This window comes from Callospermophilus lateralis, chromosome X (assembly GCF_048772815.1).
Source record: "Callospermophilus lateralis isolate mCalLat2 chromosome X, mCalLat2.hap1, whole genome shotgun sequence".
NCBI lineage: Eukaryota > Metazoa > Chordata > Mammalia > Rodentia > Sciuridae > Callospermophilus > Callospermophilus lateralis.
Genome location: NC_135325.1, coordinates 63,533,651 through 63,677,829, shown reverse-complemented (window position 1 = coordinate 63,677,829; position 144,179 = coordinate 63,533,651). Strand labels below are relative to the sequence as shown.

Below are 144,179 nucleotides of genomic sequence, written 5' to 3'. Positions count from 1 at the left end.
TGTTGTTGTTGCATCTTTTTCAGAATCTGGTATCAGGGTAATGCTGGATCTTCAAATGTGTTTGGATGGGTTCTGAACTATCAGTTCTATGGTATAGTTTGAGAAGAATTTGGGTTACTCTTAAAAGTTTGGTAAACTTCAGCAGTGAATTCATCTGTTCCTGGGGTTTTCTTTTTCATTAGATATTATTACTGGCTCTGTCTCATTACTTTTTATTTGTCTATTCCAGTTTTGATGTTCTTATGGTTCAACTTTTATGGTACAGATATTTGTCCATTTCTTCTAGATATTCCAACTTTAGCATATGATTTTCAAAATAATCCTTAATGACTTTTGAATTTCTGTGGTATCAGTTGTGATGCCTCCTTATTCATGTCTAGTTTGATTTATTTATGACTTCTCTCTTTTCCTTGGTTAATCTAGATAAAGCTTTGTTTATCTTGTTTATATTTTCTAAAACCAAATATTTAATTATATACTATATTTTATAGGCTATTTCATTTATTCTTATTCCGTTCTGTTTATGTTTAATTTTGAATTAGTTTAATTCTTGCTTTGCTAAATTTTTGAGATGTATCATGGGTTCTTATTTGAAAATGATCTCCTTTTGATGTATGCACTTATTGCTATAAACCTACTTCTTAGAATTGTTCTGCTGCATTCCAGAGATTTTGATATATTGTATTTATATTTTCACATATTTCAAGACTTTTGGTAAATTCCTTCTGACTTCCTAGATGACCTACTCTTTTCAAAAGTTTTTAATTCTCATGTTTTTGTATAATTTCTAATTTTCTACTTTTACTGTTGTGCAGTTTCACTTCATTGTAATTCAAAAAGAGAAAGCCTATGATTCAAGCATTATTTGAAATGTTTATGACTTTATTGAGAAAGAAGTTCTATGCGCTAAGGATTTTTGGTGGTGGGGTTTTAACTCAGAGGCTTTCTTCTACAGAGGTACATCTCCATCCTTTTTTTTTTTTATTTTTAAACAGGGTCTCATTGTGTTGCCATGGCTGGCCTGGAAGTTGTGATTCTCCTGATACAACCTCCCAAGTTATTGTGATGTCAGCCATGTACCACCACACTCAGCTAAGCTGAGGACATTTCTGTGTTGAGGAGAAGAGTGTACATTCTTCATCTCTTGGGTAGAATTTTTGGTAAATATCTATTAAGTCCACCTGATGTATAGTACTGTTTAACTCTGATATTACTCTGGTAATTTTTTTTGTACCAGGAGGTGCTATCCAACTGAGCCACATGCCAAGGCCTTAAAATTGTTTTTTTTTTTTTTTTTAGACAGAGTCTAACTAAGTTGCTTAGGGTCTCACTAAATTGCTGATACTGGCTTTGAACCTGAGATCCTACTGCCTTAGTCTCACAAGTTGCTGGGATTACAGATATTTTCCACCACACTTGCCTTTCTGCTGATTTTTGCCTAGATTATCCATCCATCAACAAGAGTGAAATATTGAAATCCTCCACTCTCATTGTACTGCAGTCTATTTCTTCTTTTATGTTTAACATTTTTTCTTGTATTATTTTAGGTGCTCTGATATTAAGTGCATATATATTTATGATTTTTATAGTTTCTTGTTGGTTGATCCCTTGGTAATTCTACTGTGACTTTTGTCTCTTCTTACAGATGTTTCTTTAATTATTTTCTCATATATAATTATAACTATTCCTAGTAGCTTTAGGATTCCATTTTCTTGGCTTATTATTTTCTATTATTTCACTTTCATTTTGTCTGTGTCTTTCACTGAAAAGTAAATTTATTTTAAGCATCATAATGTTGAAGTTTTTTGTTTTTGTTTTTAAATATGGTCAACTAGCTTGTGTCTTTTAATTGGATAATTCTGTGCAATTTTATTCAAGTTTTTGTTCCCCCTTTGGTTTTTGACAATACAGACTTTCCTGGTGTTTTGTTGATTTTCCTTTTTTTAAAATTTTTGAATGTTCTTTGTTCTTTCTTTCTTATTTATCTTTTAGTTTTGGTCATTTATTATATTTATAGGGCTTAATATTTTACTATTTGTCTCTTGTGTATCTACTTATGGTATTTTATTTATACGTTCACGTACTCATGATAGTTATCTTTCATTGACATTTGAATGTAGGACAACCTTAATGTCTTTTGTAAGGGTGCTCTGGTGGTCATGAATTTCCTCATTTTTTGTTTATCTTGTATGATATTTAATTCTCCTTCATTTATGAAGGACACTTTTGGTGGGCATAATAATCTTTTCCTGGCAATAAATATATTCCTGGGGGGCTGGGGATGTGGCTCAAGCGGTAGCACGGTCGCCTGGCATGCGTGCAGCCTGGGTTCGATCCTCAGCACCACATACAAACAAAGATGTTGAGTCTGCCGAAAACTAAAAAATAAATATTAAAATTCTCTCTCTCTCTCTCTCACTCTCTCATATATATATATATATATATATATATATATATATACCTGGACTTGGAATACATCTTTATATTCCCTGTTAGCCTGTAGTGTTTCTTTCTTTCTTTTGAAAAATTTTTTATAGTTGTAGATGGAGAGAATACCTTTATTTTATTTGTTCATTTATATGTGATACTAAGGATCAAACCCATTGCCTCACACATGCTATGCAAGTGCTCTGCCACTGAGCTATAGCCCCAGCCCAGCCTGTAGTGCTTCTGATGAGAAATATGTTTTAGTTTAATCAGGTTGCCTTTAAATGTGTTTTGGCACTTTTTGTTGCAAATTTTATTTTTTTTTCCTGTACTTTCAAAAAATTTGCTATAATATGTTGTAATGATGATCTTTTTCTGGTCAAGATTATTTAGGGTTCTATAAGTTTTTGTACATGGATGTCCATTATTTTTTTTCCACCAAATTAGGAAGGTTTTCAGCTATTATTTAAATGAGTAGTTTTTCTATGCTCCTAACTTTTCATTCCTAAAGTTTGCATATTTCAATGATGCAGATTTAAAAAAAAATATTTAGTTTTTAGATTTAGGTGGACACAATTTTTTTATTTTACTTTTATGTGGTGCTGAGGATGGAACCCAGTGCCTCATGTATGCCAGGCAAGAACGCTACCACTTGAGCCACATCCCCAGCCCCGACGATGCATATTTTTTAAAAAAATGTTTTTAGTTGTAGATGAACACAATTTATTTTTATGTGTTGCTGAGGATCCAAACCAATGCCTTACATGTGCTGGGAAAGCACTCTACCACTGAGCTACAACACTGGCCCTAGATTTTTTTTTTTTTCATTGTGCCCAAAGATCTTGAATGTACTCTTCATTATTTTCCATTGTTTTTCTTTTTCTTTTTTTTCTACCTGGATATTTTTTTTTTTATTTGAAAAGACCTGTCTTAAAGCTCTACTATTTCTTCTCACACTTGATCTACTCTGTTGTTGAGACTATTGCCTGAATTTTGTAATTGAATTATTCAGCTCTTAATTTTCAAGATTTTTTTGTTTTTCTCAAAATATTTCTTTGCTGATTTTCTCATTGATATTCTCCTTTGCCATCTTAATTTCATTTAACTGTTTGTCTAAATTATTTCAGATTTCATTGCGCTTTTGAAAACTCATTTCTTTGAATTCTTTATAAGATATACCATCCTTTTAGATTTTGTTGGCATCTATTGTCATAGGTTTAGGCTCTTTTGGATGTATCATATTACCTTCTTTTCATATTTCCTATTTTCTACATTAAGATTTGAGCTTCTAGTGGATCAGATATCTTGACTACTTTTATGGGATGACCTTTCTTAGTAAGAAGTTTTTTTCCTAATGGTATGTGTTAGATTATTGGTTTCTTATGCAATGTTGATTTTGCTTATAGCTGAATAGTGTAATGTCCCTGTAGCTTCTTTGACTGTGATTATTAAATTTGGACACAATGTATTTCATATGAGGATCAGAAAGATACAATGTTTCTGTGCGTTGCACAATATGGTGAACAGTCTTGCATTTAGCTTTGTTTTTTGTACAGAAAGGCGGGTTTGGTGTGCCTGTGTAGTTATACCTAAAATGGGAGTGGTGGCCCTTATCAGTTGTGTGGGTTTTCTTGGGCAGTGATAATGATGGCTCTGATACTTTGGAGTTCTCTTGTACAGCCTGCATAAATAGTGTCCAGGGGCCAAAAGCACTTGTTCTCTAACCAGACAGTTTGGGCCCAAATGCTTCTCAAAGAGGAGATAGCAGAAACCATAGTACCTACTCTGTAACATGTCGGGAACAGCAAATAAATTATTGCTTTGAACTCCATAGCCTTGGACAACTTGACTGCAATCATCTAGAAATCTTTCCATGAGGAGGTGTACAAAGACATGCACTTTTGCAGGCATCTGCTGTAATGGGACCAATTCCATGCCTGGCAAGACATTTATGTGTTTGATAGTTTTGCATTTAGATGCCTGCTACCCTGGGGTGAAAGAGATATCAGTACACCAAATTAGCCTTGTGGTGCCCGTTGCCTGGAGGAGGAAAAATTACTGTAAAAGTTATAATTCTCCATCCAGGCCAATTTCCCACAGTTTCTCACTTCTTTTTTACCTTGAAGAACCCCTCCTTACCATAAATTCATTTGGTGTGTTTTCCTATAAATAAAACATTCATGAGCTTTTTCCTTTGTTAGGATCAGACCCATCAGATCTCTTCCACCCATCAAGCACCGCCCCCCCCCCCCCCCCCCCCCCCCCCCCCCCGGCTACACCAGTTTAAAAACTTTTTCCTTTATCTTTAACTTGATTTCTTGATATTATTTTTTCAGACATTTTATTTACAGTGGGCTCACACATTCAAAGGTCACTTATTCCATCTCCACACAGGTCCTGGGTGACAGTAACATTTAATCCATTCATGTTGTAAGTAATTGATCAGAAAATATGTAACTGTGGCCAGTGTCGTGGATCACGTAGTTGCTGTGGCAGCAGTTGTTGTATTCCTATATACTGCTATGTGGGCATGCCCATGCAAGAGAGGGATCTCAGGCAATGTGTGCCTTGGGAAAGGGTAATAGCTGGGACTTTCTCCATTTGACACTTTAATCTGTAGTGCTTATCAGAGAGGGAACAGGATGGCAACAGCTAATTTTGGTGAAATTACTCTCATGACCTTCCTTGAATATGCATGTCCTGTAGTCAGATAATGATCAAGATTTTCTTTCCCTTACTCCATAGGCAAGGTGTCCTTGGGGGTGAATGAGAGTAGAATGCAGCCATTGCTGTGCAAATTTTCCCTCCACACTCCTTTAGGTCATGTGTCCTGCGGGGCAGAACAACAGCTCAAGTACAACTCTGGTGAAGACTTTCCCAGCAATCTTTCTTGGTGAGGCAGCAGGAGAACAATTTAATTCTCTCTCTACCCTGATAGTGACAGGAGTTCATGAGTGTCATTGGTATGAGGGGTGGCAGGAACCATATAGGTGACAGCCTTTAATCCTGACATTGTCATAAATCCACATGGCATATCTCTGTGTTCCTTGGGCAGTCTCCGTGATCTACAGATCACTAAAAGTAGCAACCTATGTTCACTTCCATGTTCTTCCCCCTACAGTGACAAGCATGCAAATGTTTGAATCAGTCATTCTACAGAACCATGTTTAGTTCATGGGACAGTTACCCATTGAGCCAATGAAATGGAATGCCTGTGGAGCCCCAGAGATTGGGATATGCAGGGTTTTCTGAACCACAGTGTTGTCCAAATCACATGATAGGTTGTTTATCAAGTTGGCTCCTGACTACAGCATATTGGGGGTTATCTGGGAGATGATGAGAGAATTCTTTTGAATTTTTTATCACACATATCATCATTTTAGACTTTATTGAACTCCATTATGAAATGTTTATGCTCTTTCGGATGTGTCATATTACAATCCTTTCCCAAAGCATGGCTATTGTATTGATTTCAGGTTTCTTATCTAGGTAGGCTTCAAGCCTTTAAGGGCTGTGAGGCTTTATGATAGGTGGGATTTCCAATATCTACACTGATAGATTTTGCTTGGACTCTTACCTTTTATACCTAACCCTGCAGATAGAAGACCCACTTGTCCTGGCTGTCAAGATAAGGCAGCAGTTACTGGGATTTTTTTTTCTCTTACTAGGTTATTTTTCCAAGTCTATGATCTTACAAGTTTTACCTTTTTTCAAGCTGATTTTCAGTTTCCTCCCATAACATTTCACCTCAAAATGCAGATATACACCTGTTGTTTTGGGTCTTTGTAGAGGAACAGGTGACTTTGGCTACCTCAATTCTGTCACCTTGAACACAATCTTAAAAATATTTCCAATTAACCATTGAATGGACAGATTAAGAACCTGCAGGTATAGATGACCAACTACATTTTCATATGATATGGAGTCAAAGGTTTAATTCTTAAAAAAAATTTAGTTGTAGATAGACACAATACCTTTATTTTATTTATATGTTTTTACATGGTGCTGAGGATCAAACCCATTGCCTCACACATGCAAGGCAAACACTCTACTGACTGAGCTACAACCCCAGTCCCAGTGGTTTAATTCTTTATGTTTCAAGGAAAATATATGATTACTTCAGTATCCTGTAAGTAAAAAGGACATTCTTTTGGGGCTTTTGGTTACAGTAAAAATGTTTGTAGGATATTATACTACACACCATTTCCATTACTGTGTTTTATTGTTATTCCCAGTCTTTTGTTTCTACTATCTACATATTTGAGAGACTTAGGTATGAGGGCTGTGGTTCACTTCTTACTACTATTGCCCTGGTCTAGACTTTCATGTAACTAGCCTCAATTTAATAATATATCATACTCATAGTCACTAGAGTCACTTGTGAATTTTACCAGGAATTCAAATTAATGTAAGATTTTTTTACATTAAACTCCTGACTCTCTTTTGGCAATGTCACTACAAGTTTTGTCTTCATTAATAAGTCCACTTTTGAAAGCCAGAGATTACACTGGAAACAAGTAGAAATGGTGTCACTAAAGAGAATATACTGGTTATTTCAAACCATTAGATTTATAGTTGTAATTTCCTCAAATGATGCCAGACACAAGATGAATTTTATTTCAAATTAATGAAAGCAAATAAATATATTTTCTGCTATAGGCTAAATGGAAAATTCTGAATACTCTAACATTACTACTAAGCTTAATTTTTTAACAGAAACACATTGTAAACCTTAGGGAGAGGAAGTAATTGAGTTTTTAAAGGTAATTTAATGAATTATAAAATGTGTTTTAAGCAGTCAGTAAGTGTCATAAGTGATTCATTTTCTAAAATATACAGGTTTTTTGGCCTATTTTGTTCCAAACATGGTCCTAAATCATTTTGGATGTAATAACAAAGTGACTAAACTAAAGATTTAATTAAGTATTATTAAATCATTAATGGATTTATGACCTCATTGAAGTCAACGGACTAGCAACAAGTGAACAAGGAACTCCTCCTTGTTCTGAAGAGAAAATGTCTAGCCTAAAGAAACAGACTTCTATTAATTTCAAGGCATATACTCCTTAGTTCTCACTCCCTCCCTTTATCCATCCAAACCTCCCTCCCTTCCTTCCTCCCTCCCTTCCTTCCCTCCCTCCTTTCCTATGTTCCGTTTCTCTACTTCCACCCATCCTTGTTCTTCCATTTGTTTGTTTTTCTTTTCCCTCTCCCTATCTTCATTCCTCTTTCTGTTTCCCCTACCCCTGTAATCTCTCCCTTTTACCCTTACAGGCTGCCTGTATTATCTCCTTCTTTCCTACCTTTCCTTCACATTTCGTCTTTTAAGATTTTACCTTGGCTCAAATCATAAACATCCTCTGATACAGAGGGGGAAAAATTGCTCACAAAATTGTGAGCATCTAACTAAAGAGAGAAGGGAGACATGACTAATATTTTCCCCCACATATTCAAAAAGATGAGAACAAATGCTCCAAAAATTTTATTTCAGAGGTTACTCTCCCTAGTAGTTTCTTCCTTCCTCCAAATATGTCCTTTTAACATGAGACTATGTTATGCTAATTCAATTGACTCATGATTTGCTCTTTCCATTTAACCATCCCACAACTATCTATTTTGCTTTTCCCCCTTACACTAACTTTGTTTCACTTATCATACCATAATACCATATTGTAAATATTTTTTTCCTTTGTTTCTTCAACAATCTTGTCAACTCCTTGAAGGTGTAGATTGTGTATTATTACCTCTGTGTCTATAGTATCTAGCATAGTTCTTCCCACATTTTGGGAACATGATAAATATTTGTTGAAAGGATGAATCCAGAAATTGTGTGTAATGTGTTTTTTTAGATTTATCAATTATTGACACATTCATTCATTTCTTTTAAGCAGTAAAATAACCAAGCAACCCTAAGTATTGATTAAATACATAATCATACTGGGCACTGATTATATGGTGCCAAAATAGTGATTAGTAAGTTTTTATATTTTTACTATAAGTTCTTGAGTGTGTATGGGAGAAATGATACAGATATTGATTATTAAAGAATAATGGTGAAATTGTATAAGATGTGTCAGATGAATCACTTGAATTTTATATTCTGGTTTCTTCTAAAACTCCAATAGAGATAAGAGCATATATTGCTATTCACAGATAATTTTATGAAGGAGTTCAGACTTTGTTAGTGTCTTGAACTATTATCTGGGAAAGTTTTCCAGGTATCAGAGCAATATTGGGAACAAATTTTAGGAAAAGGGGATGAGTACTAAATGGAGATTAGAGGGAAGAGAATGACTGTGGCCAAGAAGGAAAACAGGCCCAAGAAATACCTATATCTTAGTATGCAGAATTTGTGAATGCTACCTTATATGGAAAAGGGGACTTTGCAGAAGTCATTAACAATCTTTAAATTGGGAAATGATACTTGTTTATCTGTGTGGGCCTGATAAAATCACAAATGCCCTTATAAAGAGATACAAAAGAAGTCACGAGCAAGCAAAGGCAATATAGCAAAGGAAGCAGAGGAGAAATAATATTCTGCTGGCCTTGAAGGTGGGGTATGAGAACCACAAATAAATGAACACTGGGAGTCACTAGAAGGTGAAAAAATGAAGTAAATATATTCTTCCATGGAGCATACAAAAGGAATACTATCCTCTTGACATTACTGTTAAACCAGTAAAACTGATTTTGCATTTCTGGAAATGAGATTAAAAAGGTTCATTTGATCAGAACATGAAGTAGTTAACTGATAAATTAAGAATCTTAGATCAGTCTCCAAACAATTTTGACTCTTTTTAAATGCATTCAGTATTCTTTTCTATATACTGACAAATCAACTTATATTTCCACTTTAACTACAAATGCAAATATTTCTTAAACAATACTTCATCAAGGAAAAAATGGATTTTGGTTTCTTGTTAAAGTGGAAAAACAAGGACTGACATGGCTCAAAACACTGAACCTTGACAATACAGAAAAATGATTGCTTACTACTATAATAGATTTTCCAGGCTCAAGTGGAGTCTAGCAGTTTTCCTTTTTGAAGACATGTTGGTGGGAGTCTCATCATAACAAACAAAGCAAAACAAAACAGAATTCATGGGAAAACATCCTTCCAAAGGGACAACTGTCTCAAGAGAGGACTCCAAAGATGACAGAGGAGTTTTCTTTGAAAACTCAGATAAGTTCTAATAAAATTGTGCAAGAAAATTATCTGAGGTTGCGCAAAGAATTATCTATGAGGATTATAAGGATTAAGAATAATGCCTGTTTTCACTAGCAGGAGTAGAAAACATCACACATTATGGGACATGAGAGAGAATGCAAAGTTTTGGCCTTAGAGAAAAATGATATCTAGTTTGAATGTTGCTCTGATCATGACTGAAATCATTAAAAGAAAAATGCAAAATGAACAAACTATTTCAAGTGTCTTTGTATTCCAGAACAAAGTTCAAGAATGTTTATATAAATACAGAAATGTCCAACATGGAAAAAAGTGAAATTCATCATATTTGGTATCCAGTAAAAAATATCAGACGTGCAAAGGAGCAGAAATATATGTAGACAGCTTTTCACCACAGTGACTGAATACCTGACAAGAACAATTTTAAGGAGAAAAAAATATACTTCATGGTTTCAAGGGTTTGGGATGGTCCATGGCCATTCAGCAGAGTCTGATATAAGTCACAAATGAGGCAGAATATCATGGTGGAAAGTTGTGAAGGAAAGAATCTCAGTTTATGGAGTGCCAGAATGGAGAGAGAGAGAGAGAGAGAGAGAGAGAGAGAGAGAGAGGAGGAGAGGAGGAGGAGGAGGAGGAGGAGGGAGAGGAGGAGGAGGAGCGGGAGGAGGAGGAGGAGGAGAGAGAAGAAAGAAGGAAAGATTCAGAGAAGAGATAGACATAGTCTCAAAGACCAACACCTAGTGACCTATTTCCTCCAACTAGAATCCACTTAATCCACTTACCACCAGTTTATTCAGCCACCAATTTATTAATCCACTAATGACGTCAGAGCCCTCATGATTCAGTGACTTTCCAAAAGCCTCTCCTCTGGACATTGCTGCACTGGGAACACATGATCATTTGAGGTATTTTCCATATCCAATTGAGGGAAAAATGAACTTGATAAAAAACTAATACAAATGTAGAACCTGACAAAGAACCAATGATACAATTAGTTGTTAAGGTTACTTAAACCATTGTTATAATGATATTACACACATTCATGAAACTAAAGAAGAGCTATAGTGAATTTAATAGGGACATGGAAAGGGAGGCAGAAACATATTTGAAGAAATTATAGTCAAATATGTTCTAAAGTTGATAAAAATATATAAACCAACAGATAGAGCAATATCAGCAAAACCAAGGAAAGAAAGCATGCAAAAATTATTCCAAGGCACAAGATAATAAAACCATTTAATAAGGAGATAGAGAATGTTTTTAAATGCCAGAAATAAGGGACATAACAAAAGGAGGAAAAACTCAGCATAAGATCAGGTTTATCATCATAAACAATGCTATCTAAAATACATTTGAGCAATATATTTAATGTTTTCAAAGGAAAAATAAACATGTTAACATAAAAGCTTCCCTAATCACCAACTCTCTTGAGATATAATTGCAAGTAACAATTGCATATATTTAAGATGAACTACATTGTTAAATGATTACTATAATCAATACAATTAACACATAGTTATTATTTTGTAGTTTTTGGCAAAAGCACCGTATCTTTTCTGAGTACACAAATCAGTGTTATTAAACAATAGTCACAATGTGGTATATTACATAGGCACAACTTACTCATCATATGACTGAAAGTTTGAATTTACTCTTTGATCAATATATTTCTATATCTTATTTACCCTGCCATATCTCTGGAAGCTGTCCTTCTGTAATCTGCTTGTATGAGTTCAACAGTTTTAGATTACACAAATAGTTGAAAACATTATTCACTCAGTATGATCTCCTCCTCCCTATGCATGCCTTATCCAATCACTTGCATATGCCACTGTGGACCTCTGGACTGCTCTGATGATGAATACCCTTAACTGTTCATGCCCCTCTTGATAGAGAACAAGGACTTTGGGTTACTTCCCCTAACCTCACCCAATTTCAGCAGGAAGCAACTTGGAGACATCATTTCCCATTTTTCCATAGAAATGGAATGTACATATTGACAGTGGGGAAATGTAACAGTGTTCTACTTCATGCTTTGAATTTAGCCCTTGCTGCTCTGTCACTGCAACTTATTTTTAAAATGAACATATTTCTTTCTCTTCCTCACTCATGCTCCTCCCTAAACTCTACCCCTTCATAATTTCAGGGGAAATGGGACTACCTTTCTTCACCATTCTAGGCAGAGTTATCTGTCCTTGAGTACACAACCACCATAGGATGACAGTCATCTATACTTTGGGGATGGTATCAGAAGACCTCAGAAATGATTATCATCCAAAAAAACAAGTGAAGTACAACTACAGTGCAGACAATGTGGAATGAACCTTTGAATAACCTCCTTAAAATCTTTCTGTTCCTGCTGCTGGGCAGAATCATAGCCTCTAGGACAGGAGTCCCCTGTGTTTCTCCTTTGCTAAAATAAAAATAATTTTCAACCAAAAATACTATATATAGAGAAGTTTTTTTTAATGGTGCTGGGGATTGATCCCAGAGCTTTGTGCATGTGAAGCAAGCGCTCTACTAATTGAGCTATTCCCCAGTGCAGAGAAGCTATAAAAAATTATGGGAAGTCTTAGTATAGTTTTGATTTGCATTTCTCTAATTGCTAGAGATGGTGAAACCTTTTTCATATATTTGTTGGTCGATTGTATTTTTTCTTCTGTGAAGTGTCTGTTCAGTTCCTTAGCCCATTTATTGATTGGGGGGCCCAATGCTCCGGGGCACAAAACCACAAATATACGGAGCACAGGAGGAACCCAGAAACCCCATCAGGGTAATGCCCAGGACACATTGTCCATCAGATCCCTCATCAGACAAACCAGAGGGAGTGCAGGGTTGGACATCTGCGCCTCTGTCTGATCAGTACTAACTCCAGAGATGGGAGTTCAAATCATTCCCACAGAGGTGAAAGGACCTCTTCCCAAAGGAACAGTAGGCTTATTATTGGGACGCAGCTCTTCTACTCTAAAAGGACTTATGATAAGTCCTGGGGTAATTGATCCCGATTATGAAGGTGAAATAAAAATTATAGACAGTTCTCCAAAGGGTATATCAGTAATTTCACCAGGAGATAGAATAGCAGTTACTAATAATACCCAGCCTACATGATAAATTTTCCAGTTGTGCTGTAGAAAGAGGTTCCAAGGGATTAGGCTTCACAGGTGTAGATTGGGCTATGCTGTCTTTAAATTTAGATTCTCGCCCCATGCTAAAAGTAAATATTCAAGGACATGAATTTAATGGGCTACTGTATACAGGTGCAGACCTTAGCATCATCTCTCGTCAAGAATGGCCAAAACATTGGCCATTACAACAAGCCACTCAAACGCTTCGAGGCCTAGGAGTGGCGACTAATCCCCATAGAAGTGCAATGGTATTAGATTGGAAGGATCCTGAAGGATGTGAAGGAACTATACAGCCATATGTATTGGATCATCTTCCTATAAATTTATGGGAACGAGATGTCCTAGATCAATTAGGTTTGACATTAACAAATAACATCAACAAAAATGCACCCACTATTATGACTAGACAAGGTTTTAGGAAAGGAAAAAGATTAGAAAAACAAGAACAAGGTATAGCAGCACCAATACAAATTGATCAAGGAAGAGACAGACATGGGTTGGATTTTTAGAAAGGGACACTGAGACAATAAAAATTACTTGGAAATCCGAAAGACCAGTATGGGTTCCTCAGTGGCCCCTGACTAAAGAAAAGATAAAAGCAGCCCATGACCTGGTCAAACAACAATTAGCGGAAGGACATATACAACCTTCTGTATCTCCCCATAATACTCCCATTTTTGTCATCAAAAAGAAATCTGGTAAATGGAGATTATTGCAAGATTGAAGAGCCATTAATAATGAGATGGTTATTATGGGACCTGCTCAATCGGGGATTCCTCAATTGTCTGCTTTGCCAAAAACTTGGTATGTTTTAGTTATAAATGTTAAAGATTGTTTTTTTTTTTTTCAATTCCAATTCATCCTGAGGATAGTCCAGCTAGATGTTGCTGGGGCCGCTGTGAGCCAATCATCAGCTGGCAGTCTGAAAGTTTGCTGGGGCCCATTTGGCTGTGGCTCTCAACATCTTCCCCTCTCTGTTTAAACAACAAGCATGTGGCTTAGGGACTGTGCCTGCCTTAGGTTGTCCAATAGTACATATGGTCATTACCCGTTATCAGATGAGCTGACCTCAAGGCGTCAGACTCCTGTCTTAGGTTGGTTCCATTGCAATTGGATCTTACCCGTCACTGAATACAGGTCCAGTATACAGCCACACCTGTGGAGAGGTCTTTGTACCAGCGGGGGGGGGTGAGGTTCTTTGCCTCACCTCTGTTGGCCCCCAAGTTTTAGCTGAACAATCATGACAAGCAGAAGGGAGGAAGATACACCAAGCCAATTGACGGCTCCTTTTGGAAAAATTGTACCACCGATGACACCATCAGCATAAATACCCCAACACTAACACAAGTCGCTGCACCAGCAGATAGTTCACAATGCATACAAGTGACACATAGTCCAGGCAAGTTCTGCAAGCAGATCAATGATGGCTATTGCAGAAGCTGTAGATTGGTTTTATCTTTGTCTTCACCGGCATTGGGATGAAGATAGGAATTCTGGCAATAATGGCTAAAGAAAAAATTATGTAACATTCCAGAAGGCACTAAAAGAAAACAATTTTCTTAACAATTTACATTATCTTGAAGAGAATTATTAAATATAATGAAAAGGAAAGGTGAAAGTAAACAAACAGATCTGTTAACATCCTTTTTTGTTCACATATTAAAACAATCCTCAACAGTTGTTTACCCAATTTAAACAACTTAAATCACGTGAAATAAAAAAAAAATTTTTGGATCCATTTTTTTCATGAGCACTCATTATATATGATATATGGACATACAGACATACTAACATACAACATAAAACACAAGTGTGCACACAACACATAACATAATAGTAAAGGCCTTATAACTTTTTACAGGTGAAATCTCCATTGCAATGTTTAAAAACTCTATAGTCAAAAAAATAGAACTGATCAGCAAAACATTAACCTAGGTCTGAATGAGCTCAAAAAACAAAATAGAACTTCATGATATGGGAAAGGGCAATAATAAAATAGATATTGAAAAAAGCATCCTGGTTCTGTCGCAGATGTAAGAATAGCCAAACTGGAGTTTTGGATATCAGTTGTTATGGATTTGAGCCAAATCATCTTCTTTTTGGTATGTAGAAATCACTTTAGTTAATCTTTCTGGAATCCAAATTGGCTGCTATTCTCCCTGTGGAAACACAAAAGCAGACCCCGACTCCAGACAATTACTGGGTCAGGACCTTTCCATTGTCCTGTTAGAATATCCTTCCAAATTACCTTGGGTTTATGTACATTTTTTTGGACACATATGCCTTTCTGCAGCACTAAGCCCTGATGAATCCAAATTTAAAAAGTTAAGAGTAAAAAGGGTTATTTTAAGTTTATCTTTGGGGAATATATACCCCTTCCCAATTCCTTCTTTTTGCTTTAATATGTACATTTTAATAGTTTGATGAGCTCTTTCAACTATGCCTTGTCCCTGTGGATTGTATGGGATTCCTGTTATATGAGTAATGCCAAATGTTGAGCAAAATTGTTTAAAAGAGGTAGAAGTATAACCAGGGGCATTATCTGTTTATAACTGTTTTGGAATGCCCACAGTGGCAAAATTTTGTAAGCAATGAGCTATTACATCTTTAGTTTTTTCTCCGGCATGAAGGGAGCCCATCAAAAATCCAGAAGAAGTATCAACTGTAACATGCAAATATTTTAATTTTCCAAATTCTGGCAAGTGTGTGATGTCCATCTGCCAAATATGGTTAGGTATCAGTCCTCTAGGATTGACTCCAAGATTAACTTGTGGTAAAAAAGGTCACACAATTTTGACATTGTTTTATTATTTGTCTAGCTTGTTCCTTAGTTATTTCAAAACACTTTTGTAAAGTATTAGCATTGACATGGAACTTTTTATGAAAATTTGTAGCTTCTTCTAGTGTAGAGAAAATATGTATGTCATGTGTAGTTTTATCTGCTAAATCATTGCCCAAACTAAGGGCTCCAGGCAATCTTGTATGTGCCCTGATATGTCCTATAAAGAACAAATAGTTTCTGTCCCAGATTAGACTTTGTATAGTGGAAAGCAAAGAGAAAACAGTAGAGGAAGGGGAAATCCTACCAGCATCTTCAAGGGATACTATAGCATTAACTATATACTGACTATCGGAAAATAAATTAAATACAGAATCTTTAAACATCACAAAAGCCTGTAATACTGCCTTAAGCTCTACCTTTTGAGCTGATTGTTTGGGTACTAAAAATGTAAAAGTTTGATCAGGTGTAACTATTGCTGCTGTACCATTATTTGACCCATCAGTGAATATATTTGGAGCATTCATAATAGGTGTTTTTCTTGTCATTTTTGGAAAAATTACAGGATGCAATGACCAAAAAGACAATAAAGGATTAGATGGTAAGTGGTTATCAAATGAAACATTAGATTTGCACATGATTATTGCCCAAGTATATAACTCATTAGCTAACTCATCAATTTGATTCATAGTATATGGAGTAATAATTTTATTGGGAGAAATTCCAAACACTCCCTTTGCTGATTTTATTCCTTTGAGTATTAATTGTCCTACAGCCTCAGGGTACCTAGTAATAAGATAAATGTATCCATAATAATGCACCTTCTTGCCAAAATACTCCTGTAGGAATATTTTTTGTTGGTAGTACAATAAATAATAAAGGCAAACTTATATCAATTCTATCCAAATGCATATTTTCCATATATGTTTCAATGATTTTTAATGCCTTTCTTGCTTCAGGCGTTAACATGCGGGGTGAATTTGGATCTGATGGACCTTTTAGGATATCAAATAAAGGTCCCAACTCTCCTGTTGGTATATCTAGATAAGGCCTTATCCAATTTATGTCTCCTAATAACTTTTGAAAGTCATTAAGTGATTTGAGTTTATCTACTCGTATTTGAATTTTTGGTGGACAGACCATGGTTGAGGATAATAGAACTCCTAAATAATTAATTGGAAAATGTAATTGTACTTTATCTATTGCTATCTCTAGATTATAATTTTTTAATAAGTTTGTAAGTGTGGCATAACATTCTAGCAATGTGTTTTTATCTTTGTGTGCTAATAATACATCATCCATATAGTGAAGTATTTGTAGTTCAGGATTTTGATTTCTAAGTGGCTGGATTACTTTGTTAACATAAATTTGACACATAGTTGGGCTGTTAGCCATCCCTTGAGGGAGTACTTCCCATTCACATCTCTGATCAGGACCTTCATGATTCAGTGCAGGGATAGTAAATGCAAAACGTGGGCTATCCTCAGGATGAATTGGAATTGAAAAAAAACAATCTTTAATATCTATAACTAAAACATACCAAGTTTTTGGCAAAGCAGACAATTGAGGAATCCCCAATTGAGCAGGTCCCATAATAACCATCTCATTATTAATGGCTCTTCAATCTTGCAATAATCTCCATTTTACCAGATTTGTTTCTGATGACAAAAATGGGATTATTATGGGGAGATACAGAAGGTTGTATATGTCCTTTCGCTAATTATTGTTTGACCAGATCATGGGCTGCTTTTATCTTTTCTTTAGTCAGGGGCCACTGAGGAACCCATACTGGTCTTTCGGATTTCCAAGTAATTTTTATTGTCTCAGTGGCCCTTTCTGAAAATCCAACCCATGTCTGTCCATTCCTTGATCTATTTATATTGGTGCTGCTATACCTTGTTCTTGTTTTTCTAATCTTTTTCCTTTCCTAAAACCTTGTCTAGTCATAATAGTGGGTGCATTTTGGTTGATGTTATTTGTTAATGTCAATCCTAATTTAACTAGGATATCTCATCCCCATAAATTTATAGGAAGATGATCCAATACATATGGCTGTATAGTTCCTTCACATCCTTCAGGATCCTTCCAATCTAATACAATTGCACTTCTATGGGGATTAGTTGCCACTCCTAGGCCTCGAATTGTTCGCGTGGCTTGTTGTATTGGCCATTCTTGACAAGAGATGATGCTAAGGTCTGCACCTGTATACAGTAGCCCATTAAATTCATGTCCTTGAATATTTAGTTTTAGCATGGGGCGAGAATCTAAATTTAAAGACAGCATAGCCCAATCTACACCTGTGGAGCATAATCCCTTGGAACCTCTTTCTACAGTATGACTGGAAAATTTATCATGTAGGCTGGGTATTATTAGTAACTGTACTATATTATCTCCTGGTGAAATTACTGATATACCCTTTGGAGAACTGGCTATAATTTTTATTTCACCTTCATAATCGGGATCAATTACCCCAGGACTTATCATAAGTCCTTTTAGAGTAGAAGAGCTGCATCCCAATAATAAGCCTACTGTTCCTTTGGGAAGAGGTCCTTTCACCCATGTGGGAATGATTTGAACTCCCATCTCTGGAGTTAGTACTGATCTGGTGGAGGTGCAGATGTCCAACCCTGCACTCCCTCTGGTTTGTCTGATGAGGGATCTGATGTACAATGTGTCCTGGGCACTACCCTGATGGGGTTTCTGGGTTCCTCCAGTGCTCCCTATATTTGTGGTTTTGGGCCCCGGAGCATTGGGCCCCCCTGTCCATTTTTTGGCAACGGAGCTCGATGCCTTTCTCCATGATATCGTGGATAAACACCTTGTTATTGTTCATTTTTTGATAATGGAGTACCCTCTATGGTGGTTTGAGAACGGCATTCATTAGCCCAATGTCTCCCTCTACAGCATCATGGGCAAATACCCGGTATTCTACTCCTTTGATACCTAGTTTTGTTAAACCCCCCTCCTATGGGGCAATTCCTTTTTTTTACTGGGATGCCTCCTTCCCCTAACAATTTACTTAATACTCTTTCGGTTTGTTTTTTACTAATTTCTGATCCCATATTTCTACTATAATACAACCCAACAAGATAACGTCTAACAAAACTGAAACAGAGTGAAACAATATTGGAACAACAAAAAATCATTATAGTAGCCTCCTGAAATGTCCATCCATCCTTTCTCTCTATCTGTTCCTCAGATGTGAGCGGTTTTTCTTCCATCTTACTCATCTCCAGGGACAGGCAACTTAAAACAAAAGTGAAGCAAAACAAAAGAAGAATCTTAAAATGGCTACCCATCCTCTTGCCCTGTCCTCAGGGGTGAGCAGTTTACCTTAACACTTACCCTCACTTGTTCCCTGTATGGGCCACCAAATGCTGCAGTCTGGCTGGGCACAATTCAGGAGCCACTTGTCAAAAGAAATGAACTTCATTTTTAGGACCACACACGCCAAAGAAAACAGCTCCTCAGGAAAACCTTCAGAGCCCAACTATCACCACCGGCTTCCCACAAGCCTCTCAACCTCCCCCACTCCTCCTGCTCTTGAGGCCAATTGGCTGGGTCGCATGGGCGGAGCCAAAAAAGTCCCCCAATGAGCAGCTCCATGATCTGAAAGGGCGGGGAAGCAGCCCAATGAGCATCACTGCAGAGGAGCCAATCAGTTGGCAGCTAGAAGTTTGCTGAGACTGCTGTGAGCCAATCATCAGCTGGCAGCTGGAAGTTTGCTGAGACTGCTGTGAGCCAATCATCAGCTGGCAGCTGGAAGTTTGCTGAGACTGCTGTGAGCCAATCATCAGCTGGCAGCTGGAAGTTTGCTGGCAGCTGGAAGTTTGCTGGCAGCTGGAAGTTTGCTGGGGCTGCTGTGAGCCAATCATCAGCTGGCAGCTGGAAGTTTGCTGGCAGCTGGAAGTTTGCTGGGGCCCCTTCGGCTGTGGCTCTCAACAACTTTGTACTGTTTTCTATAATTAAAGAATTGATTTACATTCCCAACAACAATGTATGAGAAGTGATCTTTCCTCATATCCTCACCAGCACTTATTATTTATTGTATATTTGATAATAGCCATTGAAATTTGATTGAAATGTTATCTCATTGGGATTTGATTTCAATTTTCCTCATTATTTGATTATTAGCACTGTTGCGCTTTTTTTTTTTTTTTGTTCCTGTACTTGTGGGCCAGATGTGTTTTATCTTTGAAAACTGTCTAATCATGTAATTTGCTGATTTAATAATTGAATTATTTGTTCTTTTTCTCTTGAGCAGTTTGTGTGCCTTATATATTCTGGAAGTTAAGCCCTTTTCAGAGAAGTGAATTACAAATATTTTCTCTCATTCTGTGGGTTTCCACTTTATTCTGTTAATTGTTTCCTTTGTTTTAATGAAACTTTATAGTTTGATAGGATTCCATTCATCACATTTTTTGCTTTTGTAGAGTGTACTTTTGTGTTCATATGTAAAAAATATAAGCCTATGCCTATGTCCCAAAGCACTTCCTCTATGTTTTCTTCTACTGATGTTATATTTTGAGGCTTTATACTTAAGTGTTTGATCCATTTGGAGTTGATTTTTGTTTATGATGGAAGATGGGATCCTAATTGGATTCTTCTGAATACCCATTTTTCCCCAAATCATTATGTGAAGACACTGTCCTCTTTCTCTAGTGTATGCTCCTGTAATACATAGATTTGACTGTAATACATAGATTTCTTTTGAGGATCTATATTTTATGAGAAAAAATTCTCTATTTTTATGCCAGAACCATGCTTTTTAAAAAAATATATCTTTATAATATATTTTAATATTAGGTACTGTATGACCTCTGGCATGTTCTTTTTCCTCAGTATCACTTTGGATATGTGGGGTCTTCTGTAGTTCCATACAAATATTTACTGCCTTTTAGATTACTGTGAATTTTGTCTTCGGTATTTTTATATGACTCATATTAAAACTGTACATTTTCTGTTTTTTTTTGTTTTTCACTTGTAAGTGGATACAATACCTTTATTTTGTTTATTTATTTTTATGTGGTGCTGAGGATTGAACCCTGAGCCTCACACATGCAAGGCAAGTGCTCTACCGGTGAGCCTCAACTCCAGCCCCAAATCTGTATATTTTCTGGTAGTCTGAACATTTTAATAATATTAATTTTCCAATCAATGAAAATGTGATCTTTCCATTTTTTAGTTGTAGTTGGACACAATACCTTTATCTTATTTTTATGTGGTGTTCAGGATCGAACCCAGCACCCCGCATGTGCTAGGCGAGTGCTCTCTGCTGAGCCAAAACCCCAGCCCCAGATCTTTCCATTTTGTGTCCTTCTTAGTTTCTCTAATCAGTTTTTCAAATGCTTATTACAAATAACACTTACTTTCTTATTTAACTTTATTCTCAGGTATTTTATCTTTTTGTAGATATTGTGATTTTTTGTAGATATTGTGAATTCTTAAAACATTTCATCATTGTTAGAAAAAATACTGCCAATTTTTATATGTTGTTTTTGTTGGTTGTCTTTCCTACAATTTGTTTATCAATAGTCTTTAAATTTTTTCTATGTGTAAAACTATGTTTCTTATTTGAATTTTTTTTTTAGCTGATTGCTTTTGCTAGTACTTCCAGCACTGTATTGAATAAAACTGATGAAAATGGGATCCTTGTTTTATTCCATATCTTAGCAAGAGCTTTTAGATTTCCATATTGGGGTCATGTTAAGTATTTTGCCACTGTGGGCGTTCCAAAACAGTTAAAAACAGATAATGCCCCTGGTTATACTTCAACCTCTTTTAAACAATTTTGCTCATCATTTGGCATTACTCATATAACAGGAATCCCATACAATCCACAGGGACAAGGCATAGTTGAAAGAGCTCATCAAACTATTAAAATGTATGTATTAAAGCAAAAAGAAGGAATTGGGAAGGGGTATATATTCCCCAAAGATAAACTTAAAATAACCCTTTTTACTCTTAACTTTTTAAATTTGGATTCATCAGGGCTTAGTGCTGCAGAAAGGCATATGTGTCTAAAAAATGTACATAAGCCCAAGGTACTTTGGAAGGATATTCTAACAGGACAATGGAAAGGTCCTGACCCAGTAATTGTCTGGAGTCAGGGGTCTGTTTTTGTGTTTCCACAGGGAGAACAGCAGCCGATTTGGATTCCAGAGAGATTAACTAAGGTCCTGACCCAGTGATTGCCTGAAGTTGGGGGTCTGTTTATGTGTTTCCACAGGGAGAACAGCAGCTGATTTGGATTCCAGACAGATTAACTAAAGCGATTTCTACAGATCAAAAAGAAGATGTGATATCCAGAACTCCAGTTTGGTTATTCTTACATCTGCGACAGAACCAGAATGCTTTTTTTAAATATCTATTTTATTATTGCCCTTTCCCATATTTTGTTTTTTTGAGCTCATACAGACCTAGGTTAATGTTTTGCTGATCAGTTCTATTTTTTGACTATAGAGTTTTTAAACATTGCAATGGAGATTTCACCTGTAAAAAGTTATAAGGCCTTTACTATTATGTTATGTGTCGTATGTATTATGTGTGCACACTTGTGTTTTGTGTTTGAATGTACGTATGTACATATGTCATATATGATGAGCGCTCATGAAAAAATGGATCCAAATAATTTTTTTTTATTCACGTAATTTAAATGGTTTAATTTAAATTGGGTAAACAGCTGTTGAGGATTGTTTTAAAATGTGAACAAAAAAGGAGGTTAACAGATCTGTTATTTTACTTTCACCTTTCCTTTTCATTATATTTAATAATTCTCTTAAAGATAATGTAAATTATTAAGAAAATTGTTTTCTTTTAATGCCTTCTGGAATGTTACATAATTTTTTCTTTAGTCATTATTGCCAGAATTCCTATCTTCAGTGAAGACAATGTAAATTGTTAAGAAAATTGTTTTCTTTTAGTGCCTTCTGGAATGTTATATAATGTTATATAATTTTTCTTTAGCCATTATTGCCAGAATTCCTATCTTCATCCCAGTGCATGAAGACAAAGATAAAACCAATCTACAGCTTCTGCAATAGCCATCACTGAACTGCTTGCAGAACTTGCCTGGACTATGCATCACTTATATGCATTGTGAACTCACTTGTATGCATTGTGAACTATCTGTTGGTGTAGCGACTTCTGGTAGTGTTGGGGTATTTATGCTGATGGTGTCATCGGTGGTACAATTTTTCCAAAAGGAGCCGTCAGCTGGCTTGGTGTATCTTCCTCCCTTCTGCTTGTCATGATCGTTCAGCTAAAATTTGGGGGCCAACAGAGGTGAGGCAAAGAACCTCACCCCGCCGTTGGTACGAAGACCTCTACACAGGTGTGGCTGTATACTGGACTGGTAGTCAGTGACGGGTAAGATCCAATTACTATGGTACCAACCTAAGACAGGAGGCTGACGCCTTGAGGTCAGCTCATCCAATAACGGGTAAGGACCATATGTACTATTGGACAACCTAAGGCAGCCACGGTCCCTAAGCCACATGCTTGTTGTTTAAACAGAGAGGGGGAGATGTTGAGAGCCACAGCCGAAGGGGCCCCAGCAAACTTTCAGACTGCCAGCTGATGAGCTGAAGGGGCCCCAGCAAACTTTCAGACTGCCAGCTGATGATTGGCTCACAGCGGCCCCAGCAACATCTAGCTGATTGGCTCCTCTGCGGTGAAGCTCATTGGGCTGTTTCCCTGCCCTTTCAGGCCACGGAGCTGCTCATTGGGGGACTTTTTGGCTCCACCCATGTGACCCAGCCAATCGGCCTCAAGAGGAAGAGGATTGTGGGAGGTGTGGAGGCTGGTGGTTGGGGAGTGTGGCTTGTGGGAAGCCGGTGGTGGCAGTTGGGCTCTGAGGGTTTTTTCCTGAGGAGCTGTTTTGTTTGGCTTGTGTGGTTCTAAAAATAAAGTTAGTTTCTTTTGACAAGTGGCTCCTGAATTGTGCCCAGCCAGACTGCAGCAATTTTGTAATGTCATTTATTATACTGAGATAGCTTCTTTGTATACCTAAATTGTTTAGTGCATTCATAATAAAGGGATGTTGGATTTGTCTGATGCCTTTTCTGATTCTATTGATTATCACATTGCTTTCATGATTCATTGTGTTCATTTAATATATCACATTTATTGATTTGCATATGCTAAATAATACTTTTATACCTGGGAATAATTTCACTTTATCATGGTAAATAATCTTTCTATTGTGCTGTTGTATTTGATTTGCTAGTATTTTACTGAAGAATTTTGCATCTATTTTGATAATAATCTTTGTTTATAATTGTGGCTGTGTCCCTGTAGTATGCTGTTTTAAAGTCTTTTGGATATAGACTGAGTAGTGGGATAGCTGGGTCAAATGGTGGTTCATTTTGTTGCATATGGATTTCCAGTTTTCCCATCACCATTTGTTGAAGAGGTTATCTTTTCTCCAATTTATGTTTTTGGTGCCAGTCTAATATAAGACAACTGCAATTATGTGGGTTAAAGCAGGTAGCATCACTATACCTGAACTTATACTACAGAGCAATAGTAACAAAATCAACATGGCATTGACACAAAAATATACTTATAGACCAATGGTACAGAATATTTATCATTATGTGGTGCTGAAGACTGAACCTAGGGCTTCACACATCCTAGGTGGGCACTCTACTATTGTCCCACAGCCTAGGCCCCCTAACCCTAACTTTTTTTTAACCTACTTTTATAAATCCTCAACGTTTCTGTAAGTCTCTTGAAGATAGATCTTTGGTAATGTTACCCCTTTAACTACTTTTCTTGGCATAGCCTTGAGATTAAAGCTCATTTCTTGCCCTTCACCACTACTCATTTTTTAGCATATTGGTATGGGTGGGCAAGCCTGAACTTTTGGCACCACAGAGACCAAGATCAAAATGCCAGTGTTCTCTAGGAAACAATTTAACTCAGTTGTCAGTTTTCTGCATGAATGATCTGCTGAAAGTGGGATGTTAAAGTGTTTAAATATTATTGTATTAGAGCCAATTTCCATCTTTAGGCCTACTAATATTTGTAAAATGTATTTAGTTGCTTTGATTTTGCATACACTTGTATTTAGAATTTATTATTTCTTCTCGCTCTACTGACATTTTATCATTATATAATTGTTGTGGGGCAGGTCACTCAGAAAACACACCAAGTCACAGTTTTGTCAAAATTAAAGTGTCTTTATTTAGCAGGTAAGCCAGTGACTGTTCCCCACAGGACCCATAACTGTCGCTGCAAGGAACATCCCCAAGCCTGAACATTTTAGGATATTTAAAGGCAAAAACCACATCTGGGTTGATGTAGCTGCCAGCAAGTAGGCACAGAAGCTGAATTGGGCATGAAAACACAAGGGAGGAATGTGTCCCTCAAAACCCAGGATACTAAAATAACAGAACCCATGGACAGCAAAGTTGATGAAATGTCAGAGAAGGAGTTCAGAAGGTTCATAATTAAAATGATCTGTGAATTAAAGGATGACCTAAATGAGCAATTACAGGCAAAAATTGACTACTGCAACAAAGAGATAAGAGAGCAAATACAGGTAGCAAAAGATTACTTCAAGAAAGAGATTGAGACTCTGGAAAAAAAGTCAGAAATCCTTGAAATGAAGGACACAATAAATCAAATAAAAAACTAAATAGAAAGCATAATCAATAGACTAGATCACTTGGAAGAAAGGTAATAAAGTATACAATCTGAAAAATAAAATTGATCACACAGTGAGGATGCTAAGAAACTATGAACAGAATAGCCAAGAATTATGGGGCAGCATCAAAAGACCGAATATAAGAGTTATTGGGATAGAGGAAGGCACTATTTCAAACCAAAGGAATGCACAATCTCTTCAATGAGATAATATCAGCAAATTTCCCAAGCATAAAGAATGAATTGCAAAACCAAACACAAGAGGCTTACAGGACACCAAATATACAAAATTACAACAGATCTAGACCAAGGCATATTATAATGAAAATGCCTAGCATACAGAATAAGGATAAAATCTTAAAAGCTGCAAGAGAGAAGAACCAGATCACCTAAGGGGGAGACCAATTCGTATCTCAGCAGATTTTTCAACCCCAGACCCTCAAAGCCAGATCATGAAACAACATATAAGAAGCTCTGAAAGAAGATGGATGCCAACCAATAATCTTATATCCAGCAAAACTAAGCTTTATATTTGATGATGAAACAAAAACTTCCCATGATAAATAAAAGTTAAAAGAATTTACAACTAGAAAGCCTGCACTACAGAACATCTTCAGCAAAATATTCCACAAAGAGGAAATGAAAAACTGATGAAAATCAGCAGAGGGAGGTATTACACTAAAGGAAAATCTAATTAGACAAGAAACCAAGTCACATTAAATACCAAAAATAAACCAAAAAGCCTGGGAATAAAAATAATAATAACATGTCTCAATAATAACCTTGATTGTTAATGGCCTAAACTCACAAGACATAAATTACCAAAATGAATCAAAAAAAAAAAAAAAAAAAGGCCCAACAATATGCTGCCTCCAAGAGACTCACCTCATAGGAAAAGACATTCACAGACTGAAGGTGAAGGGTTGGGAAAAATCACACCACTCACTGGACTACAGAAGCAAGCAGCAGTTTCCATCCTTATATCAAGTAAATTAGACTTCAAACTAAAGTCAATCAAAAATTATAAAAAGGACACTGCATACTATTCAAGGGAACCATATACTAACAAGACTTAACAATTATAAATATATATGCCCCAAACAATGGAGCATCTATGTTCATCAAACAAATTCTTCTCAAATTCAAGAGTCAAATAGACCACAACATAATAATTTTGGGGGAATGTAACACACCTGTTTCATCACTAGATAGATCTTCCAGACAAAAGCTGAACAAAGAAACTATAGAACTCAATAATACAATCAGTAACTTAGACTTAACTGACATATATAGAATATTCCAACCTTCGATGAGAGAATACATTTTCTTCTCAGCAGCACATGAATTCTTCTCTAGAATAGACCATATCCTATGACACAAAGCAACTCTTAGCAAATATAGAAAAGTAGAAATACTACCCTACATTCTATCAGATCATACTAAAATGAAATTTTAAAGCAATGATAAAATAAGAAATAAAATCCATACTCCAAAACTGGAGACTAAATAATATGCTACTGAATGAACAATTGGTTGGCAAAAGATACCAAGGAGGAGATTAAAAAAAATTATAGGTGAATGAGAACACAGATATAACATATCGAAATTTCTGGGACACTATGAAAGCTTTTCCAAGAGGAAAACTCATTGCATGGAGTTCATTCCTTAAAAGAAGAAAAGTCAACAAATAAATGACTTTACATTACATTTCAAATCCCTAGAAAAAGAGGAACAAGTCAACATCAAAATCAGTAGAAGACAGGAAATAATTAAAATCAGAGGTGAAATCAATGAAATTGAAATAAAAGAAACAATTGAAGAAATTGACAGAACAAAATGTTGGTTCTTTTAAAAGAATACATAAAATTTACTGATCCTTAGCCATGCTAATGAAGAGAAGGAGAGAGAAAACTCAAATTACTAACATACATGGTGAAAAGGAAATATCATGACAGATACTACATAAATACAGAAGATAATTAGAAATTATTTTGAAAACTTGTTCTCCAAGAAAATAGAAAATATAAAAGACATTGATTCCTAGAGTCATATAATTTGCCCAAATTGAATCAGGATGATATACAGAATTTAAACAGATCAATTTCAAGTGATGTAATAGAAGACACCATCAAAAGTCTACCAACCAAGAAAAGCCCAGGACCAGATGGAGACATAGCTGAGTTCTACAAGACCTTTATAAAAGAGCTAATACCAATACTCTTCAATTTATTTCAGGAAATAGAAAGAAGAAGCACTTCCAAACTCATTTTATGAAGCCAATATCACCCTGATTCCAAATCCAGAAAAAGACACATCAAAAAAAGACTTCAGACCAATATCTCTAATGAACATAGATGCAAAAATTCTAAAAATTCTGGCAAATAGAATACAAAACATATTAAAAATATCATGCTCCATGATCAAGGATCCCAGGGATGCAAGGTTGGTTCAATAAATGTAATTCATTACATCAATAGACTTAAAGATAAGAATCATATGATCATCTCAATAGATGCAGAAAAAAACATTTGACAAAACATAGCACCCCTTCATGTTCAAAACACTAGAAAAACTAGAAATTACAGGAATATACCTCAACATCATAAAAACTTTCTATGCTAAACCCCAGGCCAACATCATTCTAAACGGAGAAAAATTGAGGGCATTCCCTCTAAAGCCTGGAATGAGACAGCGATGCCCCCTTTCACCAATTTTATTTAACATAGTTCTTGAAACACTAGTCAGAGCAATTAGACAGAAATTAAAGGGATACACATAGGAAAAGGAGAAGTCAAATTGGCACTATTTCCTGATGACATGATTCTGTACCTAGAAGACCCTAAAAGTTCCAACCAGAAAATTTCTATAACTAGTAAATAAATTCAGCAAAGTAGCAGGATATAAAACCAACACCCATAAATTAAAGGCATTTCTGTATATCAGTGACAAATCCTCAGAAAGGGAAATGAGGAAAACTACCCCATTTTGAATCACCTCAAAAAAAACCCCAAAACAAACAAACAAACAAAAAAAAACAAAATCAAAAATAAAAACCAAAAAAAACAAAAAACAAAAAACAAAAAACCACCTTGGGAATCAACTTAATGAAAGAGGGGAAAGATCTACTTAATGAAAATTACAGAACCCTAAAGAAAGAAGTCAAAGAAGACCTTAGAATATGGAAAGATCTACCTTGCTCCTGGATAGGCAGAATTAATATTATCTAAATGATCGTATTTCCAAAAGCACTATACAGATTTAATGCAATTTGTATTAAAATCCCAATGTCATTTCTCATAGAAAAATAAAAGCAATCATAAAATTCATCTGGAAAAATAAGAGAACCAGAATAGCTAAAGAAATCCTTAGCAGGAAGAATAAAGCCGCTGGCATCACTATACCAGACCTTAAACTATACAACAAAGCAACAGTAACAAAAACGGCAGGTATTGGCACCAAAACAGACTGATAGACCAATGGTACAGAATAGAGGACACAGAGACTAACCCATAATTTCATTTATCTTATATTAGACAAAGGTGCCAAAAACATGCACTGAAGAAAAGATAGCCTCTTCACAAATGGTGCTGAGAAAACTGGGAATCCATATGCAACAAAATGGAATTAAACCCCTATCTCTCACCATGCACAAAACTCAACTCAAAGTGGATTAAGTATTTAGGAATAAATCCAGAGACTCTGAATCTAATAGAAGAAAAAACAGGCCCTCATCTCCATCATGTGGGTTTAGGCCCCAACTTCCTTAATAAGACTCCTTTGGCAATCAAGAATCAATAAATGGGATGGACTCAAAAAAGTTTCTTGTCAGGAAAAGAAACAATCTGTGAGGTGAATAGAGAGCCTACATCTTTGGAGCAAATTTTTACCCCTCACACATCAGATAGCATACTAATCTCTAGGGTATATAAAGAACTCAAAAAGTTTTATATAAATGAAAACAACAAACAAATAACCCAATCAATAAATGGGTCAAGGACCTGAACAGACACTTCTCAGAAGAGGATATACAATCAATCAACAAATACATGAAAAAATGCTCACCATCTCTAGCAAGCAGAGAAATTCAAATTAAAACTACTCTAAGATACCATCTAACTCCAGTCAGAATGGCAGCCATTATGAAGACAAACAACAATAAGTGTTGGCAAGGATGTGGGGGAAAAGGTACACTCATACATTGTTGATGGGACTGCAAATTGGTGCAGCCAGTATGGAAAGCAGTATGGAGATTCCTTGGAAAATTGGGAATGGAACCAACATTTGACCCAGCTATCCCTCTCCTCTTCCTATACCCAAAGGACTTAAAAACAACATACTACAGGGACAACAGCCACATCAATGTTTTATGGCAGCAAATTTACAATATCTAAACTGTGGAACCAACTTAGATGCCCTTCAATATATGAATTGATAAAAATAATGTGATACACACACACACACACACACACACACACACACAATGGAATATTACTCATCAATAAAAGATAATTAAATCATGACATTTTCAGGTAACTAGATGAAGTTAGAGAAGATAATGCTAAGTGAAGTTAGCCAATCCCCCACAAAACAAATGCTGAATATTTCTCTGGTATAAGGAGGCTGATTCATAGTGGGTTAGGGAGAGGGGGAATGGGAGGAATATACTAACTCTAGATAGGGCAGAGGGTTTGGAGGGTAAGGGAGGGGGCATGGGTTTAGAAATGATGGTGGAATGTGATGGTCATTATTAACCAAAGTACATGTATGAAGTCACAAATTTGTGTGAATATATTTTGTATACAACCAGAGATATGAAAAATTGTGTCCTATATGTGTAATAAAAATTGTAATGCGTTCTGCTGTCATGTAAATTTTTAAAAGTTCAGGAAAAAGAAAGAAAAAATTGTATAACCTAAAGAGTAAAAAGTTCAATGATTAAGCTTAGATCTCTCTGTACAGCTGTGTGGGGGATAGAAATGTAAAGAAAAAAAAATATCCAGTGACTTTTATTGAGGATGGTAAGCAGACTTTATTCAAGAATGGAATGTTATGATAATTACAGTGACAATAGTAATTGGATCTAGCAGTGTATGATGAAAGATTGGTGTCAACTCTACATATATCATGGATAGGTGGGAATTTATAGCCAAGGAAGAGGTAATCAGTAGATGGAAAATTCTAAACAGTTTCATTTAGTGTTAAGGAAAATCTCTGGGTAAACTGACCTAACAGGATACTTTGGATATCAGATATCACTTCAAGGATGGTAGAATATGAGGAAACTAATTCTATCTAAAAGATGATCAGATAATTAGGATAGGGGTTCTTACTAAACTGATTTAGCAGAATTCTTGCTACAACTGAATTTTACAAGGAAATTACTAGAATAGTCTTAGGATAAGTTTCAAGAAATAGTCAAATATTTGGTCAAAGAATCTTTTTTTTTTGTTTTTTAAACATTATTTTTTTTAAAGAGAGAGTGAGAGAGGGGAGAGAGAGAGAGAGAGAGAGAGAGAGAGAGAGAGAGAGAGAGAGAGAATTTTAATATTTATTTTTTAGTTATCGGTGGATACAACATCTTTGTTTGTATGTGGTGCTGAGGATCGAACCCAGGCCGCACGCATGCCAGGCGAGCGCGCTACCGCTTGAGCCACATCCCCAGCCCTGGTCAAAGAATCTTGCCAGGTTTTTCTGCATATAACTTATTTTTTTCTTTTAAGGGTACAGAAGTTATGCTTTATTTCATTATTTGTATAGTTTCTGGAATGCTAAGTAAAAGAGAAATTTAATGAATCAGACACAATTATCCTATGTCCATATGTGAATACATAACCCGTGAAACTAACTCCACATCATGTATAACATAAAGAATGGGTTTCTAATTAGAATATGTTGTGCTCCATGTGTGTATAATATGTCAAAACATACTCTGTTGAGAGCCCAGACGAAGGGGCCCCAGCAAACTTCCAGCTGCCAGCAAACTTTCAGACTGCCAGCTGATGATTGGCTCACAACGGCCCCAGCAACATCTAGCTGAGTGGCTCCTCTGTGGTGATGCTCATTGGAGATGCTCATTGAGCTTTTTCCCTGCCCTTTCAGACTACCAGCTGATGATTGGCTCACAGCGGCCCCAGCAACATCTAGCAACATCTAGCTGATTGGCTCCTCTGCGGTGATGCTTATTGGGCTGTTTCCCTGCCCTTTCAGACCACGGAGCTGCTCATTGGGGGACTTTTTTGGCTCCGTCCATGCGACCCAGCCAATCGGCCTCAAGAGCAGGAGGATTGTGGGAGGTGAAGAGGCTGGTGGGTGTGAGTGTGGCTTGTGGGAAGCCAGTGGTGGCAGTTGGGCTTTGAGGGTTTTTTCCTGAGGAGCTGTTTTGTTTGGAGTGTGTGGTTCTAAAAATAAAGTTAGTTTCTTTTGATAAGTGGCTCCTGAATTGTGCCCAGCTAGACTGCGGCAATACTCTACTTTCATGTATATCTAAAAAGAACAAATAAAAATTTAAAAAAGAAGTTTAACAAAACATGATACAGTCAAATAAAGTAAGACTGCTACTTTTTAACCCAAACTCACAAATTGTTTCTAAAGTGAAGCTGCAGAACATGAGGTAAAATGCTATATTATTTTGTTCTCAATAGTTGAGGCATGTAATAAAAACAAAACTCTCTAAAGTACCTTAATAAATTATATGCAAAAAATAAGTCCTTGGTTTCCATGAAAGAATTGTTTTTATTTATTACAGTTCCCCAGAAGTAGTAATGCTTTTTGGAGAGTAGTAGTTGGTGCTTACTCTAAGGCCATTCTGTGAAACCAACTGCTTAGTTGTTCTTTAAAGCAGCTTATGAATCCACTCTGCTTCAGGCTGAGGAATAAAGCAGAAAGATGAAAATAAAACAGAAAACATTATTAAATATAGAAAACCCCTGATGTGTTGCAGACTGTGCCAAAGCATATAATTAATACATGGAAGGATACTTGGATATGATTTTTATTATTTTTTCTTAAAAATGCAGGTTCCTGGACTCCGGATCTACCAAATCAAAATCTCTGAACATTGAGTCTAGCAATGTGCATGCTGATCAAGCTTCCTGAGTGATGATAATGTCCAGTGAAGGGTGAGAATTAATGAATGCTAGACTAGTCACCATTATTTGTACATGAATCAAAGTACATCATTATCACTGCATTAGTATAATCTCTCACTTTTTAACTACTAACTATTTTAGTGGACTAGAATGTCTAAAGATGAAAATATAACATAAAATGGATTTTAAAATAACTGATAGTATCTGCAAATTTTACCAGGATAATACAAATATTTTTAGTTGTAAATGTGTCTACTATAGAGATGTGTCATTCACATATAGATTTTTCTCTAGTTGGAATATGATAGTATTTTCTGCTGCCTCTGTTAATATTATAGTTTTATCTTTTCCTTCTAATTATCTAGGTTTCATAATTATCATTTTCATGGAAGTATATTATTCTGTTTCATGTTGTACTATAGCATTCCCTTAATTTTATATATTTAGTTTAATTCCAAAGTCTTTCTCTTATAAATTGCATTGCAGTCACCATTTATGATTCTTTCTACATATTCCCACATACACCCAGAAGAATGTAGGAAAGTTTGCTTAGGTCTCCTTCTGTAATCATCAGTGAATAAATGCACCACTGTCTTTGAAGCTTAAACAGCTGCAAGATATTTATTACATAAATAATAAATACAAAATTATATTTGCTGTATTTATGATATATGTGTGTGTATGTGTGTATGTGTGTGTGTATGTGTGTGTGTGTGTGTGTGTGTGTGTGTGTGTTTTGTTGAATTATTAGAAGTGACATTACCCCATAGGGTTGATTAGATTGCTAGCTACCCATAGTAAACACATTTTCATGATTATATATCATATTTATTTCTTACTGCACAAATTATCTCTTATTTTTGTTTAACTTTTCCCCTATACTAAGGATTGAATTGAGAGCCTCATGCAAGCTAGGCAAACATTGCACCACTGAACTATATCCTTAGCCCTTTTCTGATTTAATCTTATAAGGATTTTGATTTTATTCTCAGAAGTGTGCCTCTTCAGCACTCTTGATTAATAGTTCAATATTCTTTCGAACATTGCTATGCTTCCCAAATAATTGAGTTAAAGTGTTGATTAGATCTAGCTTTAAATATATGTGGAATTACTTCTATCTAGATATTGTGATTTGGGAGATGCACTACAGATGCCTTGCATTCTAAAGCATTCCACATTATTCCAAATCCAAATGCATTTTTTAGATCTGTAGCTTTAGCATTTTTAAACTCTTTAGTTAAACTGTAATTATTGGTGGAAGAATAACCAAAAACAAACTTAATGCCTTCTTGATAAGTTAACTTGATAGCTCTGAAAATTATAGGGTTAGTAAAAACTTTTGGAAATGTCCAAATAATGGGACATTGTACAAGGAAGTGATATTGTGGAATTAGAGTTCATTATTGACAGCCGGGGTCCAACAATAGGACATGAAGCCTCATGGTAGGTGAGGAGGAAAGGGTAGATTAATTGGATGCATTCTTAGAGTGCCAGAAAGTAGCAGAAAATCAATAGTTACAACACAAGCAAAACATTATTTGGAAAGTATATAGATTAAAAATGCATTTAAGAAGTTATCCTCATATAAATCAGAACTTAATTTCCCTTCCACATGTTAGAGGTTTTACTTATTTCTTATAATAAACTTTTGGAGTGGTGTCAAAATATCCTGTTGCTGCTTTTATGGGCTTTAGCCTTTTATTCTGACTACTATGACAGTTATTACTCAGTTAACATACTCTTTCAGAATCATCTTTTAATGTTCCATCTCTTAATACAATCTCACAGTTGCGTTAGTTGAGTGGTTTTGGATAGAAACTTTTCTATTGTCTGTCAAAATTTTCCTCATCCTTCATGATCCAGCTCAAATATCAGTTTCTTCACCATTATTCAACTAATGAATAGATTAGTTCATAGACTGAGCACACCAAAAATTCATACTAACTCCATCCTGTGTTCATATAACTGTCCAGTAATTATTTCATTCATTTCTCTCTAATTCTCTAAGAAATATCATCTACTTATTCAACAAATATTGAGTGCCAGACACTTTTTTAGTTCATTTCAGATATATTAGTAAGCAAAGGAAGGAGTTTAGCCTCAAAGAGTTTGTTTTTCTAGCAAAGAGTATGTACAATCCACAATCAACATAATAAATAATTAAATTAAATATTGGAAGAGCAAATTATATGAACAATGTAGATGAGATAAGGGTGAGAGTGTGAAGGAGAAGAATTGCATTTTTGGAGGGGTACCAGGTACTGAACCCAGAGGCACTTAACTGCTGAGCCACATCCCCAGCCTTTTTTTTTTGTATTTTATTATAGACAGGGTCTCATTGGGTTGCTTAGGGCCTTGTTAAGTTGCTGAGACTGGAGTTGAATTTTCAGTCCTCCTGCCTCAGCTTTCTGATGCTGGGATTACAGGTAAGCACCACCATGCCCAACAGTTGCACTTTTAAATAGTGTGGTCAGAGTTGCCTCATTAATAATTTGACAGGTGAGCAAATTTTTGAAGAAGTAAGGGAGTTAACCATGCAGAATTCTATGGAAAGAATACTCTAGATAGAGGAAATGACAAGTATATACCCCTAAATAATATTCCTGGGTTATTCAAGGAATAGTGGAGGAGCCAATGTGGTTAAATCAGGTTGACAAAGTAGAAAAAAATAAAATAAGAGGTAAAAGTGAATCATATTATCTAGGGCTTTGTTGAAAATTGTAAACATTTTGTCATTTATTCTGGCATTATAGTTTTTTCAGGTTAGTTTATTTCTTTCAGTTTTCATTTATTTCTGCTGATTCTAAGTATCATATATTTTCATCAACTTTGTTTTAAACAGCTTTGTTGATTAAATGGATATAAAACAAACTACATCAATTTACAGGTTGATGGGTTTCTACAGACATACAGTTGTCAAACCACTCCTGCAGTCAAGACATTAAAAACTTCACTCACTCCCCAAAAGTTTCATATGCCCCTTCCCTTTGTTACACGAGTTGTAAGCATAGGGGTGACATAATCTGATATTCAAGGGGACATTTTTAAGTCTTCTTTTTAAACTTATTTATTGGTGCATAATAACTATGCATAACAGTAGGATTTGTTGTCAGATATTCATTCATGCACAGGATAGAACAGCATAATTTGGTCATAATACAATGAAGAAAGATTAAAAGCATAAATATCTCTTATACAGTTACTACAGTAATTCAGGAGAGTGATAACAATTGCTTAGACTTGCAGCATCACAACACAGTTAATGGGTAGCAATTAAATTCTAGGTATATTTTCAACATAGGGTCAACAGAATCCAGCAAAGTTTGCAAAAGATTATTCAGATAAAATGGAGAAAGTTAAATTGATGAGTCAAGTGAATATTACAAAAAATCCAAATAAAAATGTAATGTTCAAGTTAAAAATAAAGCCATGGCTTCTGCTGGCAAAATCTCCATGTTAATCAACAGATATTTATTAATCATATTCAGCATGCAGAACAACATTCTGGTGCTATGGTGAATATAAGAATTTAGTCAATGCCAATGAGGGATTTTTCAGTTTGTTTGGAAGATAATATTAATGTCAACCAAAAAATAGAAAAAAATGTGTTATTTTTCAGAGGGAAAGTTGTGTTTTGAAGTAAATAACAAAAGAAGGGGGTACTGAAGAAAAATGGGAGTAATATAAAGAAGGCAAAAGGCAGTAATAACTATAATAAATCATTGTATTTATATAATAATTTGTCATTTACAAAACTCTTTTAACCTCTTTCTCATTTGAACATAAGAATAATTTATTATAATGAGTAGGTTAGATACTATTATTTATAGAGGATTTATTTCAAATCACTCATGCACAAAAATACAATTTAAAGATAAATTTAAATCTCAAATCCTTTTTTTCCCTCTGCAACTATAAATTGATTAATATAAGAAATAACAGGTGAGCTTTTGGATAAGAGAATAGTCTAGAGATATATTTTATTCCTTCAGAGGTATGAAAAAATAAAAATAGAAATGCAAAATGGAAGAAATAATAATATAAAAATGCTTCCAAATAGAATATGTAGAGAAGAATGAACGTCTAAGAACTGAGCCATAAAAAAACAATATTGGATTGCACATGGAAAAAAGTATAAGTATCAGAAACTGAGATAGAGAAATAGTGGTATGAGAAGAGGAGGAAACAAATATGAGAGTAAACATTCAGGGATATTACAGGAAGAGATATATTTCTGATAAAGACAAAAGGTGACAAGGGAATGTCAATAGAGACAAAGCCATAGAATTTGGTGAAAGATCACTATAGGAAATCATGTATACTATGATGGCTTGCTCAGCCATAAAAAATAAAATGAAATTATGTCATTTACTGGTAAATGGAAGAACAACAGGAGGTACATCATACTAAATGAAATAATCCTGACTCAGAAATTGACTTTTCAAATGTTTTTTTTCTCATATTTGGAATCTAGTGAGAGGGAAAATAATGTATAAAAAGGGGATCTCATTAAAATAGAAGGGAGAATAACAGAACAGACAAGGGGATCGAGAGGGAGGGAATAGTGTAGTGCATCAGGTGGTACTGGAGAAGGAAAACTACCAAATTATGCTATATTCATGTACAAATACACCACAACAAATACAGTTTTTACATTTAACTACAATGAAATGATTAAATTAATAATAATAAAAAGAAAATGTATATTAGAATAGAGAAAGTGAATCATGCAGAAGGTGGAGGGGAAGGAAAGGAAAGTTTCAGGGGAATGAATCTGATCAAATTATGTGCATGTATAAATATGACATAATAATCTGAAGAATTATAATATGTTAATTAAAATGAGAAATTTTGAATGAAGAACTAGTAGCAACAGGAAAGAACTTAAGAGTAAGGGAACTAGTCAAAAATTAAAAATATAATATTTAAAGTCATAAATGGAGTTAATAAAAGAAATAAAAATAAAGGTTGAACCATACTAGAAGAAGGAATGTGAGGTCATTAGAACATATTACATAAACATGGTAGAAAATCAATAGAAAATGTGTAAAATTAAGAAGCATATATGTAAAGATATTATTTATAGATATGGAAGTAAGCAGCAAAAAATTAAAATCTGGCATGTATATATGAGTCTTTCTGTCTAGGCTATTAAATTACAATCATGTAATTCCATATAATCTTTTTTTTGCTCAGTAAATAATACTTGATGAAGAACAAAATTCATTATCAATTAATCAATTTTCTAGAGAAAACAACAACAGTTGAGAATATTGGTTGGTTTGCTTATTGACTTGAACATTTTCCACAGAATCTTTTTCTTTTTAATTTTATTTATATATTCTGAATAAAATTAAAATCCACCTATATATTTTTTTGGGAAATATAATAGGAGGAGAGCTTCAGGCTTATGCAAAATACAATGCCATACACTACACTAAGCAATGTACATGCTTAATTTTCCTATAAAAAAGGTCTTTTTAATACCCCATTTTGCAATTCTGAAATGTGGTGTTCCAAATGATTAAGAAAGTACTCAACAGTATTGGTAGTAAGATGTAGACCAAGGATTCAAGTCAAAAAACTATCTTAATACAATAGTGTTAACAGAGCTAACTCTGAAATGTGACAGTAACTTTATGTTCTGCTGTGAAGCTCAGTAGAACTCGAATGGGGATGGAAAGAGAAAATGATGCGATTCTTTGAATCCCTACTAAAGGAGACCTAAGACTTATTAACACAATCTGTTCATATATTCTTCAACATTAAATGAGAAGTATAAATATAAATATTTATCCAGACACTTAGAATGCACAATGCACTTAAAAAAATTCCCACTTAAAATACCTTGTCTATTATGGCTAGCACAGATATTGGAGAGATGATGATAATGATGATGATGAGGAGGAGGAGGAGGAGGAGGAGGAAGAGGAGGAAGTGGTGAAGAAGGAGGAAGATTGGTACTATTAGTTATGAAAATGTAGAAAAATTGACTGATTCAGGGTATATTTTGGTGGTAGGATAATCATGTCTTACTAACTGTAGAACCATGGATTTCAGAAATTCAATTATCATGATGTGAGCTTGTTAGCTCTGTGGAGAGACCAAATTCTCCACAAAATAAATATAGCTCAGGTTCTGCTGTTGAAATTGTGCATATAGCAATAAAGAAAAAAATTACTTCCTGCAGGGAACTTGAATTCTAACAATGATTATAATTTTAAAAATATTGGGCTAGGGTTGTGGCTTAGTGGTAGAGCGCTTGCCCAGCATGTGCAAGGCCCTGGGTTAGATCCTCAGCACCACATAAAAATAAGTAAATAAAGATATTTTTAAAAAATATTAATCAGCAATTAATTTTAAAATAAAGATAAATTCAGTGAAGAGAAATAAAGTAGGATTCAGGGTTTAGAGATCTAATGGACAGTGGGTAAGAGGGGTAATTAAGGAAGGCTTCTCTAAAGACCACATTTAAGCTGAAAAACTAAGTAATGAGAAAGATTAGCCCCTCAAAGTTCATACAGTAGAGTTTTCTATTCAGAGAGAACAATATAAATCAAAGACTTGGTGAGTAAATGGCTTTGATATGTATGAGAAAGAAAAAGAATGCTAATTCAGCTAGATAGTTAAATAAAAGGCAAAAAAGTGATACAATTTAAGGGTGAAAAAAGGGTAGCAGCTGGATAATATAGGGACTGAAAACAAGAGTAAGGAATTTGACTTTATCCTGATTGCAATGGGAATCCACCAAAATCTTTTAAGCATTATAGCGGTACACTAGTTGGAAACTTTCATAGTATTCAGGAAAGACAATGTTGATGATTTGGGTCATTAAAGTGGTAGTTTTGGAGATGAAGAAAACTGTGCTGCTTCAGGTTATAAGGTAGCTATATCTTACTAATTGATTACATGTTAGGGGTGAAGAAAAGAGAAATTCATATTGTATTCGGGATTTAAAATCTCAAATAGTTGGATAGTGGTGCCATTTGATAAGACAGAGGCTAGAGTAGGAATAGATTTTAGGAGAGGTTAAGATTGTTACTGAGTTGCTACGCTTAGTGGCACACTCCTGAATTTCAATTACTTGGGTGACTGAGGTAGAAAAATCACAAGTTCAAGGTGAGCCTTGACAACTTAGCCAGACCCTACCTCAAAAAAGAGGTGTGGCCTTGGAATGTGGCTTAGTGGTAAAGTACCCCTGAGTTCCATACTCTGTGCAAATAAAACTTCATCTACTGCTGGGCATGATGGTGCAGATCTGTAATCCCTGTAGCCCAGGAAGCTGAGACAGTTTTGCAAATTTGAGGCCCGCCTCTTAGAAATTAGTAAGTCCCTATCTCAAAAACTATATGTAAAATAAAATGGGCTGGGGATGTACAAATCCCCTGGGCTCAATTCCCAGTACCAAAACAAACAAACAAACAAACAAATAAATAAATAAATAAAAGTAAAAGAAAGATTGTTGAGACATATTGTGTTGAGGTGCCTAGTAGATAATATAGTGGAGATTTCATGCAGGCACTTGGAGTAAGAATTTAGATCTCAATGGGGAAAGCAAGGCTAAAGATGTTAAATTTAGAATCATCAGTACATAGATGGCATTTAAAACCATTGGATTGGGTTAATTCTACAATATGGATGGCATATATTAAAAGTCAAGAGCAAGACTTGTGTCATTACAATATTTAATGGTGAAGCAGAAGATAGAATGGAGGTGATTATAAGCTACCACCAAACAGAAATGAAAATAGGAGAGCACAGTGTCACAAATATTAAGTACAGAAAGTGTTTCTAGAAGGAAAGAATAGTTAGTTTAAAAGTTTTTTGATGGCAGAATAACATGGAGAGAGAGGAGAAACCGGTGTATGTGGCCACAAAAATGGTATTTGGTAACCTTTAGAAGAGCAGTTTCAGTAGAATGATAAAGGTGGAAAGGCCTACCTGGACTGGGAATATGTAAAGGAATTTTATTAAGGAGAATAGGTATTATTTCTTATTTTCTTAATTAAATGTAATCATTGGCTATAATTTTTCTCATAATTTACTTATTTTTATCAAAACTGCTTTTTGTAATAAATGTAGATATTTGAGGGTAATTTTTCACAATTACCTTAAAATTATTCTCCAGTGTATTTTAATTCCTTGTAAGTTTTGTCGACCTGGTGGATACCCATCCATTGACTCAGTCCATAAGGTTCAGAGAAAAGATATCATGTAAAACAAGGGGTCGTTAATCATGTTTGAGTTGCAAAGCAGGCTTTATGAAAATACTGGGAGAAAAATGGGCTTCAGAAGTAGGTCTTGTGAGAAATATAAAAAAAGTTTCTAATTTGTAAACTATTATTAATATATGGAATGCAAGTGGAAGTCTGTACATAGTTTATTATAAACCAATAGAAACTTGGAATACAGGGTAAAATGAATTGCCTACCAGAGTAGAATAGAAACTGAGGCCCCTTGAAAGAGTCAAAGAAGAGGAGGAGAGCAGAGAGTAGAAAGAGGAGGAAAGAAAGGTAGAGTGATAGGAAGAGGCAATAAAGGAAAATGAGAAGCTTAAGATTAAGACTTCACCATAACTACAGAGGATCTGTATTTTGCATGACAGAGGGTATTAGTCCCACTACACTGAGAATAGGCAATAAATACTGTGAGAGCAAAGAAACACATTGATGTTCAGAAACCATACATATGAGTTAAACCTCAACCAAAAACTAAAGAGAACCAGAAAGTGAGGCATGTAGAACCAGAAACCATCCTTCCAAAGTGATACATAATATTTCCCCTAAAATAAGACTATTTGAGGGGCTGGGATTGTGGCTCAGTGACAGAGCACTTGCCTCGCACATGTGAAACCCTGGGTTCGATCTTCAGCATAACATAAAAATAAATAAGTGAAATAAAGGTACTGTGTCCAACTACAACTAAAAAAATAAATATTAAAAAAGACTATTTGAGGAATGGAGAAGGAAGACATAATCTGTTGAATGAGAAAAAAATAGAAGCTAAATATACATGGTATTTACTTCCAAAGAAATGGAGTTAACCTGAAAGTGACTGTCAGAAAATCAAAGGAGACCGGGTTACTTGTGGACAGTTAATATTCATTTTCTGGTATCAGTAAAGATGATAACTCACAAAAAATGTTTAGTCCAGACTCAGATTAAATAACAATTTTTGCACATCTGAATTTTGGGATATTACCAACTGCTATGAGTAGATATTACTTAATTGAGCTTTTATTGTATTCAGCAACTTCCCAGGAAATGGCTTGATATATCAAGTAAGTCTGCCAATGTAGAAGTTTTAGTCAGTTTTCAATTTTGATTTAGCTAAGTATAGAGCAGTTAATCATTTTTGTTAAATGACCTTACTTAAAATTAATTTGTTTTCTTAAACTAAGATCCACTTCCCTGTGCTATAGTCCAAATAATTCTTACTCTCTAAAATGTTAACATTTGTTTTGCTACTCTTTTAAGACATTTCACAGTACTTATAATCTCTCCTGCCTCTGAGACCAAATTTGTACAATATTACAATTAAAAGAGAGCTATTCTTTAGAAAATATGTAAATTCAAACTTTTAAAAATCTTAAATTTAACAATCTATTTTTCCCTGAAAACAAAACAGGAGTAAACATACCAAAGGAGCATATCTTTGTTTTGGAGGTGGAGGAGGCATCTTGCACCGACAGACACGTTTCACTTTAGGTGATGGTAAAAAAGGTTCACAAGGAGGGAGTGGTGGTCTTTCTCTTGTTGGAGGAACTCTACCTGTAATTGTTTGCTTCTCTTTTTCTTGGAAAGTAGTCTTTTTGGATGACATTCTGGATCCACCTCTCTTCAGGTCTGTTGGTGCCTTCCTCGAATCTGTGGAAGTGGCATCTGAGTCCTCAGTTATCTTTTTAGAATCCTGTTTACTTAGTGATTTATCAGAGTCATCTGTAGTAGACTCTATTTCCTTCTTTGTATCCTTGGACTCTTTCTTTGAACCTTTCTTACCATCTATTGCCTCTGCATCAGTCTCACTTTCAGTAGACTCTTCACCCTTCTTCTTTTTGGCATCTTTCTTGCCCTTTTTTTCACCTTTTTTACCTTTTTTGATATCCCCTTCAGACTCAGAATCAGCATCAGTAGATCCTGCATCCTTCTTCTTTTTGGCATCTTTCTTGCCCTTCTTTTTACCTTTTTTGGCATCCCCTTCAGATTCAGACTCCTCAGTAGAGGCTGCATCTTTTTTTGAATCCTTCTTCTTGTCACCTTTCTTTGATTTTTTATCCTTCTTATCATCTTTCTTTGTATCTTTTGACTCTTCAGATTCAGCATCAGTGGACTCTGTGTCCTTCTTTGAATCCTTCTTCTTGTCACCTTTCTTTGATTTCTTATCCTTCTTATCATCTTTCTTTGCATCTTTTGACTCTTCAGATTCAGCATCAGTAGACTCTGTGTCCTTCTTTGAATCCTTCTTCTTATCCTTCTTTCCACCTTTCTTATCCTTCTTCTTTGCATCTTTTGAGTCTTCAGATTCTGCATCAGAGCCTTTCTTTCCGCCCTTCTTTTTCCTCTCCTTTTTTTCCTTCTTTGCATCTTTCTTTGAATTGTTCTGTGAGTAATTCTTTGACCATGAATCGACATCCATGGATTTAGTATCAATCTCCTCCAAATACATAATTAAATCTACATTTGAAATATTTATTGAGCAAGTCTCTGATTTGTCATCAGAATTCTTCTTTAAGATCACCTTAGAGTCTTTCTTTGGATTGTTTCTTGAGTATGTGGATTCAGTATCTCTCTTCTTGGAATTCATTGTATTTTTCATATCTTTATTTGAATATGTTTTAGAGCCTAACTTAGAATATTTGAATTCTGGATTTTTTTCTGATTTGGATTTTGCTTTCTTAAATATTTCACTTTCAAATGATGTTTTTGATGGAGTTTTATCTCCTTTACTTATTCTTTTAGGCTTATCATCTTTTACTATTTTCTTGGATTCTGGATTTGCTACACATGGGCCTGTTTCTTTCTTGGAATAATTCTCTAAAATTGTTCTATTTTTAACATCTTTTGACATTTTAATTTCTGCCCTTATATCACGGTTTTTGGGATTATAATGATGTCTGAATGGAACCTGTATCCCGATAGCTAGGTAAATGGATGGCCTTTGAAAAATTTTTCTAAAAGAATGCCTTATCCATATATGAGCTGGCTTCTGACCTTCCTCTAGTTTTCTTTGGTCTTGCCTCTGAAAAGATAAGTTAGAATAATAAGAATTTGTGAATGTTCTATATTTTCATATTGCCACACTGAAATAGTTTATCTTTTCATTAACAATCTATTCAAAATTGAATATAATAAGTAAGCCAGGAAAAACTGATCACTTTGAAATTTATCAGGGATATTCTTGTGATAGGTGTATTATTCAGAGCAAACTTTCTATTTCTGTTTTTCAAGTCTCTGGTCAAAATTAAAACCTGAGACCATGACTGTGGACTGTTATTGAAAATGAGGACAAAAAATGAAACAAACATTTCATTTGATCTACATAAACTTGGGTAGCAGTAATATAATTGGTTTTCAACTCATATCCAAAGATTTGTCAAATGTGGTTTTAATAAGTTGCCACAAAAACTGATTTTATATTTACTTATTATACTCTTTGAATATTCCAGTAGAGACACCAATAATCAAATGTTCATATGATATTAAAAGAGAAACACGAAGAGAAGTATTCTTCTTGGATCACTACCAGTATAATTAATGGCCTTTGAATGAATGCATTAGCTGTAACTTTGGGAGATGCTTTAAAAATATTGTGATAGCAAAATAGGTGTCCCATGCATACCAGTTTTATGCTTTGATAATTAATAGGATAACTCATTTTATAGAAGGAATAGTAAATTTCAATCTTCTAGTATCAAGTAACCTGAATTGCAAAGAATATAGGAAGCTGCAAAATCATAAAATCACTTCTGCTATAATATTCAAATTTTAGGTTATTTTTGTGTGTAGCTGGTGAACATTTTCTGACAGTAACCACCAGATATAGCATTAGGCTTCAAGATTGCTTAATTCATTAGCTATGTAATGACTTTGATGTAAAGTAACATGTACAAATAAGAGTTTAATCTGAAACAAGTTTGAGGCAATCTGTTCAACAGAGAAAAATAAATTCAAAATCTGCTTCCAGGTATTAGATTATTTTTATATGACTTATTTACATAGGTTGTACCAATTTAGATTAAGTTTAGAATAATCTTTTCCCTACTTACAGAAACTGTGATTTGTAATTCTGAAGGTCTTGATTTCTCTTTTCTACTTGGCATGGATGGTTTGGGAAATGTCCAAGCAAAGTGTTCTTGATTCCATGATTTTCCACTAGTTTCACTGACTAAAATGAGAGAAAGCAATAAATAATTTGAAATTAATGGCAAGACTTGCATCAACACTGAAACATTCTTCATATATATATATATATATATATATATATATATATATACATATACATATATATATATATATATTTAATTAGGATAACTCAAAATATAGCTTCTTTCCTAGAGACTTGCAATTTATTTGTATAATAATCAGGGAAAATAAAAATCAATTACTCTGTTTAATATTGAATTCTGCTTAATGTAACATTTATAATTTTATTTCCTGGATTTAAAAATTTCATAAATATTTACCTAAATCATGTTGGTAAAATAAAATAGTAGGAATGGAAAACAGATAAAGATTAACTGTTTCATTCCAAGTGCCTACATCATCTCCTTTGTTTTGGTTTGTTTTCCTTATGCCATTTTGGTTAGATTGCAGATAATATTATGATTCCTTCTATAGTTACCACAGTAATTAGTGCAATGCTGACCATAAATTATTCAGTACGATGTTTGATTGATTAATTTTAAGTGCTTATTTTAGCACCACTGTCACTTCAATATTATCCTAAACAATATAGCTTAGGGCTATTGACCAAGTAGTGAGTATGACAAAACTTCTTAAAGAATGGTGTATATACACTTGAGGGCATCCAGAATAGAATAATTAGGAAAATCAAATTACTCATAAGCTATTTCAAAAGAGCAATGGTATTCAAAACTCAGGATAGTTCTCCTGGAGATGAAGAGTCTAGTGAGAGATGTGATCACTTTATTCATATATTTAAAGAGCTACTATATGAGAGAGTAGTAGTAGTAGTAATAGTAGTAGTAGTAGTAGTAGTAGTGATAACATAACTGCAATTGTTAACATTTATGTAGTGTTTAATATTGTCAAACTATGTTCCAAGTGCTTAATATATGTAAACCCACTTATTCATTACAAAACTCTTTGAAATAGATAAGACAATTACCTCCATTTTTTATGAATGAAGAAAAATAAAGCACTGATAGAAGTTAAATTCTTCCCTCAAATCATAAAGCTATTAAATAGTAAAGGTTCAAATATAGGCAAGTTGACCCCTGAGTTCACGTTCTTAATCACAATGTTACAGTTTTCTTTCTATATTTCCAGAGGGAAGAACCATTGGAAAAAATTGTAGCATAATGAATTATTTCAGCTCAATATATTAATGAGAATTTCCAAAGTTGCAGCTCTTAAACAAATGGGATGTTCAGTAATTACATTCACCTCTCTAACTATATTTATTCTCCTTAATTTGGATTTTGTAATTTTGATTTTTGGACACAAGATGAAGTTAAATAAGTAAGCAGATTTTATACTATGAGGAGGAAGGAAAAGCTAAACATGTCTTTCATTTTAAGTTAGCTAATACAAACCCATATTAAGGTCAGAACACAAACATGCATTCATTATGTTTTATCACAAGTTCAAGGAAGCTTTTGATTTGTCATATTTAACAGAAGATTCTACTCATTATTTGCTAAAATTATTTTAGAATGTAAAAAATAATTGAACTTCAAAGACTAAGTTCTTACTTGGAATGGGATTAGCATATGTTCTGATGTTCACGTCTTGTCTGTCAAAAAAAAGAAAAATGTTTTAATTGAATTTATATTATCAATAATAATAGCCATAAATATAACCATTCAATAACTACACTTTGTAAATCCATGCAATCTCTTGTCATCAATTCTTAAACACAAAATAAAGTAAATCAAAATAGTGAAATCTATTTATATTTGAGTCAAAATTATTTTCACTTCCAAAATAAAGCTCTAATACTCAGCATAAAACACAGTCCTTATGTATCATTAAATAACAACTTAAAAAAATCTATAAAACACACTGAGTAAAACAGTTTCTAAGCTAGTGGTTGTAAACTAGATGTAAAAAGAGAATTAGGAAATTAAAAAAAATGAAAATATCAGAGAACTATCGCTATATTGACAATCTCTAGATTAGTTTGATCAAGTATATATTTTTAAAAATCTCACAGGTGATTTTGATACTGATCTCTGGTTAAGAACCACTGCTCTAAATAGTGTTGAAAATGAAAACATTTTAGATTTCTGAAATTTGTACTTTTTCAAAAACATTAATCAATGACCTACTAGTGTTTTTTTTTTGACTAGTAACTTTATTTCATGAGTTCATATATGTCACACATAATATAAAGTATATCACCTACAATTCTTTTTTTTATTGGTTGTTCAAAATATTACAAAGCTCTTGACATCTCGTATTACATATATTAGATTCAAGTGGATTATGAACTCCCATTTTTACCCCAAATACAGATTGCAGAATCACATCGGTTACACATCCACATTTTTACATAATGCCCTATTAGTAACTGTTGTATTCTGCTACCTTTCCTATCCTCTACTATCCCCCCTCCCCTCCCCTCCCCTCCCATCTTCTCTCTCTACCCCATCTACTGTAATTCATTTCCCTCCTTGTTTATTTTCCCCTTCCCCTCACAACTTCTTATATGTAATTTTGTATAACATTGAGGGTCTCCCTCCATTACCATGCAATTTCCCTTTTCTCTCCCTTTCCCTCCCACCTGATTGATGTCTCTGATTGATGTTGATCTTTTCTTCCTGCTCTTCCTCCCTGTTCTGTTCTTAGTTGCTCTCATTATATCGAAGAAGACATTTGGTATTTGTTTTTTAGGGATTGGCTAGCTTCACTAAGCATAATCTGCTCTAATGCCATCCATTTCCCTGCAAATTCCATGATTTTGTCATTTTTTAGCGCTGCGTAATACTCCATGGTGTATAAATGCCACTTTTTTTTATCCACTCATCTATTGAAGGGCATCTGGGTTGGTTCCACAGTCTAGCAATTGTGAATTGTGCTGCTATGAACATCGATGTGGCAGTATCTCTGTAGTATGCTCTTTTAAGGTCTTCAGGGAATAGACCGAGAAGGGCAATGGCTGGGTCAAATGGTGGTTCCATTCCCAGCTTTCCCAGGAATCTCCATACTGCTTTCCAAATTGGCTGCACCATTTTGCAGTCCCACCAACAATGTACCAGAGTACCCTTTTCCCCACATCCTCGCCAGCACTTGTTGTTGTTTGACTTCATAATGGCTGCCAATCTTACTGGAGTGAGATGGTATCTTAGGGTGGTTTTGATTTGCATTTCTCTGACTGCTAAAGATGGTGAGCATTTTTTCATGTACTTGTTGATTGATTGTATGTCCTCCTCTGAGAAGTGTCTGTTCAGGTCCTTGGCCCATTTGTTGATTGGGTTATTTGTTATATTATTGTCTAATTTTTTGAGTTCTTTGTATACTCTGGATATTAGAGCTTTATCTGAAGTGTGAGGAGTAAAAATTTGTTTCCATGATGTAGGCTCCCTATTTACCTCTCTTATTGTTTCTCTTGCTGAGAAAAAACTTTTCAGTTTAAGTAAGTCCCATTTGTTGATTCTTGTTATTAACTCTTGTGCTATGGGTGTCCTATTAAGGAATTTGGAGCCCAACCCCACAATATGTAGATCGGAGCCAACTTTTTCTTCTATCAGATGCAGAATCTCTGATTTGATATCTAATTCCTTGATCCACTTTGAGTTAACTTTTGTGCATGGCGAGAGGAGGGGATTCAGTTTCATTTTGTTGCATATGGATTTCCAGTTTTCCCAACACCATTTGTTGAAGATGCTATCCTTCCTCCATTGCATGCTTTTAGCTCCTTTATCAAATATAAGATAGTTGTAGCTTTGTATCACTAACAATTCTGAGACTTGATGAGAATAACTATATTTTAATATTTGGTGTGTTCTAATTAGTTATACAAAACAGTAGAAAGAACTTTGAAACATCATAAATAAATATAGCATAACTCTTCATTCTTGTTGCTTGTATGATTGTAAAATCACACTGGTCATGTAGTCATATATGCATATAGGGTAATAATGTTTGATTTATTCTACTATTCTTCCTATCTCCATACTTCACTTCCTTCTGCCTAATCGAAAGTAACTCTTCTCTTAGCCCCCTCTCCAGTGTGAATTAAAATCTGCATGTCAGAGAAAACATTTGGTCTTTGGTGTTTTGGGATAGGCTCATTTTGTTTAGTATGATATTCTGCAGCTCCATCTACTTACCTGCTAATTCCATAATTTTATTCTTCTTTAAAGCTGAGTAATATTCAATTGTGTATATATATCACAATTTCTGTATTCATTAATCTGTTGAAAGGCACCTATGTTTGTTCCATAGTTTAGCTATTGTGAGTTGAGCTGCTACAAACATTGATATGGCTGTGTAACTGTAGTATGCTGATTTTAACTCCTTTGGGTATAAACCAAGGAGTGGAATGAGTTGGGTCCTAGATCAATGATACAGAATAGACTACAAAGAGACAAGCCCACATAAATACAGTTATCTCATACTAGACAAAGCTGCCAAAAACATTGACTGAGGAAAAGATAACCTATTCAACAAATGGTACTGGGAAAATTAAAAATCTATATGTAACAAAATCAAATTAAACCCCTATCTTGCACCATGTGCAAAACTCAATTCAAAATGGACCAAAAACTTATGCACTAGAACAGAGACCTTGTGCCTAACAGAAGAAAAAGTAGACCCAAATCTTTTCCATGTTGGCTTAGTATCTGACTTCCTTAACAAGACCCCTAAAGTGCAAGAAGTAAAATTAAGAACCGATAAATGCTATGAATTTCTACTAAAAATCTTCATCTCAGCAATGGAAAAAAAATCAATAATGTGAAGAGAGAGCCTACAGATTGGGAGAAAATCCTTACCACATGCACCTACAATAGATCATTAATCTCCAGAATACATAAAGAATCCAAAACATTAACACTAAAAAATCAAATAAATGAATCAATAAATGGCCAAAGAACTGAAGAGTCACTTCACAGATGAATGAATATAATCGACTAACAAATATATGAAATAATGTCCCACATGTCTAGCAATTAGAGAAATGCAAATCAAAACTACTCTAGGATCTCATCTCACTCTGGTCAGAATAGAAATTATCAAGAATACAAGCAACAGTCAATGTTGGTGAGGATGTGGGGAAAAAGGTCCACTCATACATTGCTGGTGGGACTGTAAATTGGTGCAATCACTCTGGAAAGCAGTATGGAGAGTCTTTGATGAGTATGCATTAATTCAATTCAGTATATAGATGGTATCATGAGCTGCATCCCTGAAAATTTAACAGTGTAGAAATCTGCCAAGATTTCTGTATTTCTACCCTTATATTGGGGTAAGAAAGATTTTATACTGGTATTGATTTTGTCTTCCTTCTCACAGTCTGAAGTTTTATTTTCTAAATTTTATTTTTGGAAAAATTTTATCAATAAACCATTTTGAGTACAACTCAATATGTTGTACATATAGTTCTTTGTCTACTACATGCACTATTAATCATAAATCAAGGTAAAAAGTTTCAAAGATGAACTGAAATATATAAATTGACATTCTAATATCTTATCCTTATACTTCAGTGAATTGATTTTCACATGAATCTCACCTGTGTTGGCTCCTATAGTTCCAGATTCCAGTTTGACTCTCATAGATCCAGTTCCACCTATGCCCCTGTGCCTCCAAACACCAGGAAAGCACCTGAAGACCCAGTCTTCAGAAATGTCCCCACGAATACAGACTCTAAGTACAGCCAATGCAAAGCCAGCTTTCGAAGACCTGGGCAAGATGTATTATTACCAGGCCAGCCCACGTGACCCCAGCATTCAGAGTCATACCAGTGCCAGGCAAGCTGCCATAGTCTCAAGTTTCACGTCAGCATCCTTGAGCCAAAATTCTATATCTACAATAGGCCTAGGTTGGCAAACATGTACACTAGCTCTGTGTTAGTACTCCCAGGCTCCAGAGAAGAACCTGTACATCCAGCAGCCTCCAGACTGGTTCCGCCAGACACAGACTCAAAGCCAATCCAGAGCCAAGCAGGTTTCTGAAGCCCTAGGGAAGAAGCCAGATCCTGAAATTCCACACTTCAGCTTTTGCAAAATCCAGGCTTACTTTAATGAACCTAGGGTGGAGATCCACCTATGAGGCCCAATGCCAGACTATCCCAAATCAACTCCCACAGACTCAGGTTTTAGACTAACTTCCCTGAATGCAAGCTATAGGCTTTCCCAGTACCAGGCTTGCTTGCTGAGAGCCACAGCCGAAGGGGCCCCAGCAAACTTTCAGACTGCCAGCTGATGATTGGCTCACAGCGGCCCCAGCAACGTCTAGCTGATTGGCTTCTCTGTGGTGATGCTCATTGGGCTGTTTCCCTGCCCTTTCAGGCCACGGAGCTGCTCCTTGGGGGACTTTTTTTGGCTCCGTCAACACGACCCAGCCAATCGGCCTCAAGAGCAGGAGGATTGTGGGAGGTGGAGAGGCTTGTGGTAGTGAGAGAGGCTTGTGGGAAGCTGCTGGTGGCAATTGGGCTCTGAGGGTTTTTTCCTGAGGAGCTGTTTTGTTTGGCATGTGTGGTTCTAAAAATAAAGTTCATTTCTTTTGACAAGTGGCTCCTGAATTGTGCCCAGCCAGACTGCGGCATTTGGTGGCCCGTATGGGGAACAAACCCGTGACCTTGGCGTTATCAGCACCAACGATTCGCTTGCTCATAAGACAGTTGTTTTAGTAATGGTATTGCTTGTTCTGTATTCCCAAAAACTCTGGTAGCTGTTTGAATAAGCCTATCTACAAATTCAGCATAAGGTTCATTAGCTCCTTGTATTACCTTAGATAATTGACCTTGTAAACCTCCATGTCCTTGTAAAGTCTTCCATGCCTTAACTGCATCTACAGCAATTTGTGAATATACACCAGGATCATATGCAATTTGTTGCTGCTGATCCTCATAAGGTCCCTTTCCTAACAACATATCTAGATTTCTCTGAGGATAACCAGCTGCTGCATTTCGCCTAGCCGTCTCCTTGCAAAATTCCTCATTGGCAACCTTCCATAACAGGTATTGTCCTCCATTTAGCACAGTTTTACACATATTAGCCCAATCTGCTGGCTTCATGTTCAAGTTGTTAATGGACTTGACCAAGCTTACAGTGAAGGGTGCTTGGGGACCATAGGTTGTTACAGCCTCTTTTAGCTGCTTCACTGTTTTGAAATTTAAAGCATTGTGAATTCGATGCCCTCCTGCCTCAAATACAGGGCATGTTAATACTTGAGATCCTGTCTCAGGATCCCAACTATCAACTGCGGGGGTTGGGGGCCTCTCAGCATATGGAGGTGGTGCTGTTGGTTGGACACTTACGCCCTCTGGTGATAGAAAGGTGTTAGTAGCAGTCTCCTGTAGAGGTGGCACTGTTGGTTGGACACTTACGCCCTCTGGTGATAGAAAGGTATTAGTAGCAGTCTCCTGTTGTAACTTTTCCCCTGATGGCTTTTTCTGCTCTAAGCTTTCTTCCTCTATCTGACTAGCTCGAAAGACCTTCTCTTTTACTTGAATCTTTTCCTCTTTCTGACTAATTTGAGAGACCTTCTCTTTTACTTGAATCAATATGTCTTCTCCTTCCTCTACCTTTGTCTGAATTGAAGGCTTTGGACCAAGCAAACCAGATATGAACATCCACAATGGCAATGTGCCAACTGGAAGAGTCCCTGGGCTGTTCTTTTCTATTCTTTTTAAATCTTCACCATGATGGTTCCATTGTGATATATTTAACAACTCCTCCTTAAAAAGCCATGGGTTACATTTTTGTATTGTATCAACGTATGCCCTGACTGTTCTTGGTTTTACTGAGATGCCTCCTTCCTCTAACAATTTACTTAACACTCTTTCATTTTTTTTTTTTTTACTAATTTCTGATCCCGTATTTCTACTATAATACAACCCAACAAGATGATGCCAAACAAAACCAAGACAGAATGAAACAAAAAGGGAACAAAAATTCATTATAGCCTTTCTATCCTCCTGACATGTGCATCTGTCCTTTCTCCCTATCTGTTCCTCAGACATAAATAGTTTATCCTCAGATGTGAGTGATTTTTCTTCCGTCTCACTCATCTCCAGGGACAGGCAACTTAAAACAAAAGTGAAGCAAAACAAAAGAGGAATCTTAAAATGGCTACCCATCCTCTCGCCCTAGTCGCCACTCCTAGGCCTCGAAGCATTTGAGTGGCTTGTTGTAATGGCCAATGTTTTGGCCATTCTTGACGAGAGATGATGCTAAGGTCTGCACCTGTATCCAGTAGCCCATTAAATTCATGTCCTTGAATATTTAGTTTTAGCATGGGGCGAGAATATAAATTTAAAGAAAGCATAGCCCAATCTACACCTGTGGAGCCTAATCCCTTGGAACCTCTTTCTACAGTATGACTGGAAAATTTATCATGTAGGCTGGGTATTATTAGTAATTGTGCTATTCTATCTCCTGGTGACATTACTGATATACCCTTTGGACAAGTGAGTGCCAGTTTCTATGAACTCAGGCTCTAGGGTTATCTCCAAAAACCCAAGTTGTAGAGACATTATGGGATCTAACAAGCTTCTGAAAACTCAGGCTCAATGATCATTCATGCTAACTCAGTCCCTGTGGATCCAGACTTCAAACCATCTCAAAGAACTCAGGCACCAGGCAAGCCCGCCTAAGGACTTTAGTCACAAACCCACCTCTGGACTATATCAGAAGACCTGTCAAGAGTTTCTTGATGGGTTAAAGAGTGGAAGACTTTACCTACCAAAATCAGTCTATAAAGAGTAGAATATGCATCTACACAAATACAAAGCCATGGGGATCATGAACAACCATGTAAATATGATATAATCAAAGGAACAATGTAAAATACCAATAACCCATCCCCAAAGAAATGGAAATTTAGAAATTATCTAAAACTAAATTCAAAACAATAATCTTAATGAAACTCAGTGTGAGCTGCAAAAAAAAAAAATACTGATAGAAAACTGGATGAAATCAGAAAAACAATACCCAAAGAAAATGAAAAGAGTTCAACAAAGAGATGAAAACCATAAAAAAGAACCAAATAAATTTTGGTGCTAAAGAACATAATGACTAAACTGGAAAAAAAAATCCATAGAGAGATTTGACATCAGATTTCATCAATTAGAAAAGAGAAAAATAACAAACTACTTGGCAAAATTAGGAGAAAGGCAAAAAGAAAAAAATAACTGAATAAGAGTGAAAAAGCCTATGAGAATTAAGGGACACTGTCAAGCAAACGAATGCATACATTTTTTCCCTTTCCTGTGGCAGAGAAAGATAAAGGGACTGGAGCATTTTAAAAGAAATACTGAGAAAAAATTTCTCATATCCAAAGAGGGAAATGAATGTCCAGGTCCCTGAAGCCCAAGTAATTTCAAATACATTAAATATACTGAGATCTTCACTAAGACAGTGTAAATTTTGAAAACATCAAAATGAAAACAGTTCATCTTAAGGCGTATAAATGGATTTTACAGTAATATTAAAGAATGAGTCACAATAAAAACTAAAAAAAAATATTTGACAATATCAATTCTGCCTATCCAAGAAGAAGGAAGATCTTTCCATCTTCTAAGATCTTCTTTAATTTCTTTCTTTAGTGTTCTGTAGTTTTCATTGTAGATGTCTTTCACCTCTTTCATTAAGTTGATTCCCAAGTATTTTATCTTTTTTGAGGATATCATAAATGGGATAGTTTTCCTAGTTTCTATTTTAGAGGATTTCTTACTGATGTACATAAATACTTTTGATTTATGGGTATTGATTTTATATCCTGTTACTTTGCTGAATTCATTTATTAGTTGTGGAAGTTTTGTGGTGAAATTTTTATGATCCTCTAAGTATAGAATCATGTTGGTGGCAAATAGTGATAGTTTGAGTTTCTTTTCTATCCGTATCCCTTTAATTTCTTCTGTGTAATTGCTCTAATGTTTCAAGAACTAGGTTAAATAGAAGTGGTGACAGAGGGAATCCCTGTCTTGTTCCAGTTTTTATTTACTTTTTAAAATTTTATTTATTTATTTCTTCATGATGATAGTTTTTAATTGAGCTGCTGAGAAATTTCTAAGGAAAGATGGTGGAATGAGATGGACATCATTATCCTAGGTACAGAGTACTACTGCTTTAGTATATAAACATAAGTTTAGTATCTTAATATTACACTACAACATAAATAAAAATAACAGTACAAAATCTGTTACAAAATTATAATTTGCTATATTTAAGCAATGAATTCAGTAAAGCGATATGTGAAGTAAGAGTTCTGCACACATTTTATTTTTAAAAATTAGTTTGCCATATTTATTTAATATTTTTAAAAATATTTAATTGATTTTATTATAAAAATATAGAGATATGAAAAATCATTCCAATTTTTAGAGGGAATAATTGCAATTTTTCTCCATTTAAAGTGATGTTGGCTTGGGGCTTAGCATAGATAGCTTTTATAATGTTGAGATATGTTTCCATTATCCCTATTTTTTCTAGCGTTTTGAACATGAAGGGGTGCTGTATTTTGTTGAATGCTTTTTCTACATCAATTGAAATGATCATATGATTATCTTTAAGTTTATTGATGTGATGAATTACATTTATTTATTTATGATAGATGAATGTATAAAGAAAATGTGGTATATATACACATAGTACTCAGCATTAAAAAAGAAAATTATGGCACTTGCAGGTAAATGGATGGAGTTGGAGAATATCTTGCTAAGTGAAGTAAGCCAATCCCAAAAAACCAAAGGCCAAATGTTTTCTAAGTGGATGTTGATCCATAATGGAGGTGAGGGAGAGCATAGAAGGAAAGAAGGAACTTTGAATAGGGCAAAGGGAGGGAGCAGAAGGGAGGGGACATGGTGGTAAGAAAGATGGTAGAATGAGATGGATATCATTATCCTAGGTACATGTATGAAGACATAAATAGTATGACTCTACTATATGTACAACCAGATAAATGAAAAATTGTGCTCCATTTGTGTACTATGAGATAAAATGCATTCTGTTGTCATCTGTAAGATATTACATCAAATAAAAAATTAATAAAAATATTTTGAATAATATTTTAAATATAGCAAATAAAACTATAATATTTGGATACTGATGGAATGCAAAGATCTATTTATGGAAGAACTTATAAACTGAGATACCCATATTAGAAAAGGAGAGGATGAAAATCTGTGATCTAAGTATCCATCTCAATGAACTAAATATAGAAAAGCAAATTAAAGCCAAAATATACAGGAAGAAAATAAAATAAAGATAAAAGCAGAAATAAAATATAAAACAAAATTTTTGTTCCAATTATATTGAAAATTTATATGTAGTAGACAAACTACTTAGAGAAGAATGCACAAAAACTAAAATATGAGTTTGGGGTTGTGGCTCAGTGGTAGAGCGCTTGCCTAATATGTGTGAGGCCCTGAGTTTGATCCTCAGCACCATATATAAATAAACCTTAAAAATCCATTGGCAACTAAAAAATATTTTTAAAAAACTAAAATAAGGGGAAACGGAAAATCTGAATTATTGTTCATATACTAAAGATGTTTACTCAATAACTAAAAAACTAACCGACACAGAGTACTCCAGTTCTGACTGTCATTGACCAACTCTCCCAAACACCTAAGAAAGAAATAATAACTATTTACAAACCACTTCAAAGAATAGAAAAAAAATTCTATCACATCATTTTCCCCCGTATAATTTTTATACATAAACCCTATTAGATCATTAGTAAAAAGTAAATTTGCTGAACTTTATCTCACAAATATAGATACAAAAATCCCCCAAATCCTTAAACATTTTTGATAAGTTTGATACATAGGACGTACATTATATCACAACCAATTGTAGACTATTTAACTTTTTTAACATTTGTATTTCGTCACATTAAGAATTAGAATAAAGGAAAGAAAATTAAGTGATCATCCTAATATGTACAAAAAAAGCATTAGATAAACTCTAAAACTCATTAATAAGACAAGTCATAGAGAACAAAATATAGATATAAACTTCCTTAATTTAATGAAGGGCATCTACATAAAATGAATAACATGTATAATATGCAGTGGTGAAAGTTGCTAACTTTTACCCTGAGTTCAGGAACAGGACAAGTATGTCCACCAAGACAACTTCAATATAACATTTTACTGTGTGACAAGAAGAAAAATATGAGGCAAGAGAAAATAAATGTGTAAAAAATACAGGAAGAAATAAAACTCATTATATTTTTTCCTGGGTACTGGGAATTGAACTCAGAGGCACTCAACCACTAACCCACATCCCCAGCCCTATTTTGTATTTTATTTAGAGACAGGGTCTCACTGAGTTGCTTAACACCTTGCTTTTGCTGAGGGTAGCTTTGAACTTGTGATCCTTCTGCCTCAGCCTCCTGAGATGAAAACTCATCATTTATAGACAGCATGACTGTTTAAGGGAAAATTTAAAATATCTATAGATAAACTACTAGAATTATAAATAAATTTAGTACATATAAAAATATAATTTGAAAATCAATTATATTTCAGTGTTCTAGGGTCAAAACAATTAGCATATACTTTAAAATACTATTATATAATTACATTAAAAATACTAAAATATTTAAGAGTAAGTTTAAGTAATATAGGCCTGATGCCTTGACACTGTAAAGTAGAAAACAATATTAACATAAATTGAAGGAAATATAAATAAATGGAGGTATACATAGTCCTCAGAGATTAGAAGACTAATGTAATCCCCCCAAATTTTTGACACTTTTTGATAAGTTATTAATATTTTTTTACATTTTATATGAAAATGAAAGATTAATAAATAAGAAAATTTTGAAGAAAATAATAAATATGAAAAATATATAATTAATGCATCAAGTTATTTAAAAATGACAGTAATTAAAGACAATATTGAAACAAAGAGAATTAACCAATGTAAAAGAATAAGTTATAAAAAAAACTTACATAGATACAATCACACAATTTTTCCATAAATTGTTGTGTTCTAGGATGAGATTGTGTTTTCAATAAATGGTATCAGTTAATTGGATATCTGCAAGGAAAAATGTAGTTCTTGATCCCTACCTCACTTTATACAGCAAAATCAATTCCAAATGGATTGTGGAACTACAGATGAAGGTAAAAAGACAAAGTTTCTAGGAGATAATAGAGAATATCTTAATAATAACAGAGTAGACAAATATTTATTAAACTGAACATAAAATCTATAATAATAATGGACTAGAATGATAATTTGGGCTTCTGTTTTCCAATTATGTATTGTATCACTGTTCCCTTTAGTAATGGAAATTCAAAAAATGAAATGAAGAAAAGATATGTTTCTTCTTTGAACAAAATAACAAGACTCTAGATAAAACTGGTAAACTTATGACAATAGTAATTATATGTAATACTTTCATTGTGCTTTTATAAAGTTTTGGTTTTTAAAATGATTGTTCAGATGTATTATTTAATATAATTGATAATTCTAATTTACTTGATTTGTTCTGGAGGGAAATTTTGTTCCCCTCAAAATCCTTTATTCCTTCTCTGTTTATCATCCCCTACTATAAATCCTCTATTTGTGAACACAATTTCAATTTTCTTCTCATCCTAGCTTTTTTTTTTGCTTTACCTATGTTTCATTTATTTATTATACTTGTGATTATATTCCTCGTTAATTGAATGAGTTAACCTCCAAAATTCAAATAAGAATTATGATACAGATTTCATTAGTTTTCTCATTCATCCAATAAATAATGAACACTCAAATAATGAATAATGAACACCTCCACAATATCCATATCTTAACCCCTGAAACCTGATTATTTTCTTATGTGGCAAAAAGGACTTTGCATTATGAGATCAAGTTAAGAATGTGGAGATTGGGAGATTATTCTCGATTGTTCAAGTAGGCATAAAATGAAATCACCAGAATTACTATAAGAGGTAAAAGACAATTGGAGTAGAAGATAAAATGATTATAAGAGCGGCGATTGTATTGATATACTTGGAAGGAGAAAGGGGGAGCAAGCCAAAGCATATGAATCATCACCAACACTTAAAAATGTATGATATAGATTCTCTTTTCAGAACATCTAGAAGAAACAAGCACTGATGACACTTTGATTTTAGCCCAATGGAATCAATTTCAGATTCATGATCTCCAGAACTACAAAACTGTGTTGTTTATAAAATTAGATTGTGGTTTTTAAGCTGCCAAGTTGGTGGCACTTTCCCTCATTAATAATAATTAATAATACAAAAATAATAGAAATCGTGGTATTAGTAGCATGTGCTGCTCTAACAAATACCTAAAAATGCAGCTACGGAATTTGGCAGTGGGAAGAGATGAGAAGAAACTTGAGGAGTGTGACAGAAAAATACTATAATGACTCGAATCTACTGTTAGTAGAAAAACGTAGATTTTAAGTTCCGCTGAAAAATTTGGAGGAAGTGAGGGATATGGCAGAGGAAAGCCTATATCATCCTAGAGAATACTTAAATTGCCATAAATAGACTGTTGGTGAACTAATGATTTTAAAGATATGCTGATGAAGGCTTGCTCATGAAGAACATAGTAGATAAAGCCTATATTATCTTATAGCATACCTAAATAGTCATAAAAAGGAATATTGGTAGAAATATGAACATTAAACACACTTCCAGTGAAGATTAAAGAGTAAGTGAAAATATTTTATTAGAGACTGGAGTAATGGGGTCCTTGTTATATAAAAGCAAAATATGCAAGTTGTAAATTTGGAATGTTTAACTGAGGATATTTTCATGCAAAGCATTGAAGGTGTGATATGGTATCTTATTACTGCTGAAAGTAAACTGTGAAAGAAAAGAAAAACTCTGAGGAAGAACTATTACACAAAAGGGAACCAATATTTGAGTATTTGGAAAATTTTCAACTTACCTAAATTTAAAAAGATGCTAATCTTAAAAGAGTCACTCTTCGTTAAGTGTCCTTTTGAAAGAAGGTACAATGTGGCTAGATAATTTTTTGCTGACATTGAAGGGATTAGGTATATGACTCAAGGATTTTGTTAACAGTTTTTTCAAAAGCCATGAACAGAGATGAGATCTGTGTAAGAACCATTTTTCTAATGGTATGAATTCTTATGATGCACAAAATGATCCACGAGTACTTGAGAATATCATACCAGCCGAAACACTGCTGGTTTGTACTGTAAGACAAAGACTGCAAGAATAAAAGAAGGCCATTATGAGTTTTAAAAAAACTATAGACAGGAAACAGGCTGAAAAAGCTACTCAGCTCCAAATATAGACTATCCTTTATGAAAAAAGATAAATAACTCTGATAGAAGAGCTGAAGGACCAGGTAATGGAACCTCAAGCCACAGTAGATTAATCACAGGCATTTGAACATAATGTTTGTTGCCCCATTTGCCTCAGAAATTGTTGTGGGGAAAAGAATAAAAAAGTGGAACTCATGTAAATAGAAGAGAGACCAATAGAATAAAGAAAGGGGATTGACAGGGAAGGAGGCAGGGAAGGCATGTGGAAGTATTGGGGAACAAAGTTTATCAAACTGTGCTATGTTCATGTATGAATATACCACAACAATCATATATATATATATATATATATATATATGTGTGTGTGTGTGTGTGTGTATAATTATTATGTACTAATTAAAATAATAATAATAAAAGAAGGGAAATGAGCAGAGTAGATCAAGCAATTGGAGACAGAATAGGAGAGGGAAAGGGATGGTACTAGAAAATTATAAAATTATATGCAGGTATGAATTTTAAATAATGAATCTTGGTATTATGTATAATTGTAAAGCACCAATAAAAATTATGACCAGAAATAAAAAGAAATCACTTAGGGTCAGTGTCTTTTCTTCCTTCCATTTTCTTCCTTGTGGAAAGAGAATGTCTAGTATTATTTTATCACTGTCAAATCACTGAATTTGGGGAGCAGAAAACTTGTTTTCTAGCTTCATAGTTCTGTTTACTATGACTAATTTTGCTCCAAGATGAATCATAATCAGCATCTCATTTACATAAGATTTAGATTATGGTAACTGGGAAATTTGGGCTGATAATATTTAGATAAGATTCTTCACTTGAATTAATGCTGGAATGGGTTGACAAACTGGAGAGTGTTGTATTTCTGTGTGTGTATTTGCATATGGGATGGCATGAATCTTCATTGTTCAGTATGGACTATAGTAGAGTGAATAATAAATTTGAAAGGTATTCTTTCTTAATCCCTGAATCTTCTGAATGTTACTTTACATGGAAAAAAAAATTTCAGGTTTGATTAGGATATTCAACTGTGAAATTGATCCTGGAAAATTCAGGTTTTTATTAAATGTAATCACAATGATTATTTAAAGGAGGAGGCAAAGTGGGGGTTGAGTGCAGAAAGGGAGAAGGCAATGTAATAATAGAAAAGAGATTGGAATGATGAATTCCCAAAACCAATAAATTCTGAAAGCCACCAGAAACTGTAAGAGATAATGAATTAATCCTTCTCTGATGCTTCCAGAAGGAATCAGCTAGCCAAAACATTTCTTTTAGTTTTCAATGGGTCATTTTTGAATTTTATGCTGTATAACTAGAATAAAGTAAATTTCTCTCATTTTAACCCACTGAATTTATTGTTATTAATTACAAACAATAAAAAACTAATATATAAGGTAACAAAATAATCTTATATTAACACATAAAAGAAATGAAGATGCTGTGAATATTTCTTCTTGAGGAATTTAGTGGATAGTGGTGCCAATTTCAGGTCTAGAAAGATATGATGTAAGACATTTATTTTGTACAATAAGGTTGAGATTTCTATTAGACATCAAAGAGATGATGTCAGTAAAGCCGCTGCATGCATGAATCTGGAAATTAAAGGAAAGGTCTGGGACAAAGATCTAATTTGGAATTCATCTGCATATAGTAGGCTTATAAAGCCAATATTATAGGAATAATAATTCATAGTGGACATACATAGGAAGAAGAAGATATCTAAACCTGTGTGGGCTTTCTAACGTTTAAATATTAGACCAAGAGTAGAGGCTGAGAAGGAATAGCTAGTATGGTAGAAGAAAAATTAAGAAAATGTGGTGACACAATAACCAAGCAGAGAATATTTCATCAAAGGAAGTAACTGCACCTAAATATTACTATTATATTCTCAGATGTGAGCACTATTGGAGAACTTAGTTTCCATGGAATGGTAAAGACAAAATTCTGCAATGGATTTAAGGAAAAAAACTAGTATCCTTACAGAGGTGTCTGGGGATCTGGGACAATCCTTTTTGTTCTTTCAGAACTCTCTATTGTATGAATGTATTAAATTCTTCAATTAAAATATAGCTTAAAAGTAATTGTTAATGGGAGAAAAGGAAGATTAGAAATTAATATGAATAATTATATCAAAGACTTTTGCTATATGAAGGTGACAGAAAAAGGAGTGGTAGGTGTGAGAGGCTGTGGGATGAAGTTTTTCCCTAATGAAATACTACATTTGGGGGGATATGATGATATAAACAATACCATAAAAAGTTAAGAAAAAAATTGTTATAGAAGAAAAATAGTCAATTATAATGGTTATATTATTTCATTACATAATGAAAAATATCCCATTACCAGTGCTGTGAATTAAATTGTCCCTGTGAAAAATATATATCCAAATTCTAACATCTGTGAATGTGAATTTATTTTGATATAGGGACTTTGATTGTCCTCCAGAGATTCCAGAAGCAATCAATCCTGATGACCCTTGCTTTTGAACTTCTCATCTTTACAACTGTGAGATAATCAATTTATGATATTTCAAGTCAACCAGTTTATGGTAGCTTGTTATGACAGTCCTAGCAAACTAATATTCCCAGGTATAGGCGTAACACTTAGGTATCATGAAAAAAAAGACATCTTCTTTAACAGAAAAGAAGGAACAAAATAGGATAAAAATGCACGTAGACTAGTATATTCAGTTGTTAGAATAATAAAAACTGTCCATATTTGTCTCTATTATGTAAAGAGTGGGATGTGGATATATCTCAGTGGTATTTACTTTTTAGGTGGAAGGACCTAGATTCAATCCCTAGCACCATCCACATATAAAAAATGATTGAGGTGATGAGAAAATATTGCAGATTTGAGAAAGAAGAAAAGGCAGGAAATTTTCATATTTGAGAGTAGGAGAGTGTTAAACAGTATAGAGATATTTAATATGATTGCCAAGTAGCATTAATCACTAACTTGAAGTTTTTCTTTCTAGATTTAAATTGAAGGTAATTATCATGGTTTCATGTTTTTGGTCACCCAATTCAATCTGTAAATGTGTGAATGTAGAGTGATGAGAGAGTTGGATTTACTTTAAATTAAGGATATTTTTCTCCAGCAGAGATGCCACAAATAAGAGTTGGGCAAAGGGAACTGATGAAATATGTGGGGGAGCATTTGTGCTCATCAACCATGAACATACAAGAATTTAAAATAGATTAGAATTTATGATAAGTAAGAATGTAAGTAAAAATCAAAGGGAAGAATTCCTTTTGGATAGATTTTCTTTAAGGTGAAAAGTAAATATTTTAGTAGATATTAGAGATAATTGAAGTAGTGGTTAAAGAGAATATTTTTGAAATTGAGATTTTGGACATATATGTATGGACATGAACCACTGAAATTGAATGTAAAATAATCGAAGAAGATCAAAGAATTGAAATGGTAGGTATGAGAATGATCATCCACATAGTAAAGTCATTAAAAATTGGGACAAGGATACTTTTGAAAAGAATGATAGGGGAACGAACAGAATATCATGGTGCAATGGAAAGTGACCTTGAAGTCCGGTGATGATTATAACAGGAAAAAGTAGCAGGTTATGTAATCTAATGACATGATTTGAAGATGACTGTTTTTGGAAGTAGAGAAGGAACATGACCTGGAAATGGCATTGGGAAAAAAAGCAGACACCTATTAAGTCCAGTAGCAGAAGGGTATATGGGAAGAAAAATCAACCAGTCTAGGAAAACATTGCATTTGAAAGAAAGCCAGTTTACAGTTTGAGTAAGAAGGTGGACATATCATTCAGATAGGATTCAGAAGAGGACAGAGATGGTTTTACTAATGACAGTAATTTCCAAAGAGTAATATCCAATAGTGAAATAGTATTGGGACCTTCATTATGCAAGAGGGAAAATCAGATATAGGCAGCATCAAAAAAGAAATGTTTTTACAAAATAACTGTTTGAGAAACTTACTCCAGGGAGTTCAATTTTAATTAATAGATAATATCATTATTTTTATTTTGCAAACTATATTGAATTTTCTTTTTCTAAAAGTATATAATTATTGAGGATGGAGTTGCAGTTCAGTAGAGAGCTTTGCTTAGCATCTGTGAGGCACTAGGTTCTACCTTCAACCCCACATATTAAATACATGAAATAGAAGTATTGTGTTCATCTACAACCAAATATATATATATATATATACTCATTGAAAAATTCAAACATTAAAGGGATGTTACATTTTAAAAGAAAAAAATCCCTTTAATTCCACAAAAAATGGAAAATAATTTTTAGAATTTCAGTTTCTGGGTCAAAGATGTTGTAAACTTTCTTTTTATTTTTGATACTGTAAAAATTGACACTTCTTTGTCTAAAAATTGGCTGTTCATGTCCCAAACTGTTTTATACCACTTTAATTTTATTTTTATTATTATTATAAGATTTTAATATTAGGTTGTGAAATAGAAATTTTCTACTTTTGTATGTGAATTGGCTAAATATCAGCACTCTCACATGGTTAACCTTAATATAATGGATATTAGCTGTTATCTCCAAGTGAATATGATATATGTTACCCTTATTTTTATTAATTTCCACAATATTCTTTAAGAGAAGTTTGATTGTGAAAATAAAAAGAATTATGAAAGACATACTATTAAAGGCTACATAAATACTGTTGTTAAGTCAACAGGAATAGTAGCCCCAGAATAACTCCTTTAAAATACAAACTCACTATAGTGTTATTTAATTAGATATGATATTTAGTCTTTTTATTAGAACCATAGTATTGTCCAATTTTCTTATGCAAATCATTAAGTATACCAATGTTTTAGGCATAATAGAATATTACTACATTGTATCCTACTTTATATTTAAAGTTTAATATATTTAATATACTTATTTTCTACCATTCTTCCTAAAACAAGATTTTGTTCTTAGAAACTGTGGCTTGATGATATAAGATGATCAAGGTTATACAACTATTTTGTGAAAGAGTTTGAACTAATGAAATATTGAAGTCAAACCCCAAATATATTATGGAAATTTCTTACCTCTGTTTAAAATTAAAATTTTAATCTGTAAGTTATGACTATGAAATAAATTTCATTTTCTTTAAATACATAAATATATAATATAATTGAACATTTTTGTCCTTAAAAATCTTAAAAAATATTTAATAACGGACTTACAACCTTGGAAGAGACATTTCCCCTGCCTGTATGTTGCCAGGACTTCAGCATTATAAGTTCACACTGGTAATGTTCAGCGATGACATCATAAAGAGACTGTGAATTACAGAAATTTAAAGGGAACAGGGTAGTTATATTTGGTAGTACCTAGATATTTCTTAGATGTAGTCTAAAATGTGGATGTGTCGGAACACTTTTTAAAATTTAAACTGAGAGAATCTTTGTGTTATAACCAGTGTTATATAGACTACATTCAAAATTACATAATCAAGACTTATAATTATTTAATTTTTAATACCAGTCTATGTAACCCTACATGTGTGTATGTGTGGTGTAAAAGAAACATCAGGTGAAAGGAAAATAGAAGAATACAAATATTCCCTTTAAAAAGAACAATTGTAATCCAGTATATTTTCTTCAAATTCACTTGGGTCTTTAAAACCTTTGTATATGTTTACAGTGATAGTTCTACAAAATATTTTGAATATTTCTTATTCTTGGTTGTGAAAATTCAAAAAAGGTAAAATGTGTATTAAAGTGAGGATTTTTTTACAACAGGAAAAAAATGCCTAATAAAACTGAAGTAACCCACATATATCTTATTTCATGTATGCTGTTATCTACCCTAGTATCTCCTGTCCCCATTCATCTTGAATCAAATCTTTACTTGGATATGTTTTAATATGTATCTTTAAAAGATAAGATCTTGATTTTCATAGAGAATTTTGTAATTTTTTTTATTTTCTTCTTCTTGTGTTTTTAATTGACATGTTGTATTTGATATATTTATAAAGTACATTATGATAACATGATATATGCATATAATTTGCAACAATCAAATCAGAATAATTAGCATTTCCAGTCCTCAGAACATTGTTATTATTATTATTTCTATATGCTTGGAAACTTTAAAATCTTCCTTTCTAATTAGTTTGAAGTATGTAATGAATTGTTGTATACTATAGTTATCCTAACATACAATATAATGATAGAGTAATTCCTCCCATCAAAAAAACTACATTTTTGTATACATTCTCCAACATCTATCTTCAGGAATTTTTAGCCTCTAGTAATCACTATTCTACCTTTTTCTTTCATAAGATCAACTCTTTTCTACTTCCACAAATGTGTGAGAACATGTGGTATTTGTATGCTGTGCCTGACTTATTTCACTTAACATAATACTCTCCATTAAAAAAATGTAGTTGTAGATGGTCAGAATGCCTTTATTTTATTTGTTTATTTTTATGTGTTGCTGAGGATCAAACTCAGTGCCTCACAAATGCTAGGCAAGTGCTCTGCCACTGAGCTATGTCCTAATCCCTAATGCCCTGCATTTTAATCCATATGGTTGTATGTGAAAGAATTTCAGTGTTTTTACAGTAGAACAATATTCCATTATGTACGTATGTCACATTTTCTCTATTCATTCATCAATCAATAGACACATTTGTTAATTCTATGTTCTGGATATTGTGGATAGCATTATAATGAGCATGTGAGTGCAGGTATCTCTTTGATATAACCATTTCTTTTCCTTTGGCTAGAACCCAGTTGTGGGATTACAGGATCATATTGTATTTCTTTTTTTTTTTTAAAGAGAGAGAGAGGTAGAGAGAGGTAGAGAGAGAGAGTTTTAATATTTATTTTTTAGTTATCAGCGGGCACAACATTTCTGCCTGCATGTGGTGCTGAGGATGGAGCCCGGGCGGCACGCATGCCAGGCAAGCGTGCTGCCGCTTGAGCCACATCCCCAGCCCTTGTATTTCTATTTCTACTTTTTGGAGGAAACTACATACAATTATCCATAATGGCTGTGCTAATTTACATTCCCACCAACAGTGTCTGAGAATTTTCCTTTCCTCACATCCTCACCAGCATTTGGTATTTTGTGAGTTTTTGATGATAACCATTTTAACTGGGATGAGATGATATTTCATTGTAGTTTTTATATGACTTTCCCTGATGGCTATTGAATATTTTTTATGCTGGTTGGTCATTTGTATATCTTCTTTTGAGAAATATCTATTCATATCATGGCCTTTATTAGTAATCAAATAATGATGATGTTTGCTATTGTTATTAAGTTTTATTTTACTCTTCAGATTTTTGAGGTCTTACATATTTGATAATCATCCTTCATTGTATGAGTAGTTTGAAAATATTTTTTTCATTCCTTATGTTGTCTCTTCACTCTGTAATTATTTATTTTTGTGATAATGAAGCTCTTAATTTATTTAATCCCAATTATATATTTTGCTTTCCTTCCCTGTACTTTTGGGGTCATATTCAAAATGTTTTTGCCTATACTGATGTCTTGAAATATTTCTCCTACATTTTAACTCTTTTATATTTCAGGTCTTTTATTTAAGTCGTTGATCTATTTTGTGCTGAGTTTTGTGTATAGGAAAATATAAAGATTCTAGATATTTTTTTCTTCATATTTAAACCCAATTTTAATAGCAACATTTTTGAAGAGACTGTCCTCCCGATTCTTGGCGATTTTGTTTAAAAGCAGTTGGCTAAAGATATATTTCTGGTTTCTCTATTCCATCTCATTGGACATTGTTTTATATGTTTGTTTTTATGCGAGTATAATGCTGTTTTCTTTAAAATAGCTTTCAAGTAGGTTTCAAAGCCAGGTATTGTGATGCCTCCAACTTTTTTCTTTGCTCAGAATTCCTTCATTATAATAAGATTTTTGTGTTTTCATCTGAATTTTAGCAGTGAGCTTTCTATAGCTGTAAAGAATATCACTAATATTTTGATAAAGATCGCATTGAATTTGTATATTACTTTGGATAGCATGGCCACTTTAACAACACTAATTCTTCCAATCTAGGAATATGTGATTTGTTTTTCATTTTTTGTGCCTGCTTAAATTTCTTTCATCAGTGTTTTATCATACATCATTATAGAGTTATTTTAATTCCTTGGATTAAATCTTTCCTTGTCATTTATTTTCGTATCTATTTGAAATTGATTTCATGATTTCTTTCTTAGCAAATTAATTTTTGATATATAAAAATGGTAATGCAATTTGTATGATTATTTTATACTCTGAAACTTTACTACATATATTTATCAGTTCTAACCATACTGTGATAGGGTCTTTAGGTCTTACTCTCTAAAATTTATACCATCTTCAACCAGAAAAAAATTAGACTAACTTCTTTCTAATTTGGTGTTCTTTCTTTATCTTGCCTAATTGCTTTTGCTAAAAATTCTTATTATATGTTGAATGAGGCAGATAAAAAATAAAATTTGATATCCTAATCTTATTCCATATCATCAGTGAAATATTTTAAGCTTCTTCCTGTTCATGATAACATCAACTGTAAATGCATCATACATAGATCTCAGTGTGATAAGTTGTCTTCCTTATATACCTAATTTATTTAGAATTTTTATTATAAAAGGATGTTGAATTTTGTCAATTTTTTTCTGTCTATTGAGAGGATCATATGGGTTTGTTTTTTTGTTTGGTTGATGCAATGTATTACATTTATACATTTTCATATATTGAGCCATTTTGCATAACGGGGATGTATCCTGTTTGACCATGGTCTGTAATTTCTGATGGATTATTGAATTTGTTTTGGTATTAGTCTATTCAGATTTTTTATTTTTTCTTGATTAAAACTTGGAAAATTGTCCAGTAGTATCCATTTTTTCTAGGTTTTATATTTTTTCATATAATCCATAATTTCTTATAATACACTATATTTATTTTTAAAGTTTTTTATTGTTCTACTTAGTTATACATGACAGTGAAATGAATTCTTATACATAATGCATAAATTGAGCATAAATTCTCATTCTTCTGGTTGTACATGATGCAGGATCACACTGGTTATGACTATATAGGCACATAGATTATTAATTCCAATTTGTTATACTATCCTTCCTAACCTCTGAAACTGTGATCTCCAAATAAACTTTTTCTCAATTAAATTGTTCTTGTAAAATATTTTGGTCACAACAATGAAAACTTCAATAAAACAAAAAGAGTTATTTAAGGTGCATAATAAAAAATAAAGGCAAAAGTTATTTTTCATGTTCTCTGATTGCTCAATAAATTTCTCATTTAAATATTGTTTTTTTCTCTAGAACTGATCATGAAAATCAGACTTTGTCTTATTTTGCAGTTATTTCAATGGAATACAAAAAAAGTAAGATTGGGTGAGGTGGGTGACAAGTCAGAGAGCTTTAAGGGAAGCAAAAAAGGCCAGACACAGTGACAAATGCCTGTAATCCCAGGAACTAGGGAGGCTGAGACAGGACTTCAAGTTCAAGGCTAGCCTCATCAACCTAGTGAAGCTCTAAGCAACTTGGTAAGACCCTGTCTCAAAATAATTTCTTTAAATGACTGGGGATATGACTCAATGTTTAAGTGCTTCTGGGTTCAATCCCTGGTACAAAAAAAAGCCCTCCAAGATGTCTGTAATAAAGCTAGAAGAAGGGTTACATTTAGTTTGGGCTAAACAATCTGTTTTTACCAAAGTTTTGAAAATTCATTACCAATACTATAAGAAAGATAATAGATACAAGCATAAAACTAATTAGATATAAATCACTGATCCATATACTCTTATATTTTCTAAGGACCTTTCAATCCTTTATTATTCAATTACATTATTTTGTATGTTGAAAACAATTATTAAAGTTAATGATGCCAGCTGAGACTAAAGGGAGAAGGAAGAGGGGTATTGTTATGCAATGGGTACAGAATGCTGTATACTTTTGTCAGAATAATAAGCAGTGATTGAATATTTATTTCCTCCTTAGTTCTGTGTTAGTTGTAGTAGAGAATACAAAATAATTATATGATATGTCAGTATCTATTATCAAATAACAGTCTTGACTTGGAAGACAAAATGTAGGTATGTAACTGAATAGCAAATGATATGAAAAGTAGATGACAGCATAATTTGAGGTGGTACTTTCTGAAAAGACTTTTTAAAGTGTGTAGAATTTGACATGAGCTTTGAAAACTAGGTAGGATGTGAATATGCTGGCATTCAAAACCATGAGTGAATTTTTACTTTGGAGTCCTCCAAATTATTCAATTGTGTAAGCTAAGTTAGACAGGCATTAAGATGCATTATTGATGACAGAATAACTGTTGTTTATTTAGAGTATTTTAATCAGCACTCTTGATATGACCAAACAGCCAGACAATAACAACATAAAACAGAATAGTTTATTTTGGCTCGTGGTTTCAGAGTTCTCAGACCATGCTTAGTTAATTCCATTGCTCTGGATCCAATGTGAAAAAGAATGTCATGAAGAAGAGTATGGCAGAAGAAATCAACTCAGGACATGCCAAAAAGAAGCAGAGAAAATTTTGCTCAGCAGAGATAAAAACCCCAAAAACATGACCCAGTGACCTACCTTCTCCAGCCATAACCTACTTGCCTACAGTTATTGTACAATTAATCCATATCAGTGGATTAATCCACTATTTATATTATACCTGACATAATCTAACCTCTGAAAATTATTACTTTGTCTTACATATGAATTTTTAGGTGACACCTTGTATCTAAATCATAACATTCTTTCACTGGTTCCCAAAAGCTCATGCCCATCTCACAATGCAAATATCTTGAATCCATTCTCATGAGCCTTCATAGTACTAATAGTTCCAGAATTATCCAAAATATCCAAGTCCAATGTCTTATCTGCAACTCAAGAAAAACCTTAAGGATAATAAGGAAAATAAATACAGGAGGCGTACATGACCCTAATTATACAAAATTACAACAAACCCACACCAATACACATTATTATGAAAATACCTAACATACAGAACGATATACTTTTAAAGGCTGACAGAGAAAAATGGCAGGTTTCATTTAGAGAAAAACCAACCAAATCTCAACTTATTTCTCAACTCAGATACTCAAAGTTAACAGGTCCTGGATAAGTATTCCAATTGCTGAAAAAATTGGATGCCAATAAAGAATACTATACACAGAAAAATTAAGCTTCAGAATTGATGATGAAATAAAAGCCTTCCATGATAAACAAAAGTTTCAAGAATTTACAATTAGAGAGCCTGCACCTAAAACATACTCAGTGAGATATTTCATGAAGAAGAAATGAAAAATAAAATTGAAAACCAGTAAAGGGAGTGACTAAACTAGAAGAATAGTCAAAGGAAAAACTAGAAATAATCCAAAATATCAGCAATAAAAAATCATCTCTCAATAATAACATCTAATTTAAATGACCTAAACTCATCAATGAAAAGACATAGTCTGTCAGATTGGATTAAAAAATAAGGCCCAACAATATGCTGTCTCCAAGACGCTCACTTCATAGGCAAAGACATCCACAGACTGGTGGTAAAAGAATAAGAAATAAATCTATCATTCTCATGGGACTTGTAAACAAACAGGAATTTCTATCCTCATATCTGATAAAGTGGACTTCAAACCAAAGTTAATCAGAAAGGATATAGAAGGATATTTTATACTGCTAAAGGGAATTATACATCAAGAAGACAACAATCTTAAATATTTATATCTCTAAAAATGAAGCATCTATATACATCAAACAAACCCTTCTCACTTTCAAGAATCAAATAGATCACAACAAATTAATACTGGGTGACATTAACATGCATCTCCTATCACTGGATAGATCCTACAAACAAAAACTAAATAAAGAAGCTGCAGAACTAAACAATGCAATTAATAATTTAGCTTTAATAGACATATAGGGGATATTTTATCCATTAATGACTGAATACACTTTCTTCTCAAAAGCACATGAATACTTTTCTAAAATAGACCAAATCTTAGGCCACAAAGTAACTCTTATCAAATACAAAAAAACAAAGATTATACCTTGCATTCTATCAGATCATAATGGAATGAAATTCAAAAGTAATGATAAAATAAAAAATAGAAGCTACTCTAACACCTGGAGACTAAGTAATACACTCTGGAATGACCAATGGATAGCAGAAGAAATCAAAGATGAAATAAAAAAAATTAGAAGTAAATGAAAATAATGACACAATACATCAAAATCTCTGGGAAATTATAACAGTGATTCTAAAAGGAAATTGTATTTCATTAAGGTCATTTTTAAAAGAATAGAAAGTCACTAAATATATAAACTAACATTACATCTCAAATCCCTAGAAAAAGAAAAACAAATCAACAGCAAAAACAGTAGAAAACAGGAATTAATTAAATGCAGAGCTAAAATAAAAGAAATTGAAAAAAAATATATCAATGAAATAAAAAGTTGGTTCTTTGAAATAAAATTGGTAAATCCTTAGTCAAGTTAAGGGAATTAAAAAGAAAAAAAACAAACCTCAGATTTCTAAAATGAAATACAGATGCTAATTAGAAATTATTTTGAAAATTTATATATCAATAAAATAGAAAATCATGAAGACATCAACAAATTTAGAGACATACAACTTACCTAATTTGAAGCTGAAGGACACAGAAAATTTAAATACATGAATTTCAAGCAATTAAATTAAAGATGCCATCAAAATCCTACCAACAAGAAAAAGCCCAGGACCAGATGGATTCTCAACTGAGTCCAACCCAACCTTCAAAGAACTTACACTAATACTTTTTAAATTATTTCGTGAAATAGAAAAGGAGTGAATTCTGAATCTCATTATGAAAATCCAGCATTGCCTTTATAACAAAACTACACAAAGATGCATCAAGAAAATAAAACATCAGACCAATATCCTTGGATGAACATACCTGCAAAAATTCTTAAGAAAACGCTTGCAAATTGCATACAAATCATATTTAAAAGGTAGTGTGTCCTGAATTTAATGAGTGTTGTTTTCAACATTTTTACTCAATTGAACTCGCCACTATGTCCAGCGTTTAATACCATATTGAGAGGAGATACTATTCCCAAGTCATTACAGCCACTTCAGAAAAAATATCTTAAACTAACATGCCTTAAAAAAAAACAAAAAAGAAAAAATACAAAACATCATAACAGTGTTCTTTAGGATCCACTTTTCTATTGTTCTTGGTAAAGTTTTTGAAGTAGGATGTTTTCTTTCTGGGGTTTCAGCTATTCTGCAGTTTATTTATTCTCAGCTCTGAACCTAAGTGGTTTAAATTGTTAGAGTAGCCTGTGCAGTGTTTCTCTGCAGAGTTTCACTCTCATTTTGACTGGAAAGCTTTAAGCCTCCCCCTTTTCAGACCACATGCTGGAGTAAGGACAGTAAAATGCTTTGCTTGTCCTGTAGTCTTTTCTAGGCTTGAAAGAGATGACTAAGGGCTCACCAGATTTGGTTTGAATTTAATTTGTCTCAGTTCTCCACTCTACAGTATCTTCCAGGTTTCTAAATACAGAGCTCAGATCATCTATTTCAAGTGAAAGGGTTCCTAACTCTTCTCAGCTTTGCATTCTCAATTTACCAGTTCTAAATTTTTGTTTTGATTCACTCTTTGGGAGCTTCTAGGATAGTATGGCTCCCTCTAAACAACCTTCTGCTCTCATACATACCTCTATCAGGTCAAGATATAACAAGAAAAGAAAATTACAGGGCACAATCTCTTATGAACATAAGAGTGTGCAGTGGTGCATACCTGTAATTCTAGTGACTCAGTCTCGAGTCAGGAGGATTGCAAGTTCAAAGCCAGCCTCAAAACTTAGGGAGGCTCTAAGCAACTTAGCAAGACTCTGTGCCGCAGTCTGGCTGGGCACAAATCACCAAGCCACCACAAAGCACTTGTATGTTCAAACAGGAAACTTTATTGCCTGAACTCCAACAGCACTCCACGCACACTCCCTGGGAACTCTCCCGAACGCCACCCACTTGGCTCCTCTCAGGCACCCACATAACAACGGGAACTCTCCCCGGCACTCTCCCGGAACACCACTGGGCTGCATGCGCACTCACTCTGGGAACCCCACGAGAACTCAGTCATCCTATTACAGGACTGTAAAGGTCTAATATACAATTGAATCAATCCAGCATCATCTTAATGGCTCGCCTCTCAACCATTACTTCTGGAAAAATGCCAGGGGCCATTCCTACTCAGCTGTGCCTCTTAACAACTCTGTCCCAAAATAAAAGTAAATAAATTAATAAAAAGGGATGGAGATGTGATTCGGTTCTTAAATGCCCCTGGGTTCAAACCCTGGTATGAAAAATAGACACAAAAATCCTCAACAAAATACTAGAAGACCAAATAGGATGGCACCTTAAAATGAATCATGCACTGTGACCAAGTAAGATTTATTCCTGGGATGAAAAAAAGTTCAATATAAGCAAATCCATAAGTATTATGTACAACCCAACACTCTTTCAGCATTGAGACTAAAATACTTGACACAAATAACTTGGAGAAGGAAAGATATATTTTGGCTTACAATTTCTAAGACTTCAGTATATGATTGGCTGACTTTATTGGTTTTGATCTGACATGAGCAAGAATATCAAGGCAGAAGTTTATAGTAGATAAAAGCTGCTCAGCTCATGACATCTGGGAAGCAGAAATCTGAGAGGGGGAGTGTCCAAAGAAGACATATATTCCTGAAAGGCTATGCCCCAGTGAATTATATTTTCCAATTATGCTCATCTGACTGTATTTTTCACCACATTACAGTAGTACATTTGAATTATTAATTTACCCAGTGAATTAATCCACTGATAAGGTCATACTCTTCATGATCCAATCATTTCCAAAAAGCCCCCAATCCCACTTCCCCAATCATTACTTCATTGGAGACAAAGTCTTCACCACTTCATTTTTGGGGGAACATTCCAGGTCCAAACCATAACATTATATCACCAGTTCCCCAGAGTTCATGCTCACCTCACAATGTAAAATGAGCTTTTTTTTTTGGATTCAGTCCATCTCCCAGAATTCCCATACCAACAATTCTAGCATTCCTCAAATCCAAATCCAAAATATCTTCTGATACTCAAGATAACCCCTTAGATATAAATGTCTGCTAAAATAAATGATAAAATTTAAATTCTTCTAATATACAATGACACACAGTAAACATCATTCCATTCCAAAAGTAAGAAGCAGTTATCAGATCCACTGAGTCATGGCTAGACTGGCTTCTTTGTGCCAAGATGACAACATAGTAAATCAAGTTCTCTGGAAAAACTTCTTGGGCCACCCTGTAGGAGTAGGGCAACCTGGTTTTCTCGTCTTAAAGCAGTCTTTCAAATGAATTTATATTTTTTACAGGTTGAGGCTGCAATATACTGGGTATTGATGGTATATGAGATACCCTCAAGGCTCGCACCTATTGTTCCAGTATAAATAAAGTACTTATTATTTAATAGGGCTAATCTCTTCTGCAACCACACCTTCTTTGGACTCAATTTTATATGCAACTTTCTGGTCAAAATGTAATTTATAAAATTCTGCTCTGCTTTGCACTTGAAACTTTCACAGTAAACATAATCAAAACCAGTCAGCAGTACTCATGACATTGCCTGAAGTCTGTGCAGACTCCACGAGGTTAACTAGTCCATCACCTTTAAATTCAACTTTATACAAAGTCTCAAGGGCATGTTCTTTGCCAGAATGTAGCACATGTGTCCTATATTCCAATTCCTAGTAGAGTCCTCATTTCCATCTGAAATTACATGATCAGTGTTTACTGTCCACATGACTATCAATATTCTTGTCTTTTGAGTTCACACCAGCATTTTTCATTAAGCTCTTCTTAAAATATTCAAAGACTTATCTAGTCTGCATCTCCAAAATTTTCAAAAGCCTCCTGCAAAGTAGTTCCAAAGGCTTCTGAAACAGATCATCATGTGCATTCATAGCAGTGACACCATTTTTTAGTATCAATTTTATTTGTTAGTCAACTTTTCATTGCTGTGATTAAAATACCTGACACAAACAACTTGGAGAAGAAAAGTGTTTTTTGAGCTCATTATGTCATTGGTTTCAGTCCAAGGCCAGCCCACTCAATAGCTCTGTGCCTGAGGTGAGGCAGAACTTCATGGCAGAAGGGCATGGTGGAGGGAAAATTCTCAGTTTATTACAGCTGGGAAACACACACACACACACACACACACACACACACACACACACACAAAGAGAGAGAGAGAGAGAGACGGCAGGGGACGATGTCCAGGGTCAAAATGTAGTCTCCAAGGACAAACCCCAAATGACCTACATATTCCAATCACATCAAACAGGCATAGAGTTTCCACAACCTACTTGTAATCCATTTCACTTATTAATTCATCAAATGGGTTAATCCACTGATGAGGTCAGATCCTCATTATATGATCACTTTTCAAAAGCCCCACCTCTGGATATTTCTGCATTGGGATGAAGTCTTCAACACATGAGATTTGGGGGGAAATCTCATATCCTAAACATAATGTCACAATGGCAGATAAAATTATATGAAAATTAATGTAGAAATAAAGCACTTGACAAATTCAATACCATCATTCAATAAAACTAAAAAGTGAACAGGGATAGAAAAATGTACATCAGCATGATAAAGGTCATATATGGCAAGCTCACAGATAACATCATACTCAATGATAAGTAAATAAAAGATTTCCCTCTAAGATTCAGAAAAAAGGAAAAGACATTCAGTCTTACATCTCCTCTTAAAAAAATCTTATTTCCCATTGTTTAATGTGGGAAAGTATGGTTTTGTCACATTGATTTCAATATCTCATAAAACCATCATAAAATCTTGTCTACAAATAGAAAGTTAGAAATTATTTTACTCTTAGATTATGCAGATCAGCTTGAGTACAGAATATGATGCATAGAGAATATAGGTTATGAGATTATAGGTTATAATATATTTAATTATATGCAGAATTTAGTCTTGTGAAATAGCAAAAGTTCTCTGATAGCTATATAACTATATCTGTAAGTATGTATGTATGTATGTATGTATGTATGTATTTATCTATCTACCTATCTATTTATCTATATACTTTACATCACAGAGAAGTGACAGAGTTTATCATTTGAATGCCAGAAGTGTTATCTTATGAATTTCTAAAAGGTAGAATTTTTCCCCACAAAGATTACTGGAAGCCTCACTGTGTATTAACATAGTGAATATGCCAAATATTTATTTTGCATACTTGAGAAGCTAAGGTGCTTTCTTTCAGAAGACCCACCTGCTTCTTTTTTAGTTTTTGTCTTTTGGTACTAGAGATTGAACTCAGGGGCCACCGAGCCACATCCCCAGCCATATTTTGTATTTATTTTGTATTTGTGGGTTACTTAGTGCCTTGCTGTTACTGAGGCTGGCTTTGAACTTGTGATCCTCCTGCTTCAGGCTCCCAAGCCTCTGGGATTACAGGCATGTTCCACTGCATCTGGCCACCTGCTTATGAAGCCACTATATTTAAACCAATTTCATGTTTATGTCTTTCAGCACACAATTATTGAAACTTCAATACAAAATTCTAGGCATCTTCTAGGCAAAATCTTGCCTTTCTAGAAAGAGTTTGCAAAGATGAATTTCTTTTTTAAAACTGGTCTTTTAATTATACATGACAGTAGAATTTATTTTGCTATAAATATAGAAGTATGGAATATGTCTTATTTTAATTAGGACTGCATTCTTGTGGATGTACATGATGGTGGAATTCACTATGGTGTATTCATATATGTACATAGGAAAATTATTTTGGACTCATTCCACTGTATTTCCATTTCCTATTCACTGTCCTTTCTCTTTATTTCTCTTTGTCTAATCTACTTAATATCTATTATACTCCTCTATTATTGTGTGATAGATTTCAAATAGCTGTAAAATATTTGATCTTTGGCTTTTGGGAACTGGCTTATTTCAGTTAGCATAATCATCTACATATCCTTTTACCAGTAAAAGTCAAAATGTCATTATTATTTATGGATGAGTAATACTCCATTATTATATAAACCACATTTTCTTTATTCATTCATCTGTTGAAGGGTATCTAGGTTGGTTCTATTGCTTAGCTATTGTGAATTATGCTGCTATAAACATTGATATGGCTACATCACTGTAGTATGCTGATTTAAAATCTTTAAATTTATGACAAGAAGTGGATTAACTGGGTCAAATAGTGGCTCCATTCAAAGTTTATTGATGAAATGGCATTTTGCTTTTCATAGTGGTTGCACCAAATCGCAGTCTCACCAACAATTATGAGGGAACTCTGTACCCCACATCCTCACAAATATTTATAGTTACATTGTATTCTTGATAATTGAAATTCTGACTGGAGTGAGATGAAATCTCAGTGTGGTTTAGATTACCTTTTCTCTAATTGCTAGAGATGTTGAACATGTTTTATATATTTGTTGACCAATCATATTTCTTCTTCTGTTAAGTGTTAAGTTCCTTTCCTCATCTATTGATTTTATTTATATACCTTATTTTTATATTATTTGGTGTTAAGTTTTTGAATTTTGTGTATAGCCTGGAAATTAACATTTATCTGAAATGTGGATGGCAAAGATTCTCTCCCATTATGTAGGATCTCTCTTCACATTCTTGATTGTTTCCTTTGCTGTGAAGAAGCCTTTTAGTTTGATACCATTCCAGTTGTTGATTCTTCATTTTATTTCTTGCACTTTAGGAGTATTATTGAGGAAGTTGGTTCCTAAACTGACATGAAGGAGAGTTGGAGTTCATTTTTCTTCTAGTAGGCACAGGGTCTCTGGTTTAATTCCTAGGTCCTTCATTCCCTTTGGGTTGAGTTTTGTGTATGGTGAGAGATAGGGGTTTAATTTCATTTTTCTATGTATGGATTTCCAGTTTTCCCAGCACCGTTTGTGGAAGATGCTTGCTATCTGTTCTCCAGTATATGTCTATGGTACCTTGGTGTAATATAAGATAACTGTATTTATATGGGTTTGTCACTGTGTCTTGTATTCTGCACCATTGGTCTTCATGCTTGTTTTGTTGTCAATATCATACTACTTTTGTTACTATAACTCTGTATTTAAATGACTGAATACACAGGTAATTTGATGCCTTCTGCTTTACTTTTCTCACTAAGGAATTCTTTGGTTATTCTTGCCTCTTATTTTTCCTTATGAATTTTGTGACTGTATATTTTATTTCTATGAAGAACATCAATGGAATTTTAATGGGAATTGCATTAAATCTGTATATTGCTTTTGGTAGTATGGCAATTTTGATGATATTAATTCTGCCTATCCAAGAACATTGGAGAATTTTCCATCTTTTAAGGCCTTCTTCAATTTCTTTCTTTAATTTTCTGTTGTTTTCATTGTAGTGATATTTTGCATCTTTTGTTATACTGATTCCAAAATATTTTATATTTTGAAGCTATTGTGAATGGGATAGTTTTCTTAATTTCTTGTTCAGCTTATTCATCATTGTTGTATAGGAATGCAATTGATTTATGGTTGTTAATTTTGTATTCTGCTATATTACTGAATTCATTTTTGCATTCTAGAAGTTTTCTAGTGGAGTTTTTTTTGGGGGGGCGCAGGGGATCTACTAAATGTAGGTTCATGGCATCCACCAATAGAGACAGTTTGAGCTGTTCTTTTCCTATTCATGACCCTTTAATTTTTTTTTTATTGATTGCTCTAGCTAGAGTTTCAAGAAATTTTTTGAACAGAAGTGGTGAAAGAGAGCTTTTTGTTTTTCTCCACTTAGAATGATATTGGCTTTGAGGTTGCTACATATAGCTTTTATAAAATTGAGATATTATTCCTAGTGATTTGAACAAAAATATATGCTGTAGTTTGTGAAATGCTTTTTCTGCATCAATCTATATCATCTATATGATTCTTATCTTTACATCTATTTATGTGGGTAATTACATGTATTGATTGAACGTACATTGCATCCATGTAACAAAACCCAGTTAATCATGATAAACTATCTGTTTAATATGTTTTTATACATGATTTGACTTCCTTTCCCTTCATTCCCCTTTTTATTGTTTTAATATATATATTTTTAGACTTTGATGGACTTTTATTTTATTCATTTATTTATATACAGTGCTGAAATCAAACCCAGTGCCTCACACATGCCTGTCAAGCTCTCTACCACTGAGCCACAAGCTCAGCCCTTTTATCTAATCCAATGATTTGCCAGTATTTTCTTAAGAAGTTTTGCATTTATATTCATCAGAGATATTGGTCTGAAGTTTTCTTTCCTTGATGTGTTTTTGTCTGGTTTTGGTATCACGATGACATTAGCTTCATAGAATGAGTGTGGAAGGGTTCCTTCCTTTTCTGTTTTGTGGAATAATTTGTTTAGGATTGGTTTTAGTTATTCTTTAAAGGTCTGTAAGAACTCAGTTGAGAATCTGTCTAATCCTGGACTTTTCTTTGTTGGTAGGCTTCTGAGAGCATCTTCAATTTCATTACTGAAATTGATCTATTTAATATTTTATGTTCTCCTGGTTCAATGTGTGTTGGTAATATATCTCTAGAATTTGTAGTGTCTTCAAGATGATCTTATTTATTTTTATATATTTTCAAAATAGTTTAATTATTCTCTGTATATCAGTAGTTTCTATGCTGATTTTTTAATCACGAATTTTAATAATTTGAGTATTTTTCTCTTTCTGTTGACTAGCTTGGCTAAGAATTTATCACTTTTATTTATTTATTTATAGAACCAACTTTGTGTTTCATTGATTTTTTTGATTTTTATTCCAATTTAATTGATATTTTTCTCTGATTTTAATTTTCTTTCTTCTACTGATTTAGGAGTTGATTTGTTTTTATTTTTCTAGGGCTTTTAGATGTAATGTTTATTTATTTAGTGTCTTTCTATTCTTCTAATGACCAAGCTCATTGCTATAAATTTACACCTTAAAACTGCCTTTATAGTGTCCCAGTGATATTGATACATTGTATCATTATTTTCATTTAACTCTAAGTAGTATTTTACTTCTTCCCTTATTTCTTCTGCTATCCATTTATCATTCAATAGCATGTTATAATCTCCAGATATCAGAGTAGATCCCTTTTTAATCTTGTGTGGTTGATTTCTAATTTCAGTCCATTATGATCTGATAGAATACAAGATATTTTAACTATTTTTTTGTATTTGTTAAGAATTGCTTTGTGGCCTAAGATATGGTCTGTTTTACAAAATTATCCATGTATTGCTGAGACAAAAGTGTATTTAGTCATTGATGAATAAAGTATTCTTTTATGTCTATTAAGTCTAAATTATTTAATGTATTTTAATTTTATAGCTTCTTAATTTAGATTTGTTTGAAATTCTATCCATAGATGAGAGAAACATGTTAAAGTCACCCAGTATTATTGTATTACAGTCTATTTGAATTCTTGAAATTGAGAAGGTTTGTTTGATGTATGTAGATGCTCCATTGTTTGGGGCATAAATTTTATAATTGCTATTTCTTGTTATTATATAATTCCCTTAAGCAGTATGAAATAACCCTCTTTCTTCTGATTAATTTAGGGTTGAAGTTCACATTACTGTTATGAGGATAAAAATGCTGTTTGTTTACAAGATCCACATATGAATGTTTTTTCTTCTATTCTTTCACCTTCAGTCTGTGGATGTCTTTGGTTTTTAGGTTGAGTCTCTTAGAGACAGTATACTGTTTAGTTTTGTTTGTTAATCGGTTCTGCTACCCTATGTATTTTTATTGATGATATTACTTCATTTACATTCAATGTTATTATTGAGGGATTATTTTTATTTTCTCTCATTTTGGGTTCTTTGTTTTTTTAATTTGTATTAGTTTCTACTTTGATTCATTATTCCTCTAGTGTAGTTCCACTCTCTGCTAATTTTCAATTTTATTTTTAATTTCTTCTTCATGAAATATCTTATTGAGTATGTTTTGTAGAGCAGGCTTTGTACTTATAATTCTTTTAACTTTTGTTTTTATTTTATCTTCAAATCTGACATTTATTTTTTCTGGGTATAATATTCTTGGTTGGCATTCATTTTCATTTAGAGGTTGGCATATATTATTCCAAGACCTCCTAGCTTCAAGGGCCTGAGTTTAGATATCAACTAGCATCCAGATGGTTTACCTCTTAATTTGAACCTGTCAGTTTTCTTTAGGAGCCTTTAAAATTCTATCCTTATTTGGTAGGTTGGGTATTTACATAATAATGTGCTTTGGTGTGGGTCTGGTAATTTTGTGTATTTGGGATCCTCTATGCCTCCTGTATTTGATCTTCCATTTTATTCTTGATATTTTGGAAATTTTTGATATTATTTTATTGAAAATATAGTGCATTTCTATTTCATAGCCTTCATCTCTCCCAATGAATCTAAAATTTGGCCTTTTCATATTATCCCATATTTCTTGTAGGTTTTGTTCATGGTCTCTCTTTTTCCCATGGTCAACACCATTTTCAAGATTATATATCTTGCCTTTGTTGTCTGAAACTCTATCTTCCAAGTGGTCTAGACTTTGGTGATGCTTCTCACTAAATTTTTAAATTGGTTTATGGAAATCTTCCTCTCAAGGATTTCCATTTGGTTGCTTTTCAGAATCTCTCTTTATTGGAGTGATCTTTTACTTTCTGTATTTTTCTCTGATTTTACCCATAACATTGATTATTACCTTGCATATCAGTTTAACTATGAATTCTTTCAATTCCTTCTATGACATTTTCTCCACTCTGTTACTGAAGGATTTTGTTTGGGGGGTATTTTGGATTGTTTGGGATGGCTTGTTCCCTTGTTTTTTTTTTTTCATGTTATTTTGTGTGCCTACCCATTTATCAGTATAAATCTCAGCTGGCAGAGCTTCTACCCTATAAACTTGTAGTGTTCCTGAAGGTTTCAAGTACCTAACACATTAGGGGGAAACAAATAAGCACAATATTCAATGCAAAAAGTATAGAGCATTAAACTGAATTTTTAGTTTCTACTATGACATCTACAATGATGATTGACCTAATAAATAGAAATGGTATGATAAACAATTACCAACAGTAAAATGATTGAGTTTGCAGAAGATATTTATATTTTATAATGTGAACAGAGAGAATGCAGAATAGACGTAGGATGTGATGTTAATGAGGGAGGAGAAGAGAAAGTAGAAGTAAAAAAATAAAGGGAGTGTGAAAGTGAGAACAATAGAATTATTTAGTCAGAAAAGAAATGAAAGAAAGAGAATATTATAATTAGATAAGTGCAAAGCAAAACCAAAATATATTAATCATAAACCATAACCCTCAGAAGACAGTGTCATGAAATAGAACTACTTTCAAAAAATGCTAGAAATGAGAAAATTGAGACAAATATGTATATGTACAAATGTCCATGAATTATTCATCACTCAATCAAAACAGAAAGAGAGAAAAAAAGAAAAAGAAAAAAAAATTAAAATAAAATGTTAAAAGTTCTTGATGAAAAATTAAGGAATCATTTCTATTGCAGAGGAAAAAATATCAATGAGATTATATGTACATTTTCTGCTCCAAATATTTTTCTGAGTTTTTAGGTATGTACTTCACAGAGATGTAAAATTTGTAGATTGTCAAGATCTTCTTTTTTTGTGTGTGCTCATCAAGTTGGTTGTTGAAGTTCAAAATTGTTCACTTCCTTTCTTGGTAGTATGAGGAGGAGAAGTTAGGAGAGTGCTGTGTGATCCACAATTTTTTCCCCTCTATCCTTATTTAATGTACTCAAAATTTCTAAGTCTCTAAGGCACTCTGTTCAGTGTTGAGATTAGTTAAATCCCTCTTTCACCCACCTCACAGAGAAGCTGAGTTCCTGCTATTTTAATCATGTGTCACTGAGTTATGAGAAATGTCACTTCCCTGTAGATCACATTCTTTCCCACTCTTACTTCTCTTATTCATCTTTAATACAGGAAGTTCTAGCTGGAGCAATTAGGCAAGATAAGCTAATAGAAGTCATAAAAATCATAGAGTAAGAAGTAAAACCTCTTCAAAGATGACATTATCTTATGTGTAGAAATCTCTGAAGACTCCATAAAGTAACTCTTATAACTGTAAGTGAATTCAGCAGTTTGACAGCATTAAAGAAATCAATGTATAAATTAGGCTGTGTCTATACACTAACAATTATATATGCAAAAAAAAATAAAATGACTTTACAATAGCAACCAAGTTAACACAATGCTTAGGTATGAAAAACAAAAGTTAAAAACTTGTGCTGTGAACGCTATGTAATATGTGCAAAAAATTCAAGAGAAGTAAATAGAAGAAAATGCATATAAATAGGCTTAAAAGGTTAATATTGTTAAAATAATTGCTGAATTAGGCTAAATATGCAATAATGACCAACATTTCCAGAGAAATTTCCAGAGAAATAGGAAGAAAAGTGATAAAATTGATTTGGTGCAAGAAAATTCCCTGAATAGCTGAAGCAAATTTGAGCTAAGAGAACAAAATTGGAGGTGTTATGTTTCCCTATTTCAAAACATATTAGAAGACTACCATGATAAAACAGTATAGAACTGGGAGAAAGGCATACATATTCATATACAGAATAAAGAGCCCTCCTTCCACCAGTTAACTCATGCACATATGGTCAATTGATCTTCAAAAAGGATGTGAAGAATACATAATGAAGAAAAGTTAATTGCTTTAACAGTGCTAAAAATAATGAATATCTACATATAAAATAATAAAATTTAATCCTTATCTATCCCTATATTAAAAGTCAACTCAGGGTTGGGTTTGTAGCTCAGTGGTTGAGTGCTTGCCTCTCATGTGTGAGCCACTGAGTTCAATCCTCAGCAGCACATAAAACACTAAATGAATAAGTAAAACAAAGATATTGTGTCCATCTACAACTAAAAAAATGTTTAAAAAGTCAACTCAAATGGACTAAAAATTTAAATATTGATATATGAAATTATAATTATCTGAGTAGCAAGCACAGGGAAAAAAACTTCTAGATATTAGACTGGATAGCAGCTGGCAACAGGAGCTGGGGTTGTGGCTCAGTGGTAGAGCACTTGCCTAGGTGTAAGGCACTGGGGTTTGATTCTCAGCACCACATATAAATAAGTGAATAAATAAAGGTTCATCAACAACTAAAAAATAAAAATAAAAAAGCTGAGCAACAAAACAAAAAAATGGGAAAATGAAATTGCCTCAAACTAAAAAGTTTCTGCAAAACAAAGGAAAATAATTAAAAGTTGAATAGAAAGTCATTGAAATGGGAGAAAATATGTTCAGACCACACATCCAATATGGAGTTTATATCCAGAATATACGAGGAACTTGTATAACTAAATATTAAACAATAATAAACATTAAAATGAAAAACTGATAGACATTTCTCAAAAGAAGTCATAGAGGTGGAAAACAGGTAGACATAGAAATGTTAATCATCTCTAAATATTTGAAATTTCAGTCAAAATACCAATGAGACATCACTTCATAGCTGTTAGGATAGATTTAATTGAAGGTTCAAGATATAAGCTTTAGAAAGATGTTGAAAAATTGAAACACTTTTGAACTGTTGTGGGGAGTGGAAAATTGTGTTGCTGCTACAGAAAATAGAATGGAAAATTAAAAATAGAACTGTAACATGATATAAAAATTCAACTACTAGGTATATGTGGGAAGCCATCTGTGAAATATACAAAGAATTTCTCAGCATGAAGCCAAGGAGATTTAGGTTTGGCTTTGGGAGCTATCCATGGCTTTCTCATAGCAATAGATTGCCCAATGCATGTATCCTTTATCTCTGCTCTGCTAGGAAGATCCCCCAAAGTAGCTTGGAAATGGAAGTAACACGTTAGGATTTAAACAACCCAACTTTAACCTTTTTTTGTGAAGAACATTCTAGGGAAGGCCTTTGATATTTTCCTATATAAATAAAGCAGGTTAGGGCTCCATTTTGCCATACTCTAGATGGTTGATCCATTTGATTGTCTTGTATTTTTCTTAGCTTTTATTTCTTAGCCAGCCCATTTCACCAAGGTGAACCCCATTTTCACTACTTGTGCTGCGTGCTAGCAAGAGGTATATATCCAAAATAATTGAAATCAAGAACTTGAAGGTGTACCTGTATTATCATTTGTATTGAAGTATTTTTTTAAACAGGCAAGATATGAAAACAGTTCAAGTACTCACTATAGCTGAATGAATAAAACAAATGTGATATATATCCACACAGTATAACATTATTCAGGCTTCAAAATGTAGGAAATCAAAGTGTTGTGATAATATGATTAAATTTGGACAACATTATGTTAAGTGAAACAAGCCAGTCACAGGACAGCAAATACTACATGGTTCCAATTATGTGGAGTATCTAATGTAGTAACCTTGCAGAATCAGAGAAATTAGTAGTGGTTTCCACAGGATGGGTAGCAAGGAAAGGAAAATAAAGATTTATTTAATGGGTACATTTTAAGTTATGATAGATGACTAAATTTTAGAAATCTGATAAACATGATAATGCCAATATTTATCAGTATAGTATTTTGCACGTCAAAATTTATAAGAATATATCTCAGGCTCAGTGCTTTTAACACACAAAAAGCAAATAAAACAACAACAAAAAGGCATCACAAGGAATCTCTAGAAGGTATTGAATATATATATTTTATACTGTGTGGTGATGATATCATGGATGTTTCCATATTGTAAACTCATCCAATTCTACATGTAAAATGTGTGCATTTTGTTTTATATCAACAATACTTCAGTACACTTTCTTTTACAAGGCATATTATCAGGAGAGTAAAAAGACATTACAGGGTTGGGGTTGTGGTTCAGTGGTAGAGTGCTTGCTGACATGTGTGAGGCACTGGGTTTGATTCTCAGCACCACATATAAATAAAATTAAATTGAGTTTCATTGACAACTAAATATATATTTAAAGAAGAGACTATAAAGAATGAAAGAGGACATATTAAAATAGTATGTCTAACAAGTTTGTAGTATCCAGAATATACTCAGTTAAATATACGTGTATGTTCATAAAAACCCTATAAAGGCAAAAAGTGGAAAGACTCTAATTGCATAAAAATAGATGAATGAACACTATTACTTAATCAAATGATAATTATATGCATGAAATGAAATTCAACCATAAAAAAGAATTAAATATGACACATGCTATGACATTGATGAACAAATAAATTTTTTGCTAAGAAGCCAGACATAGTCACATATTGTATGAATTTATTTATGTTAAATATACAAATAGATAAATGCATGGATGCAAAATATAGAGTGGTAAATGTCAAAGGCTATATAGAAGGAAAGTGGGGAGAAATTACTTAATGGGTAAAGGATTTGTTATGTTTTAGGTATGAGGTGTCTCCAAATATCTCATGTGTGAGACAATGCAAGAAATATTAGAGGTGGAATGTTTGGGTTATGAGAAGCTTAAACTAACTAATAAGTCAATCAATCCCCTGCAATGGATTAACTAGGTGTTAACTATAGGCAGGTAGGGTATGGGAGAAAGAGGTGGATCACTAGGGGGAGTCTTGCCTTTGAGGTATATATTTTGTCCTTGGTGAACAGAGCTGTCTCTGCTTCCTGATTCCCGTGTCCTGAGCTGCTTTCCTTTACCATGATGTTCTGTCTTACCTTGGCCCAGATGAAGTCAACCATCTGTGTGGATTGGCACCTCTGAAACCGAGAAGGCCAAATAAACTTTTTCTCTATTAAAATTGTTCTTGTCAGGTCTTTTGGGCACAGAGGCAGGAAAGCTGACTGGATTTATCTTTGGACTGCTGGAAATGTTTTTGAATTAGATGGAGGTAGTGGATGAACAGTCAGCTTTTCATCACTTTAACGAATATATGAGATATTTAACTTAAAAAGAAAAGTTTTATTTTGTCATTCTTTCAAAGATTCTAGTTCCTGATTGATTTCTTGGCTCCTTTGCTTTTAGGCCTTTGGCAAAGGAACACATCAGGGTTGGAATGCATGACAGGACAAAACACCTCACTCCATGGTCAGGAAATGAAAGAATGAAGAGGAAAGCACAAAGGAAATAAAATCCCCTTTGAGGGAATACCCTCAAATACCTGAATACCTCCAATTGTATCCTTCTTCTCAACGTTTTCAGCACCTCCCAGTACTGCCAAGCTGATGTCCAAGTATTTGAAATATAGGCTTTTTGAGACATTCCAGATCCAAACTATAGCAAGTAGCACTGGAATTGCACTAAATGTCATATTTGTTTGTTTCAAAATGCTTAATTTTTATGTTAGGCATATTTCACTTAAAATATATATATATATATAACAGAGTGCAGAGGACTTTCCCACTTAATCAGATGATAATTATCATCAACACCTTTTGTGGTGTATTCATTTTTCATTGCTGTGTTAATGTATACTACAGACAGTAGTTTAGAATGATACATGTATTATAATACTTTAGGTTAGAAAATTCAAATCAGTCTGACTGGGCTATAGTTAAAGTGTAAGTTGGGATACATTCCTCATTAGAGCCCTAATAAAGAATCTCCTTTGCTATTTGTATTTCGTAGAGGTCATGCATATTGACTTGTGCCTTCTTCTGTATTCAAAGCCAGGAAATTTGTACCAATCCAACTATTCTTCTATAGTCATATCTCACATTGTCTGTAACAAAGAAATATTTTCAGTATTTAAGTATTCATACACTCACATTTAGAGATAATTCATTATAATCATCTTGGTTAAGATCTTGAATTAAGAACTTGTTTGATTCCTTTCTATTAAAATGTCATAAAATGTGACGTTTTAAATTTTATTTCCAAACCCCGCATTGAAATTATAACATTTAACTGAAAGTTAACAATTGAAAATGGATATGGAAGAGATGTGTTTAATGAGGACCTAGAAAAAAATCCCCTTCCTTGCTATTACTATTCTGTAGTGGTGTCTCATATTATTCCACTTGTGCCTTCTTCTGTATTCAAAGTTAATGAATACATTACCATACCTGCGACCAGAATGAGTCTCTTCACTGAACTTTAAGACCTCCTCCATAATCTCTGAATTTCTTTAATATTTAGTTTTTATCCTTCAAACAATATGTATTCTATTATAATTATGTATCTTTAAACATTTATCTCATCCAATTTTTATTCACATTCCTTGAGACAAGAGTGAAGAAATAGTTTTCTATGAAATGGTTTGGGAATATCTGAGTTAGATTAAAAACTCAGCATAGTTCTATGACTTTGTAAGATTCTTAAGTCAGATAAATACCAAATTATGGACAATCATTAGTGTATAAAAATCTAGAACTTGAGAAATCTGGCAAAGGAAGGAACCCAGTCTTGAGGAGGCAAAGTTGATGGGGGGCGAGGCGAAGGAGAACAGAGAGAAAAGAAGGCACAGATGTGTTTATAGGTTTATAAACTCACAGACATGGAGAAATAAATAACATTTTAACAAGCAATCTAGTCGACTCACACCTCCTCATACTACCTCATTAAATTTTGTATCTTGCATAGGACCCATTTGTATATTCTGAATGTTGAATAAGTATGAAATGCATACATGTGCTTATTGCTTAAATAAGATAACATAAGATAACAGTTTTAAAAACTAGTTACATTTCACCTTGAATCTAAGGTAGAATTCTAGAAATTTAACAACTAATTTTCTTTTTATTTCAGAATTCAACTTTTTTTAAAAATTATTTGTAATTTTTAGTAAGTATATCCTCTCTGAGTATTTCTTTGTTCTAAAACAACTGTGTCCTGTAACACACCTCAATCACTTTATCAGAACCATAGTACGTCTTCCGGTACAATGAAATGAAAATGTTAGTGAGGTAAAGGGTTACTAGGGACAGAAATTTTGGTTGAGAATTCTGAGATCAGATAATCAGTGTGAACTTGACTAACTTAAAATCTCTGGATTTTAATTACTTTTTATTAAATTTGAGAGGATAAAATGCTGTATTCTTGAGAAAACAGAGGAGAAAATAGATCTTTCAAGATTTAATCCATTCAGAAAAGTAAAGGTTGTAATTAATTCTTAGTAATGGGACTTTGAAATCAGATTATGAAGAATACTATTAATATATCAATTTTAAAATAATTTAAATTAATAAAGGAATATAAGGAAGGTGACCAGATATATTTAAGCAATAAGACACCAACATCAGACTATGATAAATTCTGTCAATGTATCAATTTTAAAATAATCTCAATTAATAAAGGTATATAAAGAAAGCAACCTGATGATTTAAGCACTAGCAGGAGGAATTTCATTAAAAGTTCTTGTTATTTAGTTGACTTAGAAGAGGAAACAATGAGTTTAAGGGCATAATAATAATGAGGTCATAATATTTACATGTCACTCGTGATTACATAAAAGTAAAAGGCTCTTTAAAATATATGAAAACTCACACAGTTACTCTACTCACTAACTTAATTTAATCGAACACACATTCATCAGTCAAGCTCTTATGTGAGGCACTGTGAACCTTACAACAATGAATATTTCACTATACCTTCAATCTTTACACTTACAGTTTAGAAGGAATAGATAGGCATTGATGCATATAAATAATACAAATAATACAAGTCAAACTAAACAAGTGTAAGACAATATTAAAATTATTTTTATAGAATTAAAGGAAAAAAAGAAATACCAATACTGAGATTAGCTGGGATAGCATGTCAGAGAATGTGAAATTTGAAATTGATCAAAATAGTGCATAAGATTTTTGACAGGACATTCAGTGTTATGGTCAATTTAGTCAGTAAGAAATGAACTGCAGCCAGAAAGAGTAAAATGAGCAGACATCAGAAAGTAATGCAATGGTTCTGGGTACCAAGTAGTTTCAAATGACTGAGGGAAACATTAGTGAGAAACAATCAAGATTTAAATGTGAATTAAAAGACAATAACACATTTTCTCAATTTATAGTTGATTTTTTAAAAACAGTAATGTTTTCAGTTGCTTCAACCAAATCCAATATGATCCTGCTGTGAGAACTACAAAAAGCAGTCCAATATTTGTTACAGAATATTAGAAACTGAAATACAAATTAATACATTCTAATCAAAATTAATTTTATATATATATATATATATATATATATATATATATATATATATATATATACATTTTCTTTACAGATTACCAACTCAAGGAATCAATTTACTAACAAAGCTTTGTTACTGATGTCATATTGACCAAAACTCTGGTTGGTTGACTAAAAATTTTCACTTTTCAGATTGATCCTTTGGTATCATGAACCTACTCTCTGAAATCCTATTTCAAAAACTCTTCTACAATGACTAGGGTTAAAATATGAGATTCATATTTTGGGTGAGGAAATGGATATACAGTGAGTTAATGGGTCAATGACATAGTGAGTCAAAGGTAGGACAACAAAACTTTTGATTTTGGTGAGATACATCATTTGATTTCAAATACATTGAAGACGTTTATTCACTTCATTTGATTTTATCGCACAATTTGAAGACAATTAATATCTCTTTGTAAATTATATATTCTGTAAATAATAATAATTACTTACATACACATAAGTACATTCACATGTAGTACTTCATTTAATACTCACAAGAAACCCATGTGTTAGGCACTGAATAAGTTTTTAGTATTATTTATTTATTTATTTATAACAGTGGAATGCTTTAAAATACTTATTACATATATAGAGCACCAATTTTTTATATCTCTGGTTGTATACATAGTATATTCACACCAATTCGTGTCTTCATACATGTACATTGGATAATAATGATCATCACATTCAAACATTATTAATTACCCCATGCCCCCTCCCTTACCCTCCCATCCCTCTGCCCTATCTAGAGTTCCTCTATTCCTCCCATGCTCCCTCTCCCTATCCCACTCTGAATCAGCCTCCTTATATCAAAGAAAACATTTGGCATTTGGTTTGGGGGGATTTGCTAACTTTACTTAGCATTATCTTCTCTAACTCCATCCATCTACCTGCAAATGCCATGATTTTATTCTCTTTTATTGCTGAGTAATATTCCATTGTGTATATATGCCACAATTTTTTTTTTATCTATTCATCTATTGAAAGGCATCTAGGTTGGTTGCACAATTTAGCTACTGTAAATTGTGCTGCTATATACATTGATGTGGCTGTGTCCCTGTAGTATGCTGTTTTTAATTCCTTTGGGTATAGGAAAAGGAGAGGGATAGCTGGGTCAAATGTTGGTTCCATTCCCAGTTTTCCAAGAAATCTCCATACAGGCTGGGGATGTGGCTCAAGTGGTAGCGTGCTCGCCTGGCATGTGTGCAGCCCAGGTTCGATCCTCAGCACCACATAAAAACAAGATGTTGTGTCCGCTGAAAACTAAAAAAAAAAATAAATCTTAAAAAATTCTCTCTCTCTCTCTCTCTCTTTAAAAAAACAAGAAATCTCCATACTGCTTTCAATATTGGCTACAGCAATTTGCAGTCCCACTAGCAGTGTATGAGTGTACCTGTTTCCCCCACATTCTTGCCAACACTTATTGTTGTTTGTCTTCATAATAGCTGCCGTTCTGACAAGTGAGATGAAATCTTTCAGTAGTTTTGATTTGTATTTCTCTAATTGCTAGTGAGGATGAACATTTTTTCATTTTTTGTTGTTGTTGTTTGATTGCACACATCTTCAGAGAAGTGTCTGTTCAGGTCCTTGGCCCATATAGTGATTGAGTTATTTATTTATTTATTTTTTGGTGTCTAGCTTTTTGAGTGCTTTATATATCCTAGAGATTAGTGATCTATCTGATTGTGAGGGGTATAGATTTTCTCCCAAGATATAGGCTCTCTATTCACTTCAAAAATTGTTTCTATTGCTGAGAAGTAACTTTTTAGTTTGAATCCATCCCACTTATTGATTCTTAATTTTATTCTTGCACCACAGGATTCTTATTAAGGAAGTTGGGGCTTAATCCCACATGATGGAGGTTAGAGGATACTTTTTCTTCTATTAGATGCAGCGTCTCTGGTTGTATTCCTAAGTCCTTGACCCATTTTGAGTTGAGTTTTGAGCATGGTGAGAGATAGGGGTTTAATTTCATTTTGTTGCATATGGATTTCCAACTTTCCCAGCACCATTTTTTGAAGAGGCTATCTTTTCTCCAATGCATGTTTTTGGCACCTTTGTCTAATATAAGATAATTATAATTTTGTGGGTTAGTCTATATGTCCTTTATTCTCTACCATTGGTCTACCAGTCTGTTTTGGTGCCACAACCATGCTGTTTTTGTTACTATTTCTCTGTAGTATACTTTAAGGAAGGTACAGTGATGCCACCTGCTCACCCTTTCTGCTAAGGATTGCTTTAGATATTCTGGGTCTCTTATTTTTCCAGATGAATTTCATGATTGCCTTTTCTGTTTCTATGAGGCATGTGATTGGAATTTTGATTGGAATTGCGTTTAATTTGTATAGTGCTTTTGGAAGTATGTCCATTTTGATAATATTAATTCTGCCTATACAAGAGCAGGGTAGATCTTTCCATCTACTAAGGTTTTCAATTTCTTTCTTTAGGGTTCTGTAATTTTTATTATATAGATCTTTCCCCTCGTTCATTGATTCCCAAGGTTTTTTTTTTTTTTTTTTTTTTTTTTTTTTTTTTAGGCTATTGAGAATGGGGTACTTTTTCTCATTTCCCTTTCTGAGTATTTGTCACTGTTATACAGAAATGCCTTTGATTTCTAGGTGTTGATTTTACATCCTGCTACTTTGCTGAATTCACTTACTAGTTCTAGCAGTTTTCTGGTGGAACTTTTAGTGTCTTCTATGTATAGAATCATACCATCAGCAAATAATGCCAATTTGAGTTCTTCTTTTCCTATATTCTTTCATCTGTCTAATTGCTCTGGCCAGTGTTTCAAGAACTATGTTAAATAAACTATGTTAAATGTTAAATGGTGAAAGACTGTCTTGTTTCAGTTTTTAGAGGAAATGCCTTCAATTTTTCTCCATTTAGAATGATGTTGGCCTGGAGCTTATCATAGATAGCCTTTACGAAGTTGAGATATGTTCTTGTTATCCCTATTTTTTCTAGTGTTTTGATCATAAAGGGGTGCTGCATTTTGTCAAATGTTTTTTCTGTGTCTGTTGAGATGATCATATGATTCTTATCTTTAAGTCTATTAATGTGATAAATTACATTTATTGATTTCCATATGTTGAGCCAACTTTGCATCCCTTTGATGAAACACACTTGATTATGGTACATGATCTGTTAGATATGTTTTTTATTTGATTTGCCAGGATTTTATTGAGAATTTTTGCAACTATGTTCATTAGAGATATTGGTCTGAAGTTTTCTTTTTTTAATGGGTCTTGCCTGGTTTTGGAATGAGAGTGATATTGTCCTCATAGAATAAGTTTGAAGTGCTGCCTCTTTTTCTATTTCCTGAAATAAATTGAAGAGTATTGTTATTAGTTCTTCTTTTAAGGTCTTGTAGAACTTTGCTGTGTATGGTCCTGTCTAGGGCTTTTCTTGGTTGGTAGACTTTTGATTGCATCTGCTATTTCATCACTTGAAATTGATCTTTTTAAATTGTGTGTATCGTCCTGATTCAATTTGGGCAAATTATATGACTTTAGAAATTTGTTGATGCCTTCAATATTTTCTATTTTATTGGAATAAAGTTTTTCAAAATAATTTTTAATTATCTTCTGTATTTCTGTAGTGTCTGTTGTGATATTTCCTTTTTCATCATGTATGTTAGTGAGTTGAGATTTCTCTCTCCTTCTCTTCATCAGCATGGTTATGGGTCTGTCAATTTTATTTATCTTTTCAAAGGACCAACTTTTTTCTTTCAATTTTTTCAGTTGTTTCTTTTGAATCAATTTCATTGATTTTAGCTCTGATTTTAATTATTTCCTGTCTTCTGCTACTTTTGGTGTTGATTTGTTCTTCTTTTTCTTGGACTTTGAGATTTAATGTTAAGTCATTTATTTGTTGACTTTTTCTTCTTTTAAGAAATGAACTCCATTCAATGAACTTCCCTATAAGAACTTTCTTCATAGTGTCCCAGAAATTTCAGTATGTTGTATCTGTGTTCTCATTCACCTCTGAAAACTTTTTAATCCCCTCCTTGATGTCTTCTGTAACTCATTGTTATTCAGTAGGATATTATTTAGTCTCCAAGTATTGGAGTGGATTTTATTTCTTTTTTATCATTGATTTCTTATTTCATTCCATTATGTTCTGATAGAATGTAGGGTAGTATCTCTGCTTTTTTATATTTGCTAAGAGAAGCTTTGTGGCATAGTATTTTAGAGAAGAATCCATGTTCTGCTGAGAGGAAAGTATATTCTCTCATTGAAGGTTATAATATTCTATGTATATCAGTTAAGTCTAGATTATTGATTGTATTATTTGAGTTATATGGTTTCTTTGTTCAGCTTTTGTTTGGAAGATCTATCTATGATAAAAGAGGTGTGTTAAACTCACCCAAAATTATTGTGTTGTGGTCTATTTGACTCTTGAACTTGAGAAGGTTTTGTTTGATGAACATAACTGCTCCATTGTTTGAGACATATATACTTATAATTGTTAAGTCTTGTGGTGCATGATTCCCTTGGGCAGTATGTAGTGTCCTTCTTTATCCTTTTTGATTGACTTTAGTTTGAAGTATACTTTATTTGATATGAGGATGAAAACCCTTGCTTGTTTCTGCAGACCACGTGAGTGGTATGATTTTTCCCAACCCTTCAGTTTCAGTCTGTGGGTGTCTTTTTCTATGAGATGAGTCTCTTGGAGGCTGCATATTGTTGTGTCCTTTTTTTAATCCAATCTGCTAGTCTACGTCTTTTGATTGGTGAGTTTAGGCCATTGACATTCAGGGTTATTATTTGTATTCCCAGCCATTTTTGTTTATTTTTAGTATTTAATGTGACTTGGTTTCTCTTCTGGTTAGATTTTCCTTTAGTGTAATCCTGCCCTCTGCTGATTTTCATCATTTTTTTAGTTCCTCTTCTTGGAATACTTTGCTGAGTATGTTCTGTAGTGCAGGCTTTCTAGTTGTAAATTCTTTTAAATTTTATCATGAAAGGTTTTATTTCATCATCAAATCTAAAACTTAGTTTTGCTGAATATAAGATTCTTGTTTGGCATGGTACTGAGAATAATGTCCTTGCCAGCACTTTTTGAAAATATTGATGGTAGGGAATTCCAGGTCAGAATAGGAAGAATATATTTCTCTTTAAATTGTTCTCCCTTCAACAAACTCCTGCATTCTGGGAAAGAGTCCAATTCTGACAATCTCATGTATTCTGGGTTATAGGATCTTTCATTTGAGGAGCATCAAAGCACTCTTAGAAAAGGATAGGATCCTGTGAGGGAGACTTCAAGATGTTTTCAAGGAGACTAATAAAATACATTTCATTTTAAAATGAATGTGAAATATTATAAAACTGTGTTTTTTAAAAAATATTTTTAGGTGTAGATGAACACAGTACCTTTATTTTGTTTATTTATTTATATGTTGTGCTGAGGATAGAACCCAGTGCCTCACATGGGTTAGGCAAGTGCTGTACCACTGAGCCACAACCCAGCCCATGAAACTGAGTTTTTGAGATTATTCCCAATGTGTAATTTAAAAAATATTGCCTTATGTTCACAAGGGAGAGAGCATGCTTACTTCTAACCTCTGAATAGTATGTTTTCAAAATGTTCTTTTCATGAAGATTCTCATTCATAAATCTGGACTTGTCATTTTTATTAGCCAAAAAACATTTGAATATCTTGGGAAAGGGAAAACTAAAACCATTTTTCTGCTCTATCCTATTTTAAGTGAAATAATTAAAATGGTTATCTTCATTCATATTTCAAAAAGTGTCTAGCTAATAAATTTTTGGGAATGGGTTTTCGTATTCAGTTTTTGAAAGAAGCTCATTTGAGACATAAATTTGTAGCTAGCCATGGAGACTTTTTTTCTTCTTCAAAGTAAAATGTGAGGATAAATTTCAGCCATATTCTACTACCTCAGTTCTCCATTTTTTTCAATCACTATATACATTAGGATGTTGTTACCTATTAAATAATGTATGTTGGTCAGAATTCTTCTCAAAAAGTCAGTGAACATATGTGATCATCCAAGATGTATAACTAGTAAAGAAAGGTCCCTTGTTTTTCTTAGAATTGGTTGAATTGCCGATTTTCCCTCACTTTGGGAGTTAGTACTGGATTATGAAATGTTGGCGTTAGTAAGATTCTCATGATCCCAGAGTTTCAAAAGTATTCTTTGATTCTGAAAGTTTCTGTGGACATAGTTTGATGTCCATAAGTAAACTTCTGAGAAAAACAAAAACAATTCTAAAACTACTTTAAAATCCTTAAAACAAAAAGACATCAGAGTATATTGTAAAAAAATGTGCAGTCAATGATTAATAGTAGGATACATTAATTATGAATTGGATTGATATAATAATGTGGCAGAATTCTTTTACTTATAACTATCATAGTAATTTATTTTTTAGGATGTCATCTATTCTCTTTTCCTGCATAAAATGAAACTTTTTTTTTTCATTTGAAAACTCAATATCACAGTCAGCCTCTAAAATTTCAAAGCAAATGAAATTTTTCAATTTTATTGTTTTAAATTGAGTGTTCAATTAAAACACACATATATAGGACATTATATAGAATAGTGCATATTACTTTCAATTAGATTTCAATGGCCAAGGTAATATTCTCTAAAAAGGAAATTCTTATAAAATTATTTTGTAAGGAATAAAGGTATTCCTATGATAAAACTTAATAAGATAATTTCAAAATATATTTTTAAGCAGTTAAATATTTTGATGTATTTGGAGAGATTTCATATGATTGGTGACATAAATGTAAGTGAACACTTAAGTACAAAAGACAATTTTATGTATGTTGTTCTATTTGACATTAACTAGTCAATAATTTAAAATATACGTAAAATGATTTCTAGTACAGAAAATGCAACAAGTTTTATATATAAAGTTATTAAGGTCAATACTGAAAGAAAATTATGCTAGAATAGAAACCTTAATTAATGCTGTTGAATATTGGAATCCTCTTTCTATACAATTTTATAATGGTTGTATTTTAAAATGATCCCCAAAAGTGATCAATTACCTAGAATATATTTAGTGGCTATATGTTTTAGCCATATTTTATATTTTACTTGAAAATAAGAATGCTAATAAACTAAGGATGATAATAAACTGATCAAATGAAAACCAAATACTGATTTTTTTAAAAAAAATTAAGGTGCAGGTATTATGTACTAGGTGAATGCTGAAAATTTAAGGAATATTATTTAATTTTATTCCTTCATCATCTGAACTAAGAACTGAAGGATTATTACATGGTGTTGTGGATAGAAAAATTTAGAGGCCAAGAAAAATTTTAAGTATAAAGTGACTTTTAAAAAAATATTCTTAGTTGTAGATGGACACAATACCTTTATTTTATTTATTTATTCTTATGTGGTGGTGAGGATCAAACCCAGTTACTCACACATGATAGGAAAACGCTATACCACTGTCTATAACCACAGCACAAGTATCAGTTAAATTAATAAACCACAGCACTGGAACATGAACCCACGTTTATCTGCCTTCAAAATTTATTTCTCTGAAAGATAAAACAAGAGAAGGTTACTAATTCTCTTTAAAAAGGTAATAGTTTGAGGGCTGGAGTTGTGGCTCAGCTGTAGAGCACTTGCTTAGCACTTGTGAGGCCCTGGGTTTGATCTTCAGCACCACATAAAAATAAATAAATAAAATAAAGGTATTGTGTCCAACTACAACTAAAAAATCAATATACATATATATATATATATATATATATATATATAAATAAAATAATAGTTAGAAACAAATGTACTCCTAAATTTTGATAAGAACTGGTTTGAAGGTTTTAGGAAATCCTAAAGGGGTTAATGGCTCAGTGTTAGAGTACAAAAAGCAAAAAAGATCTTGAACATTAAGTCATACATAAGCAAAATATATCCATGATCTTTATATCATGAAAACAAAAAATCTAAAGACTAGCTGAGAATATGTTTATGAGATCTCTGCAAGAGCCAGGTGTGGTGGTACACACCTGTAACCCCAGCAAGTTTGGAGACTGAGACAAGAATATTTCAAGTTCAAAGCCAGCTTCAGCAACTTACTTGAGAACCACAGCAATTTAGAAAGATATTGTATGAATATAAAAAGTGAAATAAGAAATGGGATGTAGCTCTATGGTAAATTACCTCAAGATTCAATTCCCTAGAATAAACAAAATTAAAAAAAATAAGAAAGAGAAAGTAAGAAAGAATTACTGTAAGGTAGTTGAAAGTCTTCAATAATGAAGTATATTCCAAAAAAGAAAAAGCCACATTCAAATCTGTAGGAAATTTCATTATAATTTTTTTTACCTTATATCTTCTCTCATTAGCCCTGCATGGTCTTGGTTTGGATGACAAAGAATACCAGTTCCAAAATTACTCTTTCAAACCTGAGAGACCACAGAAGATCTAGTTTTCCAAATTCTAGATTGGGGACAGAATATATCACTCTTTTGAATAACTCAGAGCTCAAAAGCGGAAAGTGTTGCAACTCAACACACACACAAAAGACTATTACAGGCAAATGTGGGAGACCAACCTTACACATGACTGGGTTACACTCCCTGGCTGGGTGTTGAGGCGCTCAGTTGCAGAAATGTGGCAGAGCTTTCCCCACCCTTCTTGGGTGCGAGGGTTGGTGTCTTGTGCATGGGTGTGTCTTGCTACATCCCCATGGGTGAAGCTATGCTCACCTGTTCCTTTGTAATATAACCCCTTGCCCTGTTTAGTATAGAATCTTCCATGGAAGTGCCTTGTGTGTGTCCCCTCCTCTTACTGTGCCCTTGGGTGTGGCCTACCCAGGTGTCAGTCAACCTGCTGACAGTGGATATCATGAAGATAGACTCAGCCCCCTGAAACCTGACCCCTTGCCTCATTTAAATAACTTCTCCTCAATAAAAGGGGTCAGCGCGTGTGTGTGCTCGCGCTCTCTCTCTCTCTCTCTCTCTCTCTCTCTCTCTTTCTGCAGACCCTTAAGGTCAGAGGAGCCATCACAGTGACCCCAATGAAAAAGGTATTTGTGTCTCTTGTGTGGTTATTTCGTGCAGCCCAGTTAGCCCAGTTTAACTGGAGTGACCCCTGAGCCTTTTAGTCGTGAGAACAGAAACCCGGCAGGAAAATATCTCTCATAACATAAAAATTATCATCAAAATAGTAGTGAAAGGAATTCAAAAGTGCATGAAAACTATCAAACACTATGATCAACTTAAATTTATTCCAGGTATGTGAGTATGAATCAATCTGCAAAGACAAATGTGCTAATATGACATTAACAGAGTGAAGGACAATTATGATCATATCAATAGATGCAGGAAAAGCATTTGACAAATTTAAATTCTTTCATGTTAAGAAATACTAATAAATTAGTTGTGGAGAAAATGTGACACAATATAAGTCCAGAGGTATTATTACATATACTTATTAAAAGTTTAAAAATTATCCTCTAAGAAAAAGAACAAAGTAGGATTAGCTATTCTTCATATGTCTATTCAATGTAGTTAATGAAATCCCTAGTCAGATAAATTTGGAAATAAAAGGAAATACATTACATAAATGGAAAATCAGGGATTTAATCTTTATCACCTCGAAGATATTATCTTAAAAAGAATAACTTTTCCAGCAGTGTGGGAAGTTGAGTCAGGAGGATCATGAATTCTAAGCCAGCCTCAGCAATTCAGCAAGGACCTTAGAAACTCAGCAAGACCCTGTCTCAAAATAAAATATAAGAAGTGCTGTGGATGTGGTTCAGTGGATAAGCATCCCTGGGTTCAATTCCCAGTAACAACAACAACAAAAAGGTAACTTATGTGATTGATATATAAATTAACTTATAATGATTATTTTACCATGTGAAATATTTAATTAAATTGATAATTTCTAATTGAATTCATATTGCTAATTTAAATGTGAATTATTGTGGCAATTATTTTACAATGTAAATAATCCTGAAAATTTCAAGTGTAAACCTTAAATATATGCATTTTTATTTGTAAGTCAAGTCAATAAATGTGAAAAATTATAACAACATAATGAATCCTACAAGAAATAGTAAAAAAAAAATCAAGAAATCATGAAGGAAGGCAGAAATTCAGAAAATGACAAATGAAAAAAATTACAAAACACAGGAAGTAAATAACAGAAAGGCAAAAATATGTCCTTTCAAATCTTATCATTAACTATGTTAAATGTAAATGTATTAAACTCCCCAATCAAAATACACAGATTAGTGGAATTGATTTTAAAAATCTAATTACTTGCTATCCATAAGAGACTCACTTTATTTCGTTTTTAAATTTCTGTATTAGAGCATTCTAGTTACACAAAATATATGGGTTCATTCAAAAAAAAAATCAATCACACATGGAATTAAATTTCAGTTAATGATCCCTCAGTTTCCTTCCTGTCCTCCCTCCAATCTGCTATTCTTCCTCTAATCTGCTGGATTTACTTTCACACATCTATGTATTTACTTTTTAATTGGTTCTTTTTCACTTATCCATAAAGGTGAAATTTCCTGTGGCATAATTATATATGCACATAACATGATTTTTAAAAGTAATTCATTCCAGGTTTCCTCCCTTTTTTAGTCCCTCCACTCTGCCTCTTACCCCTTATTCTATATTACTTCTCTTCCCTATATCATTATGATTTTCTATCCTTCCCTCCTCCTTCGTTCATTTTACTTTTATATATGAGAGTAACGTTCAACTTTTGATTTTCTAGATCTGGCTTATTCCACTTAGCATGATTTTCTCCATTTTCATGCACTTACTAGCAATCATTTCATAATTCATTCTTCTTTATAGCTCAGTATAGCATCATTGTGTTTATATTCCACAATTTTTAATCCATTCATCAATTGACAGGCATCTTTTGATCCTGTAATTTAGCCATTGTGAATAGTGCTGGTATAGGTGTCTGTATCTCTATAATATGCTGATATTATTCTTTTGAAAAAAATACCAAGGAATTGTATAGCTGGGTCATATGATAGTTCCATTTGTAGTTTTTTGAGAAATTTCTCTACAACTTTACAGAGTGGTTGTAATAGCCTGCAGTTCCACTGAGTTCCATACAAATGTACCTATACAGTGCCATACAAGTGTATCTATTTTCCAATATCTTCACTAGCATTTTTATTCTTTATCATTGTCATTCTGACTAGAAGATGAAATCTTATTGTAGTTTCAAATTGATCCTTTTGATTGCTACAGATATTGAATATTTTTCATATGTTTGTTTGTCATTTGTGCTTAATCTTTTGAGAAGTTTGTTTAGTTCTTTGCCCATTTATTGATTGGGTTATTTTGTTTTGTTGTTCTTAAGTATTTTGTGTTCTTTTTATAATCTAGATATTAATCCCTGGTCAGAGGAATATTTGGCAAAGATTTTCTCATATTTTATAGGCTCCCTCTTCATGCTCTTGTTTCCTTTCATGAGCAGAAGCTTTTTAATTTGATGTCATCCTACCTACTGGTTCTTGAATTAAATTCTTTTTTATGTGTTCTTTTTAACTATGCATGACAATAGAATCTAAATTCTTCTAAACACTGAAATAACTGCAAATAAAAATCAGCAACACATTAATAAAGTTTAGACATTATAATCAAGATGGCTTTATTCCAGGGATGAAAAGATGATCCAAATTCACTAATCAAATATATTTCAGCCCTAAATAGAACCAATGACAAAAATCAAGGGATAATCTCAGAAGATGGAGAAAACACCTTTAAAAAATAAAACAATACTTCATGATAAATACCATGCAGAGCCTAGGATAGAAGGAACTTAACATAAGGAAGTTTATATATTGCAAACCCAAATTCAATACCATACTTAATGTGGAGAAAATGAAAACATTTTCTCTAAGTTCAGGAACAACACCATTCTGTCAACTGCCATGAATATTATTCAATTTAGTATTTAAAATTTTAGTAAGATCAACTAGGAAAGAGAAGGAAATTTTAAAAGACACAATAGGAAATGAAGAAGGCAATTATTCCTATTTGTAGATGATATGATCTTATACTCACAATGCCCTAAGGAACCAAGTACAAAACTTACAGAGCTGAAAAACAAATTCAGCAAAGGGGCAGGATACATAATCAAGACAGCAATCTTTTGTTGTACTTGTTTATTTGTTGTTGTTGTTCACCAATAATGTATCCATCTAGACAGAAATCAGAAAAACAATTTCATTAACCATATGTTCCAAATGATGAATATCTGGGAATAAATATGGATGAGGTGAGAGACCTCTATAAAAAATTATGAAACACTGCAGGGGTTTCAAGATGATGGAATAGAGAGTTCACTTCCCTGGCTGCTCTGTGGCATGAAACCATGAAAATCAAACAGGCGGAGCAGTCCGGAGCGCGCTAGCTGCGACCCGCAGCCTGCGTGCAGCCCCTGCGCCCGTTGCGCTCTGCCCTCCGCGGCCCTGGCGGGTGAGGGCGGGCGCTGTTCAGACGCTGCGCACCGGACCCTCTCTGCTCTCCAGTAAGCGCGGCGGGCACGTGAGCAGGCCGGCGGCTTCCTCCCTTCGGCTCGCTCCCGGGGCTGAGCTGCACACGGAGAACGTGGGGCTCCCACTGCTGAGTCCCTGGCGCGGAGCGAGGTGCGTAAATTCACAGAGAAACATGAATGGATAACTACAGAAAATGGTATTGGAACAGTGGGAATCAGCAATTTTGCACAGGAAGCTCTGGGAGATGTTGTTTATTGTAGTCTGCCTGAAGTCGGAACAAAATTGAAAAAACAAGATGAGTTTGGTGCTTTGGAAAGTGTGAAAGCTGCCAGTGAACTCTATTCTCCTCTATCAGGAGAAGTAACTGAAATTAAAGAGGCACTTGCAGAAAACCCAGGGCTTGTGAACAAATCTTGTTACAAAGATGGTTGGCTGATAAAGATGACACTGAGTGACCCTTCAGAACTAGATGACCTAATGAGCGAAGAAGCATATGAGAAATATGTAAAATCTATTGAGGAGTGAAAATGGCACCCTAAATAAACTAGTGTGGAATAACTGCAGCAGTTGTATTATAGAAGACTTAAAAGGTACTCTTAACAATGCTACTGGAAGAAGATACTCCTTAACTTCCCAATGACTGCCGATAAACACAATATGCATCTTTTTTTACAATTCCTTATGATTTTTAGAGTAGGCACTAGGTTGATATCAGAATTCATGAAATTATCTGTGGTAAAAATACTTATAAGAAAGTATGTAATTCAAGGATAATCTTGTTATAAGCCTAATATAATACTGTAACGTGCTTACATCCATCCCTGGATCTGGGTCAATATATCTTCCATTTGAAAAAAACTGGACATAGAGGAAAGTGTGTGTTGTACAGTGTCAGAAGAACAATACTGTCTTAATTTTATAATGTACTGCATTCACTGGTGTTATTTTTATACACTGAAACAGCAGCTTGCAACAAAATAAGAAATAAAATATTCAACTTCATTAAAAAAAAAAGAAAATCAAACAGGCAGCTTCTCAGTAAGGTAGGTGAATGAACAAAAATAGGGGGGGTTTCACTGGAATTTAGTATTGGACATTCAAACAGATTGAGGAATCAGGAGGTTAGATAAAATAAAATAAAGAAGAAGTACTGAGCACCACAGATATGGCCACAGCAAGAGGAATAATCCAGAACAGTCTCTTCATGAATGCAGTAAAAGGAAAATGGAATTAAAGAAAACTGCATTTTTAGGAGGGCTGAGGTCTGCCTGGGTATGTATAGTTTAGAGATCAAAGACATTTCCCAACTAAACAGAACATTATGCTGCACAATATCCTGGTTTGGAAAAGAAAGTACATCTCTCCCAGCAATGTGCAGAGGTCACAGGAAGAAGCCATTTTTCAGTCACAGTGTGGGGCGAGTCTTACCTAAAATGCATGCTGTATAATGTAGAGTATGCATAAGTGGCCAGAAGAAAATCAGATGCAAAGAGGTTTATACAGGGGACAACTGGTCAGGAAAACCATCTGGTTTTCCCCTCCAATCTGGCTGCTTACAACACCCAATAGTAAATAGATGCCTACACAGGAATTGAAAGGGTTGGTGGTGGAAGAGATTGAGTTTGGGACTGAACCTGAGACCAGGAAATGTGCAGTCCATAGGTCCACGGGTACACATGTGGACTAACAATTGGCTCCTACACCACATAAATGGAACCAGAAAGAGATCCTTTGGTTTCAGGCTTACAGCATGGACTGACAATTGTTGGGTACTAGAAGTGTACTGATTTTAAGATCACTGGGCCAATAGGTATTCACTGAAATGCCTAGAGTTTACCTAAACCTAATCCCTGCTTCTAGGATTTCTGCCTCCAGGATTAATCTTCTCACCCAGCAACTCCACACTGTAGGTGGAGCAAGCATCATGTTGCTGAGAAAGGAAAAATTCTTTAACTTTTCATTGAGAATATTTTTTTTCTCTCATTTCTACCATTTTTGAAACCAGTTATTTTTTATGGATCAGTTTATTGAGGACTAGGATGTTTGATTAGTTTATTTCAGTTTTGTTTTGTATTATTCTATTTTTTCTTTTATCTATATTAATTTTTTAAATCTTTATTTTGTATACATTTTTCTGGTACTTATCTGTTTCCCTTAATTGTCTTTTTTATTTTCTCCTTTTTCTTTTTTGCAGAGCTCATAATTTATTTATTTTTATTTATTTTTAATTTTTTAAGCATCAGAGATTTATTGGTTGCTCAAAACATTACATTGATCTTGACATATCATATATCATACATTTGTTTCATATGGGGTATGAATTCTTATTATTCCCCCTGTACAGATTGCAGAATCACGTTGATTATACAGCCACGTTTATACATACTGCCAAACAAGTGTCTGTTGTATTCTGCTGCCCTTCCTATCCCCTTCCTATCCCCCCTCCCCTCCCCTCCCCTTCCCTCCCCTCCCTCTACCCCATCTACCATAACTCATTTATCTCACTCTCTCTTATTTATTTATTTATTTTTTCCTCCCCTTCGCCTCACATCCTCTTATATGTATTTTTGTATAACAATGCGGGTCTCCTTCCCTCTTCCGTGTGATTCTTCCTCTCTCTCCCATTCCCTCCCACCTCTCATCCCTGTTTGATGGTAATCTTCTTCTCATGCTCTTCCTCCCTGCTCTGTTTTGAGTTGCCCCCCTTATATCAAAGAAGACATTCGGCATTTGTTTTTAAGGGATTGGCTGACTTCACTTAGCATAATCTGCTCTAGTGCCATCCATTTCCCTGCAAATGCCATGATTTTTTTTTTATTGCTGAATAATATTCCATTGTGTATATATGCCACATTTTTTTAATCCATTCATCTGTTGAAGGGCATCTAGGTTGGTTCCACAGTCTTGCTATCATGAATTGTGCTGCTATGAACATTGATGACGCTGTATCCCTGTAGTATGCTCTTTTTAGGTCTTTTGGGAATATTCTGAGAAGGGGAATAGCTGGGTCTAATTTTGGTTCCATTCCCAACTTTCTGAGGAATCTCCATACTGATTTCCAAATTGGTTGCACCAGTTTAAAGTCCCACCAGCGATGCACCAGTGTACCCTTTTCCCCACATCCTCACCAGCACTTGTTGTTTGACTTCATAATTGCTGCCTTTCTTACTGGGGTGAGATGGTACCTTAGGGTGGCTTTAATTGCATTTCTCTGATTGCTAGCAATGGTGAGCATTTTTTCATGTATTTGCTGTTTGATTGTATATCCTCCTCTGAGAAGTGTCTGTTCAAATCCTTGGCCCATTTGTTGATTGGGTTGTTTGTTTTCTTATTGTTCAATTTTTTTAGTTCTTTGTATACTCTGGAGATTAGGGCTCTATCTGAGGTGTGAGGGGTAAAAATTTGTTCCCAGGACATAGGCTCCCTATTTACCTCTCTTATTGTTTCTCTTGCTGAGAAAAAAACTCTTTAGTTTGAGTAAGTCCCATTTGTTGATTCTTGATTTTAACTCTTGAGCTACAGGTGTCCTATTAAGGAATTTGAAGCCTGCCCCCAGGAGGTGGAGATTAGAGCCAACTTTTTCTTCAATTAGATGCAGAGTTTCTGGTTTGATTCCTAGCTCCTTAATCCATTTTGAGTTAACTTTTGTGCATGGTGAGAGACAGGGATTCAATTTCATTTTGTTTCATATGGCTTTCCAATTCTCCCAGCACCATTTGTTGAAGATGCTATACTTTCTGCATTGCATGCTTTTATCACCTTTGTCTAATATAAGGTAGTTGTAATTTTGTGGGTTGGTTTCTGTGTCCTCTATTCTGTACCATTGGTCTACCCGCCTATTTTGGTACCAGTACCATGCTGTTGTTGTTACTATTGCTATGTAGTATAGATTAAAATCTGGTATTGCTATACCGCCTGATTCACTCTTCCTGCTTAAGATTGCTTTTGCTATTCTGGGTCTTGCCACAGTCTGGCTGGGCAAAAGAACCAGGGGGTGACAAGCATCTTGTGAAGGTTGATACAGCAGGAGCCGCTTTATTACGGGACAGAGAAGTATATATACCCAACTAATTACACACAGCTTAACTTAATTAACATAAACTAGACACAGCAGTCAACCAATAAGGAATCCTCATCATCTTAATGATTACACACAGCTTAACTTAATTGACATAATCTAGACACAGTAGTCAATCATTAAGGAATCTCCATCATCTTAATGGCTCCCTGGCATTACTTCTCAAACCACTCCTCTTGGCAAAGTGTAAGGCGCCATTTTGACTTGTCTGTGGCCCTCATCATCTCCCCCTTTTGTTTAATTAAATAACAATTATGTGGCTTAGGGACCATGCCTGTTTTAGGTTGTCCAATTCTACATATGGTTCTTACCCGTCCTCAGATGAGCTGACCTCAAGGCGTCAGCCTCCTGTCTTAGGTTGGTACCATTGTAATTGGATCTTACCCATTTTTAAATACTGGCCCAACACACTCAGCCATACTTATGGATAATGACAATAGTGGTTTTTACACAAACAAAACACCATAAATAATCTGCTACAAGCAGAAGGGGAGGATACAAAATGCCAGGATACCAAGTCAATTGATAGCTCCAAGTAAGAAGCCCTTGGAAAAATTGTACCACAGATGACACCATCAGCAAAGATACAATTTGTGGTCTCAATAAATTAAATCACAGTCCAGGTAAATCACAGTCCAGGTAAGTTCACAGTCCAGGTAAGTTCAAAGCTCAATAGATTAATTAAATCACAGTCCAGGTAAGTTCACAGTCCAGATAAGTTCTTCAGGCAGCTAGCTTAAGCTGTAGCAACAGAAACAGCATCAGCTCCGAAGCCTCGTCTGGTTTTCAGCAACACTGGAAATCCCTCCACCCTCGTCCTCACCGGCTCTGGGATGAAGGCAGGAACTCCGGCAATAATGGCTACAGAAAATCCTGTAGCATTCCAGCAGGCACTAAGAAAACAACCTTCTGAACAATTTAGTACATTATCTCAAGGTTTTTTACATTTGAAATAGGCCTTAATGGTGCTCATTATTCATTAGCCTCCAGGTGTGGGAGAACCATTGTAGTTATTGACATTGGAAATGACTAAACTTCAGGGACGCTGGGCGCATCTTCTGTTTCTGGCTGTAGTGTCCCCAGGCAGCCCCATGGCGGGGGTGGGGGGTGGGGGGGGCAGGGAACGGTTTGTGGCCACCGCCGGCTGGAAAGTCCCCGCTGTGCCCGTGACTAGCTTGAACACGTGGCAGCCACTGTGCTGCACCTCTTCATGCACCCTCTGGTGATGAAAATAGATTAATAGCAGCCTTTTGTTGTAACTTTTCCCCTGATAGTCCTTCCTCCTCTGAACTTTCTTCCTCTTTCTGACTAGAGTTCCTGGGCTTTTATCAACATATGCCCTAACTGTTCTTGGTTCCACTGGGGTGCCTCCATCTTTTAGTAATTTACTTAACACCCCTTCCATATTTTCATCACAAAGACAATACAACACATCAAGACAAAACAAGACACAAGCATACTGTATCAATCTTCTTCATTTTCCTGAGATGGCCATCCTTCCTCTCATCCTATCTACTTCCAGGGACGAGCAGCTTTGCTCCTGTCCCATCTATCTCCAGGGACAGGCAGCCTACCTTGTCACTCACCCCCAAGCATTCCAGGGCTCCCTGTACGGGCCACCATCTGCAGCAGTCTGGCTGGGCAAAATAACCAGGGGGGGGTGACAAGCAACTTGTGAAGGTTGATACAGTGGGAGCCATTTAATGTAGGACTGCAGGGGTATATATACATAACTGAATACACAGCTAATTTCAATTTAGCATCATCCAGTTACAGCAATCAGTCACTAAGGAATCCTCATCTTAATAAATATACACAGCTTAACTTAATTAACATCATTAGACACAGCAGTCAGTCATTAAGGAATCTCCATCATCTTAATGGCTCCCTGGCATTACTTCTCAAACCACTCCTCTTGGCAAAGTGCCAGGTGCCATCTTGACTTGTTTGTGGCCCTCACCAGGGTCTCCTATTTTTCCAGATGAATTTCATGTTTGCTTTTTCTATTTCTGCAAGAAATACCGTTTGGATTTTGATTGGCATTGCATTAAACCTGTAGTGTACTTTTGATAATATCACCATTTTAATGATGTTGGTTCTGCCTATCCACGAACAAGGTATATCTTTTCATCTTCTAAGGTCTTCTTCTATTTCTCTCTTTAGGGTTCTGTAGTTTTCATTGTATAGGTCCTTCACCTCATTTGTTAGGTTGATTCCCAAGTATTTCATTTTTTTTTTTTGAGGATACTGTGAATGGGGTGGTTGTTCTCATTTCCATTTCAGTGGATTTGTCACTGATATACAGGAATGCCTTTGATTTATGCGCGTTGATTTTATATCCTGCCACTTTGCTGAATTCATTTACTAGCTCTAGAAGTTTCTGGGTAGAACCTTTTGGGTCTTCTAGGTATAGGATCATGTCACCACAAACAGTGCTAATTTAAGTTCCTCTTTTCCTATCTTTATGCCTTTAATTTCTTTCATCTGTCTAATTGCTCTGGCCAGTGTTTCAAGAACTATGTTGAATAGAAGTGGTGAGAGAGGGCATCCCAGAGGGAATGCCTTCAATTTTTCCCCATTTAGAATGATATTTGCCTGAGGCTTAGAATAGATAGCTTTTACAATGTTGAGATAAGTTCCTGTTATCCCTAATCTTTCTAGAGTTTTGAACGTAAAGCAATGCTGTACTTTGTCGAATGCTTTCTCTGCGTCTATGGAGATGATCATATGGTTCTTATCTTTAAGTCTATTGATGTGGTGAATAACATTTATTGATTTTCGTATGTTGAACCAGGCTTGCATCCCAGGTATGAATCCTACTTGATCATGGTGCACAATCTTTTTGATATGTTTTTGTATCCGATTTGCCAGAATTTTATTGAGGATTTTTGCATCTATGTTCATTAGAGATATTGGTCTGTTTTCTTTCTTTGTCTGGTTTCGGAATCAGGGTGATGTTGGCCTTGTGGAATGAATTCGGAAGAGCTCCCTCTATTTCTATTTCCTCAAATAGCTTGAAAAGTATTGGTATTAATTCTTCTTTAAAGGTTTTGTAAAACTGTGCTGTATACCCATCCAGTCCTGGGCTTTTCTTGGTTGGTAGTCTTTTGATGGCTTCTTCTATTTCCTCCTTTGATATTGTTCTGTTTAAGTTGCGTGTATCCTCTTGACTCAATCTGGGTAAATCATATGACTTAAGAAATTTATTGATGTCTTCACTATCCTCTATTTTATTGGAATATAAAGTTTCAAAATAATTTCTGATTATCTTCTGTATTTCTGTGGTGTCTATTGTGATGTTGCATTTTTCATCCCATATGCTGGTAATTTGAGTTCTCTCTCTTCTTGTCTTCGTTAGCCTGGCTAAGGGTCTGTCAATCTTATTTATTTTTTCAAAGAACCAACTTTTAGTTTTGTCAATTTTTTCAATTGTTTCTTTTCTTTCAATTTCATTTATTTCACCTCTGATTGTAATTATTTCTTGTCTTCTACTACATTTGCTGTTGTTTTGCTCTTCTTTTTCTAGGGTTTTGAGATGAAGTGTGAGATCATTTATTTGTTGTTTTTTTTTCTTTTTTTGTGGAATGAACTCCAAGTAATAAATTTTCCTCTTAAAACTACTTTCATTGTATCCCATAGAATCCAATATGTTGTGTCTGTTTTTTCATTTATCTCTAAGAATTTTTTGATTTCCTCCTTTATGTCTTCTGTAACCCATTCATCATTTAGTAACATATTGTTAATTCTCCAAGTGATGCAGGATTTTTTCTTCCTTCTTTTATCATTGATTTCCAGTTTCATTCCATTATGATCAGATAGGCTGCATGGTATTATCTCCAATCCTTTATAATTTCTAAGAGTTGCCCTATGGCATAGTATATGGTCTATTTTTGAGAAGGTTCCATGTGCTGCTGAGAAAAAAGTATATTCGCTTGATGATGGTTGATATATTCTATATATGTCAGTTAAGTCTAGGTTCTTGATTGTGTTATTCAGTTCTATGGTTTCTTTATTCAACTTTTGTTTGGAAGATCTGTCCAATGGTGAGAGAGGTGTGTTGAAGTCACCCATAATTATTGTGTTGTGGTCGATTTGTCTCTTGAACTTGTGGAGAGATTGTTTTAAGAACATAGCTGTGCTGTTGTTTGATGCATAAATATTGATAATTGTTATGTCTTGTTGGTGAATGGTTCCCTTTAACAGTATATAGTGTCCTTCTTTATCCCTTTTGATTAACTTAGGTTTGAAGTTAATTTTATTCGATATGAGTATGGCCACTCCTGCTTTCTTCCAAGGACCATGTGAGTGGTATGATTTTTCCCAGCCTTTCACCTTCAGCCTGTGTATGTCTTTTCCTATCAGATGAGTCTCCTGAAGGCAGCATATTGTTGGATCTGATTTTTTAATCCAGGTTATTAGCCTATGTCGCTTAATTAGTGAGTTTAAGCCATTAACGTTTAGGGTTACTATTGATATATGGTTTGTACTTCCAGACATGTTTGTTTATTTATTTATTTATTTATTTATTTATTTTAATTTTGCTTGATTTTCCTCTTCGATTATTTTTTCCCCTTTACTGAGTTACTTCATACTGTTGGTTTTGGATGTTGTTTTTCATTTCCTTTTCTTGTAGTGTTTTGCCCAAAATTCTTTGTAGTGCTGGTTTTCTGGCTGAAAATTCTTTTAACGTTTGTTTATCATGAAAGATTTTAATTTCATTGTCAAACCTGAAACTTAATTTTGCTGAATACAATATTCTTGGTTGGAATCCATTATTTTTCAGCATTTGAAATACGTTGTTCCAGGATCTTCTCGCTTTCAGCTTTTGTGATGAATAATCAGCCGTTAACATAATTGGTTTACCCCTGAATGTAATCTACCCCCTTTCTCTTGTAGCTTTTAATATTCTCTTTTGTTCTGTATGTTGGATAACTTCATAATAATGTGTCTTGGAGTTGGTCTATTACGGTTTTGTATGTTTGGGGTTCTGTAGGCTTCCATGATTTGGCAATTTGTTCCATTTTTCATATATGGAAAGTTTTCTAAAATTATTTCATTAAACAGATTGCTCATTTCTTTGGTTTGGACCTCTATACCTTCCTCTATCCCAATGACTCTTAAGTTTGTTTTTTTTAATGATATCCCATATCTCTTGGATGTTTTGCTCGTGGTTTCTTACCATCCTTTCTGTGTTGACTAGACTCTTTTCAAATTGATATACTTTGTCTTCATTATCTGATGTTCTGACTTCTACTTGATCTAGTCTACTTGTAATACTCTCATGAGAGTTTTTGATTTGGTTTATGGTTTCCTGCATTTCTAGGATTACTGTTTGATTTTTTTAAATTTCTATCTCCTGATAGATTTGACTTCTTGCTTCTTGAATCTGTTTATGTAATTCATTTTCAAAGTATTCTTTCATTGTTTGGAATTGTTGTCTAATGACTTCTTTAAGATTCCATTCCATCTGAGTCAGGTATGCCTTGAGTTCTTTATCTGTCCATTTTTTCTGATGCCTCTAGGTTCTCCTGTAAATTTAAGCTATCCTGCATTGTTTGTAATCCTATTTTCCCTTGTTTTTTCATGGTGCTCATGTTACTTTCCAACTCTATTTGACTGCTGTGCTTCTGTTTTCTCCTATAAATTTGTTTTGGCTTTGTATATCTTCGGGATCTCTCTTTTGTGATGGGAGACTACGTCTAGAGATGTTGGGCTTTATTGTAATTTAAAGCCAATTCATTCGTTTCATAAAATGCATACAGATTCTGAAGGTGTATAGCAATCCGCAGTTTGGTCTTAAGACTTTATGTTTAGGTCGGGTGCTGAGATGGTATGGAGGTTGGTATGTCTTGGCTACCTTGGAAGATTGCTCTACTGAAGGGGGATATTAACAGGTGATTGGATCAGGGTATTTGGTGGTGGGTAGGGAATTAGGATCCCTATATACAGCCTCAAAACATTCACCTCTTTGCATTTAGAAAATTACATGTAATGAAAGTTGTAATGCTTGGGATGTAAGGTAGGGGAAGGGGAAAGAAGAAGTCCTTAAGGAGAAAGAGGGAGAACAAAATTGGTAGAATACAAGAAAATGGTAAGAAAAATAAAAATTGAAAAGAGCCAATAAAAAAAAAAAAAAAGATAAATGCAGTCTTAGTCCAGTAGGTGGAGCTGTGCCCTCCGAGCCAAGCTTCTGCCCTCTATATGCTGGAAACAGTCCCTGTGCAATGGCTCCTCTTCCCTTACTGGTTGGCTCTCCAATACTGCTCACCCAGGGCCATTTCTGGTCTCCAGCCCCTCCCTCCCTTCTCCTGCCAGCCAGGCCTCACTCACTGGTGAGGTTCTCCACAGATCTAGTTACACTTGCACCCCCTGGGAACGACTAAGCACTCTCTCTGTTAGCCATTCACCCAGACCCCAAAGTTGTGGAGTCGGTGCTCTGGGGGCCGTCAGCTTATTTTGCCTGGTCCCTTTCGGTAGCTCTGCCCCTGGGAGCTGGTGGAAAAAAGTCTCGGCTGTCGCCGCTGATGGTAGGGGAAGTTGGAGGTCAGGTGTCCCCTCTGTTTCCCTGGGCTCCTACAATCACACCCTCGGATATCTGGGGTTAGATTATTGAGATTTCCCAGCTATATGGGGCTGGTGAGGTGGGAGTCACACACCTGTTGAAGCTGATTTCGCTGGGAAGGGATCCTGACCACCGAACTCTGGTGACATCAGCTCTCTCTAATGGTGGACTTCCTTGCTGGGATGTCTGATGGGAGGGGTGGGTCTGGTCTGTCTCTGGTCTGTCTCAGCTTCAGTTCTCGGTCCACTGTCTCCTGGAGGCTTGGTTTGCAGCTTCTTCCAAGGGTCCAACTCTTCGTTTCTCTGCCAAGATGCCTCCATCTGTCTTTATGCTGCTTGCAGTCTCCAGCACTGCTGAAATGCTGCAGTATGCGTCCGGCTGCCAGACAGTCAGCAAGCTCCTCCTTGCAGCGCGGGGTGGCCAATATTTGCCCGTGTCTGAGCAAGCAGCTGCCTCTGGGGAGCCCAAACTCTCCACCTAGGTCTCACTTCAGCAGAATTTTGATGGGAGTTTCTCAGCAGGCAGAGTCCAATTGTTCTGAGGTCTCTCTCTGTCTTCGTGACTGAGAAGATGAAGGGATCGCTGCCTCCCTGCCCACCACCATGTTTTTAGGCCCTTATTTTCTCCTTCTAACAGCCAATCTCTATTGTCCCTCTTTCACTTTTTCCCTATTTTTTTACTTCTATCTTTTCTCTTCCTGCCCCCTCATAATCATCATACCATATACAACTTCTGTTCTGTCCATGTCCAACATTCAAAATTGTAATCTCTTTTGCAATCTTACTGATTTTATTGTAGGCAATTACTGAATATATCACTATTGTTTATTGTGACATGATTGTAGATGTCTTAGCAGGAATCTGTGGTTTAATGCTATATATTATTTGCATTGGTTGCTGTTATTATGTGTCTCCCAATTAATGACAAGATACTGGAAACATTCAGGGACCTATAGGTCTATAAGAGTAGAAAGGGTACTTCCCCATACTGTTAGATGGCTAGACACACAAACAACATGAAATAAAAGGAACAAGTTGTCCTGAACAAACCAAAATTCTTCTATAACAGAATCCATTGACACTATTGTTGAGAGCCACAGACAAAGGAGCCCCAGCAAACTTCCAGGTGCCAGCAAGCTTCCAGCTGCCAGCTGGTGATTGGCTCACAGTGGCCCCAGCAACTTCTAGCTGCCAACTGATTGGCTGCTCTGCGGTGATGCTCATTGGGCTGAGTCCCCGCCCATTTCAGACCATGGAGCTGCTCATTGGGGGACTTTTTTGGCTCTGCCCACGTGACCCAGCCAATCAGCCTCAAGAGCAGGAGGAGTGGGGGAGGTTGAGAGGCTTGTGGGAAGCCGGTGGTGGCAGTTGGGCTCTGAAGGTTTTCCTGAGGAGCTGTTTTGTTTGGCATGTGTGGTTCTAAAAATAAAGTTCATTTCTTTTGACAAGTGGCTCCTGAATTGTGCCCAGCCAGACTGCAGCATTTGGTGGGCCACACAGGGAACAATTGAGGGTAAGTGATAAGGTAAACTGCTTGCCCCTGAGGGCAGGGCGAGAGGATGGGTAGCCATTTTAAGATTCTTCTTTTGTTTTGCTTCACTTTTGTTTTAAGTTGCCTGTCCCTGGAGATGTGTAAGATGGAAGAAAAACCACTCACATCTGAGGAACAGATAGGGAGAAAGGATGGATGGATATTTCAGGAGGATAGAAAGGCTATAATGATTTTCTGTTGTTCCAATTTTGTTTCACTCTGTTTCAGTTTTGTTTGGCTTTATCTTCTTGGGTTGTATTATAGTTATAGTAGAAATATTCAAGTAAAAGAGAAGGTCTCTCAAGCTAGTCAGACAGAGAAAAAAATTCAAGTAAAAAAGAGGGTCTCTCGAGCTAGTAAGACAGAGGAAAAAATTCAAGTAAAAGAGAAGGTCTCTCCAACTAGTCAGACAGAGGAAAAAATTCAATTAAAAGAGAAGGTCTCTCGAAGTAGTCAGACAGAGGAAAAAATTCAAGTAAAAGAGAAGGCCTCTCAAGCTAGTCAGACAGAGAAAGAAAGTGTAAAGCAGAAAAAGCCATCAGGGGGAAAGTTTCAACAGGAGACTGCTACTAATACCTTTCTATCACCAGAGTGTGTAAGTGTCCTACCTACAGCACCACCTCTACAGGAGACTGCTACTAACACCTTTCTATCACCAGAGGGTGTAAGTGTCCAACTAACAAGGCCACCTCCATATGCTGGGAGGCCCCCAAACCCCGCAGTTGATAGTTGGGATCCTGAGACAGGATCTCAAATATTAACATGCCCTGTATTTGAGGCAGGAGGGCAGCAAATTCACCATGCTTTAAATTTCAAAACAGTGAAGCAGCTAAAAGAGACTGTAACAACCTATGGTCCTCAAGCACCCTTCACTGTAAGCTTGGTAGAATCCATTAACAACTTGAACATGATGCCAGCAGATTGGGCTAATATGTGAAAAGCTGTGATAAATGGAGGACAATACCTGTTATGGAAGGTTGCCAATGAGGAATTTTGCAAGGAGACGGCTAGGCAAAATGCAGCAGCTGGTTATCCTCAGAGAAATCTAGATATATTGTTAGTAAAGGGACCTTATGAGGATCAGCAGCAACAAATTGCATATGATCCTGGTGTATATTCACAAATTGCTGTAGATGCAGTTAAGGCATGGAAGACTTTACAAGGACATGGAGGTTTACAAGGTCAATTATCTAAGGTAATACAAGGAGCTAATGAACCTTATGCTGAATTTGTAGATAGGCTTATTCAAACAGCTACCAGAGTTTTTGGGAATACAGAACAAGCAATGCCATTACTAATACAACTGTCTTATGAGCAAGCGAATCGTTGGTGCAGACAAGTCATTAGACCATGGAAACATGAAGATTTAAACACATATATTAAATTATGTAGGGACATTAATGAACAAGAGCAAGTCATGGCAGCTGCAGTAAAACAGGCTTTAGAACAAGGGCAAGTCGTGGCAGCTGCAGTAAAACAGGCTTTAGATGCCAGGCCAAGAACATGCTACAATTGTGAACAAACAGGACATTTTAAAAGGAATTGCCCCATAGGAGGAGGGTTTAACAAAACTAGGTATCAAAGGAGTAGAATACCGGGTATTTGCCCACTATGCCGTAGAGGGAGACATTGGGCTAATGAATGCCATTCTCAAACCACCATAGAGGGTACTCCATTATCAAAAACCGAACAAGGACCAGGTGTTTATCCACGATATCATGGAGAAAGGCATCGGGCTCTGCTGCCAAAAAATGGACAGGGGGGCCCAATGCTCAAGGGCCCCAAACCACAAATATATGGAGCACTGGAGGAACCCAGTACCCCATCAGGGTAGTGCCCAGGACACATTGTCCATCAGATCCCTCATCAGACAAACCAGAGGGAGCGCAGGGTTGGACACCTGCGCCTCCGCCAGAGTAGTACTAACTCCAGAGATGGGAGTTCAAATCATTTCCACAGGGGTAAAAGGACCTCTTCCCAAAGGAACAGTAGGCTTATTATTGGGACGCAGCTCTTCTACTCTAAAAGGACTTATGATAAGTCCTGGGGTAATTGATCCCGATTATGAAGGTGAAATAAAAATTATAGCCAGTTCTCCAAAGGGTATATCAGTAATTTCACCAGGAGATAGAATAGCACAGTTACTAATAATACCCAGCCTACATGATAAATTTTCCAGTCGTACTGTAGAAAGAGGTTCCAAGGGATTAGGCTCCACAGGTGTAGATTGGGCTATGCTGTCTTTAAATTTAGATTCTCGCCCCATGCTAAAACTAAATATTCAAGGACATGAATTTAATGGGCTACTGTATACAGGTGCAGACCTTAGCATCATCTCTTGTCAAGAATGGCCAATACAACAAGCCACTCAAACAATTCTAGGCCTAGGAGTGGCGACTAATCCCCATAGAAGTGCAATGGTATTAGATTGGAAGGATCCTGAAGGATGTGAAGGAACTATACAACCATATGTATTGGATCATCTTCCCATAAATTTATGGGGATGAGATGTCCTAGATCAATTAGGTTTGACATTAACAAATAACATCAACCAAAATGCACACACTATTATGACTAGACAAGGTATTAGGAAAAGAAAAAGATTAGAAAAACAAGAACAAGGTATAGCAGCACCAATACAAATAGATCAAGGAACGGACAGACTTGGGTTGGATTTTCAGAGAGGGCCACTGAGACAATAAAAATTACTTGGAAATCAGAAAGACCAGTATGGGTTCCTCAGTGGCCCCCTGACTAAAGAAAAGATACAAGCAGTCCATGACCTGGTCAAACAACAATTAGCAGAAGGACATATACAACCTTCTGTATCTCCCCATAATACTCCCATTTTTGTCATCAAAAAGAAATCTGGTAAATGGAGATTATTGCAAGATTGAAGAGCCATTAATAATGAGATGGTTATTATGGGACCTGCTCAATCGGGGATTCCTCAATTGTCTGCTTTGCCAAAAACCTGGTATGTTTTAGTTATAGATATTAAAGATTTTTTTTCAATTCCAATTCATCCTGAAGATAGTCCACGTTTTGCATTTACTATCCCTGCACTGAATCATGAAGGTCCTGATCAGAGATATGAATGGAAAGTACTCCCTCAAGGGATGGCTAACAGCCCAACTATGTGTCAAATTTATGTTAACAAAGTAATCCAGCCACTTAGAAATCAAAATCCTGAACTACAAATATTTCACTATATGGATGATGTATTATTAGCACACAAAGATAAAAACACATTGCTAGAATGTTATGCCACACTTACAAACTTATTAAAAAATTATAATCTAGAGATAGCAATAGATAAAGTACAATTACATTTTCCAATTAATTATTTAGGAGTTCTATTATCCTCAACCATTATCTGTGCACCAAAAATTCAAATACAAGTAGATCAACTCAAATCACTTAATGATATTCAAAAGTTATTAGGAGACATAAATTGGATAAGGCCTTATCTAGGTATACCAACAGGAGAGTTGGGACCTTTATTTGATATCCTAAAAGGTCCATCAGATCCAAATTCACCCTGCATGTTAACGCCTGAAGCAAGAAAGGCATTAAAAATCATTGAAACATATATGGAAAATATGCATTTGGATAGAATTGATATAAGTTTGCCTTTATTATTTATTGTACTACCAACAAAAAATATTCCTACAGGAGTATTTTGGCAAGAAGGTCCATTTTTATGGATACATTTATCTTATTACTAGGTATCCTGAGGCTGTAGGACAATTAATACTCAAAGGAATAAAAGCAGCAAAGGGAGTGTTTGGAATTTCTCCCAATAAAATTATTACTCCATATACTATGAATCAAATTGATGAGTTAGCTAATGAGTTGTATACTTGGGCAATAATCATGTGCAAATGTAATGTTTCATTTGATAACCACTTACCATCTAATCCTTTATTGTCTTTTAGGTCATTGCATCCTGTAATTTTTCCAAAAATGACAAGAAAAACACCTATCATGAATGCTCCAAATATATTCACTGATGGGTCAAATAATGGTACAGCAGCAATAGTTATCCCTGATCAAACTTTTACATTTTTAGTACCCAAACAATCAGCTCAAAAGGTAGAGCTTAAGGCAGTATTACAGGCTTTTGTGATGTTTAAAGATTCTGTATTTAATTTATTTTCCGATAGTCAGTATATAGTTAATGCTATAGTATCCCCTGAAGATGCTGGTAGGATTTCCCCTTCCTCTACTGTTTTCTCTTTGCTTTCCACTATACAAAGTCTAATCTGGGACAGAAATGATTCGTTCTTTATAGGACATATCAGGGCACATACAAGATTGCCTGGAGCCCTTAGTTTGGGCAATGATTTAGCAGATAAAACTACACATGACATACATATTTTCTCTACACTAGAAGAAGCTACAAATTTTCATAAAAAGTTCCATGTCAATGCTAATGCTTTACAAAAGCATTTTAAAATAACTAAGGAACAAGCTAGACAAATAATAAAACAATGTCAAAATTGTGACCTTTTTACCACAAGTTAATCTTGGAGTCAATCCTAGAGGATTGATACCTAACCATATTTGGCAGATGGACGTCACACACTTGCCAGAATTTGGAAAATTAAAATATTTGCATGTTACAGTTGATACTTCTTCTGGATTTTTGATGGGCTCCCTTCATGCCGGAGAAAAAACTAAAGATGTAATAGCTCATTGCTTACAAAATTTTGCCACTGTGGGCGTTCCAAAACAGTTATAAACAGATAATGCCCCTGGTTATACTTCTACCTCTTTTAAACAATTTTGCTCAACATTTGGCATTACTCATATAACAGGAATCCCATACAATCCACAGGGACAAGGCATAGTTGAAAGAGCTCATCAAACTATTAAAATGTACGTATTAAAGCAAAAAGAAGGAATTGGGAAGGGGTATATATTCCCCAAAGATAAACTTAAAATAACCCTTTTTACTCTAAACTTTTTAAATTTGGATTCATCAGGGCTTAGTGCTGCAGAAAGGCATATGTGTCCAAAAAATGTACATAAGCCCAAGGTACTTTGGAAGGATATTCTAACAGGACAATGGAAAGGTCCTGACCCAGTAATTGTCTGGAGTCGGGGTCTGTTTTTGTGTTTCCACAGGGAGAATAGCAGCCAATTTGGATTCCAGAAAGATTAACTAAAGCGATTTCTACAGACCAAAAAGAAGATGATTTGGCTCAAATCCATAACAACTGACATCCAAAACTCCAGTTTGGCTATTCTTACATCTGCGACAGAACCAGGATGCTTTTTTCAATATCTATTTTATTATTGCCCTTTCCCATATCATGAAGTTCTATTTTGTTTTTTGAGCTCATTCAGACCTAGGTTAATGTTTTGCTGATCAGTTGTATTTTTTGACTATAGAGTTTTTAAACATTGCAATGGAGATTTCACCTGTAAAAGTTATAAGGCCTTTACTATTATGTTATGTGTTGTATGTATTATATTATGTGTGCACACTTGTGTTTTGTGTTATATGTTTGAATGTACATATGTCCATATATCATATATGATCTGTGCTCATGAAAAAAATGGATCCAAATATTTTTTTCACGTGATTTAAATGGTTTAATTTAAATTGGGTAAACAGCTATTGAGGATTGTTTTAATATATGAACAAAAAAGAGGTTAACAGATCTGTTTGTTTACTTTCACCTTTCCTTTTTAATGTATTTAATAATTATGTTGAAGATAAAGTACATTGTTAAGAAAATTGTTTTCTAAAAAAAAAAAAAAAAAGAAAATTGTTTTCTTTTAGTGCCTTCTGGAATGTTATATAATTTTTTCTTTAGCCATCATTGCCAGAATTCCTATCTTCATCCCAGTGCCGGTGAACACAAAAATAAAACCAATCTCCAGCTTCTGCAATAGCCATCACTGAACTGCTTGCAAAACTTGCCTGGACTATGAGTCACTTGTATGCATTGTGAACTCACTTGTGTGCATTGTGTACTATCTGTTGGTGCAGTGACTTGTGGTAGTGTTGGGGTATTTATGCTGATGATGTCATCGGTGGTACAATTTTTCCAAAAGGAACCGTCAATTGGCTTGGTGTATCTTCCTCCCTTCTGCTTGTCATGGTCATTCAGCTAAAATTTGGGGACCAACAGAGGTGAGGCAAAGAACCTCACCCCCCCGCTGATACAAAGACCTATCCACAGGAGTGGCTGTATACTGGATGGGTAGTCAGTGATGGTTAAAATCCAATTGCAATGGTACTAACCTAAGACAGGAGGCTGACACCTTGAGGTCAGCTCATCCGATAACGGTTAATGACCATATGTACTATTGGACAACCTAAGGCAGGCATGGTCCCTAAGCCACATGCTTGTTGTTTAAACAGAGAGGGGGAGATGTTGAGAGCCATAGCCGAAGGGGCCCCAGGAAACTTCCAGCTGCCAGCAAACTTCCAGCTGCCAGCAAACTTCCAGCTGCCAGGTGATGATTGGCTCACAGCGGCCCCAGCAACTTCTAGCTGCCAACTGATTGGCTCCTCTGCGGTGATGCTCACTGGGCTGTTTCCCCGCCCCTTTCAGACCATGGAGCTGCTCATTGGGGGACTTTTTTTTGGCTCTGCCCACGTGACCCAGCCAATCAGCCTCAAGAGCAGGAGGAGTGGGGGAGGTTGAGAGGCTTGTGGGAAGCCTTGGTGGCAGTTGGGCTCTGAAGGTTTTTTCCTGAGAAGCTATTTTGTTTGGCATGTGTGGTTCTAAAAATAAAGTTCGTTTCTTTTGACAAGTGGCTCCTGAATTGTGCCCAGCCAGACTGTGGTACACTGTAGTGGAAGAAATGATAGAGAAATGATGAAGATTCTGAAAGAAATCATGTAGAGATCCTCAAAACAAAGGAATCAATAAACCAAATTAAAATTCAATAAAAATTGTAACCAACAGACTAGACCACTTAGAATACAGAGTTCCAGGCAATGAATAGAAAATATATAATATTAAATATAAATTTGATTATGGAGCAATGCTGTGTATAGACCAACAACACAATTTCCAAGGAATATGGGATAACCTGAAAATACCAAATTAAAGATTTATCTGGTTAGATAAAGGTGTAAACATATAAACCAAAGGAATGTACACTATTTTCAATGAAACAATAACAGAAAATTTTCCAAAAACCAAACAATAAAATGGAAAATCAAGTACAAAAGACTTACAGGACAACAAATATACAAAATTACAACAGACCCATTCCAAGGCACATTATTATGCAAATGCCTAACATACAGAATAAGGATAACATTTTAAAGATTGCCAGAGGGAAAAAAAAAACTTCAGATCACAATTAGTGGGAAACTGAAACAGACATGAAGAACAATGGTACAAAGTATAAGACACAGAGAAAAACATAAATACAGTTATCTCATACTAGAGAAAGGCACCAAAAACATACATTGGAGAAAAAAAAATAGTCTCTTGAACAAATGGTGCAGGGTAAATGGGAAATCCATATGTTGCAAAATGAAATTAAACCACTATTTCTTACCCTGAACAAAAATCAAATCAAAGTAGATCAAGGGCCTGGGCATTAGACCAGAGATCCTATGCCTACTAGAAGAAAAATTAACCCCAACTCTCCATCATGTCAGTTTAGGAATGAACTTCCTTAATAAGACTCCTAAAGTGCAAGAAGTAAAAGAATGTGTCAACAAATGGGATGGTATCAAATTCAAAAGCTTCCTTACAGCAAAGGAAATCACCAAGAATGTGAAAAGAGAGCCTACATAATGGTAGAATATCTTTGCCACCTGCAGCTCCAATAGAGCATTAACCTGCAGTTTATATAAAGAACAAACAAACAAAAAACCCTCAAAATAAAAAAAATCAAATAACCCAATTAATAAATGGGCAGAGGAACTGAACAGCCACTCCACAGAAGAAGAAATATGGTTGGTCAACAAATATATAAAAAAATGTTCAACATCACTGGCAATTAGAGAAATGAAAGTTAAAATTACACTGATATTTCATCTCACTGTAGTCAGAATGGCAATTATAAAAGTAAAAGTAACAAAAAATGCTGGCAAAGATGAAAGGAAAAAGGTACACTCATACATTGCTGGTGGGCCTGAAAATTGGTGCAACCATTATGAAAAACATTATGGAGATTCCTTAGAAAACTTGGAAAGGAACCACCATTTGACCCAGATATTCCACTCCTCGGAATATACCCAAAACATGTAAACTCAGCAAGCATACTATAGTGACACTGCAACATCAATGTTTATAGCAGTTAAATTCACAATAGCCCCAGTATGGAACCAGCTTTGGTGCCCTTCAACAGATGAATAAGTAAAGAAAATATGGTATATATACACAATGAAATATTATTTACCTATAAAGAGAATAGATAGTAGAATGAATTGGACATTTCTTTTCTATGTTCATATATGAATACACGGCCAATGTAATTCCATATCATGTACAACCAGAAGAACATGAAATTGTATTCCATGTATATATGCCAAAATACATTCTTCTGTTATGCATAATTAAATAACCAAATATTGTGATAACAAATGTAAAAAATCCAAAAGCATATGTACACTTGTGATCTTGGGTTCAAATGCATTTTAGTCAGAAAAGAGAGTATGAGTTAGTTCAAAGAATTCAGATTTTAAAGAACCTATAAATATTTAAAATGTACTGATGGATATATTGGTATTTTGAAATTTTATCTTTTGTTCCTGTGACTTTGTTTTTCTTGTGCATTTAAAGTTTAAGAACCATTTTGTATATGTTACAATTTGATAAATATGAGATTTTAAAATGTAAAAATTTATGAAACTGACAAAATAAAGACTCAAGAAAAGTTATGAACCTTTAATTTCCAAGAATGTACATATTTTATGTCATTAAAATATACATATTACTAATTGTGGTATAGGTATTCAACGCTAACTTCATCAAAATATCAATAATATACTTCCCAAAACAAAAACAAAAACAAAAAACAAAACAAACAACCAAAAAAACACTAATGAAATTTAGAGAGAATTCCAGCAATGCTGGAAGCATCACAATATTCAATTTCAGATTATACTACAGAGCCATAGTAACAAAATCAATATGGTAAAGGTATATAAATACTAGATAGATCAATGGAATGAAATAGAAAACATAGGGCAAAAATTCCATAACTACAGATGGCTGACTCTTGACATATGACCTATAATCTTACATGGAAGAAAAGACAGAGTCTACCAAATGATACTTGGAAAATTGGTTATTAATATGTAGAAGAATGAACCTAGATCCCTATTTCTCATCCTACACAAAAGCAAATTCAAAATGAATAAAAGTCCTAAGTCGTTTTGTATTTGATGCAATCCCACTTATCGATTCTTGGTTTTTATTTCTTACACTTCATAAGTCCTGTTAAGGAAGTCAGTGCCTGGGTTAATATGTTGGAATGTTGGACCAATCTTTTATTCTAGAAGTTATAGAGTTTCTGGTCTAATTCGTAGGTCTTGAATCTACTTTAAGTTGACTTTTGTGCAGGAAGAGAGACAGGAATCACATTTTACTCTGCTATATATGTATATCCAGTTTTCCCAACACCATCTTTTAAAAGGCTGTATTTTCTCATATGTGTGTGTGTGTGTGTGTGTGTGTGTGTGTGTGTGTGTGTGTGTGTGTATTTTAAACTGGGATTGAACTCAGGGGCACTTGACCACTGAGCCACATCCCCAGCCCTATTTTGTATTTTATTTAGAGACAGTGTCTTCCTGAGTTGCTTAGCACCTCACTTTTTGTTGAGGCTGTCTTTGAACTGGCAATCCTCCTGCCTCAGCCTCCCAAGCCACTGGGATTACAGGCCAGCACTACAGTATCTGGCATCCAACATAAGTTTTCGATATCTTTGTTTAGTATTGAATGTCTCTATCTATGTGGATATGCCTCTGTGATTTCTATTTTATTTTATTAATGTGCATGACTATTTTGATGTCAATACCATGCTGTTTTTGTTTCTATGGTGCTGTAATATAATTTAGCATCTGGTATTATGATACTGACAGCATCACTCTTTTTGCTCAAGATTGCCTTATTTATTCTTGTTTTCTTATTCTTCCAAATGAAGCCAGCACACACACAAAAAAGGAAATAATTAAGAACATGGAGGGAGAACCTACAGAACAGGAGGTCTTTTCCACCTGCTCTTCAAATATGGTATTGATATCTGGGATATATAAATAAATAAATAAATAACCAATAAAAAACTTGCAATCAGTAAATGGACAAAGGAATTGAATAGGCATATCACAAAAGAAGAAATACAAATGGAAAATGAATAAGTGAAGATAAGCTAAGAATTATTTTAAAAATATCAATATCTTTATCCAAAAAGCAACATACAAATCAATACACTGTGATTCCTCTCACTCCAGTCGAAATGGCAGTCATCAAGCCTATAAAAAATAAATTCTGGTAATGATATTGAAAAAATGAAGCTCTTTTATACTGTTTATAAATTAGTAAGGTCAATATGAAAATTTCTATGAAGTTTCTTCAAAATGCTAAAAATAGGCCGTCCACAGGTCCGCATGCCTACAATCCCAGTGGCTCAGAAGGCTGAGGCAGGAGGATTGCGAGTTCAAAGCCAGCCCCAGCAAAGGTGAGTCACTTAGAAATTCAGTGAGACCTGTCTTTAAATAAAATGCAAAATATTGCTGGGGATGTGGCTCAGTGGTTGAGTTCCCCTGAGTTCAATCCCCAGTACCAAAAACAAAGCAAAACTAAACTAAACTAAACTAAAAAAATCTAAAAATAGAACTACCATATGATCCAGTAATATGGCTCCTTTGTATTAATTCAAAATTATTAAAATTGGCATACTTAAAAATGTATGCATGCTCATGTTTCTCAGTATAGTTCACAATTGCCACAGTATGGACACAAACCATATATCCATCAACAGATGAATATACAAAAGAAATGTAGTTTATTATATATACAATGAGGTTTTATTGAACCTTGAAGAAGAATGAAATTATGTCATTTGTGGGAAAATTGAATTGGATAGCATCATGTTAAGTGAGATAAGTCAGGTTCAGATAGGTAAGTGCCATATGTTTTCCCTCATTTATGGAAGTAAGAAGCGGAAAAGGAGGGTTGAGAAAAGATGTTCCATTAAGATACAAAGAGGGATGTGAGAGGGAGGAAGGGAGGATTAGCAGGGTAGATAGAGGGAGTGAAATTATGTCATAACCATTTACAACTATGCCACAATGAAGCACAATATTCCTTACATGATTATTCCTTGTATAATTCCTTACACAAATAAAAATATTAGTTTCAGGGAATTATTCCACATATCTTATTGCTCACTAAATATTTTATCTTGTTTTTCTTAAATGTTTCTTTAAAACTAAGAGTGAATAACTTAGAAAACAAACATACACAATTCTACTTTTTTCTGCTAAGGTATTTTTTTAAATATTTATTTTTTAGCTTTAAGTGAACACAATATCTTTATTTTATTTTTATGTAGTTCTGGGGATCAAACCCAGTGCCTCATGCATGCCATGTAAGTGTGCTACCACTTGAGCCACATCCCCAGCCCCTGATAAATTATTTTTATTTGACATAAGTTTTCACCATTTTTTTAAATTTGTTTAAATAGAATTTTCAAGGTCTGTGGACATAGATCACTAGGAGAGTGCTTGTGTGTCATGTTTGAAAAAGCCTTGTGTTTGATACTCAGAACCTCAAAGAAAAAATAAAATAGAATAAATAAATATATAAATATATGAAAAGAATATTTAGCTTCATTCAGTGTGCATGTTTTCCCAAAAGGTCTGATATTTGCTACTTTGATCTTGAAAAATTAAGAAAATACAGAAGGCAAAATGATTTTGAAGAATATTTCATAAAGAAAAATATCAAAAAAGAAAATTAGAGTGGCATGCATTAATTTTCTCTTACTGTTCTATCAGTTTACCTCCAATTAAATATCTTAAAATACTTAAAATTTTGTATATTTCAGTTCTATAGGTCAGAAATCTTAAATTGAGGTATTGAAAGGGCTAAATTTTTTTCGGGGACTCTGGAAAAATATTTTCTTGCCTTTTTCAACTTCTAGAGACTACATGCATTCTGTGGCTTATGAACCCCATCTTCCTGTTACTGTAGCTGTTTGTTTCCATTATGTTATCTCCTACTATTAACTAATCCTCTTGACACCCTCTTTTAAGGACAAGTGTCACCACCTTGGGTCAACCCAAATATTTGAAGATAATTATCTTAATTACATGACAAATATATATATATATATATATATATATATATATATATATATATATATATATATATATATATTGGTACCAAAGATTGAAACTAAGGTATTATAACCACTGAGGCACATCCCCAGCTCTTTTTATTGTTTATTTTGAGACAGAGTCTTGCTAATTTGCTGAAGCTGGCTTTGAATTTATCAGGCATGAACCACCAAATATATTTTTGCCATGACAAATATTTCATGGTGTGCTGCCTCAGCAATGGTCCCCAAGCAATAGGCCAAATTAATCATGGACTGAAAGCTCCAAACCCATAAGCCAAAACAAACCTTTTCTTTCTTTATATTTTTATTATCTCGGGCATTTTGTTATAAAAACAGAAAGCTTACTAACATTAATATAAGTAGAACTATACAATATTGTGGTTTTGCTCCTGGCCTATCTCCCTTAGCAGAATGTCTTTGGGTCATCCATTTTGTACCCTGTCTGGGTATTCTTTAAACTAGATAACATTGCATCATTTATTTATAAACACACAGATACACACACAAAAAAAACCTCACTCTATTGCTTTTCCCTTCATCAGTCAATGAATATTTAGGTTATTTCACACATGTATTTGTTTGAAGTTCTACTTTCAATACTTCTTTAAAATTTACTTTTATTTTTGACACATAAGAGATGTACATAATTCTGAGACTCAGTGTGATGTTCAATACAATGTGTACTGATAAAATCAAGCTAATTAGAATTTCCATCTCTTTATCATTTATTGTATTTGGAGTCTTTGCAATATTCTCTTCTATTTCTTTATACTGTATTTAATAGGTTAGTATGAATTATAGTCACCACATTTGAACTGTTTCATTCTGTTTTGATACTTATCATCCAATCTCCCCATACTCACCTCCAGACTCTCTAGACCTTTAAATTAATATTCTACTCTCTTATAATTTCATATGGAACTTTAAATTGTATTAAATATTGTGTGCATTTGAAGTTATGTATATTGTGACTGCAGTGTTGAAGTTTTCTTTCTTTATTAGTCTCTATTGGGAAACAAACTGATAGAACAATAAGGGAAAATTAAAATTCTTGGAAAACTGAAAAAAACTTGATTTTAATTTTTCCATAACTATTGAGTTTGTTGATTTAAGAACTTGAACTATTCTGTGTAGCTTCAGTGGGCAAATACAGTACTAATTTGCAGTTACAGAGAAAAAGAACTTTTCTTAATAATATACTTCTAGGAGATAGTTATGTATCCATGATTATATAACCCTGTATAACTAATCAGATCTGAAGATTTGATTCATAGATCAATGGTTCTCAGGGTGTGAGAAAGTTTTTACTAGGACTTAGTGAAGTGAAACACTTGAGAAAAATATCATGGTTTTCACGTAAATTAATTAATTAAATTTAAAACTGTGTTATATAGATATTGTGTTCTTTCTGTGTTGGTATATGAAATGAAAATTTAAAATAATAATATTGATATATTATGATAATAAATGTGGTGGATGTGAATTTATGTGGAAACCAAAAATGTTAGAAATTATGTACTTTTCTGCAACATTTAATTTTTTGTGTCTTGGTCTTCAGTGAAATTGAAAAATCTGGAGACATTGTGCTTGGTTTTAGCTAAAGTCTCTGAAAATTCTGCAAATACTTGAATCCATGATACATTTATTTACATTATTATTTCATATGCCTACTTTAAAGTACTTTTAAAACAAAAAAACAGAATGACAGGTGTATTGTCTGTCTTATTTGAAATTAAAATAAAAAATGGTATTTATTATTTACTCCACTTTATGGGCAATAAATAGAAGATGGTTTAATCATGTAACTTATGACTTTTATTTCACATAGTAGTAAGCCTTGAAGCAATGATTGCAGTGCAGATTTGCCTTACCCCAGTCTTATTTTCCAGTGACCTGTGATCTTTCTTTATATAAACTGGAAAACTTTGTTGTAAGAATACATTATCCTTAGAACTGACAACATTCTACTTATGAAGAAATAAACCTTCATCTTAACAATGATAGCTATCAAGATTTAAAAGGGATCCTTGTATGGTGGCACGTGCCCAGGGGCTCTAGAGGCTGAGGTAAGAGAATGGTGAGTTCAAAACCAGTCACAACAAAAGTGAGGGACTAAGCTACTCAATGAGACCCTATCTCTTAAAATAGGGATAGGGATGTGGCCCTAAGTTAAATCCTCAGTACTTCCCCACAAAGAAAAAGATTTAAGAAGGAAAATTTTTGGGAAGGGACTCTTTAGCTCTTAAAGAGGTTAAAAATCATTCATAACCATCTCATGCTACATCTCTCCTGCATTCTCTCCATTCCGATTTTGAACATTCTAAATGATCTTCTACATTGCTATTACATTTTATCTATTCTTTATTTCTTAATGGACCATATTTAAACCATTTTTATAACTATTTGGTATACATAGCACCTTCTTCACCATTTATGTGATTGCAATTATTACTGCTGTGGATGACATAGTTGACATCTGCTATCTACTTTAATGCCACATATCATTTACCATTATATTTTGTTTTGCTATGGGAATTACTTACCCCACCATTCTTGCCTTTATGGTACTTAGGCTGTTATAAATGGCATAGTAAATTTTTGGTGTTTATTTTTATTAATGCTGTATATTATTTGCATTAGTTGCTATCTTTGGTTTTCCTCTTTCCTGTCAGGTGATGGGAAACTGCTCAGACAATTCACAGGGTAGAGACTGTAGCTGAACTAAAATTAGGAAAAAGGTAATACATCTTGCTTCACACACACATTAATGACACTCAAACTTCAGCTATACTTTAATACAAATTATAGAAGAGACAAAATCACCAAATAATTACAAGGCTCCAAGTAGAAAGGAGTATGGTGGTCCCTCAGGTCCCACTCACAGATATCTACTCCTTGAGTGAAAATATAGAGAATTAGCACACAAAGGTATTGGATACCATGCCTGTGAATGGATCTCAACCTAAGACACATTGATAAGAGAAGGCTATGAGCTAAAAAGATCCAAACATAAGAAATGAAGATAAAATTATCCCCAAAGATGTTGGCATCATAAAATGAATTTGGCAGAGCTCCCTCTTTTTCTATTTCCTGAAATAACTTGAAAAGTATTGGTATTAATTCTTCCTTAAAGGTTTTGTAAAACTCTGCTGTATACCCATCCGGTCCTGGGCTTTTCTTGGTTGGAAGTCTTTTGATTGCTTCTTCTATTTCATCTATTGATATTGGTCTGAAGTTGTGAGTATCCTCGTGACTCAGTCTGGGCAAATCATATGACTTAAGGAATTTATCGATGTCTTCACTATCTTCTATTTTATTGGAATATAGGTTTTCTAAATAATTTCTAATTGTCTTCTGTATTTCTGTAGCATCTGTTGTGATATTGCCTTTTTCATCCCGTAAGTTAGTAATTTGAGTTCTCTCTCTTCTTCTCTTCATTAGCATGGCTAAGGGTCTGTCAATCTTATTTATTTTTTCAAAGAACCAACTTTTAGTTTTGTTGATTTTTTCAATAGTCTCTTTTGTTTCAATTTCATTGATTTCCGCTCTGATTTTAATTATTTCTTGCCTTCTGCTACTTTTGCTGTTGTTTTGTTCTTCCTTTTCTAGGGATTTGAGATGAAGTGTGAGCTCATTTATTTGTTGATTTTTCCTTTTTTTGAGGAATGACCTCCAAGCGATGAATTTCCCTCTTAAAACTTCTTTCATTGTGTCCCATAACATCACCCTGATTCCAAAACCAGACAAAGACACCTCAAAGAAAGAAAACTACAGACCAATATCTCTGATGAACCTAGATGCAAAAATCCTCAATAAAATTCTGGCGAATCAGATACAAAGGCACATCAAAAAAATTGTGCACCATGATCAAGTAGGATTCATCCCTGGGATGCAAGGATGGTTCAATATACGGAAATCAATAAATGTTATTCACCACATCAATAGACTTAAAGATAAGAACCATATGATCATTTCAATAGACGCAGAAAAAGCATCCAACAAAGTACAGCATCCCTTTATGTTCAAAACATTAGAAAAATTAGGGATAATAGGAACTTTCCTTGACATTGTAAAAGCTATCTATGCTAAGCCTCAGGCTAGCATCATTCTCAATGGAGAAAAATTGAAGGCATTCCCCCTAAAATCTGGAACAAGACAGGGATGCCCTCTATCACCACCTCTATTCAATATAGTTCTCGAAACACTGGCCAGAGCAATTAGACAGATGAAAGAAATTAAAGGCATAAAAATAGGAAAGGAAGAACTTAAATTATCACTATTTGCAGATGACATGATTCTATACCTAGAAGACCCAAAAGAGTCTACAAAAAAACTACTGGAACTAATAAATGAATTCAGCAAAGTGGCAGGATATAAAATCAACACACATAAATCAAAGGCATTTCTGTATATCAGCGACAAAACTTCTGAAATGGAAATGAGGAAAAACACTCCATTCACAATATCCTCAAAAAAAATAAAATACTTGGGAATCAACCTAACAAAAGAGGTGAAAGATTTATACAATGAAAACTACAAACCCCTAAAAAGAGAAGTAGAAGAAGATCTTAGAAGATGGAAAAATATACCCTGTTCATGGATAGGCAGAACTAACATCATCAAAATGGCGATATCACCAAAAGTTCTCTATAGGTTTAATGCAATGCCAATCAAAATCCCAACGACATTTCTTGTAGAAATAGATAGAGCAATCATGAAATTCATATGGAAAAATAAAAGACCCAGAAGAGCAAAAGCAATTCTAAGCAGGAAGTGTGAATCAGGCGGTATAGCGATCCCAGATTTAAAACTATATTACAGAGCAATAGTAACGAAAACAACATGGTACTGGTACCAAAACAGGTGGGTGGACCAATGGTACAGAATAGAGGACACAGAGACTAATCCACAAAGCTACAACTATCTTATATTTGATAAAGGAGCTAAAAGCATGCAATGGAGGGAGGATAGCATCTTCAACAAATGGTGTTGGGAAAACTAGAGATCCATATGCAACAAAATGAAACTGAATCCCCTCCTCTCACCATGCACAAAAGTTAACTCAAAGTGGATCAAGGAGCTAGATATCAAATCAGAGACTTTGCATGTGATAGAAGAAAAAGTTGGCTCCGATCTACATATTGTGGAGTCGGGCTCCAAATTCCTTAATAGGACACCCATAGCACAAAAGTTAATAACAAGAATCAACAAATGGGACTTACTTAAACTGAAAAGTTTTCTCTCAGCAAGAGAAACAATAAAAGAGGCAAATAGGGAGCCTACATCATGGGAACAAATTTTTACTCCTCACACTTCAGATAGAGCCCTAATATCCAGAGTATACAAAGAACTCAAAAAATTAAACAATAAGAAAACAAATAACCCAATCAACAAATGGGCCAAGGACCTGAATAGAAACTTCTCAGAGGAGGACATACAATCAATCAACAAGTACATGAAAAAATGCTCACCATCTCTAGCAGTCAGAGAAATGCAAATCAAAACCACCCTAAGATACCATCTCACTCCAGTAAGATTGGCAGCCATTATAAAGTCAAACAACAACAAGTGCTGGCGAGGATGTGGGGAAAAGGGTACTCTTGTACATTGCTGGTGGGACTGCAAACTGGTACGGCCAATCTGGAAAGCAGTATGGAGATTCCTGGGAAATCTGGGAATGGAACCACCATTTGACCCAGCTATTGCCCTTCTCGGACTATTCTCTGAAGACCTTAAAAGAGCATACTACAGGGATACTGCTACATTGATGTTCATAGGAGCACAATTCACAATTGCTGGACTCTGGAACCAACCTAGTTGCCCTTCAATAGATGAATGGATAAAAAAAAAATGTGGCATTTATATACCATGGAGTATTACGCAGCACTAAAAAATGACAAAATCATGGAATTTGCAGGGAAATGGATGGCACTAGAGCAGATTATGCTTAGTGAAGCTAACCAATCCCTAAAAAACAAATACCAAATGTCTTCTTTGATATAATGAGAACAACTAAGAACAGAGCAGGGAGGAAGAATAGGAAGAAAAGATTAACACTAAACAGAGACATGAGGTGGGAGGGAAAGGGAGAGAAAAGGAAATTGCATGGTAATGGAGGGAGACCCTCATTGTTATACAAAATTACATATAAGAGGTTGTGAGGGGAATGGGAAAATTAACAAGAAGAGAAATGAATTATAGTAGATGGGGTAGGGAGAGAAGATGGGAGGGGAGGGGATGGGGGATAGTAGAGGATAGGAAAGGTAGCAGAATACAACAATCACTAATAGGGCATTATGTAAAAATGTGGATGTGTAACCTATGTGATTCTGCAATCTGTATTTGGGGTAAAATTGGGAGTTCATAACCATCTTGAATCTAATGTATGAAATATGATATGTCAAGAGCTTTATAATGTTTTGAACAACCAATAAATAAAAAAAAAATTATCCCCAAAGATGCAAAAACACAACATAGTAATACAAAAAATACAAAAATCGATATCTCCTATAGTTCAAAATTCTTTGATTTCAAAGATATTGAAGTGAATAAAATATAAGATATGAAACATGATAAAAATTCAAAAGAATTATCATAAAATGATTTATGAATTCCAAGAGAAAACAAAAAATCAACTAAATTAATTAAGGAAGCCAATAAACCATATGAATTAAAAAGGAGTTAGAGATATTGAAAAAGAGCCAAAAACAGTCTTATAAGTGAAAGACACAATACATCAAATCAAATGTTCTGTTCAAAGTCTAATACATTAGACCATAGTGGAAACAGAATATTAGGCCTGGAAGACAAAGTGGCTGACATTGAATATTTAGACAGTGGTAAGAAAACAATTAACTATGATTATAATATACAAGTACTCTCAGAAAAAAATAAGGGGCCAGATTTTAAAAGTATTGAAATTGAAGAAGGGTCTGAAATGAAGACCAAAAGAATGGATAGAGTCTTCAGGGAAATAATAACAGAAAAATTTCCAAATCTTGAGAATGTGATTGATATTCAGGTACAGGAGATATTCAGAACCTCAAGTAGACAAGATAAAAAGAACATATCAGTGACACAATTATAGTTAAAATAGATAACATACATAAGGATAGAATTTTAAAAGCCTCAAAATAAATTGTCAGGCCACATTCAGAGGCAAGGCAATTAGAAATACTTCTAATATCTCAGCAGAAATTTTGAAAGCCAGTAGAGCTAGGAATGATGTGCTCCAACTCCTGAAAGAAAATAAGTATAAATCAAGATTGCTGTATTCAGCAAAACTATCCTTCAAAATTGAAGCAAAAACAAAAACCTTTTGAGAAAATTTGAGGGGGAGTTTCAAGATGGTGGAACAGAGAAGGTCCATTTACTGCCTGCTCTGTGGTGTGAAACAAAGAATGTAGATAGGCAGCTTCTCGGAAAGGTGGGTTAATAAAAAAGGAAGGGAGGACTTTACTGGAATTTAATACTGGACATTCAAAACAGATCAGGGACTTGAGAGAATGTATAAAATATAATTTAAAAAATCCCCAACACCACAGCTGCTACCATGTCTGGAGGCACCAGTCAGAGTGGTTCCTCCATGAACAACAAAGTGGAGGGCTAAGGGACTTAAAGGAACCCACATTTTTAGGAGGGCTGAGACATGACTTGGTATGGAGAATTTAGAGAGCAAAGACAATGCTCAAGTAAACTGAAAGGTTTGCTGCACAATATCCTTGTGTTGGAAATAATCCACACTTCTCCCAGTTGCATTAGGAGAAGAGAGGAAGGAACCATTTTGTAGCCACAACACAGGGGCCAGAAGCTAGGGGAGATAATTCCTGGCAAACCCAAATTTGGTCTGAAATACTGCCTTGCAAAAACCACACTGAAGTACATAGAGTGTGCCTAGTTACCAGGAGAAAATCAAATGTGAAGAGAGGTTTACACAGGGTATTACTGGTTGTGGAAACCTAGACAGCTCTCCCCCTATCCCTGAAATTGGGCTGCTTTCAGGATCAGCTGGAACAGATGCACCTTTCATAGAAATCAAAAGGGCAGGGATGGGAGAGATAGAGTTTGGGACTGAACCCAACACCAGGAAATGTGGGGTCTGTCGGTGACATACTGAACTAAGAATTGTCTTCTCTACCACACAAGTGGAACCCAGGGAACCTAGAGTGCAGTCTTCCTGCATCAACCAGCAATTGCTGGACCTTGGAGATGTGTTGTGTTAAAATTTCCAGACTGGTTAACATCCATTGAAGAACATGGAACATACCTAAGCCGAAACCACAACTCCAGAAGTTCTGCCTATAAAATTACCACTCTGACTCCAGAAACCCTACCCCTATGGGTGTAACAAGCATCACACTCCAGATGACCCCACTTAACACTGCTGAGAAGGGAAGCTGAGAATATTTTTAACTCCAACAGAAACTAACTTTTCATCGAGATTTTTTTTTCTTTTTATCTTTTCCTTGCTTGTGACCTTAATAGTTCTTGGACATTTACACATGTGCAATTATTTTTTTTCCACATTTCTAGCATTTTTGAAGTCAGTAATTTTCATGGATCAGTATTATAAAGACTAGGATGCTTGATTAGTATATTGCAGCTTTGTTTTGTATTATTTTAGTCTTATTTAATTTTTAAAATTTTTACTTTAAACATATTTTTCTCTCACTTGTCAGTTTCCCTTGAATCTCTTTCTCTCTTTCCTTCTGTTAACAGCCAATCTCTATTGATGCTTCTTTCTTCAACATTTTGCTTCTATCTTCTCTCCTCCTCTCTCATAATCATCACATCTTACATCATTTCAGTTCTCTACTGGTCCACAATTTGAAGTTGTAAACCCTTTTGTAAGCTTATTGTTTATTTTTGTAGGCAATTACTGATCATATCTTCTGTTCATAATGACAATTAACATTGTAGACTCATAGCAGGAAATATTTGGTTTAATGCTGTATATTGTTTGCACTGTTAGTCGTTATTATCTGTCTCCCTATAAATGCTGAGATGCTACAAACACTATAAATTTCACAGAGTAGAAATTCTAATGCCTCAGATCCATACACTTACATGGGCAGACACAAAAAACAATATGAAAAAATCAAGGGGATAATACACCTCAGACAAACCAAAATACTTCAATAACAGAGTCTGTTTATACCATAGTGGAAGAAATGTCAGAGAAAGAGTTTAGAATTTGCATAGTTAAATTGATCTGCAAGGTAAAGGATGATATAAGTAGTAAAATCAGAGAGAAAATACAGGAAATTGAAGATCATGTCAATAAAGAAATAGAGATTCAGATAAAAATCAAGGAGAAATCCTCAAAATGAAAGAATCAATAAACCAAACTAAAAATTAAATAGAAAGCATGACCAACATACTAGACCACATGGAAGACAGAGTTTCAGGCAATTAAGAGAAAACATATAATCTTGAAAATAAAATTGACCCCAGAGAAAAGATGTTAATAGACAATGAATGGAATTTCCAGGAAATATGGGATAACCTTAAAAGACTAAATTAAAGATTTATCAGGATAAATGGATGCTCAGAGATACAACCCAAAGGAATGCACAGTACTTTCAATAAAATAATAGCCCCCCCAATTTCCCAAACTTAAAGAATGAGATGGAAAATCAAATACAGGAGGCATACATAAATCAAAATACACGAAATTTTAATAGACCCACACCAAGGTACATTATTATGCAAATGCTTAACAAACTGAATAAGGCTACAATTTTAAAGGTTCACAGGGAAAAACAACATGTCACATTTAGTGGTAAATCAATACAGAACTCTGCTGATATATTAACCCAGATACTCAGAACTACGATATCTTGAAAAAAAATATGCCAAGCTCTGAAAATAAATAGATGCCAACCAATAACACTATACTCAGCAAAAAAGGCTTCAGAATTGATGATGAAATAAAACCCTCCCACAATAACAAAATTTAAAAGAATTCACAACTAGAAAGCCTGCATTTAAAAACCTACTCAATAAAATATGTCATGAAGAAGAAATGAGATATAACAGTGAAAACTAGCACAGGAAGGAACTACACTAGAATAGACAATCACAGGAGAATCTGAGAAACTAATTCAAATTAAAAGAGAGAAATAAATAAAACTGATGGGTAATAAGAAATTCTTCTCAATAATAAATGCCTAAACTCATCCATCAAAACACATAGAATGGCATATTGGAATTAAAAAAAAACATGATCCAAAAATATGCTCTCTCCAGAAGACTCATTTCATAAACAAAGAAATCCAGAAACTTAAGGTGAAAGGTTGAGAAAAACAACAACATATCATTCACACTGATCTTGTAAACAGCAGTGGTTTCTATCCTTATATCTGATAAAGAGGACATCAAGCCAAAGTTAATCAGAAAGGTCAATGAAGGACATTTCATACTACTTAGTGAAATCATACATCAATAAGGCATAGCAATCATAAATATTTATGCCCCAAACAATGAAGCATTTATGTATATCAAACACTTCTCAAATTCAAGAATCAAATAGACCATAATACAATAATACTAGGTGACCTAAGCAAACCTCTCTCAATACTGGATAGATACTCAAACAAAAAGTAAATAAATAAAGAATCTATGGAAATAAAATATACAATTCGGGCTGGGGATGTGGCTCAAGCGCTCACCTGGCATGCGTGCGGCCTGGGTTCGATTCTCAGCACCACGTGCAAACAAAGATGTTGTGTCCGCCGATAACTAAAAAATAAATATTAAAATTCTCTCGCTCTCTCTCCCTCTCTCACTGTCTCTTAAAAATATATACAATTCAAAATTAAAACTTAACATATATAGAATATTTCACCCATCACTGACTGAATACACATTCTTCAAAGCAGCATGCAGACCATTCTATAAAATAGACTATATCTTAGGCCACAAAGAAACTATTAACAAATACAAAATATAGAGATAATACTTTACATTCTGTTGAACCATAATAAAATGTAATTAGAAATTAATGATAAAAAATAAAAGCTACTCTAACACCTGGAGGCTAAATAATACACTGTTGAACAAACAATGGATAGGTGAAGAAATCAAGGATGAAATAAAAAAAAATTATAGGTAAATGGGAATAATGAAACATGTCAAAATTTCTATGACAAATGATGGCAGTTCTAGCAGAAATTGTATACAGCTGTATACAGCTCATTCATTAAAAAAAAATAGAAAGTTACCAAGTAAATAACCTAAATTTACAATTCAAAATGATAGAAGAACAAATCAATACCAAAAGCAGTAGATAGAGGAAGGAAATAAAATCATAAATGAAAAAAAATGAAATTGAAACAACAACAACAAAAGAAAATTAAATAGTAGAGAAAACAAAAAGTTATTTCTTTGAAAAAATAAAATTAATAGACACTTACCAGGGCTAACAAAGAGAAAGAGAGAGCAAACACAAATTATTAAAACTTTTTTAAAAAGTTTGTTCTAATCAGTATATTAAACATGACAGCAGAATGCTCTTTGATTCTTTGTACATTAATGGAGCACATTTTTTTTTACTTCTCTGGTTGTACATGAAGTAGTGTTAGACCATTAGTACAATCATACATATACCTAGGGTAATGATGTCTATCTTATTCCACCATCATTTCTGTACCCTTGCCACCTCCTCTTCCCCTTTTTTGCCCAATCCAAAGTTCCTCCACTGGTCCCATACCCCCCATTATGGAATAGTATCCACTGATCAGAGAAAAAAATGGCCTTTGGTTTTGTGAGATTGGCTTACTTAGCTTAGCATAATATTCTCAAACTTCATCCATTAATCTAAAAATGCCATAATTTTATTCACCTTTAATGCTGAGTAATATTCAATTGTGTATATATATAACAGTTTCTTTATCCAGTCATCTAAAAAATGGCATCTAGATTGGTTCCACAGCTATTTTGAATTGTGCTACTATAAACATTGATGTGGCTGTGTCACTATAGTATGCTGCTTTTATATCCTTTGGGTATAGACTGAAGAGTGGAATAGCTGGATCAAATGGTGGTTCCATTCCAACTTTTTTAAAGGAATCTCCATATTACTTTCCATATTGGTTGCACCAATTTGTAGTCTCACCAGCAATGTTTGGGTGTGTCTTTACCCTGACATCCTTGCCAGCACTTATTGATGTTTGAATTCTTGATAACTGCCATTCTGACTGGAGTGAGATGAAATATTAGAGTGGTTTTGATTTGCATTTCTGTAATTGATAGAGATGTTGATCATTTTTTTTTATATATTTGTTGATCAATTGCATATCTTCTGAGAAGTGTCTGTTCAGCTCCTTAGCCCATTTATTGATCAGGTTGTTTGTTTTGTTGATGTTAAGTTTATTCAGTTCTTTATATATCCTCCAGATTAGTGCTCTATCTGATGTGCAAGTGGTAAAAATTTGCTCCCAAAATTTAGGATCTCTATTCGCAAAGTGATTGTTTCCTTTGCTGATAAGAAGCTTTTTAGTTTGAATCCATCCCATTTATTGACCACATTTAATTTTGATTTTATTTCTTGCACTATAGGAGTCTTATTAAGGAAGTTTGGGCCTAATCTGACAAGATGGAGATTTAAGCCTACTTTTTCTTCTAATAGGTGCAGTGTCCTTGGTTTAATTCCTAGGTCCTTGTTCCACTTTGAGTTGAGTTTTGTGCATGGTGAGAGATAAGGGTTTAATTTCATTTTGCTGCATATGGATTTCCATTTTCCCTAGCACCATTTGTTGAAAAGGCTATCTTTTCTCCAATGTATGTTTTTGGTGCCTTTTTCTAATATAAGATAATTGTACTTATATGGATTTTTCTCTGTGCCTTTCTTATCAGAACTTCTTGAGCTTGTTTGATTCTAAAATACAGAGGATTTGAGATTTGCCACAACATGGACTTTATCATGTTGAGCTCTCTTCTCATTATCTAAAGAAGATATATAAATGGTCAAAAGTACGTGAAATATTTCTCAACATTAGAGGATGCAAATGAAAACTGCAATAAGAAACAACTTCCAACCCATTAGGACAGCTATAATGAAAACAAAACACAAGAGAAAATAACAAGAGAAAAAAAAAAACTTCTTGAATTGGTAGTATATAATGTAAAGTTATGTATTCAATGTGTAAATGAGTTTAGTAGTACCTCAAAAGTTAAACATAATCCTACCAAATGACCCAACTATGTTATTTATAAGACTATGCACAAAATAATTGAAGACACATATTTACAAATTTATTTGTACATTAATTGACATATCATCATTGTTCAGATTAGACTACAAGTGGGAAAGTCCAAATGTCCATCAGTAATTGAAATGCATTAATTTTGGAGTACTCATAGAATGGTGTATCATTCAGTCAAAAATGAATGAAGTACTAACATATTTTATAACATAAAAGAATCTTGAATATTTTGTTTAAAAATCCACATATTATATGATGATTGAATTTAAATAAAATGCCCAGAATAGATATAGTCATTAACAAAAGTCAATTAGAGTTGCTATAGAATTGAGGAAGAGGAGATGGAGAGTTCCTGTTAATGCCATATGGTTTTTTGGGGGGAGTAATGAAAATGCCTTGAATTAGATTACAATGATTGTTATATAGTACTGAGAACTATACATTTTAAAGGGGGTGATTTTTATGGCAAGTAATATCCAATATTAATACTGGACATTCAAAACAGATCAAAACTCGAGAGAATGTATAAAATATAATTTAAAAAATCCCCAATACCACAGCTGCTACCGTATCTGGAGGCACCAGTCAGAGTGGTCCTTCCATGAACAACAAAGTGGAGAGCTGAGGGACTTAAAGGGACTTAAAGGAGATATTTAGAACCTCAAATAGACAAGATAAAAAGAACATATCAATGACACATTATAATTAAAATAGATAATTTTAATACTTACAGATAATTTGAAAACTTCCTATGGTAAGTAAATCACATTTAATTAAAAAGTGTGCTGGAAATAGAAAGTGTCAACACAAGTTGGGAGCACAAGGTAGTCCATAGCCAAAATAAGAAAGACTTAAATGCTTCTTCTCTAAATATTTGTATATATATACAATGTATGCCCTTATCGACTTTCATGTTTCATAGATTTTAAATTATTTATAATGATGCATTATAGTGAATATTTATGAATAAAATTTAAAAACTGTAAAACATAAAAAATGGTAATTTTCTGCAACAAATAATTGAATATAGTTTAGATAGTTCTGACAGCCAAGGCAAAGAAGGAAACATTAAAGGTATTACAGTTACAATGCAATTTTTATAAAATGCATATCTCACATTTGGAAAGAGGAAATTTCTTGGGTTTTCCTAAAAGAATGAATGATCCTTATGTTAAGATTAGAGAGTTGGGAGCTAGGGTTGTGGCTCAGTGGTAGAGTGCTCAACTAGCATGTAAAAGATCCTGGGTTTGATCCTCAGCACCACATAAAAATAAATAAATAAAATAAAGGTATTGTGTCCAACTACAACTAAAAAAAAATTTAAAAAGATTTGAAGAGTTAAAAATAGCATTTCTCTCTTTATATATGTATAATATATATACATGTATATATATATACATATATACATATATTGCTCAATTGCTGAAAATTACACTTTTTCATTTGTTTTACATTTTTGATCATATGTAAATATATATATATATCTCACAGTGATTTTTCACTCAAGTTGTTGAGTTTTTCAAACAACTATTTCTTGCAGTAATATTTGATAAGGAGATTTTGTTAGATAACATCAGGTACAAATATGAGTGAGTATTGATTTAAAAAAAAAAGTTGAGATGTTTGGTTTGTGCAGAAAGTGTCAGGTTGAGGACATTTGTGTGTATAGCTGGAGCCCAGGCTGGGAATGCTAATCAGTTTGCTTTTGTAGCTTTTCTGGAGCCTTGGTTCTTTGGCTTAATATTTATTCATGGCCTGAGAAGTGTGTTACAGAAAATGCGGTTTGCAGCAAGCCAGGTCCTCTGCCTTTGGGAGGTGAGAGTCACAAGTCTCCAACTTGCAACAAGAAGAGATGAAAAGGGAATCACTTATCTCCCAGAAAATCTCTTAGGTCATTATCTCTTAAACATTAATACACACAACCCCCAAACACACACACATAAAGGAGTTAGGAAGGAATACCTGCATCTGAGGAAATTTGAGTAATTTGCAATTTTGCCTTGGAGGGAGGGGAGATAGTTGAATCCAGATTACTTTGATTCTTCCAACTGATGAGCCCTACCAGAGGGATAACACAACTAACTCTTCTGAAACCTGCTGAGCTGTTATTCTTAGTGACATCTGGTTGTTGGACAAAAAAGAAGTATATACCGATGTCCTCTTTTGAGAACTAATTTTTCCTAAAAATTGGGATAACCACATTGCTCCAGTAGTTATTTGGAACCATTATTGAGTAAGATTTAATATTTATTGTGTACTAGGCTTAGCCTGCTATTTTCCTAAATAGCTCAGCTTGATGAATTCTAGTGAAAGCCTGATGGCCTTTCCCAATGGACTAACTTCAATATCAAAGACGTCTTCTAAAGATGGAATAGGAGTTCTCTTTGGGGCTACTTGAGAGTATCTTTTAGCTTACATTTAGTCTCTACAGAGATGATAAGGGAAAAGGACTTAAAGCCTTCTGTTTTTGAAATTAATGATTAATGACGCTAAATTTATAATGATACTTCCTATACTCCATTAAAAAAGCCTAAAGGAAAACAATCATCAGAGTCTGTTGAAATGCAGAATTAAAGAAGAAAAATATATAAATGATTAAAAGCAAATAAGGAGCATTTTTAATAAAACATCCTAAATTCAAACACAATCTTATGAAATACTGAAAATGAAAGAGGATCAGCTATGGGATTAGAAAGGTTGGGTTTGAATCAAAACCAAATATAATTTTACCCATAAACATAGAATTTTTTTGAAAAATTAAAACAATAATAAGTAGCTCATAATGTTCTTCTGAAGATTAAAAATGTCTATCATAGTAGCTTACACACAAAATATGATAATTATTAATATTACTAAAAGAAAAAATATTAATTGGTTCCTTTGTCAGGTAAGACACAAGGCTGTTATATCCAGAAAAACACATTCACAAATATTAAATGAAGTTTCAGGTCTAGACTAGAGCTTATTTCGAAGAAAATTTCTAAG

The 144,179-nt window shown here is 34.3% G+C and overlaps 2 protein-coding genes across 2 annotated transcripts; one reads left to right on the top strand and one right to left on the bottom strand.

Annotated features, from left to right (window-relative positions):
- Positions 1-31,997: 31,997 nt before the first annotated feature.
- Positions 31,998-50,212, bottom strand: Cylc1 (cylicin 1). Its single transcript, XM_077106456.1, has 5 exons — positions 50,139-50,212; positions 46,187-46,227; positions 44,519-44,637; positions 41,893-43,491; positions 31,998-32,030 (listed from the first exon to the last, which is right to left on the bottom strand). Exons 1-5 carry the CDS (start codon positions 50,210-50,212, stop codon positions 31,998-32,000), a joined length of 1,866 nt encoding a protein of 621 aa, XP_076962571.1.
- A 16-nt stretch (positions 50,213-50,228) lies between these two features.
- Positions 50,229-104,058, top strand: LOC143638574 (glycine cleavage system H protein, mitochondrial-like). The gene is made up of 2 exons (XM_077106455.1): positions 50,229-50,478; positions 103,593-104,058. The coding sequence occupies exons 1-2, from the start codon at positions 50,229-50,231 to the stop codon at positions 104,018-104,020; spliced, it is 678 nt and encodes a 225-aa protein (XP_076962570.1). The 3' UTR covers positions 104,021-104,058.
- Positions 104,059-144,179: the final 40,121 nt, after the last annotated feature.

What these genes read in the sequence shown, in the direction of transcription:
- LOC143638574 (XM_077106455.1), top strand. Translation starts at nt 50,229, where the DNA reads ATGCCCCTGTGCCTCCAAACACCAGGAAAGCACCTGAAGACCCAGTCT. An exon ending in TATATCTACAATAGGCCTAG is followed by an intron (nt 50,479 to 103,592) that starts GTTGGCAAACAT and finishes CCCGGGGCTGAG; the next exon opens with CTGCACACGGAGAACGTGGG.
- Cylc1 (XM_077106456.1), bottom strand. Translation starts at nt 50,212, where the DNA reads ATGAGAGTCAAACTGGAATCTGGAACTATAGGAGCCAACACAGGTGAG. An exon ending in ATATGCTAATCCCATTCCAA is followed by an intron (nt 44,638 to 46,186) that starts GTAAGAACTTAG and finishes CTCTCATTTTAG; the next exon opens with TCAGTGAAACTAGTGGAAAA. An exon ending in AACAAAGATATGCTCCTTTG is followed by an intron (nt 32,031 to 41,892) that starts GTATGTTTACTC and finishes TTTATTCCTCAG; the next exon opens with CCTGAAGCAGAGTGGATTCA.